This window comes from Tyto alba, unplaced genomic scaffold, assembly GCF_018691265.1.
Source record: "Tyto alba isolate M040663 unplaced genomic scaffold, T.alba_DEE_v4.0 Super-Scaffold_40, whole genome shotgun sequence".
Lineage (NCBI taxonomy): Eukaryota > Metazoa > Chordata > Aves > Strigiformes > Tytonidae > Tyto > Tyto alba.
The window spans coordinates 24644792-24788970 of record NW_024881316.1 but is presented as its reverse complement, the minus strand read 5'-3'; the positions used below and the strand labels follow the sequence as shown (position 1 = coordinate 24788970).

The 144179-nt window shown below is 38.8% G+C and overlaps 2 protein-coding genes across 4 annotated transcripts in view; both read left to right on the top strand.

The window, feature by feature from the left end:
• The window catches only part of LOC116965644 (protein scribble homolog), a 20803-nt gene extending 2979 nt beyond the window's left edge, over positions 1 to 17824 (top strand). Inside the window, exons 3-7 of the mRNA XM_033009853.2 lie at positions 1 to 182; positions 2162 to 2251; positions 2928 to 3005; positions 4797 to 4892; positions 17175 to 17824. The exon at positions 1 to 182 is cut by the window's left edge and continues 55 nt beyond it. Coding sequence (XP_032865744.1) covers positions 1 to 182; positions 2162 to 2251; positions 2928 to 3005; positions 4797 to 4892; positions 17175 to 17327 — 599 coding nt within the window. The 3' untranslated portion in view covers positions 17328 to 17824. The remainder of the gene's footprint in view (positions 183 to 2161; positions 2252 to 2927; positions 3006 to 4796; positions 4893 to 17174) is intronic.
• A 6891-nt stretch (positions 17825 to 24715) lies between these two features.
• LOC104363331 (muscular LMNA interacting protein) lies at positions 24716 to 141392 on the top strand. Of its 3 annotated transcripts, XM_042803278.1 has the most exons (14): positions 24716 to 24895; positions 71814 to 71972; positions 73988 to 74356; positions 80437 to 82050; positions 87600 to 87671; positions 96318 to 96383; positions 96466 to 96549; positions 96645 to 96704; positions 98415 to 98459; positions 102878 to 102922; positions 112163 to 112288; positions 130917 to 130970; positions 138593 to 138627; positions 141249 to 141392. In XM_042803278.1, exons 1-13 carry the CDS (start codon positions 24833 to 24835, stop codon positions 138617 to 138619), a joined length of 2784 nt encoding a protein of 927 aa, XP_042659212.1. In that variant the 5' UTR covers positions 24716 to 24832; the 3' UTR covers positions 138620 to 138627; positions 141249 to 141392. The 3 variants fall into 3 exon arrangements, with proteins under 3 accessions (XP_042659212.1, XP_042659214.1, XP_042659213.1); XM_042803280.1 differs by lacking the exon at positions 80437 to 82050 and having other exon boundaries at positions 24724 to 24895; positions 87603 to 87671; XM_042803279.1 differs by lacking the exon at positions 80437 to 82050 and having other exon boundaries at positions 24725 to 24895.
• Positions 141393 to 144179: the final 2787 nt, after the last annotated feature.

Genomic DNA, 144179 nt, shown 5'->3' with positions numbered 1-144179 from the left:
ATCAAGTAAATACCAGAACAGCTCTTCAAGAAAAGCGCAAGTCAGCGATGAAAGGGAAGACTCTTCCAGGGACTAACACTAAGGTGCAGCTACCCATCTTGGCAGCGGGCAGCTTCCCTGGGGAGAGTGGCCGAATCCCAGAGGAATCGAAGAGGGTGGATGTACTGCAGCCCCCACTGAAGGTATTGAACTGCTGCATGGGCTGGGCTTGCTGATGGTGGGGCTCCACGTGTCCGTGGGGAAGTCTGCATGTCCGTGGGGAAGCCTGCATGTCCGTGGGGAAGCCTGCATGTCCGTGGGGAAGTCTGCTTCTTGTGCAAGGCAGGTTATAAAAGATCCAAAGAAGGAGGGCCATTGCATGGTAGATGTCGTGAGACTTCTCTTTCACAAAGTGTAAGCTGAGGATTGTCCTGGCTCCCACTGACTTATATGGAAAAAGAGTTTTCCATTAAGAAAACCCAAACAAACAAACAAAAAAAAAAACCCAAACCCAAAAACTTTCTTTTTAGCCATTTGATACTGTCTCATTTTATATATCCAGCTTTGGTATTGTAAGGTCAAGCCAAAGGTGCGTGCAGGTAGGCAGTCAGCTAAGCCTTCACTTAATCCATGGTTTAGAAGCAGCGGCATGGCCTTACCCTCAGGTCATGAGAAGGCCTCTATCCCTTGAAAAGGGATGGGAATATTCAAGTGAAAATTTATCAGCAAGAACTAAAAGATTTGGGCTGAAGTTTACGGAGAAAGCTATACTTGACTCAATGGTTATATATCCAGTCTTTGTATGCTTCAGAGTACATGAGGAGGAAATATACTTTATGGGTCGGCTCCCAGGGGTGGCCACTGCAGATTACACCTCTGCTGACCTCCCGTGGGGCAGGAGATGCAGAATTGCACTACGTCGCTGGGGTCATGGGATGCAGCACTGGGAAAGGCAGCTGGCCTGGTGTGACACCTGTGCTGGGACCTGTCACTGCTGGTAATCATGAGCTTGTGAAGTCTTGAGTGTGCAGGTAATGCTAAGTCTAAGCAACATTTGGCAGGGTGGTTTTTATTTGACTGATAGGGTATTTTCGTACCTTTTTAGGAATTAGGAATTTCAGATAAGTATGTTATATGTGCAAGAGTAACTGCATACATTCGTTAAATTTTGAAATGCAACTGTGTTGAAATATTTTTTTTTAATTATATAACAAATTATTCAAATCTGAATTGTCTTAGTGATATGAAGCACATAAATGAAAATAAGAGCATTTTGCTAATGTGATAAGGTGAAATGAAATTTACATTAAAATTTCACTATACTATGGCGAGGTGTTCTGTAAATTCAATGTGATTGCTGTTTTAGCAACTAGCAAATTATTATTCACTACCAAGATTATTATATACTAAAAAAAAAAAAAAAAAAAAGGCAGCCAAAAAAGCAACAACAGGGGTAATAATTCCTAAATGTGAGGTGTCTTTGGAACTTGAATCTGATTTTATATGCTCTTTGTTGTGAATTCTGTAAATTCAAAAAATTATCTAAGATTTTGTACTAAATTTTTGCTGATACCAGCAGGAGGATAATAGACTGGATAGATTACAATTCATGCTGCTTTTTTAAAAGCTTCCTCATATTTTTAGGTCAAGGAATAGAATACTGCCAAATCTTTTGACAGAGTTAGCACATACAAACAGAAAGCCTGTTTAAAGAACATTAGTCTAGTAGTGCTCAAAATCAGTTATCTGTTCTCAAAAGAGGTGAGAGTAAGCAAATTAGAGTGTAGAAGAGGTTCCAAAGTAAAGGGTTTTCACCAACTTACTGAAAATATTTACTTTTCACTCCTCCTGTGTACTGGCATTGTTGCCATTGTGAATCCTCAGTAAATCAGTGGGTTTCATAAGACAACTGGTTTGGTCAGGAGACTTATAAATAGCCTTATATGGTTTTGGCATGACTCTAAAACCTGGAAAAATAATGCATTCTTGGTGTTATTGAAGAGTAAAGACTAGTCTTGCATGTGCCAGTGTTGAAGCACAGCATTATTTTTCTCTTAGTTGAGCTCTAGAGGGGCAAATCTGCTGGTGTTCAGAGTGGGAGGTAGATTTTTCGTTGCTCATGTAATTAATAGGCAATGTTTTTGATTAATCAGGCCACTTATCCATTATAATTCTTTTCCAGATAACCATTACTGTGTGCAGTCAAATGGGGAGTCTTGGTATTAGCATTGCTGGTGGAAAGGGCTCATCTCCATGTAAAGACAATGATGAGGTGCATTTCATTACTCAAAATTTATCTAGTTATCATTAGAAAGAAACTGATGAGCAGTTCTTTGAAGCTACTGTGTTTTGTTGTTTTCTTTCTGAGGTTGTCCTCAATGTAACATCACTGTCTTCATAATAAAGCTAACAAGGGTAAACGTGGGTAACTTATTTCCCAAAGTAGAAGCTGGCAGTAGATTTTGATGGGGAAGCTCCTGGAGGGATGATATTGGAGAGAAAACCCAATGTAAAGCAATGATTGTCAAAAGACAACCTGATGGCTGAAACACCGTTGGCTGGTTTCCACTTTCCACCTCACTTTGGGGTCACCCCCTTGGCAATCCACATGCCTCTCTCATCCCATTTGCTCATTCCCAGGATCTAACTTGATTAGAGAGAAGTATTTCTCACATCTTCTCGCTTAATTAGCATTTAAATAAATCTTTGTTTCCCAGTCTGTCCCCCATGGTGAAGTTTAAACAATTAATGACTTCTGTTCATTGTTGTATGTGTCAGCCATGGAGGCTTTTTTCTTCCTGCTAATGTACTAAGACATTTAGTTTTTATTTTAATAGAGGCAGCAGAACAACAAGTCTTGAAAATTAATTACTTCCCGTTTGCTTTTTACATTTAAGAACAATGGAAGGAACCTTGTCAGGTCTGAAACCTGTCTTTTGTGTTACCAGGGGATTGTGACTGCATGGCTGCCGAAAGGTGGTGCAGCAGACTTGGCTGGGGTACAAGCAGGAGACAGAGTGGCAGAGGTAGATGGGTTGTGTTTTCTTGTTATCTTTAAATCGAATCACTCAGAGTTGGGGAATTTGAGATCTAGATCTAGGTTTGCCTTAGCTTTTTAGATACTTCCCAAACTATGTTATAAAGAAATTATAATAACATTAAATTGTTGTATTCCTTCTTATTATATTCTGGTTTTCAGATCTTTATGTTCAAAGTGCCAAACAAAATATTATTCACTTAAATGGCTGATTCGTAAAGGAAAATAATGATCTTAGTAAGCAGTTATGTAAGCACAAATGCAGTTGTACTTGATCTAAGAAGCTTTCTTATGACATTGTATTAGATTTACTAGATGAGTTCACTGCAGTTGTTACAAAGAAATATAAACTAGATGAGCTTGTTTCTCCAAGGTAATTTTTGGTTGGGAGAGAATAACTCAAAGTAACTCCCCTGATGGAAGCTTACAGTGCCAAGGGATAAACGTGTGTCTCGGGCTGCTCCACCTCAAGCCCCATCTTTCCTAGCAGAAGCCACTCTCTCAAGCTTCAGAGGTTCCCAAGAGCAGTGGTGATCACGTACAGTTCTGTGATACATTTTTTTGACCTACTGTTTGGTTTCTACATGCTGAAAAAGGTAGAGTGGGAGGAGAGCCTCTCCAGAATTACTTTGAGGTGAAACTGGTCGATAATTTTTTTCAGCTCTTATTTTCTTAAAATGCATTTATACTTGCTTAAATTAATAGTTTTTACTCCAACATACTCCTTGTTGAATTAAGGTAGGACAGAACAAGCAATGTTGTATGTCCGTTAAATTGTCAGGAATGAGGACACAATCTATATCAGCCAAAGACAAATTAATGATAAATTATTTTACTCATTTTGCAAAACTATGCTATAGATTTACCAGGATTATATAGACTTGGAGGATTGTGCTCTGCAATCCACATATGGATGTTAGCTTAATATTTTTTAAAAAGTTACAGATAAAGTTCTGTAACATTTTACCTTTTTTCTTTTATGAAAGGATTATCCTTATCTATTTTTTGTATTTTAACAGACGTGAGAAAATTTAAATAATCTGTGTAACCTTATCTAATTTTTGTATTTTAACAGATGTGAGAGAATTTAAATAATGTATATATTTCACATTATCAGATCATTAGGGAAAAAAACCCCAGGATTTTTAGTTGCTATACCTTTAACTTCTGAGCAGAGTTTCTGGTAAAGTCAATATCTTAAAAATCAACCGCTTGGCTCAGGTTCCTCCATGAGGCTATAACTCATTCTTATTTTGCGGGCTATGTGAAATATAGTAACTACTAACTAATGTTTGTTCGTTTACTGAGTAGTGAAACAATTAAAAAAGAGAAGAAATTTGTGTTCCATACTGTTCTGTCTTGCTGTTGGTATCTTACAAATAGTTATGATTTCTCTGTCTCCCACAAGATGGCAGAATCATTCATCTATTTAAAGAATGTAGAAAAAAATATCTCTGCTTTTTGTATGTGTGGGAGATGAGAAGAAATTAATGCATTCAGCTGTGCTATGGGAGTCCTAATGTTTTGACCCCAGGACTAATCTGTGTACAAATAAGCAGCATTTTTCTCTTGATATTATGTGTTACAACTTCTTATTCTTGATCTGGCCACTTCAACAGTTCAAGGGACAGCAAGAACTGCAATTTTATTTGCTTTTGTTGTGCAACCATATATAACAATAGGGCCAGGTATTTGTATACTAACCTGAGAGGGAGGGAATTGCTCTTCTTAAGCAGCAGTCAGAATAAAAATATGCATTTCTGCTGCTTTGTTTTTAAAGGTATCCCTCATTTCAGAAGCCGATGCCCTTCATGCTGGTTCTACTGAAGCTTCTTCCAAGGGCGGCCCTTTCCCAACAGTAAACCACGTCATAACCGTAAGTAAGATGTCCCTAGTGAGTAACAAATCATTCTTAGCTAAGTACTTTGTGTTATCTGTCATTAATGCTCGTATAGATGGTGAAGACTGGCACAAAACTTGTGAGTGGCTGCATAAGAGGGCAACATGTACCAAAGATCAGTGAGCCCAGCATGAGTTTACTTGGCTGTCACTGCAGCTGGAATGTGGCTCCTGGATAAGCACCAGCAGAGCAGCCCAGAGCTTTCAAAGCACTCTGGTCTGGGGACTTCAAGCATGGTGCCCATTCCCTCCAGCTTAAGTGTTTATTCTGTTGTCTGGACTCTCTCTCTAGCTAATGGACGGAGCAGCATCTCCAGGGTGCCTCTTTTAGGAGGAAGAGGTTGAGCTGCTACCTGGAAGTGACCATTTTTACCTTTAGACTCAAGGGCAAAATTGCACAACAGGCTAAGACTGCATGCCCATATTTTAGGTGACTGATGTCAGACAACATGTGTCACAGAAGGAAATGGCCAAGCATCCAGGATGGCTTTTAGAAATCTGATCCACTTTCGTGAACTTCTGTAAAAAATTCAACTCTCTGAAGACCTATCCCAGTCATGGTCATCTGCCTGCACACCTGAAGTTATGGTTGTACTAGGAAGGTACAATAAGATCAAGGTATCTGAATGATTAAGGTCAAAAAGCATCCTACTCGTATTAAGCCTGAAATACCAGGAAACAACAACTTTTTTTTCCCTACAGTAAATGCCAGAGAAATGCTTTGTTCAATTCCTCCAGCCTTTTTTTATCCTCTTCCAGGAATACCATTCACAAGCCAGCTAACAGCAAAAAAATGAAAGTTCATCTATTATATAGAAGACTGTAATCAAAGGCCACATTCAATTTTTATTAACCATTCACATTTTTTAAAATAATGTCATTTGTTGACAGAAAAATAAAAGCAAATAGACCATGCAAATCTAGTTTTCTCTAGTTTCCTACATGGTTTAATATTTAAGAAGGGTTGAGCTGCAGCTTTTGTCTGAGATGGACTAATGAAGGTTTTCTCTTCTATTCAGTTGCTTAAAGAAACTTCTTTTGAGGCCTCTTGTCTCCAATATCATCTTGTGAAACATTTAGACCAGTTTTATATTCCAGTTGAAAACGCTTCCATCAGTATTTGTTTTTGTCCAGCCCTACTTGGTAGCTGTTTCTTATGGTCTTAACCCACATTGCAGTAAGCACGAGGCTTCCTGTTAGAGGAACCACTATTGAAAGGGTTGATTCACACGTTGGTAGTGACCTAGATCTGTTGCAGTAGTATCTGACTTTTAGTGTTTCCAGCCAAAAAGAAGAAATGGCCATTTTTTAATATTGTATGCCTCTTGAAAAATAATGCCTCTCTTTAAAATTCTTCATCTGCAAGGGGAGGAGAAGGCACATTAGACCTAGCTACTTACCTTAGTGTACAGTGCACAGAGGGAGTCAACTGGCTGAATATGTTTCAAGTGTCAAAAGTAGCTGATGTACAAGTGCTTTTGTGGAGAAACATTTGTATTTCTGGTTTTGTTTCTTTTTTTAATCAAAATCTTTGTGCTGTAGCAAATTGTGTATGTTACTGCCCTTAACCCTGAGCCAGCATTCATCTGTCTTAGGGTTTACGGGCTTTTGAGGAGTATTCTGCTGACTCATGAACTGGTCAGTATCTCATCTGCTTTCACTCTGGGTTTACTCTGGTGAAATTCCTCTTATTCCTCAGTAACTGTCTTATCTGAAAAATGTTTATAACCTGGCTTCTTATGGAGGACATGCTTTGCATGTTCAGATAAGCAGAAGGCAGTAGGACCTTAATGCAGAATCTTCTTTTTGCTAGGAATCTGGGAAGGTTTATTTCCTTCATATTTTTGACTAGGTTTCAAGAGAAGATGGGTGCATCTACATCAAGGGAGGGAAGGAGAGAAGCATGGTAGCAAAGAAGCCAAAGGCTCCTATTATCCTTTCTGCAAAATCTGAGTTATATGCTGGATGGTACCTGTCTTCCTTCTCCCTCTTTTCCATGTCATCACTGCCCTCCAGCAGAGATTCTGTCTTCATCTATTTATTTTTATTGACTTTTAATCAACTTCCTTTTTGCATATGCTCTCTGTGATAATACATGTCTCTTACTTGCTAGCTATAGCCCTCTAGCCATCTCTTGCTGTCTCCAGGCCTGGTGCTGTGACATTACAAAGTTCAATGCTGCTGCCAGATGGGGGTTTGCTCTCCATTCTTCATGGACCTGGTTGCTCTAACTTCTTCTAAAAGGCTCATTTGAATTGTTAACTCATCCAGCCAAACTCAATTTCAAACCCTTTGTGCCAGCTTTAAGATTTCATGACAGTGTGAATGACAAGTAATTAATTGAAGAAACAATAAAAAGTTTTTTTCACTCTCAGTCACTGTTTTGCAAAGGAAAAATGAAAATTGCCCTTGGTTTTAACTATGATTGAGTACTTTATTGAAATGTAGAGGCCTCAGAACTTTAATTACAATTAGATACTTTTTTACATACTGTATTTTATAGACTTGTCTCAGTTATGCTAATCACACCTCAAAATTATGGAATCTGTTTATTTAACTTTGTTTTATATGTATATATCAAAATAAAAATATTTTAATTGAACTGAAACCAAGTCTTTGGATTTTAAAATGGTAATCTTAAAATAAGAGTATCTATGTAAATATGTGCATCAAAATATAACAGATTAGAACCACAACTGATATGGTTATCGACATGCAGACTGTGTGTAAAATATTGCATGTCTAACTACAGGGGGAAAAAGAGTAAATCAGGGATACAAACATTGCCAATAGTGCCCCATTATGACTTTAACAGAAGGAACTTTAACTTGGATTCTGGAGCCTTTATTTCCAGTTCTCTATTCCTCTGTCTTCTGCTCTTTGCTCCTCACTTCCTACTCATCCTCTCAAACATAGTATCAACTTTGCACAGTCTTTCTCCACCAAAAATATTTTCATTTAAGCTCTGACTGAAATTCCCAATGGATTTTGTCTGACTGGAGAGTGTGGACAAGTTTCAGCATCTCTTATCACTTCATGATGTGCATCACCACGTTACCTTCTTTGATCCATTTTTGGGGCTATCAGCATCATAAGGATATTAGATACTTTGTAATGAATATAAAATCTCTTAAATATTTTAATCTAGTACTTCACTTTAGTTCTTACCATATTATTTTATTTAATTGTATGCCTTTGCCCTGGAAATTTCCCCAATTAATTTTTTTCATATAGTTCACCAGGTGTACAACTGTCACTTATATCGAGGATTTTCAAGGAAGTTCAAAGTAAGAGTTATCAGTTAAAAGTGATTGTGTAAAAGAAACTTGCAGCATTGGAAAAATCTGAAGAACTTCTTCAAGCTGAAAAAGCCAAATGTTTTGGTTTCTCTGTTAAAATGCAAAGATACCAAATGTTCCTAAATATGGTGAGAAAGCAGACAGCTTCAGTGTACTAGAACCTGTGGTGTATATCAAAGTAAAAAGCTCCTGTACCTGCAGAAAGTGAATAAGCAGATAACATGCTCTTACAATACGTAGGTTGCTGGTTTTGTGCCTTTTTCCCACATTGTTTAGATGCAAGTCATGAGAAACTTTACAGGGATGAGAATCACAGCAGGTCTATCTTCATTTCCAGCTGATACAGACTATTCAGGAAAAACTCTTAATGTACTTATACCAGTTAAAAATCTTCATAAATCTGAGTATCAAACCCTGTCTTTATTCATCTGGGCAGGTTAGTTCTAGCCATGTCAGAAAATTGTAATCATACAACTTAAGCATAGTAAAACTTCTTTCTTGTTTCTTTAGTCATTGTCTTGCTTTTTTCAATTTTAAAAGCAAAACCACTAGAACGCTCAGGTCAGAGAAGCACTGTGAAAGAAGACAACTGAAGTGGGATTCAGAATGTCCCTGTCATCATCTCAGACAGATTTCTTCTGACACTTCTTTCAAACAATAAAGACCTTGCTCAGAGGCAGTGCTTGATTGACCTGTTCTCATAACACCGTATGACCTAATATTTCAGTCTTCCAGTTTTTTATGAAGAACTGCTTTGTCTTCTCTAAAACATTCTCATGAATCTTAATCTTGTCAGGTAAGGGTGTTGTTATTTTTGTATTATTATTTTTTTATTCTGACAAAGTATGTTAGTTTTAGAAGTCAGGAGCCTGACTCCTCACTGCCTTGCATCTTGTACAGGTTTATACACACTTGCAAAGAAGCCCATGTGCAGCCTTGTTGGCTTAGCTAACCCTGTACTGATCGTGGGTCCTTGCACTCTGCTGAAGCTCAGATCTGCCATGTGATTTCTCCTCCATTCCATCTGCTAGTTTGATTACACTTTTATCTAAGTGAGGATTTCTGAGTCAGGATGAAAGTTGAAAGGTGTGTGGTATAGGCACTATATTTACCTCCATAGCATAGTGGTTAAGAAACTTATTTTGTGAATTTGAGATTAAGTTCCTGCTCAAACAAATGTTTCTGTTTGCACAGTGCATCTTTTTCCGTCTCTTCCTTTTAAGTAGTTTTCTCACTGGACTCGGTCAGAATTGACTCACTTCAAACTTTAAATTCCTGGGTTTTGCAGAGCTTGTAGTTAACAATGCTAAATAGGAAAAACCTTTTTTTTAAAAAAAAAAATGTCATTAACTGATCTTTTCAAGGCAAGATATTCAAATACTTCAAAGTTAAAAAAGAAAAAAACACAAAATAAACCCAATCTTATGGTAGACAATATAAGCAAAAATACATCCAAAAGACAAGTAGATTCAAGCAAGGCATCTGGTACCATGCTGTAGGACATAGCGTACTATTTGCGAATAAAAGAGGATAAATGTTTGAACAACCACACAAATGATAAGCACCATCTTCCCTTGTGAAAGGTGTCCTCACAGACTCTGTGGGAATTCAGCAGGGGAGAAGACTCTACTGAATTTCTGCGGACATTCAGGTACAACCGCTGCCTTTCACGGGGGTGATGAGCTTTCATCAAAATCAAGGGGTTGGTAACTTGGGCTGTGGGTAGCACTGCTTATGGTGGCAGTACCTTTTAAGTCCCCCAGTATGATCAAAGCAGTGCATTTTCTTTATTGTTTTTATAGAATCAGGACATAAATGATTACACAGAAAGTGCTAAGATGAAAATCTATGTATCGGGTTCCATTGTCAGGGAAGTCACTATCCAGTGGTGCATTAGCAGATGAAAGAAATGGACCAAGGACAATTTTCATAAGCGGTTGGAATCGTATAAAAGCTTTTTGTGTCTGATGGCACTGCAGATATGACACGATGAACACTGATCTTTCATTTTTGTCTGCTATGAAATGGGATGGTGAGTTTGACTGAACTCCACCTTCCTTGCCTTGTGCCTTAGGAGGCAGTGAACTGCTGGATAGGAATAACAGAAAGGAGCTTCACTCTAAATGTGACATGCCCAAATGTTATATATACTACAGACTGGGAAACAGCTAAGACATTCAAGGAGTTCTCTTGCTATTTCAATAAGAAGCGGAGAAAATACACAGTTTTAAACTTGGCCTCTAAAAGATATCAATCTCTAGAAAATTCCCATAGAGGAAATTTTAGGGAGAAGCACCTGGAGTGGCACTTGTCTGGTGCATCAAACCTTCAGGAAATCATGCTGAGTTTAATTAGATTTTGGAGCAAATTGCCAGGCACAGTATGGGAAGAACAATGAGCTCGGGGAAGAGGGATGGGCTGGTGGGGTAGCTGTGGCTCGGGGCCCTCACGGGGCTGCTGCATGCAAAACCAAGGCAGGGCATCCAAAACCACAGTGCCAAAGCTCAGGCAGGAGCCTTTGACAAGTGCTCGAGAGCAGTGTGCTTGCTCCAAATATGAGGGTGAACTGCATTATGTGGTGCCCTCGCCCAACCCTGAGCAGCTATAGGTGCTGTCATGGCTCGGCCGTTCCCTGAGCACAGCAGCGTGGGCCACCCTGCTTTGCTTGTGCAGAGGTCTTCTGGTGCCTGACCATAGATTTATCTTCCCCAAGGTGCGGAAGAGGTTTATACCTCTCTCTCCATCCAACTTCAGAATTTCAGGAGTTTGGCCGCAGGCCTCAAAAAGCAGTGAAATAACACTGTAATGCACCAGGGAAAGGGATGTAGCGAGGGATTTCCAAGACCAGGAGTGTTGAGGGTGGACCATAAAACACATGCCGGTTAAAATGTTCCTGATAATATGCTATAAAAGGGAAGGTGTGTTGAATGCCTAGATGGGGTTTGCAAATTCTTACAGTTTCATACACGTGGCTGCCCATTAGGTGGTTTTTGTCATGTCCCCCTTTCCCCCCTGCCCCAGCTGCCTTGCCTGCTGCACGCTGGCTGCCTTGCCTGCTTCTGCTTGGCAGCAAGATTGCTTGTGGGTAATAAATTCACAAGGAATTAATTAGGCTTTTTTCTCCCTCTTGTATCTCTTGCACGTTTTCTTTGGGGAGAAGGCTGCTTTTATCTGTTGTCTCTGTCTTTGGGAGCGAAACATTTCATCGCTTTAGTTAAAAAAGCCACCAGATGCCAGTTTGGTCTGAACTGTGCAGAAGTTGATCAGCCTGTTCTCGGCTGTTCTTGTTGGATCTGTTTTGGCATCCTTTTAAAACTATTATTTAAAAATCCAGCTGTGTAACATTTTTCAGTCATGACTAAATGCACTCCACTTTAAATTTGATTTAGACAGTTTCTTCTATGAATACAGTCATGATCAAATGCAACCTTTTGTATCTAGCAAAGGCATGCTTTCATTGCTTAGTGAGAAATCTGAATTTCTTGTTGTTCGAATCTAAAATTCTACTGCCATCACCAGTGATGACAAAAAAAGGTAAATTAAGTATGAAATCATAACATTCATGAGGTTTATGCAGACCCCTGTAAATGCTCTCAGTTGGGCAGATGATTTTATTTTCATCTATTTCCACCAGCTGAAGGGTACTAGCCTTAGCACTGGTGTCAGTGAAGATCAGCTGTTAAGTCAAATTTCAAAAATATGTACCATTTAGATATTTGGAGTTGAACTAGGCAGGCTTCCCTATTAGAGGTATTTTCTAGCTGGGGGATATTTTCTTTAGAAAGTGATCTGTTTGAACTAGGCTTAAAAGTATGCCTGGTTTTCTTCCAAAAGGCCAATCATAATCCTTTTCTCTTGCCCTTATTCTTTAAAAATTGGGCTTTTCATGTGTCATATCACTTTCTGATTCGTAGCCTCTCTCCCCAGCAGCTGGCCTTGCTCTCAGCTCTGCTTTGCCCTGTTGTTGATGGTTATGCCTTTCATGTGAAGCTCAGGCTTTAGCTGTGACTCTTGGCTTGAGAGCTTTCTTCTGCTAAAATTCGAGTATAGACCTGTGAGGAGGGAGGTCAGGGGACGAGGAAGGCTTATACAGGAGAAGAAAGATGTTAGGGTTTGTTCTGTTTGGTTTGGGTTTTGAAAATGTTATAAAAAGACAAAATGAACTGTCTTTTATGGACTGTTCTGCAACCTTTTGGACAAACATTTTTATTAGAAGTGGAAAAGGAAAGCATATGTGCACAACTGGAAGTTAAAAATTATTGGTTGTTAACCTGTTGGCAAGACATCTCATTTATCATGCTTTAAGAACATGCTTTCAACTGAAGCATCATAGCTAGTTGTGGGTTTGTTCCTATCCTGTTTCAATGTGAAAGAATTTTTGTAGCCAGCGCCGCAGCTGAATTGCCTCAGGTTATTTAGATGGGTTTGTTTTACTGTTTCTTGCAGTGGACTCGTAGTGGACAGACAGCCTGTGTCTGTGCTTCAGTTGAAGGAGTCCAACTTTCAACAGGGGGTGGTAATTCCATTAAATGAGAGTATCTGAAACAGTTTGATTTTTAGTTATGCCTGATTTAAACAAAAATGACATTTTTAGTGAATCTTTTTAGTGTCCAAAACCTTAGTGTTTATGTTGAAAAAGTGTAAGCAAGATGCAGACAAGGTAGTGAAAGAAATTCCCATAGTGAACACATTGGTTTTGGTATAGAACATGTCCTTTGTGAATTATACTTTTTAGGCACTGAAAATACAGTTTCAGGGGAATAAAGGAAAATAGTAACCTTTTTCAAATGATTAACCATACATTTTTCTGAAAAAGTATTCTACATATTTTGATGGTTTGGGATCGACTAGTATTTCAGGTATTATTTTAATAATGAGTGTATGATGATGGAAAGTGAGTAGGAGGACTTTGCGATTTCAATAGAAATATTTTAAACAAGTTCAGACATTATTCAGTAAAAACTAGTGGAGTAGAACAGTGGAACAACACAGGATCCTGGATAATTTGCCCTCCTACACCAGGATCCACTTCTTCTGAAGAGTTACTAGTAGAAGATGGAAATTCCACACCTTCCTACATGCCTTAGGCAAGTGACTCTTGAGCTCAGCTGCCTGTACTGGAAAGGTTTCTTTGTTGCCATCCTAAATGTCTCTGTCTTGCCCTGTCTGTCATGGGCAGTGGAAATAGTTTGCTTCCTCTTTGCTGTGACATATTTTTGCATGTGAAATCTGTTCTGTCTTCCTTCAGTCATGGTGCACCAAGAAATGTACATTCAAATATGAATATTAAAGAAAATCTGCAAGAGCAAAGCTTGCCTATTTAATAGGGTGAAGCTGCAGTCAATGAAGATAAGCATGAAAATCTGAAAGCAAGGGTAAAATCCCCTGGGATTCTGGGAAGAGAAGCACTGGGTTTGAGAAGAAGATTGAAAAAAAAATAATGCAAGTTTAGAGTTGTTGATTTTTGTTACTTTTTAAAAAAACGAAACTGGAAGAGGAAAGGAAGCTGATAAAGCTTAGATTGTGATTTTCCTAGAGGCAGGGTGACTGTGAAGGTGGTGACGGATAGAGTGCTGGGTTCCTAGGGGATAGCTTGGTGAAGATGGAAAGGCCACTGTGGTGAGAACTATAATGTGCGTTTCTTAAATCTGTTTCGTGTTGTTTGTTTTTTTTGTTTTGTTTTGTTTTTTTTGTTTTTTTTTTTTTTTTACATGAGATTAATTGATAACTGTTGATGTTAGGAGAGAAAAGCTTAGAGGCCTGAGTCTTTTTCCACTAAATTAGATCTTGTACAAATGCATACTCTATTATTTAATTGGATTTGCTCTCAATTTGCAGTTGCGTAGGTGGCACAATGCACAACCAAGAGTTGTTTTGCCATTGGTACCTGTGCTTCAGCCGTGAGGAAGTCAGCAGGGCTCCTCCACATCCCGTTGGGGAGGTGGGTGCAGAGTGGGGCAAGGAGCAGTGGTGGGTTTGGGGACAGCAGTGGTATGTATGGCTTCGTGTGGGGTTTCAGAGGCAGAGCGGTCAGGGAGATGTGCTGAAAGCAGAGGGACGGGACACGGCAGCGCCTGGACCAGAATATTTTTTTCGTTAGGGAAACTCAGCAGAAATGTCTCCTAATCAGCATGAGTGGGTGTATGAGCTTTCCTCTGCCTGGAGAGGATGCAGAGGGACTGCTGTAGGTCGGAGCTGAGCCCGCTCCCCTCTCGGGAGCGCAGGTTTCCAGCCTTTGCAGCACTCCTGGGCTGAGGCGCTGCTCAGCCTCCGCTCTAGAAAGCCGATCGGTCGTGCGGTGCCGGTTCCTCTTTACCTGCAGCAGCTCAAAGGACTGGACAAAAGACTTCCCCCAGCACTGCTTATTTCATGGAAGCGGTTGACAGTTGCTGTAGAAATGTTGGGCAAGCATGAACCGGTGGGCAGGCGGTCGACCAACGGGGAATCTTACCAGGGGCGTTGGTAGGGGAGTTGTGCTGCTGGCGGGGAGGGGGTGTCCCCCGGAAGGTCCACTGCAGCTCAGGTGTTTGGACCGTGGGTGTGGGGGGAGAGCGAGTTGTCAAGGAAAAGAGATGAGTTTTTGGGAAAGTTGTGAAAGCCTAACTACAGCTTGCAGTGTATTGAACACAGGGAGAAATGCGAAAGAGTATTCGTGCCAGGGCTGAGCATCCTGTGGGATTCATTCCTCTAGCAAGATCATTACAATCTCAGTTTTATGTTTCTTTCAGATGTAGATAAATAATTAAGAAATAATAAAAAAAGGAAGACTAATTTTTCTGTGATAATTAAAATGAATAATGGTCTCTAAAATAAGGAGTATTTCAAAGTGCCTAAAAAGAACTCTCCAAAGGACCTCTGTGCCAAATCAAAACTCTGAGTGTGTATGTTCGGGGGTGATGGTGGAGTGCAATATCCCACAACAACTTCATGTTATTAGTTTAAATTTTTAAGGTTATGCCTTACCAACAGCTAGATTTTTTTTTTCCTATTTTCCATTTCATCAATTAAACTCAGTGATTTTGAGACCTTGTCCCATCATAATATTTGAAAGATAGTATGGAAAAATCAAGCTTCGGAAGTCATGAAAGGTTTGAGGAAAAGCTTTTTTAGAGAATTGGATTTGACTCCTTGCAAGTAGGATTGCTGGGAAGTAGAAACCAAGCTGATAAAGAGTGTTTCAGTAACTTACACTCAAAATGGCTAAGGGCTATTCTTCAAAAGCAAAAAGAACTACTGGCAACTATTCCTTTATTGCTAATGCAATGCGTGCTTGGTCTTGGAGAAATGTGCACATCTGATTTTTGAGTGGCACAGTATGCAAAGAAAGGTCTTCCCTGAGCTTTGAACAGACAGCTCAACGGAATGCAAAGCCTGGTCCTGGATATTTCTGCAGGTAACTTCAGCTAGGGCATAGTCCTCTGCACTAGTTTTTAAGGTGGCAAAATTTCAATATATGACCCAGTACACCACCTGTATGCGTAGGGTGTGCGTTTGCTGTATCACAAAGCAGCTGGCTGCAGGCTGTCATTAAGAAAGAAACATCTTTCAGCAACGAACAGAGCCAAGAGAAACATCCAGTGCGTGGAAAGCGTATAAATGCTATCAGGTGTGCATGACAGAAGCAAATCTTCCCAGTAGTTGTTAGCTTGGCCAGTACTTAGGATCTATATAGGTTATTTAAAGCTTCCAGAAATGAGTTTTCAATACCCCAGGGACTATAACTAAATTTATACCTGGTTTTAAAATTAGTTTGTGTCTATCACAGGTAAGATTCAACTCCAGACTGACACGTGCATTTTGGTACCTACGTGTAGTGTGCCTGCCTGTGAGCCAGGGGGGTGCCAGAGCCCCCGACAGTCAGTGGAGTCGGAGCTGATGCAGCCAGTGGAGCCTGGGGAATAACTCATTTTCCTCCAGTGCAGAAACCTACCCCCTGGCTAGCTGAACAGCCACGAAGCACCTTTGTGCTTGTGTTGTTTCTTAAATCAGATAATGTACAGCAGGGAAATAATAGATAAATGATTTTACTGTGCGGTGTCAACTTTAAACCTTCTTATGAAGTGTGAAGAAATGTAACAAAGTATCTAATAAATAAGAAATACTACCTGTCTTGAAAATTTTCAGACTACTGGTAAGATGGACATTTTATTTATTACACATTATTATATTACCTGCTTGTTAGATATAGTGACTTACTGTTATATCTGTTTTCATTACATGTTAAACTTTTTTTTTTTAAATTAATAAAAAGTAGGATGACTAGGCGCAGCAGAGTTAAATTTGTAATAATGCATTCATTGATACAAACCATTACTGATACATTATTTGGCTATACATAATGCACCTGACATCCTTCTCTTTTTGGTTACAGCATTTAAATTAATTTTAAAACATTACAGTATAATTCTCAAAGAATACAAAGTTCTTGGCCAAAAAATTGAGATGAATCAAATCCATGTATGCATGTTTAGTAACTAACAAATTTACACATTAATATTTTGTCTTAATGTTTCCCTTAAATGTATTTTGTTTGTAAAAAAGCCAAAATATGCAAATTTTCAAGATCAATAATTTATATGCTTTATGGTTCTTAGTTAATCCTTTATTGCTTTCAGGTGCAGGAATTTAATAAATAATGGAGTTATTAAAAGTGGATGTATATTTGTTATATTCGCTTGTCTGTTTTTTAGAGATTTTTTTTTTTTAAATCTTTTTTCCTATGGAAGTTTTTTTTTCTTTAAATTAGAGACCGAGAGGAAAGGCAATTTACCTCAATTTTGATTTAATTATCAGTGCAGTTTGTGGCATAGAACAGTTCACTTGTCAGGATGCCCTGTGGCATGACATCTCTCGTGTATTTTTTCATCACCTGCTTCCCCTGTACCTTTAAAATAACCCCTTTAAACACTTCCCTGCTCTTGATCTGACTCTTCTCTGAAATCTTTCACATCTTGCTGAAGATACCTCGGATAATCCTCACGCGCCCTTCCACCTCCGATGAAGATACTGACCAGTTGCCTCCAGACCCGGATGACTTTGAGCCCGAGGAACCTGACAGCGCAGAAGGCCACGCCTATTCGGACTGTCTGAACAGTGCTTTTTACCCTCCCTAATAAAATACTTTTCTGGAAAGAGATCACCGGTGGTTTTCTTTCCCATTGTTCGATTATGTTTAATGTAGTATTTGAACCGCTATGCCTTATTTGTAGGGAAAACTATTACATGGAGGATGGATTTGAGTGGGGGAGCAGAACCTGTGTTTGTGTTTCTTTGCCTTGAACTTTCCTTCGGACAGAAATTGTGCACTTGAAACAAAATGTGGTGGGTGAGCTTATGTGAATGCCACCGCACATTTCCATAGCCACTTGTAAGGGTGTCCCACAGCACCTAAATGCAATGGTGAAAAGGGCAGGTGTTTTTTATTCGGATGGTACTTTATCCATTTGGAAACACACTGAAAACAATTGTATAGCTAGTTGGAGTTGTTTTCTAAACCTTGTGTCCATGTTTTTTCTGTATAGCTCACCCTTTTGTCTACACCAGATTCCTTTGAATTGTCCCTTTTAATGTTGTTTTCTATGAGAATAAAAATTCCTTTCTGTCTTTTAAATATTGCTGTTTTTTTTTTTTTTTTTCCCCAGCAGAGAAATGTTATTTCCATTAGAATTCTGTATCTCATTCTAGCATAAAAAAGAATAGTTTCTTCAGGTGTATCAGTAATGCAAACATATATCAGATTTGAACAGGACCTGTAAGTTACGTTTTGTTAGATCTATATGCAGGAGGCATCTTATGCAACTATGCACCTGAGAGTAAACTGAGAAGCAATTTCTTATGCTTAAGGAACTGAGACTCTTTTATTTCTTCTCCTGACTTGCATATAAGCAGAACACTAAATATGCCTTACTGCAATATGCCAGTGTTTCAAATATATATATATGTCTGTCTGTGTGTATATATATGTATACATGTATGAGGTAAGCATTTAAGAGCAAATTTTATTGTACAACAGTGTTCAATCCTTTAATTCTCTTCACTGCTAGTCATGTTTCTAATGCATTTTGAGGTGCTTAAGAAGAACCTTTTGGGATTTGATCTTTATTTGGGATTCCACAGTACTGCCTTAACTCGGAGGAGGTGGCATCTGACCTTGCCAGACTGGGATGTCATGACTTTTTTTTTCACATGCATGAAGTTTTGCACGTGGTGGTTTTTATGACGTGTACTGTTTCTTTTCCTGTAAATATAATATAGCACAACTCAGTGACCTGGTAAATCCTCATCTTTTATTCACATTCTGAAAGATTTCTCAGGTGATCATTCATATATGACTTGAATGAATGCTGGTAGCTGGCTTTTCAGGAATTAGGAAGTTCCCAGGAGAGTATGGCTGTCACAGTTAGAAGGATATCGCTTACTGATAAGAGGGGCATCTTATTTTGAAAAAATAGGTTTGCAATAACACTATGATACCGAGATTTCTCTTGACTCTCAACTGCATCCACTGTGGCTTTTTCATTATCTTGTACATCAGCATTTTAACTGAAGATAATTTATCAGCAATAGGAATATTAAACTAATTTTCATTCATTTGCAAAATGAACAATACTTTAGAATCTGCTATGGCTTTAATAATAAAGACTGTATTATATGCATAAACATTCCAATTTGAATTAGCTTAAATGATGTTGATAAATTATATTTAAGATTTGCTTCCCATCCCTTTTCTTCCTTCAAAATAAACAGGGTTCTTCCGCCATGACTTAATGTTTGATCAATGCATATTGCAAAAATATCATCAAGCTCAGAACCCATAAACGCTTTGGCAATCCAGCTGGTAATGTAGGGTTTATTATTGCTTTATTATGTCTCACTAGACTGCAGAAAAAATAAGCTAATTCTGCTGTTACAAACCAGCCCTGGGCTGCAGAATAAATTCTAGTTGAGAGTTAGTGAAATAAAGTAGGAGTTCTGTTGAGAACTCTGCATTTTCATTCTTTTTCCTCCTCATGCACAGGTGTTCGTTTTAGATTCTTCATTAGGTCTTGGAAGTCAGAACATTTGCTATCAAAATAATGTGCTCTTAACCAAATACTGTTAGCATTCAGATAACTTTTAAACACTTGGTTCTTTATCTGTCCTTTTCAACTGAATTTGTTTTCAAGGCAAATTTCATATTGCAGTGTAGAGATTTTTGCTGTGGGTTTTAACTTACAGTGTTAACACTCTCTATGGCAAAAATTAAACACACATTGGCAAATAAACCGAAATAGTTTCGTAAATGGATATGCAACTCTACAAAATATATCAACGAGAGCCACTGCTACACATTTATTCAGGCTTTCCTTAAGCAAAAAAAAAAAAAAAAAAACAAAAAACCAAAACACGCTGGGGCAGGTGGTTACGTTTCACTTTTGTCCTGCAGAAGAGGGGCAGAGGTAGAGGTCAGAAGCTGTTGTCCTTAGCAGCACTGAGTAATTTCTCTTTTGAGGTTTGGTGTTTGATAAGAGTGGGCAGAGTCAGAAGGTGGAAAAGGTGCCATGGGAGTTGGTCTGTTAATGACAACTCATATCCTGTGCTCTCCCTTCCTGCTGACCTGAGAGGTGCCTGCTGCCAGACTGTGGAGCAGCTGCTCATTTTCTGTGGGGAACTGGCTTCTCCTTCTCGTCGTTCCCAGCTGCCACATCAGTTAAAGGATAGCTAAGAAGGTATTTAATTCTTTCCTAATGTGTTTTGTTAGCCATGTCTCATCATTGTGGAGGAAGGCAATGCAAAGAGTACCACTGGATATGGGAGGGAAGATTTTTTTGGTGATGCATCTATTGAAATATATTTTATAGTCTGGAATAATTTGGCTTGCTGGGTTATAGCAATAATATTCATGGACATCATGTGTATAGCTGAAACAATGGATATCCCACAGAAAAAGAGGTCAGTCGTTCCACTGCTGTCTGTACTCCTGGAGGACAGCAGATGCAGGACCTTGCCAGCATGAGGTTCATCCACTTTGACACGATTACCTTAAAAGTCTCATGAAGAGAGGAAGGCGCTTACAGCTTCCATGGACTGCCATGTCAGAGAAGGCTCAGAGCTTTCATAATCAATTTACGGTAACGTTGAAACAACCTTCTTTGGTTTTATCCTCAAATGTATTCAGAGTTGCCCCTTTGGACCAAAGCTGTCAAGGTGTCTCGTCCCCATACATGACGTGTAGGGTTCAGCTTCCTCACACACAGAGCAGAGGCTTGCAGTCCCTCTGGTGTTTCCCTCTCTCCACACCTCCCACTCGGGGAGCGTTCGCAGAGCCGGCGGGGTGGGCCAGGGATCAGCAGCCGCGTCCTCCGGGAGCCACGGCGGGAACGCGGGCCCACCTCACCTGAGGATCAGCTTCCCGCCCTCCGCTCCCGGCTGCCTGGAAGGTAAGCCTGCTCCCTCTGCTCTCCCAGCAGCTCATCCTGCTTGTCGTTTCTGCAAGGAATGTGCCATGAAATACCAGCTAGAAACGCTGCCAAGGTCCTGATGTTTCCAGGCACGTGTGTGTGACCTTGGGCGGGTGTGCTGGGGTACCACAGCGGATGCTTCCTGGCGTGGGCGTGCTGGGGCTGAGAGGAGGGTGGGCACCAGAAATAACCTGGGAAGCTTGACTTGTGGCTTCTGCTGGACTGGTGGTTACAAGTAGTAAGGGAGCCTACTGAGTTTTGTCCTTTTTTTTTCTTTTTAACTTTTTGACTTCAGCGTGGGAAATAAACTCTCTCCACATCAGTCTTTTAAAAACCACTGCAGATATGATTTCTGTATTAGTCTTAGTTTTTTTTTAACTGGTATATATGACTTAAGTAGGTGGCTTTCAACTGAATATATGATTGAGCGCATCAGGGTCAGAATTAGTACTTCTGACTGTTGAATGCTTATGGTATGTCTGATGCTGAGAAAATAAAAGGTACTGGCTTAAGAAAGAAGCGGTGCAGATGAATGACATGTGATACAGTCATTGGCTGGCAGCCCTGGGCTATAGCCGAGTCGGACTGAAAATAAAAATGTGCAAAGTAAAAGAATTGCAGTAGCCACATCAGTGAAAACACAGCTGAGAGTGGCACACAAACATCATGATAATCACTTGCTTCCTTCTCCAAAAACAGCAGATCAAGTGAGCACAGTAAATACATCTGCTTAAATGGTTTATTTACACAATACTACTATTTTGGGTTTTCAGCACTTGCCTCTTACAAAAAAAAGAAAAATGCGACCTTCCCCCCATCAACTTAATCTCTTGGCCTCTTGTTAGGTCCTGCTCTGAGAAGAAAAACAGGTGTCGAGAGAGACCAGTGACTGTAATACAAAGAAGTAATTGAAAATAGCCCAGTAATTTAGGCAATGTCTAGAACATGCTTTTTGCTTAGCACCTGTTTACTATGTTTTCCCTTGCAAAGTAAAACAGGAAATATACAGTTACTAACTGTTCTAGAAAGTCCTCAGAGTAGAATAACCATTATTTCTATGTAGGAATAAGATATGTACTCACATAATCATATAAAACCAGATTCTCATATAGTTAGGATCATGGTCTTTTCTCATATCTAATGTTGAAATGTCATGCTGAGTAAGATGTGGTAGATAACAAGGTGATGTCAGCCTTTCTGTGCTCTCTCCGGGGTCCTTATATATTAGCATCCAAGCTACAGAAGAGCTTTGCATCCAGTGGTTCTTTTACTCCCTGATTTCAACATGATGGCATGAAGTTTGGTGTCATACTCTGTTGCATTCTTAGCTTTTTGCTCCCCTTCCCATCTCCAGTGCGGTCTGCTTCAACTCCCTAGCACTTGCGCAGTCAGCAGCATGATGCATCCAGAATAAACACTTCCATTCATGAGTAATGGAGCAATTAGATAGTTCCCTATCCTATTATTTTAATTTTCACCTTTTTTTTTTATTATTATTATTTTATGTATGGAATCTCCTGTTCAGGCTGTAGTAGCCACACAGCGGAAGAGGAAGAAGTTTTTTTCTTTATTGTAAAGGTGTCTAACAGCCCTCACAAGAATATTAATTGAAAACTGCATGCTCTCACCCGCATCTTATGCTGGAATTATTGTGAGTAAAGTGACTTCATAGTCACTTCCTTGGGTCTTTCTGTAGTGATCACCTTTGGCATTCCCATGGGTGAGCCAACAAAAGAAAACAGTGTAAGACCCTGGAGGCAGAGAATATAAACATGATTGAAGATTAAGTTTTAGGGTAGTTAGTATGAGTGCGAAGTTACACACAGCACAAACTTCAGATAAAACCTGCCAATGCTGGTGTAAGTCCATATGGACATATATATGTCCCGAGTTCTGCACTGCTGGTTCATTGCACCGCTGACAGCCTGCTCTTTTACCAGCACGGGTATCTCTTCCCCAGCACAAGGCGGGAGCGATTTCCCTGGGAGCTTCCATTTGGGAGCCTGCTGACACCCGGGGTATCCCGGCTGCCAGTGGGACAGGGCTGGGGAGTGCACCGAGCACACGCAGCTGAACGTGCCCACCTCAGATGCTCCAGTCCTTGTCTGTGATTGAAACCCACCACAAATGGGCAGGTTAAGGAGAGAGGAGGTGCCTCAGGTTTCTCACCTGCACCACAGGACTTGTTGGTAATGTAAGCAGCAGCGTAATGTAAGCTGCTGTGTGCATCCCACTGAAGACCTCCTTTGAGGATGTTAAGTGGTACAAAGGCATTATGCAAGTCCCTCACCACAGGGATAAGTTTCAGCTTCACAGAAAAGATTCTGGAGATACAAATGTCTTAATACTGTTTGCTTTCCTGCTGAAGAGCAGAGAACTACAGCTTTCCTCTAGGCATTATGTTGCTTACTCTTGTTCCTTTTATCCCAGGATTTCCAGAAGACTTGGTGGGGTGTATTTTTACTCTTGTGACATTAAGCTCATATTTATTCCCTCTACTACAGCAGCCCTTGTGGATTTGACTGGTTCTTTGTGTTTGCCTTGCCACATTTACTCTTCTGCTGGCTCCCTTACACTTCTGAAAACAAAGGTAAAAGAGAGGCTAAAGAAAAAGAATTGTCACTGGAGTAACTTTTTCTTTGTTCTGAAGAATGTTTCAGAACAGGAACACTCTAAGGTTTGCGTTTTTTTTGGTCACCTTTTTGTATGTAAACTGTATAGACTGTTGTGTGACAACTTCTTTGACTGCCTTTTCTTCCTATCCAAGGATCTGAAGATCATGTGAGTATAGTATCTATCAAGAAACAAGCTGAATAGAAAGGACTGTGCCTAGTTTTGGCTGTCATTTCCACAAAGATAATTGAAAAATGATTAGTAAAAAAGGTTTTTATATTTATTTGTCTGTCTGTCTATCTGTCTGTCTATCTATCTATCTATCTATCTATCTATCTATCTATCTATCTATCTATCTATCTATCTATCTATCTATCTATCTATCTATCTATCTATCTATCTATCTATCTATCTATCTATCCATTTATTTATTTATTTTAGAAGAGTCTTCTTTTACCAATGTGCTGAGAGGAAGAGAGGGGAAGGATGTGTGTTTTCTTTACTAGGGATTTAGTGAGGTGCTTAAACCGCTGGCTTTACAAAGGATTATGCATTTCTTAATGAATCACAGATTGATTAGAGAGCACATTCTTGTTTAACAGTAGCAAACGCTTTCTGTGTGATTCTGTGTCATTGTGCTTCCCCTTCCCTTGCTGGTACGTGCAGAAACAGCCTTGCGTGTGAATCACCCCTGAGACAACGTGAGCCCTGTTGATGTGGCAACCGGAGGGCGTGTTATAAACCTTGGCATCCACAGCAGATCCGAGAGGTTCCCCCGGTGCTGCAGTTTCTAATATTGGTCTCCTGACTTTATCACTGTGAACCAGAGCCAGGTTATTCTTCTATAGTCAATTAACAGACTCCACTACCACCATCTGTAGGGGTATTACCTCCACCTTAGATGCTCACTGGTCATTTCTTGTACTTAGGGGTGCTCATAGTGCCTGCTGAAAGTTTTGCAATTCTTTCTGCAGTTCAAAAATCCAAGAAGATGCCATGTTCTGATGTTAGAAAAGGAGAGTACACTCTGCATAAGCGTATATTAGGAAAACTCAGTCTCAAACATTCAACAGGGACAGATCAATAGTCATGCATTTAAAAATATTGTTCTGTACACTTTCTGTCTCTCCATAACAACATGGTGCCAGCTAATAACATTTGTCATTTTTCTTACTTAATAATCTCTGTGATCACAAGTTAGTGCTACTGAGACATAGCTATTAATTTTCATGGACTTTTTCAACATGAGCTTTTGGAGTAGAGTGGGCGAGGGGGGAGTGAATGGGGCTGGTAACCAAAATCCCTCCTGAACAATTTGATGCAATGCCAAAGCGTTTATTGTTATCGGAGGCAGCTGCCTGCCCTCTCTCCAAGCTTCTATTTGTGGATTTTCAACAGCTATAAATGGAAACACATGCTGACCAGAAATCACCACAGTGCAGCCTGATACTTCTCTCTCCCAACTCCAAAAGTACAGGGATATCTAACATGTAGTCAGGTTAAATCACTCCTGCTCAGGATATTAGGGTGTGCTTTATTATTTTTTTTTTTTTTTCCCCTGAGAAATGGAGTTAGGAAAACATGAAAGAAAAGTCTCAGGAAGAGAAGCTTTAGAGGAAAAGCAAATGGTAAGATAAGTTAAGAAATGTTGATTTTTTAACTTTTTTTTTTTAATTTAATGTTAAGAAGGAAAGGCAAATAATCTGTTGTACTTTGTAGGAGTATTTCCCGGCTTCCTTTAACCACTGATATTGAAGATTAAAGCTTCATTCATGTATGCTAAATTAATTATGACAGTACATTTCCATGGAAATTATGGAAATTTGTGAATGCATATTGTGGGCATGTGAAGTGCTAAAATCTAGTTCAATGTCGATTTGTTATTGTAACCCAGACTGATAGCTAACAGTCTGTGGTTTTCTTGGATTTTTCTTGAAGGACTATTTCATGTCTTTTCACATTATTTTCCATAACTTTAGACCAATAAATGGCAGAAGAAATTGTTTGCCCATGTCTGGAGCATGTCTAGAGCTTACTGAAAAGAAGTGTGACCAAAACAAATTATTAAGAGAAAGTGAAATCAGTCAAAACACAGCTTATTCCTTATTATCATAGGCTTGAAATGCAATTTATAATTTTCCTTGCATTAACAAGGTTATTTTCTTGATATTACAAAAAGGGCAATTTATTCTCGACTTTGCAAAGTTGTGAAGAAAGGTGGCCATCGCTTTTCTTGCGAAACAAATTAGAGCTGAATTTTTTAGCACTTAAACAGTACGGGTGTTGCACTGATTTGGTTTCATGGTGGACCAGCATTTACTCTTGTTTAAACACAACGTTTGCCACTACTAGCCTCAGTTAAGTGTGACTTGGAAAGCTTGTGTGTTAGTTAATAGTTTTAAATACAGCTTCACCAAGGCAAGGTGCATTGTGTAGGAAATAGGGGAAGTGCTGAAACTGGAAGTAATGACCTGGTCCTAAAGTACGTTTTCTTTTTTTTTTACAAAAAGAAGTGTTTAGATAAAGATTAATGCCTGAAAGAACATTGCTAAAGCTTCAGCACAAAGTTATAATGTGAATATTCTCTCATGTTTTATGTGTTCATTTTCTCATTAATGAATTAATACATTAGACAGTGACCTCATTTTGAATTTGTGGTTGATATATAAAATGTAAGGAAAACTCTTCAAAATTAAAAACAATTATAAAATCCACAAAAGCTTCAGGAAGGTTTTTAAAGGAAACCTTTGAAATTTTGTTCTAGCTCGTATGTGGAGAAAATATATAGCAATGTAATCAGACAGTATGATTATCTAATTGCAGACTGCATTGTGATGCACAAAGAATTGAGCAGGCAACCTTAAGTGAGGCTTTTCCAAAATGCACATCGCTTCATTTGGAACCCTAATGATCTTCTGATGACTTTCTCTGGGTGTATCATTTACTAATTTTAAGAATGGCAAGCTGGAGCAAACAAGGACCCCACTGATGGGAGGCACGGTAATGCCTGTGCCAAGTCACCTGCTGTTCGGTAGTTTCAAAACTGAATCCTCCTAACATGTCGAGCTTAGAGCATCCCTGCAAGTAGTGGCAGGTCACATCCCTGCGGGTGCTCAGCGAGGGGGACGGAGGAGGCCCTGGCTCAGTGGGTTTCACATCGCTCTGCTGACAGCAGAGGAATGCCCTGGCCCCAGGCCAGTCCTCCCACCCCTTTCCCTGGCCCTTCCACCCGAGCCCTAGCCTTCTCTCCATCCCACCTCTCTCTCTTCGCCTGTTTAGTCTTAATGCCTTTCTTTCTAATTGCTAGATGGATTTCACTTTGCCCCCACATTTTTTTCCCTGGTTTTGTACCTCCAGGGTTTTAATTGATTCTGCCCTTTTCTTCTTTGTTACCTGCAGACCAGGGCAGTATTCAAACACTGCATGGGAACAGTGTCAATCTGTGGTACAGATGCTATTTGTACATGTTATTGTTGATGCCTGTTCACATGTTTAACTTCGGTATAGCAAATACATAAATTATTTCATATTAAAGGCACAATGAAGTGCCCATTTTCAACATTACATCCTATAAACTGGATGATACTTTATATATGTATAACTGGATGAACCTTTTTTTTTTTTTTTAATGTCTATTTCATAGGAGTATAGGATAACTCAGGTGCAAAGGGAGCTCAGGAGGTCTCCAGCCCAACCTCCTGCTTAAAGTGACTATGGGGTCAGACCAGGCTTCTCAGGGCTTTATCCAGTTGACTATTGAAAACCTTCAAGAATGGAGACTGCACAACCTCTGGGCAACCTCTTCCACTGCTGGGCTGTCCTCATGGGGAAAAAGGTTCCTCCTCTTATCAAGTCAAAATCTCTCTTGTTTCAATTTTTGTCCATTTATCTTTCCTTCTGCCATGCATTGCTGTAAAAAGCCCTGGCTCCAACTCCTCAATAATCCCCCACAGGGACTGGGGCTACTGTTAGGTCCCCCTGGAGCTATCTCTTCTCTAGGCTGAACAAGCCCAGCTCCTTCAGCCTCTCCTCACAGAGCAAGTGCTCCAACCCTGACCATCTTGGTGGTCTCCACTGAACTTGCTCCAAACTTTAAGTCTTCTATTGGAAGGCCCAAAACTGGATGCCCTATTCTAGATGTAATCTAGTGAGTGCTGAACAGAGGAGGATAATTCCTTCCCTTACTCTACTGGTTGTGATCCTGTTAGCACAGCCCAGGATGCTGTTGGCCATCCTTGCTGCCAGGGCCCACTGCTGGTGCAGGCTCAACTCTCTGCACACCAGAACCTCCAGGGTCTCCTCAGCAGAGCTGTTCCCCAGGCAGTCAGGCCTCAGCCTGCATCACTGACTAGGGGCTTTCCCTTTCCAGGTCCATAATGCTCCTGTCAGCACATTTCTTCAGCCAGCCATGGCCTATCAGAATGGCAGCCCTGCCCTCAGGCAGGACTCTCCTCCCCAGCTTGTTATCTGCAAACCTGGTGTGTTCCCTGCATCACCTCCTCTGGGTCATTGATGAAGATGTTAAACAGAACGGGTCTCAGGACAGAGCCCTGCAGCACTGCAATTGTTACTGTCCACCAAGAAGAGTACAAAACATTAACCATGACCGTCTGAACCCAATCATCTAACCAGCTTTTTAGTCATCCACTTGTTCACCACCTAGGCTGTCATGTTCTAGCATGGATATGAAAATATTGTGGGAGAGAGTGTTGGAGGGAAGTCAGGGTAAATGACATCCACTATTCTTCCCTTGTTCATGAATCCAGTCACTTTATCATAGAAGACAATCAGGTTGGCCAGGTATAAGCACGAAGGTCTGGGAGGCCTTGTTGGTGAAGGCTGAGGCAAAGACATCACTGAGCCACCGCAGCCTTATCTGTACCTGCTTCTACCTCCTGTGCTGCTCTTTTGCACTGCAGCTCAGTTCTAAACTCCGTGTTTAGCCACAATGGTGTCCTGATAAGTCTGCTTGTCTTCCTGAATATCAGTATGGACAGTCTTGCACGCATAAGAGGTTGTGTTCAGAGACATGATGACTTCCCCAAGCTCCTTTTGTTTCCAAGCTGTCTCCCATGAGATCCCACTTACTACTTCCTGGATAAGCCAAAGTCACCTCTCCTAAATCCCAGGTCTGTGCTCTGGTACTTGTCTTCCTCAGTCCCCCAAAAGGTCTTCAGCTTCACTATTTCACAATCACTACAGCCAAGCCTGCCACTGAGTATCACATCCCCAGCCACGTCCTCCTTGTTTCTGAAGAACAAATCCAGCTGTGCATGACACTTGTTGGCTCATCCAGTGCCTGTATCAAGTAGCTATCCTTAACACCCTCCAGAAATCCTCTGGATTGCTTGTGTTCTGCTGTTTTGTTCTCCAGAAGGTGTCAGAGAAGCTAAATCTCCTGTAAAATATAGGGTCTGCAATCCAGATAGTTTAAAGAAATTGTTGTGAGGGGTGTTGCCTGCTTCCTCACCCCAATCATGCTGTCTGTAGCCCAGTCCCACCGTGATGTCACCCTCACTGACCTCTCCTCTGATCCTGACCCACAAGTGCTCGCACAGCCCTGTTGTCCAACCTGTACAGGAGCTCCTCACAATCAAACTACTGCTTCACACAGAGATATCCTCTCTTCCCCATCTTCCCTGTCTCTTTCTGAAGAGCATATGTCCATCCATTGCAGCACTATAGCCATGTGAGCTATCCCACCTTATCTCAGTTTCTACAGTGTCATAGTTCTATCACCTATATATATTTATGTGTGTAAAACAAATGTTGGTTTTGTATACTTTGCTACAAATTTTTCAACCTATTTTCAAAACAACAAAGCCTGTATCATCCTGAAAATATTCTGATTGCAGTGTGTCAATTAAATAGACACCAGTTCGTGCTCTAAATATAACCTCCATAGAGAACAACCTCACAGACAGTTTTATTAAGTCGTATTGTACCTTTACATTCACTGCTTACTTTGGATGAGATAAATAATATAAAGTTCTCTACCACTTCAGGCTATTTCACTTAATATTTGTGAAATTTATTGTTAAAGAATTCTTGGCCTTCCTTCCTGGAGGAAGATCCCTCAGCAGCCAGAATCCTGAAGAGATTCTTTGTGTGGACGTGGCTGTGGAAATGGAAGATAATGGAGGGCCCATTTTGTGACGGGAAAATAGAATGACTCACTATAAAATAGATCGGACTAAGCAGATGAACTGAATTTTCCTTTTCATAGGCTTGATTTTAGCATAGCTCAGGACAGGGTAATTCTAGAGTTTCCCTATTGAAACAATGTCTCAGCTCAGAATAGTCTACATTCTGAAGTCCTTCTCTGTTAATGCATATTGCCTCTGTTATTTGAAGTTAATTTAATTGTATTTCACACTTGTCTGTTTCCTGTTTGATATCTTCTCTCCCTATGAAAATACAGCACATGAAGTATTGTATTTAAAATAATGTTTACATTGGTATGTTTAACAGGAAACATTTGATCTTCATACTTCAGTTTGCATTATAAGTTTTTTTTTTTTTTGTTTACTTTCTTGTTACATGAATTAGTGATAAAGAAAAGGACAGTCATATAGTGAATATAAATTAAACCATATGAATATATGGATCAGAATGAATGCCATGCACTGCTTGAAATGGCATCAAGGTTAGTTTTTGGATGAGAGGATGTATTCTATAGAAGGGGCTGAAGGACTTCATTCAGAGAATTAGTGTTTGCTTTTCATAAACAATACGTGGAAACGGCTCATATAGAAGGAGGCAGTTCAAATCAAGCCCACTCAAGTGAAACAAGGATTAATCTTTGTACATTGGTAGCAACAGAAAGAGTCCTGTCAAGGTCAGGTCCTCTCTGTGGGAAGTGAGGGAAGTAAAGACTCCTCAGAGAAGACAGCCCATTTCCTAAAGTTTGCCACCTAGGGGAGCCCAAACAGAATGGAGGATGGTGACTAATATGGCGATGACTGGCCCTGCTTGCAGGTTTAGTTGTTGATTTAACTATGTGTAAAGCAGGCAAGAAGTGAGTATGGGATGGGAAGGGTTATTTAAAGAGCAGGAGAGAAGAGGAGGAGAGCTGGATGGAGGCTGGTGGGAGTGGGCATGGCAGGAGGCACAGGATGCCACCACTCCCCACCATGGGGACCTCTTCTACCAGGTCACCCTTGCTCTTGTGCTGGTGAGGGCTGGAGGTGGAGTGGCAGGGATGGCAGCACAGCCTCTGGGCTCAGGCTGGTTGATTAACAACAGAGTAGCTGCTTCTGCCCGTGGCATTGGAGAGGAACCATAAATATGCCTGTGTGACACACCAGACTGTGAGCCTCTCCTCCTGGTGTCCACAAGCAAATGCCCTTCCAGATTCACTGTAGTGGGTGGCGGAAGCAAGCCTGGAAAGGTCGAGATGGGAGGCATGTGCTTGATGCTCAAGGGAAGCAACTTGCATTGGAGTCTGTGAGAGGGGCACGTCCGCAGGTTCCTCGTGCATCAGGTATTTTGCATCCGTGCACAGCTCACGGTCTGCATGCTTGTACGCGTCTAGCCAGGACAGTGGTGTAAGGTCACAGGGCAGCACCATGGAGGTCAGCCTGGCAACTTCTTTTTCTGTGGAGAAAGGAGGTGATAATTGCTGTTGGTGAGGATGGCAGGGATTCAGAGGAGGTGAAATACAGCCCAGAGCACAGAGCGTATAGGTGCTTCAGTAGGTTAGGCTCTGTGAGAAAACCAGTGGCACATATATGGAGGACTGCCAGAAACCCCTCATCCTCTTTGCTTGTTCTTTCCCCTAACTGAGGACAGGCTGGGAACTGCTAGCCTGCCAGTTTAAGTGATTCAGATGAGAGGGTAAAGGTGATAGGTTAAATGCGATTTTTTTTTTTTGTTTAAATACTCTTTATTAACTGGTTCACTTTACACCTTGTCTTCTTTACTCCTGTAAGAACACACCTACCCAGAAAAGAAACTCCTAAAAATACATTGACTAAATCCATTCCTCGGTTTGATAATTGATCATCATGCTTATCTCCAGCATAACATATGAAATGAAAATAAGCACACATACTTACTATAGAGTCAGAGAAGGTTTTATGTATGTATACATTTAAATAATTCCTGTTTAGCTAGGAGGAAAGCTTTATTTCTTTCTCTGGAAGTTGTCTGTGACCTCCTGTGGGAGCTTCTGTCATGCAGCTGAGTTCAGCGGCCTGAGTTGTCACACTTAAGGCATTTTGTACTACTTATCCCAAATTACAGAAGCCTCGGCTAGAAAGGTTGGTCATGGGAGACACTTTCAAATATCCTTGAGATTTGAAGAGCAGGACTGGGGCTTCATAGTGGCTACAGCTAGAAACTGATAAGAGCCTAGCATGGAGGCAATCACATATTGCTGTGTGTGTATAAGAAGATAGCTGAGACAGCACCCCAGCTAGAGGATCAGTATGTCATCTTGCATACCTAGAGTTGAGGCATTCCTCAACTGTAGCTGTGTGGAGGCATGGATTACTCCAGCAAGTGATCACTAAGGAGGAAGGAATGAACTCGGAGGCTGCAAGTAGCAGGGTATTTTTAGCACTGTTGATGTGATATTAAACAGGACCAAAGCAAGCGGGAAGCACTGAATCCCGGTTTGCCCCCCTTTCTAATCCTGTCACTTAGCTCTCTCTTTATTGAGTTTATGCTACTTTTTCTTTAACCTAATGCCAGTAATACAGAGGCATTGCTGGAACACTTGAGGTAGGCTTTGGTTGCATCAGGGGGAAAAAAGCTATCTTGGGGAAGTGCCATCAGCGCATTTTTGTCTGGAGTTTACGTGAAACATTGCCATGCAAATTCACACAGGGATTCATCAGATTCCTGCAGGGACTTGAATGTGATGGTAAAAGAGACTTTTAATGAACAAGTAGCAATTGTACATTTTAACTTTTTGGGGTGAGGAAAGATAAGAGCACCTGTAACAGCTGGATCAACTGCTGCAACAAAGTCATGCAGAGCAAATCAAATGATTGTATTTTGGGGGAGGCAGCAAAGAAAGCAGTATTAGCATGGAGAGGCAGACCCTGCTGATGCATTAAAACAGTTCTGGGAAATGTTTCTAGGCACTGGAACTCTCTTGAATTCAGTTAAATCAAATGATTGGTCTGTAGTATATTATTGGTTTGGTAATTGCCTGAATGATACCCACATGTAGTTTGAGAGTTAGAATGGGCGAGAGACCATTTTGAGGAATAAATTTGGGTATAGAGACCATTATTGAGAAAAAAACGTGTGTTTTTAAAAGATAGTCCTCAGCAACGTGAGAGTGAGTTATGGGTAATACTTGGAAAGATGTTCACTGTCCATTGTTACTGCTAACACTGAAATTTGGGACAGAAACCAGGAAAAGCTACTTCGTTAGAAGTGTAGGGCAGCACTGAAACAACCAGGGAGTTGTGGGCTATCCACACTGGGAAATTTTCAGGACTCAACTATATCAAGCCATGGCTGACTTGGCCTTGGTTTGTCAGTAGTCCTTTGAGCTGAGCGCTGGAGGTCCCTGATAAACAGCATTTCTTTCATTTGTTGATTGAAGCTGCACTACTGAATGCTAACACTTTTTCCATCTGCAAGACACCTTTAACACATTTAGCACTTTTAACATGGATACACAATGAGACTGTGCTTATTACTAAGACCTCCTCATACTTGCATTATAAATCTACTGCTTTCAATTCACTGTCCTTTGAATTCTGAAAGCACTCAATAATACAGCAGTAGCATTAAATCTGTTACTCTGATATGAATTCCTGGAAATAGAGTTACCTGACAATGAACAGAATAAAAGAAAAGAAGTGATTAATGAAAGGGAGAAAGAAGGTAGATATTAAATGAACTAGACTTTGAGAGCAACAGGCAGACAAGCAATAATATGCTTCCATGTTTGCTTTGTATCAACTACGAAATGCATAACATTCCAGTACGTTTTGCCCATATTGCCCTCCCCGGATACACCATAAGATTATATTTAAAAGCTGGTAATTAATGATTGCTTCTCAAAATAAGTTTCCTAAATGCATTTTAGACATTGAATCTAAACACCTTAGGCTCTAACTTGTCCAGAAAAAACAGTCTTTCAAAGGAAAATGATTGAAATATCAGGGCATCTGTTCTGCTTATCTCTGAAAGACTGGTGTTGTGGCAGCAATGATGCAATAACTTCATTGATATTTCTCCAAAAAGTGAATGTATTAACTTTATCAGGGCATTTTATCAAAAATTTCTCCCAAGGAAGGCAGTGATTACTTTTTCTCTCTCTTTTTATAAAAAATATGGTCATATAATGTAGTGTTGACTTTTACAGGGAGTCTAAATAATGCACTAAGTCTTTGTCAAGTGATGTGTGATGTCTGGCTTTTTTCATCTCTCTTTGACGAGAAGATTCCACTGGATAAGGAAAAGTGGGAGTAAGGTGGCTTATATTTCATGTTTTAAATATATAGTTTGCTGCACTGATGTTAGCAAAGGCAGGTTGAAGATGCACAGCCTGTGTGTGGAATGAGTTTGCGCTGCAGGCAAATGACGAGGCACTGGTGAGCACCTACCGCTTCCTAACAGGATGGAAAATGGAGCAATGCCTGGTGGTCCTTAGTTTCTAGGACCATCCAAAACCTTTGATTCCCATTGTTTCTTCATTAGGGGTGAGCACTACCCTAATTGCCTAAGTTCTGCTGTATCAAGGAAGCAGAGCTGCAACTCTTTTTTTTTCCTGCCATAGACAGAAGACAGCCTATGGCAGGAAAAAAGAAGTGTGCTATCTTATTGACCCACCACATTGCCTGTGAAGTGCTGTACTAGGCACTCTGCAGCCTCTCCTGCCTTTCTAAGAGCCAAATGCTGTGCCAGTACAAGTGGAGAGAGACCAGGGAGCACAGTCTGGTGCGCTGAGGCAGGGAAATTGCTGTAATGCAGCCCTGCGAATGCCATCTCAGCATATGCAATACTGCACAGCCAAACCTGAAGGCCAACGTCTGTTCAGAAGTGGAAGGCTTTCCACCATGGCTCTGTGTTTTCACAATAAATTTTTGTTCACACTTAATTTTTTAATATTTATCATGAAACAACAGAACTATTGGATATCTTGTCCAGTAGCAAAAACTGCATCTTATGATTTGGCAGTGAACATACTGTCATCAGAGCTATTTGATGATGTTGTTTTAAGACAAGATTGATCTTGATTGAATGTGATGGTCATACAGGAAACCTTTCTGCATTAAACAGTTCATTGTTGAGAAGTATTTTTCCAAAGGATTGATGGTGACATGTAGTATATACTGCAGAATACTTTCTGATGGCATTTTTACTATATTCAACCCCTACCTGGTCAGCTTAAAAGGATTAATTAAATATAGATTGAACTAATGAAGATCCATTCTTGAGAAAAAAGGGGCAAAAGCATATTTTCTGAATTTAGGTAAAAATTTAATTTTGCTCCACAGCTTTTAGTTTGTTCATGATTCTGAAAAGTGAAAAGCAGCAAGCTGAAGCTTTTCATATCTTGAATTGTACACAAATGAATGTATTCATACTGCAGAACGGGCATAGTTACAGAAATCTAAAGGTGAATTTCAGATTTGTCTCTATGAGACAGAAATTGAATTGTTACCATTCTGGTTTTGCTGTTTCATGTTTCTTATCTTGATCATGAAGAAAATTTGGAAATCCAACATGAGAAAATGATAGGGATTTTTAAATGTCTTTAAATGAAGTGAAATAAATCAGTTGGATTCACTTGAACCACTTAAAATTGAAGATTGTGGAAACAACCATCATTTCTTTTCCCCCTTGAATAGATTTAAAAATGTTTTCATAGTAGTTACAAACATCTGAAAAAAAAAAAGTTACTGACAGCACATTTAACACCATTTTACTGCTTCTTACAAATATAGGTGTTGGTGATGATTTTATATAACAAACTTGCTAGAAAAAAACATTAGATTTTTCAGCCTCAAGCAAGTACTAAGTAATTTAATATCTTTCTTTAGTAACTGCACCTTGAAATGCATTCAGATCAAAAGCCAGACATTAGCTGAACTAAGTGATAATCAAACAAAGAGATGGTAATTCGTAGCAAAACTCCCAAGCCAAAACTGTGGTCTCTCTTTCAGTCTGAGACAACAGTAACAAAATGCGAAGTATTTGTATTTGAAATGCCAGCAGTGAAAAGGACATGGTCTCTCTCTTTTTTTCTTTAGTGGATAATGTTTTCACAATGTCATGAAACTGATCTCAGTTGGAAATACAGTAGTTTTCATTATAGTTATGTTATATACAATCAGTTTACTTAATAAGGTGACACTGATATTTGCATATAAAAAAAGAATCCCCAAGAAACTGTCAGTGGTTTATTTATCAGGAGAGTAACTAAAGCTAACAAAAAAAATTTTTTTTTTTTTTTAATAGCAAGATATCCTAGTTTATAGAGTCTTTTTCTGTGAAAATGTATGTGATGAAGGATAACAATGATAAATTATTCCTTTAATGAGGTCAACCTTCAGTTCCTCTCCAGTTTCTAAGGAGCAGAAGTCAGGGATGAGGGGCTCTAAGGTTGCCAACCTTGCCAATGACTTGTGGTGATGCAATGCTGCATCATGTGATGGGTTGCCTGATGTTTTCAGGGTCTCCAGTGTTTATGGCTTTTAAGAATTTACATCTCAAAAAAATGCACTTTAGAGTTTGGAAAGTAAGATCATCTGAGCAAATTTAATGTTCCCTTTGTTTTATTTGTGTTATGACATAAAGGTCAATAACATGATTATGGGATATTTATTTCTTCTCAAATAGAATCACCACCACCAGCTACATCAGGATATGATGTGATCAGAACAAAAGAACAGTTACCCTTGGTGTTTTTATAAGTAAAATACGGTAAAATAAATCCTAATATTTCATCCTTCTGTTGCCAATTGAATATTTTTGCATTTTTCAGAACATGTTCTTCCTGACACATGCAGAAAATGTAAGTCAAATGGTTGAGATGTCCAAAGAAAAGGAAATTAATTTTTAACCTGCCCACACAATGGCAGTCAAAGTGATGAGTTCAGAAAAGAGTTTTGCACTCTGCAAAGTGCTCTCAGAAATCATCCACTGGCAAGAAGGGGGGTGGGTGTCACTCTCAAACTTACTAGAGACAGGTTAAAGGTGTTTCTCAAAAACAGTAAAATCTGTGGATATTAGTAATTTTTTAGAAGTAGAAATGACCAGACTACTTGACTTCCTAGGAACACTGTATCACTGTCTCTGTGAAGTGCTCAAGTACTGCAGATGTGAGTGTCATGAAAAAGTCTGGAAATAAATTTCCTGATGCTCTCCACAGTGTAAGTCTAGGGTGGGGTGTGAGACCAGGTGTTGCAGTAACAGGATGTGCTTTAGCACATGCTGATGTTGATTTTCAGAATATACTATGGTGTAACTACCAATATTGCATACTCCTTAAAATTCAGAACTTAATCTCATTTGAAATGTTGACCCTAGTATTCTGAAAGCATCTCTTTTCTGGTTTTATGCATGACTTTTTTTGATAGGAAATGCTCTTAAGAACAGAATTACTTATATAGTTCTATTTTTGTTGTGTATTGTAGATGTCTTATAAAACATTATTTGTCTATGAAATTGTATATTATAATGTTGAAATTAATGTTCTTGAGTTCTGTTTTTATTACTATTTCTCATACAAAAACTTACAGGTTTAGTTGTTCCTTCGTTAATGATGCAGAAGAAGGTTTAAATATTTCACTTGTCTTCTTTCAGACTTCTTAAACAAGAAAAATTTGTTCCAATAGTAGAATTATCTTCAAAATAATGGATTTTGCACTAAATGTAAATAGTTGCCAACAATTATCTCACTGAGCTATCTCAGGGGAGCAGTAATTCAGTTTCACAGTTGTTTGTCTTCCTTTGTAAGTGCAGAGATATATCATAGTCTTACATTGTAGCTACCTTATTTTTAATGTCTGTGAGACAGTACAATTTCTAAATAGATATACAGCAGCTTACATGTGTAGTCTGAGAATTTATCAAATAGTCATTGCATGTAAATTATTTAGAGGGTTAGTCAATGATCCTCAAAATATTTAAGTCCCTTCAAAAGCAGATAACACATTTCAAACAGTGTCGGAGTGAGCAGACCATAATATTCCATTATATTTGTTGTTACTTATCTGTGTATGTCTTCTCACATACAGACTATATTAGGTAAAGTGATGATCTGTGTGGCATGTCTGAACTACTGCCCTGCAGCAGAATAGATGCCAAACCATGAAGAACAGTGTTTTTGTATTTGACTATGCAGGTACGGGACAGCATTTGCTGCAGAAAACGTGAAGGGAGCTGATAAGCACTTTTGTAAACCAGATTTCACTTTTGAAGCAGAGCCCAAAGGTACTTTAAAGTATTATTAGGTGTTTCTGAGTTCAGTGTATCAGCTTTTGCTCTCAAAAGAAGAGACCAAGACTTGTTCGGAGTGTGTCTGTGCCTTCTTCTGAAAGAATCTGGCCATTCTGGGACATGCCCTAGCCACATTTTCTTTTTTTATCTGCGGGGTGGTGGAAATTGGGAAAGAGATTTTTGTGTTCCAGCTTATTGAATGAATGCAGAGTAAAATGAGTGAGATAACATTCAGGAATCAAATTCCCCAAACAACATTCAGGTTGTTTTGGAAACCAATGGAGATTCTAAATCACCGCATAAGTATTAATAATCTTTGCATCATCATTAGCTTTACTAATATTGTAATTTTATATGATGTATGTTGCAATTTCACCCATGAATCATCTACATCAGGGCCTCTTAGCTCAATGTTGGGAGCAAATACATAACCAATCACTACTCTTCAGAACACACTGCACATGTTATTGTACACTGAATTCTTCATATGAATTCCTCATAAATGTCTTTCAAGACAAGTTCAGATGTTTATTTTAAGCTGCTGTTGAATATACAGAAAAAGCACTATTTCACGTGATCTTGAAACAATTTTTAAAAGACTGTAAACAGCTCATTTTTTCCCCTCTAAGTCACGACAAAACATTCTGGCATTTGTTATATTCTTGAATTCAATAAATAATACTCTAATTAAATGTGTGCAATTTTAAATATGTAGATTTCATAAATAGGAAGTTATTGCCATAAATTACAATTTATGTGTGTTTTTGTGCTGAAGAATTAGATATGTTTTAAGTCAGTTTTAAAGAAGTTTTAAAACTGTAATTGTATCATAAGTTTAAAATGTTTTGCTTTCATTTCAGATGAATGAACCTATCTGACTTACAGACAAATGATCATAAAGTACGTTTATGTTTGTTAGCTGTGTGTTGAAATCAGTTATTTAGAAACTGACTGAAATGACTCGCTAGGTGTTGTGTGGCATGATGAGTACTTAAGGTATCTGGATCTGTTAAGTTTACATTTTTGGTCCACTGTCGTGATATTTCATCCCTCTCTGCCCTCCTCCAGCTGAAAGGTGGGGCTGCACCTCGGAAACGCCTGGGTGTGCTCCGCGGTGCCTGGGGTCGTAATGTGGCATCTCTGCTTTTCCCGAGCGTTGTGTGTTGCGGATCAGGAGGCGTGGATGGGTTTGTGATGATATCTGAATAATAAATCATGGGCTAGCTTTGCACATGAGATGAGCACCTCGATGCTGAGCTGACCCAAGGTAGTAGCGCCTTTGGACAAGCAATAAAGGTAGCATAGGTACCTAAGGATGTTCTAGTCCCTAAATTTAGGCACATGTGGGTTTGCAGATGCTGAAAAGGGACTGTACTTTGAAAGGAGGAGGAGCAGGGTTCACAGGTTGAACCTAGGAGCACTTTTGAGGCATAAATTCTGTTTTGAATTGCTAAATTGGTTTTGGTGGGAGCTTCAGCACTTAGTTGTTTCCTGATGCACTGGGATTTAGCTAAATCATTTTACTCCTTCCCTGTGTAGGCCATTGAAATCAGTGCTGTAGGGAAAAGTACTGGTGAAGTAAAAAGTGGGGTGAGTCTGGGGGTTGTCTTTGCACTCAGCAGTGCTGCAGGAAAATGTGAAAATTGCAGCGTTAGTAGCTGAGTTAATCTGGTTGAAGTCCCGAGGACTGTGACATATACCACAAATTTTTTAGTGCTGTACTGCAGATTACAGACAGAGTTGTAATGCACGCATTAGACAGGGCTTGGGAAGAAAGTTTATAGTAAGACAGGAGAGGTAGGGAGTCCTAAAAATCATTATGATTAGGTGGAGAAAAAGTAATAGGAGTCAGAAATGGGAGAAATGAAAGAAAAGGAAAAAAAGAAAATTACTATTGAAAATTGAAGTAAAACCACTAAAAGATGGTGGGAGTGAGAATTAAATAGATAAAGGTGAATAAAAAAGGTTCAGGAAAGATAGGATTAGAGAAAGAGAACAAAAAATCAGAGTTATGATGAGCTGAACATACTGCAGCCTTATCCTTTTAATAATTGACATGTGCGAAGTGAATAGCTGCATTATATTGATTGATCTAATACTTTGTCATTTGCACCTAATATTAAGTTTCCTCACACTTGTGGTAAATAATTGTGTGGAATTCACAGATCGCTTGCCAGAACACCTGTAAGCATCTTGTAAGCATGGCTTAACAGGAGAAACTCTTTCTGTTAATGTGTTTATAACAACCTTCCACGCTGATGAAGTGATTCTCCCAACAGCTGTTAATTCCCCACTAGACACTTATAAGCCTCCTCCAAGGAAAAGTTTAGTTGTTCTTTTTCACATATTGCAGAATAAGAGATTTCAGTAAGGAGACCAAAACCTTCCCGCAGTTGTATTTGTTTGCTGGCTTCATTAGCACAGCTTTCCACGTGGGTTGATACTGATACTAGGGACAACTCTTTTCTTTCCGTACAAACAAGTTTTGTCATTGACTCCCATACCTGAGCCTAGTTGAACTGTAAACAAGATTTCCCTCCTTTCCCTCTGGCACTTTTATATAAAGTACTTGACTGCACTCGTTACTCAGTCTCACCCAAATGATTCTATGTTCATCCATACAAATAGATATAGATAGGTATAAAGAAGACTTTTATATCCCAGGATGGCTGTATAACTAGAAGATATATTTCTACTCAGGAAGCCAGGAGTGATACTTTCCATCATATCTTCAAGTGAGAATGCTTCAGCTCTTTGCTTGATTTATTTTGCTATTATTATTTCTCTGGTTAATATCTCTCCAGCATCTGCAGGCAATCCTCCTTTGCTGCTGTTCTTTCAGCGCTGAGGTTGCCTTCTCACTCATCAGCACTAGGCAATATGTCACATTTTTGGTTGGCTTCTTGTTCTCCTGTGTCTTCTGAAGTGTTTACAGGATTTGTGTCACTCCGGCTTGCTGCACGCCAGGCATGTGAGGCAGCCGCTGTGCTTCAGCCTGATGGGAGCTTTGGGCATAATAATAATTGTCCTTTCACAGCTTTTCAGTGCTCTTCAGTCCCATGGCTGGTTCTTTGTTTGAGTGTAGCAATAACCTTGCTTTTTTTCAGCATTAAGAAGCCTGGAGTAATATCAGATAACATAAATTAGAATGTGCAGTTGTCCTGGTTGTTTGTGGGATCTCACAAGGTTATGTTTTAGTTTCTTTATTTCCTTTTCAGTTGTCTTCTGTCACTTACAGCAATAACAGATTGACTGATATTAGTCTTTCATTTCTGACATATCATTTATTTTTTTGGCAGCTGGTTGCCAGCGCAATTCCTGTCTGATAAATACTTGGGGCTATGACTTTGTGCGGATCTATGCACACACTTCATTAGAAGCACTCCGCTGATTTTGTTTGGATTGTTTTTGTGATTTAATCTCTGTAGGGATCAGAGTTTGCGGTTGAAAAATTTGATAACTCCATGGCAATGATTGTTGTAAGCACTGTGTGATTGGCTGCTAATACAGAGATGAATGTAAGCGCTGACTGTATTTGCCATTAGAAAAAGCATTCACACTGTTATTTGCTAGTGCTCAGCTTCATGTGGCTCCTTTTCTACAAATGCAGACAGTTTTGATTATACACTGTCCTGTTTTGATGAAAAAAAACAACAACAAAACCCAAAGCACGGAAGCTTCAAATATTTTTCTAAAGCTTACCACTACTGAACACAGGTTTACCTTAGCCAGACAGTTTGCATACTGAAATAGTTTCTGCTCCTAGTGCTGTCTGTTCTTATGGGCTCTCTATACAGGCTTGGCTGCAGTAAACACAAGCAAAATTTGAAAAAAAACAAACAAACAAACAAACCAAACAGGGATTTTTTTTTTTTTTTTTTAAGGATTTTCTTGTAAACCGCTATAACTATTTACTGGTTTTAACAGCATTTGAATATTCTTGTATGGGAGGGTCTATTTCTACCCAGTTTTGAAAGAATTAATTTACACTGCTTGTATTGGAATGTAACAGTAATTCATTGCTCTCTGGATTAGTATGGGATGAATGGAATGGTGGTTACTTAGTGCAGAATATTTTTAGGATTCTTGTGTTTATTTTGATTTTTCACCTTTTTCTTTTTCTTTTTTTTTTTTTTTTTTCTATAGAGCCATTTAAAAAAGGCTCAAAAGAGATTGTCTTAGCTTAATATGGCAAATTTTCTTCTCTAACATGCTTCTCTCCCCCATTTAGGAGAAGTATTTAATGTGAACAGTATATGTCTATTTCAGTTTGTCATTAGAGTTCAGATGTGGCTATGCATAGCAACAGTCACTGCTGAAATACAGTAGTTAACCTGATGGCTAATTTAAAAGAAAAAGAGGAATGTGGGGTTTGGAGGGGGGAGGAAAAATAAAGAATATGCAGTACATGAAATATTTTTTATCACAAGCAGATCAGAGTTTATGTGCTATTTTGTGTAGCAATGGTAGCTCATCATTGAGCTCCAGATTATTATTGGGAAATCCCCACGTGTCTGATTCTTCAGAAAAATAGTTACAGGGGTTTTAGGAGATGGTTTTGTGTAATGATTTGGTGTTCTACTGCCTCAAAATGAAGAGAGGGTTAATGCAGTAGAAAGAAGCATTATAAAAAGCAGCCTTATCTCGTACTGTTTGTGTTCTCCCCTAACAAGATGGAGGTAAAAATTCAATTAGCAGCATTAGTCACAGTCTAAGATTTGCGTTCCCCAGAAAAGCACTCTGCAGTCAAGTTCTGCTGCTATTCTTGGCAATTTCTCAACCTTGCCCAAAAGGATGGAAGATGAGACTACTGCTGATGAGTCATAATGATGACAAACAGAATGGATAATGTCAAGTAGGTGTTTGGCTCCTACACTAACTGTCCTCACCAGTAAATATTTGTGGTGAAATAATGTATTAGGAATAGAGAATTGGATCAAGCACAAATGTTTTGAAGTAGGATTGTAAAAGCAGGTGGGGTGATGGCTTTCATTTTGTGTTTATGCTTTGAGTGTGTTTCCTGGTGTAAAACTGAGCCTTAACTTGCATTTGGTAATCCTAGAAAAAGTAGTATGTGTGAGGCAGGGTTATAATATTCCTTCCTTTGCTTACTGCCATAAGAAAAGTATTGGAGGTATTAGGTCAGAAAATAAGAATGGACATACTGACTTAATTGGAGGTCCATCTAGCCCAGTATCCTATCACTGACTGTTGCCTGCAGTTCATGCTTAAGGGAAAAAAGGCACAGGGAAAAGGATAGATAATCCTGTGCCTTCCTATTCCTCCCGGCCTTAGTGTAAATGAGTGGATCTCTTCACCATGGATGTATTTTCTTGGGTTTTGAACTGTTTTTCTTTTTGACATGTGGAATTTCCTGGGACAGTGAGTTTCATAATGTAAGTACATGTTATATGAAACCCTACCAGTTGTGATTGTGTGATAAATTCATGTGTGCCTCATGGCAATTTTGGTTTTATACCAATAATCCATGACATTGTAGTGAAAACTGACATTTATACATATCTGCTTTTCTACACAGTATTGTAATAGACATAGTCTTGCCCTAGGTACCACTGGCTCATGTTTACAGGGAATCTTGTGCATGAACGGTCTAATTAATATTACTTAGACAGGATTTTATCCCCTCTTTCAGATGTCTATAGTGTAATTCTGAGTGAGAAACTCATCTAGGTTTCTTTTACAGTCTAAGAAAAAACAACCACAGGAATTGTAGAGCATTATTAGCCTGATCCATATTAGACATTTACCTTTGAGTAGGATGAACTGTATCTCACAAGTGCCGATTTCTCTCTATTGCATATAAAGAGAACACGACTCAGATTTAGATTTCTATTCTGGACACCTCTGCATTTGTCAGATAAGTATCACTCTTAGTGAGGTCATTTGCTAAGGAAGAAGGAATATACATAATCCTGGGAAACAACTGTGCTTTAGGAAATGGTTCACCAGATAAAAGGCTGGTAAAGTGTATTTTACTTGCTGTTCTTCCTCAGACACCCTTTGGACAAGTGGTAGCTAGACCCTTTGGGCAGTAGCTAAGATGCTTCTTCAGTAGAAAAAGAAATGGCAAGGAAATTTCATCCAATTAAATACTGTTAAAACATTTTTTTTTTCTTTTTCTTAATGCCTGATGTCATGGTACGCCCACACATTTTTGTTTGTGAAATTCTCTAAAATCTCAAGAGAACCCATTTCTGGGATGATGCAAGTGCTTCCTTTGGACTGTAAAGAGGGTTCCCAGCACAATGTCTCTTAAAAGGTCACCCAGAACATTATAATACTATCTTATTTATGTTTGTCAGCTAGAAATAGAGAGGAAAATATAACACAAGAAAGCACAAGGCGAGGTGAAAAAAACATTTTGCTCCTTTAAGTAAATGAAGGTGGCAGGTAAAGGTTATCCTCACAAGCACATGGTGTGCAGTGGTTTGGAGAACAGGAGACGATCCCAGGACTGGGGGAAGAGGAGAGTTCGTCCCTGCACCCAGGAGATAGTGAGCCTCAGCTTGCCAATACCTTGGTGGTGTGCCTTTAGCTGAGAGCTTGCAATCTCAAATCCATTCCAAAAATGTGATCTCCCTGATGGCTGAGGAATCTGTCACTGCCATACCACATGTTGGCACAAACATACTGCCTTGCGATTGATGTTGCCCTTTTGATGTCAAGTCTTTCCTGACCCTGATGCCAAATCCATAGTGTTTGATTCTGCTAGGTAATTGGACATGATATTTTGATTTTAACTATTTTCCAGTGAAAAGATAGGAAAGGAAAATTGATTCAAGGACATAAACCATCCTAGACTGAGCCAATAGGTAAGCATTCAAGAACCTCTAGCACTTGACTTACCCTAGTTTTGTGGTTTCTGTAATTAACAGCAGATGACACTTAGTTTCTAGTAGTGCTCTCTGGCATTCTTGTGCTATGCTTTCTTCAAAACAAACAAAAAAGACATTCTTGCCCATTTCTTGGATGCTCTGGCATTTCAGCATTCCTTCCCACAGAAGTTTCAGGTGTCAGCATAAGATTTCAATACAGAAATTGTAAAGAAACTATCAGAATATAATTTTAAGTTTATTTAACACCTGTACGATGAACTTTGGATGTGGGAGTCAAGATCTAGGCGTTTGAGACCAGCAGGAGATTTCAATATTCTACTTGTAGTCTTCAGGAATAATCAAAGAGATGGGAGTGGGTAGACCCTGAGTTACAATCCTATTTCTCATGCTAATTTAGAGTCTAATCTTGCTTTAATTACCCGATCTTCATTCTCTGAAATCAGGAATTTAGAAATTCTTATTTTAGTTAACATGGTTAGCCAATAGGTTGTGATTCATATCTCCTCAGTTTAGACAGCTGCATTTACATTTGAACAGGTTGTCTAGACTGCTGTTGTAGTAAGTGGATGGAAATAGGGACTTATCAGGTATTACTCTCTGATGTAGTTTAGATGCCTCTCTGAAGGTGTAATGAATCGTTTTCTAAGAAGTGTCTATTCTCTCTCCTTTGGCCATAATGGAGCCTTGAACAAGCTCAAATGTAGATGTGGTAAGTGCTTACATTTACTTAGCTACCTGTACAGGAAACTGCAATTTAAGTCTGCAGAAACTTTTGTTTTTCAGATTATTGTGATGTTATTTTTTTGCCTTTTAAATTATTTCATTCATCACTCAGAGTTATCTTTGGTGTGGAACAGAGGTATCAACTGACACACCAAAATTTTAAATGGGAAGTTCAAGATATACACAAGTGAAAATGTAGTGAAAATGTACACTGAAATCTGGGCAAAGTCACAAGAAATAGCCAGTGACATTCCTACTCCTGTGAAAAGACTATTTTAAGAGCCGCTCTTTTTGATTGATAGCACAGGGGGTTTCAGTCTGAAAGAGGCTTTCAGCATGTTAAGTATGTCAGTGGCATTTATTATCTTGCACACTGTTGTCTTTTTTTTGTGTTTTCTGAAGTCATTCTTTCACACAACCTGGTTAAATATTCTATTACGTCCTGAATATTCTTTCTGGTACACTTGGCAAGCTAACAAGACTCTGCTCGTGTTTCTCACTTGAACAATAAAGGATATAATGATTAGGAAAGCATTCAATGTGTACTGTTAATTATGCAAATTTAAGTACTTCAGTTTCTGAGTTGCAACAACCACAACCCCTTCCTTTTAGGGAACACTGCCATTTAGACATCACTGCTGCCATGGAATTGACCCACACAGTTTGTATATTCCTTTATTGTCTTATCAAAGAGAATAGTCCTGGAAGGTTACTCTCTTTGTTATATTTGTGAACGCAGAATGGTCTCTATGATTTGGAAGTTACTAGAGTGGAAAGAAAAAAACCATAAAAGGACATGACATTATCCTGAGAAAGGGCAATCACACATTCAGAAAATAATTGCATATGTGATAAAAGGAACTATCTGTTTTCTCCTTGGAAGCTCTATTTTGTTTTGGGAACATAGAATTAAGAAATATGAAATCTTCATATTAATGGGCTGAATTACATATATTTAATAAATGCTTGTCTCCTCATAGTAATTTGTCAGAAGCAGGTTCGAAGAACTTAACTAGAATGTATTCACAGATCAGACAAATCAATCTATTTTCCTTCAAAGAATCAATGAAAGTTTCACTTGGGCTGCAGAGAACTCTTCTGCTCCTTTTTCATGAAAGTGAGGGACAGAAATATGTGAAAATGTCCCTCTCTGCTTGAATTTTGCTTAACTCCACAGTGTATATACTCCTTTGAGTATGAATTGAAGCAGTAAAATTATACAGGAACTATGAATAATTTCTTGCAAGAATTTACTGGAATTACAGCAAGGGGAACCAGTTTTCCATTTCTGTTAGAAAACCACAATGCAGAACAATTCAGTTCTAGAAAAAAAATGCCATGCAACATAATATCTTTACAGAAAAAGTAGCTTTTCTCATTTAAACAAGAATAACTTCACAGAGTACATTGTCTAAAAACAAAGAAGTAAGGACATTCCTTTGTAGGAAGAGACAGGCACTGAGTTACATCTCACCTGATAGGCCTTATTAATACACATAGCCACACTGTGCTGCATCACCAAGAGTGATGTAGTCTACAAACCTGAAGCCTCTCCAGCAAGAAAAAAATCAAACATGTTATATGCAAGGGTAAGCTGAAGTGTGCCTTGCCTAAGGCCACATGGTGACAGAAACAGGAATGAAATACATGAGATTTGTCAAAGATATCAACCATGGTACCCATAGCAGGTGAAACCATTTAGTAGCTGCATAACTTAACCAGATACTCTGTTTCATTGCACCTGGCCTAGGACTCATCTGATTTCCTTCATGGTTAATATTTATTGGATGAAATTGGGAGTCATTGCAGTACTTTTATTTGGTAGACTTTTTTTCACAGAGGAAACTTAACACTGATGCAGGGGAAAATTTACGTTACATAAGGAAAGGCAAAAAGCTGGACAGTTGCACCAAGGAGAGAAAGCACATCGCTTGCAGACAAGGATTCAGGCCAGAGGAGAGCCGTGCCTGCAGGCACAGTGAGAAGTGCAGGGCAGGTTTGGAAAGGGAGCTGATGCTTCTCTCATTCATGTTGCTCACTGGATTACAGGCTCTGCAGATCAAGGTGGCTCAACTGAGCAATAGCCTGAAGTTAAGTAGTATGAAGTGGAAATAGGTGTATATAAAACTATTAGACTCAGTTTGCTTTGGTCAGAACTTATTAAAAAAAAATCCACCATTTTTACTGAAAGCAGATGTGGAGTTATTCCAGGCTCTTTAGAAAATTCTGTACCTCCACTTGACCCCAAATGTGCATGAGACCATGAAGCTGGCTTCCTTCTCTTCCCTGCACACCACCACCCTGCCTTTGTAAAAAGATACCCTAATTTATTTAATTCATGTACCCAAAAGGAAGTCTTGGAAGGACATCTTCAATTTTGTCTGCCTTCCCAACCTGATCCTTATGAACACAATGGCTTAGCATGATGCATGATAATGGCAAAGAGTAGGGATAGGTGGGACAAAAGTCTCAAACCTTTAGTAATGTCAGTTGAAAGCAGCCATGTGCCCCAAAGGGCTGATGGTGGCATGATGGGATACGTGACTTCCCAGTGTGCTGAAGGGCTTCCCAGCATGGTTTTTCCAAGTAGAGCCCGTGCATTCAAATCCTTGCCTTTGGTGATTAAATTCAATTCAACATTGCAGGAGTGGAGGCAATGGCCCTGTAAGAAAAAAAAAAAAAATATTTAAGGAAGGAGAGAGCACAAACCACAGCAATAAATCTGCAGCCATATCAGTTTTGACAGTTAAAGCCAATCTGTAAGTGAATAAGCGTTCACACAGCAGCTGCCCATTCAATCTTTGGTGGTTGTGTTTGAGAATTACTTCTTCAGACAGACACACAGACTAATGAACTTGGCCATTGTCTTTTGAGAGGAGATTTGTAGGCACGCAAAATCTGGCAATGCTTTCAGAGACTGATGGGATGAAAATGACACCAAGTGCTATTGAATAGCCTAGCCTGGCTGAACAGACTTTCTGCTACTTGGTACCAGAGTACGTAGAGAATAGCTGGGTTAGGGTAGGGATGTACAAGCATTTATCTCAAGTTTTCTATCTGACAAGAGGTATTGAGCATCTCTGGGACCCATTGTACACCAGCAGGCAGAGGTGCTTGGTACTGTCTTATCAGTGTTCATTGACTGGCTTGCTGTCAGGGTCGGGTTGCTCTTCTAACCCACCCTGAAAACATTGTTCTGAAGAATCTATAAACTTTAGGATAATGTAACACCATTGCATCAAAGCAGTCCTTGTAATATTATGGCCTGTAGATTATTTTTAGTCTGTTTAGTCTAAAACAAATCTGGTGTTTTCCTATTTATTTTCCCAATTTATACCACAATTCTCTAACTAGAGATGGCAAAAGACAAAAAAAGTAAACGACCTTTACTGACCATAGTTGCAAGCTAGTTTACTGCAGTGAAAGGAAAGAAACTGTCTCCTACTCTGGGACCTGAGCTGAAAAGCCTTTCACATCCAGAATAAGATTCAGATAGAATTTAAATGTCTCAATCAAAATTCTGGAAAACCTCATTTTTAGTTTCCTTCAGGTCATGGGCAACTATCAACATAAGGGCATTCAAGGCTTTTTCATATTCAAATTTCCCAAGCACATAAATTTCAGCTTCAATGACTTTATTTTACTGTATGCTCTGAGTATTTTAGTGACTGTCTGAAACCATAGCCCCATCATGAATGCAGAAAGCAGGAGCTATTTTGAGAAGTCCTCTGATCCTATGGGTTTGATCTAAGCCCACCTCACAGAATGGAGATGCATGGGATGGCCATTTCTCATTAATACAAAGGGAAAGAAGAAGTCTTTGGCCCTTTTTATAAGACATCCTACTGAGTTGGGGATGGGGGTGGGATGGGGGGTAGCTCTAGTATCCTGGAGGCCCAGTCATTGAACGATTTGTTTAAACCAACCTTAAGATGCATCCCAAACCCCAAATCTCATCCTGTATTAAGAATGTGCCCAAACTGTCAGCAGACAAAAAACAATCATAAATGCTTAATATTTTCTGAATATAAAGCAGCTGTAATAGAAAAGGGAATGAGCATCACCTCTTGCAAGAACGGCCTCTTGCCTGGTGGTTGGGGAATACATGGGTTTAAGTTTCTTCAGGCAGACTTTATGCAGAAAGCCTGTTTTAAAAGGAAACCCAGCTGCCTTTATTGCACACCTGCCTTAATTGTTAGTACTGTAACCATCTCTCTGTTGCTAACCTCATAATATAAAGAATACTTGAGTGTTGGAAATACTTGTTGAATTAAACAAGCTATAAATAGCATATGGAGGATGTTAATTGAATGCTTAGGAGGGTATTTAGAAATGGGGTATATGCTTAAGGAAAACATTGCCTTCCTGAAGCCTTAAGAATCATTCTGTCCAGCTGCACAATTTTAGCTCTTTAAAAACTTTGTCCCATCATTATTTTAATGATTTCTTCTAGGAAAAGTGGTGTCAGATTTATGTGTGTTTTTTTTTTGTTTTTTTTTTTTTTTTTTTTTTTTTTTTGCTTACTACTGCCAATATATCTAGATAACTTTGAAGAAAAAAGAAAGGGTTTGCATTGTTTTATAGGATCCTAAATTGCTGCTTCACAGCAGAGTATTCTACAGGAATGGTGCAATATGGCATATAGCATTTTATATGGTACTATATATCAACACATAGCACAGATGATAAAAAGGCTGAAGTTGACCACCAGGTGACCACCAGCTTAAAGATGATCACTAGCCTAACCCAGACCTCATCAGATATTCTCAGTGATTTGTGCTAATGAACAAAGTTTTGTTCTTCTTTTGTGATTATCTGTACGAAAGCATTTAATATTATGGTGGTTTTGTGGTTGGAAAGTCATTTGTTACTTTATTTCTGTATCACATTTGATGTATAGTTTAGGATTTGCCTACCAATCACGGGGTCTGAATCAAAGAGTACAGTATCATTAGCATTTTCTTTTCTCATTGTTACGTCATTTGTCAGGTCTGAGGCTATTTGGTTTAATTTAAAATTTTGTTTCGTTACGGTACTTATTGCGTGGGTCAAGTATGTTTTCTGGAAATACTTGTAGAGAAATAAGGTTCAATAAGGTGCAGTAATATTTATATATATTTGCGTATATTTAAACATGAAATTGATTCTGTTTGGAGATAATGGGTAGACAGATCCCTGAGGCTACTGTATTTACATCATTGGTATTACGTATCGCTAAGAACGAACTTAGCTGGCTGTCATCAAAAACCTTAATTTCCATAACAGGCAGAGAAATGTAATTGCTTTTGCAGTATTGCATATGGTAAGCTCAAGGGCCCTCAGTGTGTTTTATTACAGTTGCAGTTGATTGATGAAGATTAAACTTATGCTAATCACTGTAAATGTAAAACCTGGTCTTAGATGGTACTTAGTACAAAGACTACTGATACAATTTATTCATACAAAATTAGTAAGTTATTTTTTAGTCATTAAGCAGCCATTTTAGAATCTGTCAAGTTAATATGTTAATTCTTAACGTCTATAATACTTATGGTGTACTTCCAGTCATCACAAGACATGTTGCTCTTGATTTTGGGCAGCACAGAGAAAATATCTTGCAAGTTGACGGCATTTAAACTGTCTAAAGCATCAACTTCTTCAAGTAATAATATTGTAAACAACTTCATTAGTGATTCTTCAAATCTTTTAGTACCAGTCATGTGTCTTATTTAAGGAGATGGATATTCATGCCAAAAATAATAATAATACTAAAAAAGTTGTTGTGGAGGCTTGTGTAAAGGGTAAGCTATAATGTATATTTTACATCTAGTTCTCAGTGTTGCACAGTAATAACACGTAGTCTTGTTTGCAGTGTAGCCTTCTGTTTATTGATTTGGGAGGACCTTGCACAGGATTTGACTAGATTTCCATTAAAAGAAATACACTGCAATAATTTCATAATTAAAGCAAAATTAGTATGTAAGTAGAGAGAAATCATATGACAAAACACAGCCCACCCTGTGCTTTCTTTTCTCATTAGAGAAAGCAAGAACAACAGATCTCCATTTGACCTTGCATAAACATTTTCATTAAAGTACTTTGGACAAAGTTTGAGCATACGTTGTTTCTTCACTGAAATTAATAGTGAAAATCTCAGAGGCAACTCTGGTCCCAGCATTTCCACCCCACCTCTCCCCACCTCATAACTCATTCACTGATTTGAGCAGATAGATTGCTACATCAACACCCTTCCATATGAGTGACACACATACACGCTGGTTAGATGTGACATGAGCATCTGCTACCACTGCTGTAGGCAATGTTCACTGGAGCTTATTGAAGTAGGGATGAGATACAAAGGACTACTTCCAAGTTGTTAGAGTTTTAGGGACTAGACTTTCCTGAAGATGATACTTGGGCACAGAAAGCTGCTGTCATTCATATGAGTTTTCTCAAGCGGTATTTTTATTTTATGAGGGCTGTCACAAATGGAAAACAATAGTTAGGCTAGAATGATGGTACAAAGGATTTTTTTGTCTCCTTTACTGACAGTGAAAAATGCAAAGTGTCTCTTGAATACTTCTGCTGGGGTTCTTTAACTCTTGTAAAATCTTCACTGAGAGTAAATCTGAGAAATTATTTCAAGGTCTTGTGTAGATAATCATAGAATCATAGAATACCAAGCTGGAAGGGACCTCAAGGATCATCTGGTCCAACTTTTCTTGGCAAAAGCAAGACAAGATGGCCCAGCACCCTGTCCAGCTGAATCTTAGAAGTGTCCAATGTTGGGGAATCCACAACTTTCCTGGGGGAGATTATTCCAATGGCTGATTGTTCTCATTGTGAAAAAATTTTCTCTTGTGTCCAGTTGGAATCTTCCCCGGAGTAACTTGTACACATAATCGAATATTTCTATTATACTTCCATTATCATATTAATAGGTGCTGTGTGTGGTGCTACAAAGCTGGGGTATTTTCATAATATAAAAATTATCTGAATGTCCAGCTGTAATCATTGTCTTTTATAATCATAGATTCATCAAATCATAGAATAGTTTGAGTTTGAAGGGACCTTAAAGATCATCTAGTTCCCAACCCCTTGCCATGGGCAGGGACACCTTCAACAAGACCAGGTTGCTCAAAGCCCCATCCAGTCTGGCCTTGAACCCTTCCAGGGAGGGGGCAGCCACAGCTTCTCTGGGCAATCTGTGCCAGTGCCTCACGACCCACACAGTGAAGAATTTTTTCCTTATAGCTAATCTAAATCTACCTTCTTTCAGTTTAAAACTGTTACACTTCATCTTATCACTACACTCCCTGATAAAAAGTCCCTCCCCATTTTTCTTGTAGGCTCCCTTCAAGTATGGGAAAGCAGCTATAAGGTTTCCCCAGAGTCTTCTCTTCTCCAGCATTAACAACCATAACTCTTGAAGCCCATCCTCACAGAGAAGGTGCTCCAGCCCTCCAATTATCTTCATGATCCTCCTGGACCCTCTCAAGCAGGTCCATGTCCTTATCATGTTGGGGGCCCCAGACCTGAACTCAGTAGTCCAGGTGGGTTGTCACAAGAGTGGAGTGGAGGGGGAGAATCTCCTCCCTCAACCTGCTGGCCACACTTCTCTTTATGGAGCCCAGGACATGGTTGGCTTTCTGGGCTGTGAGTACACACTGTTGGCCCACAGTCAGTTTTCCATCTACTAGTACCCCCAAGTCTTTCTCCACAAGGCTGTTCTCAATCCACTTGTTGCCTAGCCTTTATTTGTGCTTGGGATTGCCTCAGCCCATGTGCAGGACCTTGTACTTGACCTTGTTGAATTTCATGAGGTTTGCACAGGCCCACCTCTCAAACCTGTCCAGGTCCCTCTAAATGCCATCCTACATTTGGAGGAATCTTAGTTTGCTTGTAATGCTTGAAGGTTTATTATTTATTCATCATCTTTTTAAGTTAGATAGCCTCAGTATCTCAGCTTTCTGTAGTAAAGCATGTTGATTAGTGTTTTCTAGAAAGATCTGATGTACGTTAGGTTGATATTGGCAGACACAGGAGGCTAGCATATGTAGTGCATTATCACTATATGCTTTAGCTGTTGACAGTGACAGAAGCAAGCTGACATTAATGCATCTTAATAAGTGATATTGCAATTATCAGTGTCACTTTTATCATCAACTACACAAAACATTGACCTAGGTCTCTGATTTGATGTTGTAATAAATTTGACATGTATTAGCATACATATCACATCAACTTCTTCATGACATATTCCTTGACAGGAGTACGATTATTGTGTGTTGCTTCAGTTCACTTGTTAGTATTGCCCTTAACATCTCCTTCAGAAAGCAATAAGGTGATATTTATTTTTTGTGCTTTTTTTTTTTTTTTTTTTTTGATAGAGATAGCATTTATTGGTTTCAATATGAAATGCTTACATGCAATATTTTCTTATGAGAGACTGTCATACAATTAATTTCATTGCCAGCAATTCAAGATGTTGTAAACAGATTCAATGTCATTCGAGACTTTTTACTCTTTCAAAGAGTACAAATTCATTTTGGATGTTTCCATCAAGATTAAATGTCTGGGGAAACATAGATTTTCTGTTGAAAATGGATTTGTGTCACTATTTATGTAATGACTGATATATCTTTAAAATATGCTAATTGTTTGATTGCAATTTAAAATTAATTAGAGGATGCTAGCTTCTGAATGTGAAAGACTGGTATCAGAAATGTAGGCTGATTTAACAGGGATGTTTTGGAAAAAAAATGCACTGCAAATTGCATGACCCTCCAAAGTTCAGCAGTTGGAGGGGAATATAACTGACGTGAACTCTGAATGGACAGTGAGAATCTGGGCTGTAAGGGTTTAACTTGCATAAGTCCATGATGATTTACCACTCTAGATATCACTGGAATTCATTTGGTCATATATTTTGATCTTATTTTCACCATATGGGTACTATAGAAGGATAAATTAAGCAAATGATTTTCTCTAGAGCATAAACAGTCTAAGACTGCAAGAAATTTGAACAGAAGAGATCTTTGGTGAGAACTGAGAGTTGCTGACTGGGACCTGTGAGTCTTTTGGGGTGGAACCACAATGACTCAGTCCAGCGTTGCTTTTGCAGCATAAATCTTCAGGTGCTTTGGGGGTCTCTTGCAATCCCTGGGTAGTGCTGCATGCATGCTCCCTCTACTGCTTGTGGGGCCGTGTTTAAAGGAAAGGATGCAAGCATCTCCCACCTTGCTTTCCAGCATCTGGGTGGGAGCCACTTCGGTGTGGAAGATGTCATTTGTTTAGCACAGATCTGTGCTGTACTTGTTAAATTGAGCGATGCGTTACACAATTAGCTTGAGCTTTGCATGGCTGCTGACCTAGACTGGCTCGAGTCTCCTGAGTTTAGGAGCTTAAGAAGGGGTCACTCAGATCTATCTGTAGCAATCATCCAATAAAGTTATCATCCCAAAGTCATGATATTGAGCTGCCGCAGGGAACCATCAGGAAAAGTCAGCTGTAGAAAAAAGCTTAAACCCTAGTCCTTAAAATCAGTAAGCATCTGATGTTGGGCCAGAGGGAAGCAGGTCGCCTTGTTCAGCATTCTCAGCTGTGTCTCTTTCCAAATTTAGGCCTCTAAACTAGATATCAGTTTCTTACGAGAATGAGACTATAAAAACTGCCATGCTGGATCAACCAGAGTCCCCTCTTGTCCAGTGTCCTGTCTCAGAGTGTGACTGATAGCTGACACCCAAAGAAAAGTGTGAGAAAGGGGCAAGCATTATGAATTGAACTCAGATCTCCTCATTTGCAGGAGAATTACAAAATTTTATGTTAGACACAGAGTATGTGAGTGAATTTCTCCTAATTAAAGTCTCTCATGTTGTTTAACTACTTAAATGTTCTCTGGACCAGAGTGGGGGGACCGAAGTTGTCCTTTTCTATGCCCTGATGCCCAGATAGTCCTTCACTGCTTCTTCATAGCCCTAAATATTAATTATTTACATGGAAGTTTTTGTAGAATTTCTATGTATTTTTAAATGAATCCATCTGTGCTACTTCATACTAAATTAGTTTTTGTTGGTATTTTAGCATTTTTTGTTTCTAAATGTTCTTATGGGCTTTTTTTTTTCTTTTTAATGATTCGATTTTTCTCAGAAAATTTTAAGAACCTTTTAATGGTTCTTAAAATATGTTTCATTCTGAACACAATTTAGATGAGTGTTTGAAAATCTTTTATATTTGATGGCAAGAACTAACAGAAAACTCACATTTGGTGTCTTTTTTGTGCACCCTTTTTGCTGCTACATGAGTAAACAACAATCTTTGCATATTCCTCAAAAATATTCTGCCTTTTTTTTTTTTTTATTTTAGATTTAATGCTTCAATAATCATATTGTTATTTTATAATGAAAAAAATACATCTGTGTATTGAACCAGCATTCATTAAGCTCCAAGAAGGTTTGTGATTGTTAACTTAGTGGATGTTGTGTGAGTGATGCAAAAGTGTGAACTCAGTCTGAATAGAGAAGAAACATGAAGCCTTACCAGAGGGTTTATCTTGCCAATCAGTTGTTATGAGGGATAAAGTGTATACAAATTCTTACCCAGAAGATACTTTCTAAGTGTGTATTTATATACTGGTTGTTTTAAAGTTGTGACAAACAGCAAAAAAACCAGCTAAATATATTAGAAGTGATGCAGAATTCAATGCTGTTGACTAAGAAATCTTGCAGAAGACTTTTGTGTGAAGTTTCAGGTTTGTTTTACCAGCTATGAGAGGCCATGTGATTGCAAGTGCTCAATTAACACATTCAAACAAGTTATCCCTTGTTAATGGAGACACATTCTCACACTGCCCAGGGAAAAAATATTGGTAGGATATTTAAATAAACCCATTTTCTTCACGATCATTTTTTTATTTTGCAATTGCAGATGTCCAACAGCCCATAGGTGGCTGGTTCATTATGTGTACCTTCACTGACAGATAATAACCTTTTAAAATAGACTCACAATCATGTGCACATGCTCCAAGAGAGAGGAGTTGAGTTTGGATGAGTAAAGCAACTTCTGAAGTGTGCCACTTAGGTAATTAAGACAGCGGAAATAAGCTGATCATTTAAAATTTGATATTTTGATGTGCTATGGCATAATTCTTGTGAGACTGTGCCTTTAATTAGCCTTCATGGAATGAAGTATATTTTTAAGTAGGCAGGTGCAAACTTATCACAGCACATTTTATTTTTGTTTTTATGTGATCTCAAAAACTTCATAAAAACTGGTGCAAAAACTAATTTTTTCCCAGGTAATCACTAAAAACTCGAGAGTTTCATGTGAGTAAGTCCTAATTTATTTTAATAGGACTAGTGTATAGTCTGCTGACATAGCTATTTGTAAAAGCAAATCACAAATTCTTGACACTTCACCTCCACCCACATAGCATTCTCCTGTCTTTCATTTTACAAACACGCACACAGACACACTTTCTACAGAAAGCATGCCAAAAGCCTCTTAATCCTGAATGCTCTAATGAATGTCTGAAGTTCTAGTAAACCAGAGGGAAAACGTAATCAATAAGAAATAGTTTGTGCCCTATGTAGCAGACAAGGAGCCCTGAAGCAGACCTCATTTTGTTTTTGTAGCAGAAATCCTCTGTATAAGCCTTTTTTTGCTGTCAAATTCTGCTAAGAGGAGCTATGGGTCAGTGCAGCCTTAAATTTTCTGTTTACTTACCATTAGTAAGAAGTCAAACAAAAACGTCTGCCAGTTACTTCAAATCTACCTGTGACCATGTGCATTCCTCAAATGCATTGTTTTGGAAGAAGAATAAAGGCTGATGACAACCCTTCAGTCTAGACCGCCATCGGCAGCCTTCTGTCTTGTTTGCGAAATTCAGGTACTGCAAGTGGGTCTCAGGTGCTCGCTGGAGAAAGGCAGGTGCCAGCGAGCACTGCAGAACAAAAGGTGTCCTCCCAATGTTGCCTAAAGCTCCTCTCTCGCTCCTCAAATCCTTCATCAAAGGCCTTAGCTTCAGGGTTTTTGTGCTGATTCCTTCCCCAGCCCTGGAAGGTCCTATCACCATTATAACTTTCAATGACTGGATTTGACATTTCTGGCTAGGAAAAAACTTTATCTGAAGGAAAGTTTCAACCTTTGGCAATTTGTTTTCTGATGCTAATGGAGGAAGCCATCTTTCAAAGCTTATGCTGAAAAACACATCTGAGAAAGAGACATCTGAAAATAGCCTGGTAGCTGGGGCATTCATCAGTGCTGTAGGAAACCTGGGGTAAGTTTCCAACTTGTCCTTCAAAGAGAAGCATATTCAAAAGCAGTTCTGTCTCTCCATCCTGGTGTTTCCACTGGTCAGTCCATCCTGGATTCAACGAACGTTCCAGATGAAAAGTGAGTGAAAGCAAATATGTTCTGTTAAAAGATTTTGCTCAAGCAAATGGACTTTTTTATGTGGAAGAAAATACTGAAATGAAAAATTCCTGGTCCACTTCAGAATGGCAAAGGAGATGAGATTTCCTATGTATAATGGCAATATAGAGTCAGCTGAGGCAATACTACATGCAACATACACAGCGTTTGACTTGTTCTACTAAAATTACAGACAACCTTTTAAATGAATGAAATTTTACCAGCTACTAGTATATCTGGTAATTTCCTACAAGGATCTTTTCTCAGAAGCAGAGGAAAAACAAGCACTTGGTACAAGATGGCTTTTGAGTCACTTCCAAAAATAACTTGTTTCATTTCCTTAACTTTCAAACTTTTTTCTCTGTGCCAATTTCTGTCTAGTTAACAAACAAGACCTAATAGACAGGGTAGATGCAAAATCAGAGACTGGAGCTGTAAGACATGTACTGCATGAGGTAACTGCTTTTTTGGTAAAATGCATGTCATTTATTATACTTTCTTTAAAAGTCAGAGAACGAGCATTTCAGAGAAGAGGACTGGTCCTGCCGACACATCTGCCTTGTGCTTTTCTTGAGTGCCTGAGCTCTCCCGTTGACCTGTAGTCTCTGCTGTAATCAAAACCTCAGCTGGATAATGTTGGCAGGACTGAGCTCCTAATCATGTTATTTCCCAAGGAAACAGTCACAGTCAGTAGGAACATAAGATCTAACACCATGAAAAAGATAAAATTTGACAGAAATAATACAGCAATGTCCTTTTCTTAAAAACTAAGTTAAGACAATTTTAAAATAATCTGAAGCTTTAGTACAAAGTGTGCATAAATACAATTATACTGGGTTGCCAATACATAGCTGTTAAGATGTTCTTAATGCATGACTTACAGTTTTAGTTTGTTTGTTTGTTTGTTTGTTTGTTTGTTTTTAGTTTGAGACTAGATATACTTCTGTATTATGTAAACCCATGAAGCTGTTCAGAAGACATTGGTTAGGAAGCTTTCAGATTGCATGATGCCTTTGTGCCTACAGATGTGAGAGCTTTATTAAAACTGATTGTGATTTCTTAATATTGTTCACAGGACTTATATAATCTCTGGGATAAAGAATCCTGGCAAGAGTTATTTGCTGAAATGTAAGAAGGAGTTTTATTAAGTCCAAATCTGTTTATTATCTGTAAATCTTCTAACTTGTCAAAACACTGGGTGGAAAAGTAATACATGAGTTATAGTGTCTTTCCTGTTGAATTTAAATGAAGTACATATATTTGATGTCTGGTTTAATGATCTACGCTAGTGGAAATTAAGACTTTGACTAATATTTCAGAACAACAAACTGATAACTGAAACCCTTTAAGATTTAAAAATTTATATTAACCTCCTGACCTATATAATCCTCATTTCAACCTGAAATCTTAATTTCCACCTGAAACATGTTTTTCAGGAGATGGATGAAATACAAAAAGCAATCTATGTTGTTAGCAAATTATGCATATATAATATTATTTTCCAGAGTTTTGGAGTTGACTCTAACTAAAAGTAGAGCTTCTTTTTGAAATAATGTACATTGTTATTATTGGGAGCATGCTGATAAAAGGTACTGTTCTATTAGTAGTAGTAATGACAGAAATAGCTTGACAACCAATATATACTTCTTCCCTTTTCAAAGCTAAGACCAAGTTAAGAAATCACATCCATTTTCACTCACTTTTCAAAATTTGACTTATTGCAAGTAACTCTCAGCAAAGAATGGTCTAAAGTGATAAAAAAAAAAAATCTTCTCTTCTGAAGTCTTGCAGGATTCTCCTCAATACAGACATTTTAGAATAATGCAGTAAGCAAGCAACATTCTCCCTGAATCTGGCAGCTCTGCTCTTAGGGGACTGCCGAGTCATCTGCCACTAAGGCAAAAGAAGAAAAGGTCCCTTTCAGAGGTTATAGAATTTTGGAGTATAAAAATTATAAGTTGAAGCAGAAGGTATGTGTCTTCAGCTAATACAAAAACATAGCACAGGTTAACCTCAACATAAGAACGCTGTTAACATAATCAAAATGCTAAACTGCTGGACAGGAGGAGAGAAAGAATACATCCCATGTGGCATATATTAGTTATGTAACTTCATGCACAACTTGAGGGTAACCAGTTCTCCCTGGTGATGAAGGTAGTTTAAGGATCTATACGGAATATACTGGAATTACTTTCAGGGTCAGCCTTGACTGTACTGAGTTTATTTTGGGGTATTATAGGGAATACGGTCTTTGAAATATTTGAAGGTGATAAAAATGTTTATAAAATCTCTGAAATTGTAGTTCTGGCAATAAACTAACTCAATTGCTTCTTTAATCTAAAGCTATGATTATTACATATATGCCTTCATTCAGTTGCTTAGAATAAAGATGCAACATGAAAGTACAAATACATAGGAATCAAGTACTCAATCTACATTCTTTGTCACTACATGCAAAAATATTTTTCATTGCATTGTCACCTGTATTCTTTACTGGGAACTTCTGAAGAAAATCTTGGTAAGAACTAAATGACAACATGCAGATTTTTGTTTGTTAAAATTAAGTCATCTGCCCTTTTTATAATACTGTGATCCTTTTGGTTAGTTTGTAGTAACTATAGACATAGTGTTATTTACACATTTTCAGCAGAAAGTCTAAAGTATTCTTTATAGCATTGACATAGTTTTGCTTAAATTGGGAAGAGTCCTCTTTAGAAGCCTAACATTAGTAGCATACTTGGTCATGAAGCTGAAACTAAATATACCGTGTTCTCTCACTTTTCTAAAAGTCTCCTTCAGATGTTGTAAACTCTGTTTGTCATAACTTAAAGGTAGACTGGAAACTAGAAATGGAGAGGAGAGTGATGGAGAGAAGCCTAGGTTGGTAAGAGATTAGTACGGACAACATAAACAGAGAAAGGAAAGAATCACTGGTCAGTAGATGTGTTAATTTACGCTGAAATATAAGACTACAAGCATAAAACTAGAAAGAAAAACCTGATTTGGGAAGTAAACACCACCATTTGTATCTCTGTTCTGGAAGGAATATGACTTGCAGGGCAAAACTAGAACTTGAATTAGGTAAAGATACCCATCTGAATAAGATAGTTCTAGTTATGAAGAGCTGCTTGGCTGGACTGAAATGGGAGATTTGATAGATGCCATATGTCATCCTTAGGTACATAAACCAGAAAGATGAGAGTTGTCAAGGCTGGCACATGCTAACTACACATTACCTTCACCAAAACTAGTCAAATAATGTCATGTGGATGTAGAATATCTGGGAATATATGGTGAAGAAGTTGCAGTTACCCAGGGACTGTCAGAATATTTTAGTATAACAAGGTTATAGGAACTTACTCAGGGCTGCACAGGAAGCCTGAGGCAAAGTATAGATTTCAGTTTGCAGGCTGCCCAGATTTGTTGGCTAAAGAAATTATGCTTGTTCTTGGTACAAAATGTACCAAGTCTGCTGTGGAAAATCTACTCCTATTCTTTCTCCTACACTCTAAAATATCTGAGGAATGGTACATGACTGTACTTAGCTGAATGATAATGCCAGAGTGCAAAACTCAAAATGTTTTTTTTTTTTGATGAGACAAAGTCAAGTTTGTGAAATGACAATTCTTCACACAAATGCTTTTGTTGGAAAAAAATAGAAATAAAATTACTTAATTGTAACAAGTGTAGCTATTCTTCCAAATAGATAAAATCGTATGCAAATGACCCTGGCACTGTTAAAGATGCAGTATTCTTGGCATCTGGGAAAGCTCAAGTTAAATGTTTAAAGACAGCTACTTTTTAATGATTAGCACAGAGAAGGAAATGAGATTTTAAGTTTATCATCCTGCCCTCCTGTGAATGTGCAGAAGAAGCCAACAGCCATTCAGCTTTACCTTTTTGTTGGCTAGTAGCTGAGTGCCAGAATAATTACTCTTTGTAGCCAGCATTCTTCTGGGCCTACACAGACCTACTCAGAAAATAGCTCATTAAAAGGACTTCTGAAAATCCTTGCTGAGAAGGGGAAAATATGACCTCTTCTTCAGTTTTATCACACACATTTCTTCAGTGCTTTTTTATGTTCATTCTTTATTTATCTCCCCACTGTGCTCTACATACTACAGAAAACAGCCTGGGGAAAGGGACATCTGAATTATCATCCTACTGAGTTTTATTAGCAGAGGAGAGGTAAGAATGCTTGTAGATGGGTTTGTACTGATTTTTCATTGAATCCCTTGTGCAGATGACTGTAAAGATTAGTGTGGCTTCTGATGGGAAGCCTATTGATGATTATACAGTATGAAATAATCAATTTCTTAATGATTAAAATATTAACTGACTCCTCCTATAGTTGATTAAAAAGCTGAAAAATTAGCATCTAATATTTCCAAAATACTCTGTGTATCCCTAATGTATCATCACTGAGAGCTCTGTTCTCTTCATTATGGAAAGGAGCTGAGGGATCTGGGCTAGCTGGAAGACTTTCACTGCTGTCTGCTGGAATGGCAGCAGAAAAAAATAACAGCAGGTAAACTAGAAGTCCTCAGTCTGGTCATATAAGAGTGGTTAAAGACTAAGGTTTTAATTTGCACTTCATGAAATATATGGAAGCACCTCTTTTCTCTTTTTTTTTTCAAATAACTTTTTCTGATTGATCAAAAAACTGATAAATCCAGATTCCAGATGGGTTCTTGGCTCTTGAAAATCATATTTGAGAATATGTCATGAACAATTAGTGAGATAAATGTAAAATATGAAAGATGTGTTATTATCTGTCATTGATATGAGTGTGCCAGGTGCATAGCCTTTGAAAATTTAAGCTGTAGAACATTATGAGTTTCTTCATATCCTTTGGATCCCTGCTCCGAAAATGTTGCTCCTTAGCAAGACAAATGCCCAGACAGAAGATGTAGCAGTTTGGGAAAGGAGGTATCTATTGAAAGTGTCATGCTTCAGAGATTTAAAAGAAATAAACCTGAAAGTTTTATAATAATAATAATGGAAAAGTCCAAACACAGGAGACAACTTGATAGAATCTGTGCTGCCAAGAGGAAATCACATCAACCTTTTCTTTCCACCTGTCAGATCAATTACTCTAAAATGAAAAGTTACTTTCCAATTAAACTACTCTTGGCCAAAATGTTTTAACATTCAAACCCCCTTACTTTTTAGTTTTCAAAAATGAAAATATTTAAAAAAACCCTAACCTGAAAAAGCTATCAAAAATTTAAATGTACTTTTAACATTGTTTAGCTGAGAACTGACAGAAGTAATAAAAGAGGGAAATGAGAGGAACAGGGAAATTTTAAGGAACCAGAAACAGTCAAAATGAATGAGGAGACAGATGTCAGTGGTGACCATATGCCTACGGTACCTACAGGATGTGTGTGAGTAACAGCATCTCTCTGGTTTTTGGTGTTTTGGTGAGAGCAGGTGAAGTTGGTTGGTTGTATCTGGGGGCAGCAGGTAATGTTAGGAGGTACTAATCTGGGACAGAGAGAATGGGCACGATCTTAAGTCACCCAGAGGTAGATGAAGCCTCTGGGTGGGGAGAGACCTCTCAGTGTTTGAAACTGTCTTGTATCCTCTCCTGGAAAAAGGCAGTTTTCTTTGCTGAAGGTGCTGGAAGTGAGAATGAATTTGAGCCTGAACCTGTGGTCCTTCAGGTTTGAGAAGAATTTTTTTTAGAGTGCTTGCTACAATATGAGGTGACTGTGGTATAAGGGGCCATGGCTGTTCATTTCTTGCTGTTAGACTTGGATGATAGGGGTGTTCATGCTCTGTGTTGAAGTGTTTTGGATAGAGTTATACCTGGAGAAACACAGACTGCCAGTGCTGTTGCATACTCTGAAATATTGCTAAAGTGCTCTTGCTAACAGCAGGTTTGTGCAGTGAAGTACTGAGAGCCCTGACATCCAGAACACCCTCATCAGAGTTCACAAGGGATTTCACACACAGCTGTTAACCTGGAGCTGTTTAAAGCATACCTCAGCTGCTAAAGTGAGACTGTACCAGTCCTCCTTCAGTTTTGTGTAAACAAAGCAGGAAGACAGTCCTTCAAAAATGAGCAGAAAAGTTGCACGAGTGGGAAGTGCTGAATCCCATCTGCTGCGTCCAAATCACCACCAAGCCCCAAGGGTGAGATACAAGACCAGATACCTTATGCAGCTTATGTGAGTTAGAGAAACACACATAGAGATGCAAAAATCTGTAGTTAGAATAATCGAAGTATTATCAGTCTAATCACAGAGTTATAATGCTGTTAATTCCCTTTTCCCTGACAGGGAGTCAAGTTGGAAGAGGCACCCCTCACAAAAGATATTTATCAGAATGCTTTTTATTAGTCAAGATATTATCATTAAGAGAATGAGGCTGTTCTTATTAACAGCAAATAACTATTAACATCGTGCATTTAGTTACTCATTCAGGTCTTGGGTACATTCATGCACTAACTCATAGCTACCCAGCTGGAGGCACAGCTGAGAGGGCAACCCTTTGTGCAGAAGCAGAAGGTTGGACTCCTATGCCTTTGGCTTCTAGGTGAGCGGGCAAAAATGATGCTGGGGCGTCTTGTTTTTTGTTTCCTGCAATCTTTCTCCATGTATAGCACCTATTGACTTCTTGGATGGAGTCCAACTCGTTTGCTGCTGATACCATTGTGTCCTGGTGATCTTGGTCAGATCGGGCTGACTCTTGGTATTCTGAATTTATCACATCTTGTGTATTCAGCAGGACCACTAATATTCTGAGCTTATCAGTCTGGGAGGGAATTCCATGCACTACCTTTCATACTTACCCTCTCTTCAGTCTACTGTTTTCTCTTAGCACCTACATCCTCATTGTACTGTTCACAAACATGCACACACATTCACATGCAAATAGAGCTTATATGATGCTTACTAGTCCAGTTGCAGCAATACTCACACTTAAAGACCAAATGGTCTAATTATTACATCTCATTCCCAATAATTATACAGTTAAAACTCATCTAGACAAACTTTCTCATTTCTACCTCTTCTTTTTTTTTTTTTTTTTTTTTTTTCTATGCATTTTATGGATGTTACCACCACCTGCAGTTGTTTGCAGGGGGGTATATGATGTTGATGGTGGGATTACCTGTAGTGCATTTTTAGCCCAGTTAGAGTTATTTTTATGTGTTTGCTAACAGTTCTTATTCTTACTTAATTGTACAGCAAATTCTATGTTATATCCAAATTCTACCACGTTTGATATGTTTTACATATGCTGGATACCAGTTCTTCACTTCCTCTGTTATCCTTAATACCAGCACACAAGGTTGCATTCCTGTAGTGAGTAATAACTGATCATTAATGATTTGTTCTTGTAGCCCTCGGGCTTCTACCCTATCCACTTTGAAGTCTTCTACTATTATTCTGTGCCTGCATTTTTGGAGGCATCTGTTAAAATCCCCTGTTTTTCTTCAGCAGTCTTCAAGCTATGGTTTCCTGATAACATGACATGTTTTATTAGCACATGTATATAATTTTTCTGTAGTCACTCAATAGTTAGTTCACTGTGCAAAAATAATGGTCTGTTAGAAGACACGTGCAGGGATACATACAGACACAGATGCGGTGATACTGGGCACCACCTGCTCCCAGAATTTATTGCTTGCAACCATATCACTGGCGTGTTGCCAAACTTGCTTTGCAATGCATGTTTGATAGGAGAGCTGCTGAGGTGCTCACTGGTGGTGGCACCACCACATGGGCTTGATCCTCCTGCGGTGCTGAGGGCAGGACTGGCAGTCCTCAGTGGTGTGGTGGTGAAATCTCATCCCATGGGAGCCCCAGGTCTGTGGGTAGGGAGCTGGTTTGGCTGAAATCCCTCTGGCCCTCAACCACTCAGACATCTTGAGAAACCAAAGGGCAAATGGCTGATGTGTGCTACTGTAAAACTGAAGTTCCTGGCTAGCATGACAAAAGATTGATCTCTCAGCTCTGACAGATGTAAACAGGGATTTATTTCTATTCCCAGTGCTTGTTTTTGAAATTAAACCTACTTACTGATAGGTATAGTTTTTGGGAAAAGAAAATAAAGGGAATTATGTCATCCACATTAATGAGGCGGTGCTGCAAGACTGCTGTGAGGATGACAGCAGCATTCTGGGACTCTTTTGCAGGCCTGAAATAGTAAGAATAAATTCAGGTTAACTTCCGATTTTTCACTGAATAACTGAGATGGAGTTGTTCAAAAAAGGACTGGAAAACTGATATCTGTTGTGCCTCACTGCTGTTATACTAATGTGACTAAGCAGTCTGCAGCATTTTTGTTGGGTAGAAGTATCATGACACTATATAAATATACATTATGTATATCAGTGTTTGTGAATATGCCTGTGTATACATTAGTATGGATACTCTACAAGCAAACTCATAAGTCCTATGACCTTGTAAGGACCTAAGTTCAGATGCAGATATTTTTTTTGTATCTACGTGCACTGGACTTAGTCTGAAGTTTCTCATTTCCTAAGGAACCTTCTGACTGCCAAAATATTTGGTAAGTGGCCCATGTGTATGCTAGACAGCACCATTTTTTTTTTTCCTTAAATTTTCATTTACAGTCAGCCTTAAAACTTTTTCAGTCTACTTTTGCCAGTCTTTGACTGACTTCTACACAAGACCAGATGGCAAGCCTGGCCATACTACAAGAAAACCTGTACAAAATCAGCAGCAATATTTCTGGGTCATTTCTGACTGATCCACACAGTATAATGAATGCAGGACAGACAGAAGTAAATGGTGATTACCTGCTGAGGGAGTAGCTGGAAGCAGTCTGGGTACAGAACTGCCTGGCTGGAGGTTTGTGAATGGGTGGTGGAGTAGAGCAACTTGGTATATTACAATAGAGGTGTTTTTAGCTTGGAAGATGTTACTTCCTAGTAGGACACTGGAGCAAATAAGGGATTCAAGGGTGTCAGTGATCCTAAAATATGATTCAGAGACCCAGGTCACCTTAAGGTCTAAAGTTTTATGACCCTTTAGTCAAACTTCATTTAATTAAATCAATTAAGCATAACAGGCAAGGTATTTTACTCCCCATTTGCAAAGGAGGAAATTAAAGGTTATCTTTACTTACTTTTCACCATGCTTAGCTGCATGTGTGTAGACCAGTATGAAAGAGCAATTACAGTTGTATAAAGTCTGCTAGGCTAAAGAGCTAATTAAAATTATTGTTGGAAAGAAACACTTCAGCTGAGTGAGCTCTTGTGTTTTGAAAAATAGATTACAATTTTATACTATTACTCATTTGCTCCTTCTAGTGCTTTACACACATTAATTTTCAAAAGATATTTGTCTGTATGTGCATTTTAGTGTGTGCTGCTGTACTGAAAGAAGCAAAAGTGATCTGCTGAAGGTGATACAATGGGCACATCACGGGGCTTGGGGAAGCTCCTGGATCACAGCTGTCGGTGGGAATTTTGGCACACACTTCAGCTGGGCTGTAATTTCATCCTGGACTTCTGGAGTGAATTTAGCTTTTTCCCCTGAAGTTTCACAGATATAACATTGGTGTTCAGATGATCATCTGCTGCTGTTTATAAAAGGTTTTAGATAAGCCAAAGCTCATATTACACAATAATCAGCTAATCCTTATTAGGTTACTGTGATAGCTATAATAAGTCAGGATATGAAGATATGCTGAAGATTTTTACATCTCTTTAACTGATAATTTCATCTGTAGTAGACTAGCCTTTTTCTCTGTCTCGCGGAGGAGACAATGTCTCTTTGTGGTTTGGCTGTAGTCTGAACACAGAAAAGGAGTTTAAGGAGAGGTTACACAACCTGGGCCATGTTTTCGGATGGCGGCTCTCCCTGGCTGGGTGAGCAGCGTTAGCTGTGCTCTCGCTGTGTGTTAGAGCTATATTTATCACACAGGAATTGCAGGCATGCGATTTTGTGCTCTGACCAAAACAGCGCTTCAGCCAACGTGTTTCTATGTCATGATGCACATGCTTGTTATTTTGCTATTATTTATGCATACAATAAATTTTCTGTCCTTTAAACAAGTAAATAAACAGTCTCAAAAGGAAGTGCTTGATATTTCAGGAGCAAGGTTTTCTCAGGGTGTCATTTTATTAGTGAAATGACTTGCATTAGTAAATCAGTGGAAGAAGTGGTAATGTGAACCAATGTATTCAATTTCACTTTAGCAATCTGTATTCCAGAAGGAAATCCTGGGAAGCAATCACTGACAATGGGACCTCAATTTAAATTACAAAATAGGCAGCATGCTGAATGCATATAGAGCATGTGAGAGATTAAATGGAAGTGTTCATTTGTCTTTATAAGGCAACCAAGACAATAAAAATGTGCTCTACAAGTAAGAACCATAGAAATTGTGGTAATGAAATCAATAATTAATATAATTTAAGTTAGTATCCCCAGGGCAGTTGTAAATTCATGGTATTAATTATGCAACAAACCTGTTTGTAAATTGATGACATAGGAAGCCATGGAAGTTATCTAAAATAAGTTTCTCCTTTAGAAGCTATTCAGCAATGTATTATGCAGCAGCCTATAACCCCCAATGGATATTCAAAAGTTATTTATATTAAACTCTATAATTGATATCCTTCAAAGAACTAAGTAACATGAAAGGATACAATTAAAAACAATTATTTAATTGTGCAAAAAGTTTATGTAATATGAACCAGAATTATTAATATTAACTTGAATAGACATTGTATATGGTATCTTTCTGCCACTGTAACTGTATTTATTCAAGTGAAATACAGCATCAAGGAATATAAGGCATTGAATTCCTTCTGTTGTTACTACTGGTTATGGAGAAAAGATAATAATCTGCAAGGAAGTTTCATGTATATATTTGAATTTTAAGGTTATTTCTCTATTATTTATCTCTACATGTCAGGGTGGTTATTAATAGATGTACTTAAATGCTGAAAGTCCAACCTGTTTGTTTCTTTCAATTCTTCAAGGATAGAAACATCAGCCAGAGAGATATAGCAGATGAATATATGAAAAAAGGTGCAAAAATCCTTTCTCAACCCTTTAAAAAAAAAAAAAAAAGGAGTACATTATGGTTCCTTCTGCTTCACATTGTCCAGTTTAAATTTTAAAATATTAAACTATCTTTACTTATTTTTTGAAATCTGTAAAATGAAAACCACCACTTCAAACATATTTTTAAACGAGAATTTTTTCTCTTTTGTTTTCCCCAGTGGAAACTTTTGGGTTTTCTGACCACTCTTGTAATATTTGCTCATTGTCTAGGTTTCTGTGATGCAGCCTAGATTGCATGGCCAGTTTAACCTGCTAGAAGTTCCTGTTTCCCACTCACTATGAATGAACCCAAGTGGAACATATTCCTCCACACGTAAAGCTTTCTGAAATGCAGTAATTCTGTTTTCTGGTTTATAATTTCTAAACTCCAGGAGAAATAAAATATACTAGAGGAATATAAATAATACCCTGCTTTAATGGCATCCTCCACCTGAAAAAGTATTCTAGCTTGCACATCTCTACATGTGTTCTCCAATCTTGTTTTAGCTTGCAAACAATTTTGATGGTTATTTCTGCAATGTGTTTAGGCCAAATACTGCAAGGGGTTTTTTTCATTCATGCTTTAATTTTTTCACCAAAGCAATAAAATTAGAAGTGCGGGGTAAGACACAGTACAGAAGTAGCTTCTGGCAAGATCTCCCCATTACTATGCAGTGGTCTGGAGCCTCATAACTTGGCTTTTTGTTTGTGTTTCCTCATTACAAATATGCAAATAAAGTACTGGGACTTTAGCAAATCTATCACATTTGATTGAAAATTTCTATTAATGTGTTTGTGTGAGAGCTTGGTATTTGCACATTTTATTCTTTCTTCCTTTCTCTTTTAAAAGGAATATTTTGTGCTCTGACACACAAATACTCACTGGTACAAAACAATTGATGTCAAGCAACAAACAAGAGCACAACAAGAGGGTGGGGTAGAGGGAGAAACTGTTAGTAAAGATGATCGAGGCATCCAGAGTCACTAACTGCATTTCCTAGTTAGGGAGGAAAGATGAAAGCAAAGGCCATCTCTAGCTGATTTCAGTGGAGACCCAGGTGTTGTGTAAGAAGACACTAATGTTAATATGATGGGTGCTCCTGCCCATGTGCAGGTAATCCTGCTTCTTGAAGAGCACCTTTGGGTATTGCAGGTGCTCGGGTGGAGGCTGCATCCTTGGCTACATTGTAGGGACTGATGGTTGCTTGCTAATGGGTATGTCCTTGAGAACTGATATTTTTCTGCTGACTTGTATCAGGAGCAAGGATTAAGTGTTTAATGTGCCAGTTATTAATGTTTTAAAATTGTGTTGCTGCTTTATGAAGAGCAATGATCAGACTCATGTACCTTGGCTGCTGAGGGAAGGATAGAGCTATGTTGCTTTCTCTCTCACATAAAATAACATCCACAGCTCCTGGTGTGGTGGAGCAGTCAGTAGCCACCTTTTTACTGATTCAGACCATGCATTGTGTGCTCCAGTGCTTGGCCACTTTTGTGAAGTGGAGGCAGGGAAAATAAGAGACTACCTTGTCCCTGTACCCTGACAGTGCAGACCTCTAACTGGGTGACAAGCCTTCAGTGGAACGTAACCTACTCACGTGAGTTTGTGAATATAAAGGTCCGATGTCAGAACTGAGATGTCTGCTATTTATTCAAATTTTTCACTTTCAAACATCAAAACACCTTATTCTTTCAGAATTAGATGTGGACATGTGGAAATTTATTCTGGGTGTGTCTGAGAGAGCAAAGTTTTTCTCCTAAATTATAAAGAAAATGGCAGTTGGCAGTGTTTGTATAAATAACATGCTTCTGTTTTGCTTAAGACCTCCAGGAAACAGCTGTCAGTAGAAGTAACTAATATTTGCTTATATTTTTTAAAAACTGGAAATCTGTGTTTATTGTTTTTAATGTTCCAGCCATGAGAAGACTGAGTCATGTGAATGTATTCCATAATCCCACTCTGTTCTGTAATTGCTATTTACTTATGGATGCAAATTACAAAGAAGCATAATGAGAGCCATAGCACTCCAATTTGTTTCACTTTAAACAAGCCAAAGAAAAAGAGTCAAAGTGATGTCCTGTTTTTCTCTATGATTCAACACAGTTCAAGGTTCTGCATATTAGTTCATTGAAAACATGATTAACTGCCATAAGCTTTAAATCAGATGATAAAACAAGGGAATATCTATGTATTTCATAGTTTTGAATCTGCAAGAATGATTTTCTATACCAACAAGTAGTGGGAAAGTCAGCATATCAGGTTCAGTGGTTTGGGATGTGGTTCCCTCTACTTACCTTGCCAAGGCCTTTTGAGTTCCTCTCCCTGATAGCTGGAAAAGCAGCTGAGAGTTTTACCATGGTGTGTGCTTCTTTTTCCTGTCTAGTATCTCTTGTGAAGGAAATGGAAGTGATGGGAGAGCACTGTCATAAAATTGAATGTTTACGTGAAATTGCTTTCTCTTAGTTTCTCTTCTCTTCAGTGCATTCAGCCCCTGCATGCATGGCCCTAGTGAGAACGCAGGTTGGAGAGGGAGAAATGAGAAGACAGACACAGAATTAGTTGGTGCATGTGGCTGCATGGTTCAAGGAAAATGGGAGAAAATACTTTCCTTGAATCAGAAATCATCCCAGATGTTGTTCAGAATTAGCTGCATTTGCATTAGAAAATGTAAACATGTTCTGCTTGCTTTCTCCAGAGCAAAGGTTCTTCCAATTTGTTATAAGCTGTTAAGAAAATACTCCAGAGGCTATATTATGACCAGATACAGTGCTATAATTACATAGTTATTCTACTAAAGAGGAGTTAAACAAAGATAAAAGCAGCCTTGAAATTAATTGAATATAGTTTTCTGTTTCTGGTATGGAAAATGGAAAGAATAACAAATTACTAAACAGAGTTTCTCTTGTCTGCTGTGCCACACCATTAGAATATATAGGATGATGATGATGGGTACAATCAAGGCAGTATTCTGTCTGTTAAAGAACACCTTAATATACAATGACCTGTTAAAAAACCCAATGACCAGTATAGTTAACAGTAGACTTGTAAGTTATGTAGATGAAGTAATTAATGTTATTCCAACTCTGACAAAAACAACTTTTACTTGGACAAAATGTTGAACTGATTGTGTGTTTTGTAGGTCACTTCTCAAGAATCTGGAACGAAACCACTGACCTTCACATTCATACCATCCATTGGAAGACTTCCAACTCATTTTGAGGTTGTAGATGTTTCTAAGTTCCTTGTGACAATTCCAGATGAGCCAAAGGATCTGAGCAATCAAGAAATAATAAATAAGGTAGGCTTTTTTTTTTTTTTTGTGTGCTAATTTTTCCACTCTTTCAAAAGCTACAGAAAGTTTTGTCCTGAGCATCGCTGAACTGAAGCGCTTTCCCTTGAACAATTTCTTGGCTTGTGTTTTATTTTAATTACCAAGCCTACCAAAATCATTGTGCAAGAGAAGACTGATATCTGCTCAACAGCCTGTGGCAGAGTTTATATTTGAAGGCAACCCTTGCACATCTCCATACTCTCCTCCGTCAGTCATGCAAGGGCTGTATTCTTGGCAGATGAGGGGAAATTCCTTCTTGATCTTCATGAGAGTGAGCGAGGGTGGTGTGTGAGGAGTGTTATCACATGGGAATCGACCAAGACTTGGCTACTGGATCCTGGTATCAGCAAATACCGGTGCTGTGGCTTCCAGCAAAGATGCCAATCCCTTTCATAACCGTGTAGTAACACAGCAAAGTGAAAGCTTGCTTTTTGGTTTTGGAAGTTTGTCCACAGGATTTCCTGTGACTGTGAAGTCAACAGCACAATATTCCTGGTTCTCCTGCCTTTAGTCAGCCCATAGTGTTTGTTATTCCTTTCCTACCTCACAATGCTTAATAGTATATTATTTTATTCCATGCTGCTTGAGAGGAAACTGGAACCCTCAGATTAATATTAATGCTTATGGTGATTCTGCTCTTGTGTAACAGCTCCTTCCCTGGGACATTGCTGGAGCTGCAGTTCTTGGTGCTAATAGACTTTTCACGTGAGTTCATAGTCCTCTGACCAGAATATGCTCCAGCATTTTCAGTGTCCTATCTGACTAAAAGAAGGGATGTTCTGGGCAGAGAACGGACATGTTTGAAGAGATATGCATTAGAATATTATCCTCAGGATGTTTAACTCATGAGTTACATTTCCAGCCACTCCGTATTGGTTTTGCTGCAAGTAGTGCCCTGGGTAAGGCAGAATCCGGTATTCCTGACCTCTGTCCCCTTGTGTTTCTCTGTAGGCAGAGAAAACTTTCCAAGCAGGTGATGCAGTAGTGAGGCCTTTCTCGCACTGATTACTCCCTTTTCTAAAATGTCTAGAACCTGAAAAAACATTTTAAAAAAACAAACAACATCAGATAATGAAGATAAACCTCTAAAGACATACTGGTGGTATCCCTCTTTATGGTCCAATATTTTTTTTTAAAGAACTGAGCTCCAGGGACTTGTGGAGCTGCCACTGAAAATTTTTCATTACTAGATTCCTCAGGCAGGATTCAAATCTGTGCCCCATCTACAGACTTTCTCTTGCAGTGCACAATATTTCTATTCTTTTACCTGATTCCTTCTTCAAGAGAAATATGATTACCATAACAGTTTCAATATTGAATGATTTGGTGATGTGTGTGTCCTATGTCCAGCCTGCGCTACTTCTGCTCTCACCCAGAGTACGCTTGAGAAGTTACATACTGGAAGTGGAAAATGCAGAAAATATGAAGAACAATTGTGGTCTGTGCTGAGAAGCTTGAACATACAGTAAAGCTCTCTGACCTCAGATTCTTTGTCTGCTCTCTTCAGAGAATGCCCTGGCTTAATGGCCTTTGTTTCTTCATTAATATGTATAGATTTTGTCCCAGATTTATCTGTCAGACTCCTCTGAGGAGCATTGTCTGCTCCCGTGGATCCCACAGTTGGGATGCCTTCCCATCGTATCTGGCGTAGTCTGGTCTGACAGCTCATTCGGCTTGACTGCACCCTCTTTTTTGGTTCCCGTGCCAGTCCCAGGCTCGGGCCATCGTTGTGCCCAGAGTCCCCTGTTGCTCTGCGAGTCACCAGGAAGGCATCTTCCACAGCATCGGCTGGGGGGCTGGAAGCTGGGGCGGTACCTGGGGAGCTGGTTTCTGCTGGGTGCTCATGCCCAAATTCTTCATTTGCCCTCCTCACTTTTGGTAGCGCAGTGCCAGCCACTGCTGCAAGCCAAAATTATTTTGCATTTTGGGGAATACAAATTAAACGCAGCTAATTGGGATCTTTTTCCTCCTATCTTTTGTAGTCTAACACAGTCTTTGATGATCTGGCCTTAAAGAGAGGGGACAGAGAAGACTGTGTGTCCGCTGTCCATACAGACGGCACCCGAACAGCTTTTCAGTCCCCGGGGTGCAACTTGAGCAAAGGAGAAATGCAGGAGAATGACCTTTTCAAGGCTGAGTTTATCCTGATTACGGACTCGGGTGATGAAGATGAAGTAGCCGCTGCTTCCAACAACATTCATCGGCCTTCCAATGGCTATGGTCCCATCAGCGCTCAGCTGCTGGCTACATCCCACGTTTCCCCTGGCACCGGGACAGGGAAACCTCCTGGTGATGGGCATGTTCCAGGTGCTGTGCTTTCCCACAACACTACTGATCCACAAAAACATCAGGTAAGCTGCTCTTTAAACTCTAGAGCTAACTTTCCAAAGCTTTCAGGACATGGACACTGAGTCAGTTTGTAAAGCAGCTTGGCCAATTTATTCTTTAATTAGCATTTATGTTGTCCATTCCTGAAATGTTTGGACTCTAAGGAGTTGTTCCAACCTTTTGGACTTGCTGCCTCTCCATATGACTCTGTTGTATATATGGAACATATAATGCAGATCTATTGTTCTTTCCTTTAAGAGCAGCTCGTCCTGACAGCAATTTAATCAGGTGTTAGATTCCTAGCTAGCCTGAATTGTCTAAGGTCATTGAAATCCATGGAGTCTATACACCGTTTGAATTATTAGCATCAGACATCCCAGGCCTAGTCTTTTTTTCTCAGCACCTGCCTCAGTCCTTTATGCTAGAGAAAGAAGCTGTAAAAAATCCCATTATTCTAATTGGTAATAGCACTGCCTTTGCACAGGTGTAAAGAACTAATGAAGATGAAAGGTCCATTTTATGTTAGTCTTTATAAAACACATTTATTGATTTATTAAAATTTTAAATTGTCACCGGGACAATTTGAAAAACTGTCTTTGAAATATTTCATTTTAAAAATGCATCAATCTGATTTGCTTCATGAAATGTTAATGTCTCCCATCTTGGAAAGAACACTGATAGTTTTCAAGGATGTATATGGAGTGGAAAATTCTACCTTTATCAAAATAGCAATATCCTTCTCACACTGAATAAATTCAGAAATTTCCTTTGACCTCAACAGGGTTTCCATGAGTTGAAAATGCAATTCTTCTTCGATAATTTAAAAAAAAAAAAAAAAAAAAGTTAAGCATGACTTTGATTCTGAAAATGAATAGGACTTTCTATCTTCTGTTGAAATAGTTGTGCTACTTTATTTTTCATCAAATTCAGTGTCAATTTATTATTGAGGAAATTGTGAATAAGAAATCCACTCTGGTTTAGGATTCACAGCATTATGAAATATTCATTTCTTCTGAGAAACTCCCAGTGAAATCAGTGAGAATTTTACCCAAGGAAGGAGTAAAGACATAGTTAAATCTACGTAGAGGAAGCAGCCTGTAACAGAATAATTGTTCTAGGCAAATACAAATTAACTTCAGCAATGTTCAGAATGCAGATTCTGTCAGACTTACTTGGGTGGTTTCTTAAAAAGCTATTACAAAAATTGGGTGGATTTTTTGTAAGACTGCAACAGGAAAATTCATATGCTATAGCTTTGTTAAGCTTTTGATTACTTGACAAGTAAACAGGGATTTGCTTGGTAAAGTAACAGAAAATACAGACTGCACAGAACAAGGAATTAAAGTCTAGCTTTACTAACTATTCACTTAAATGTGAAGAGAGGTAGTAATATGGGTAATGCATATCTCATCATTGTTCTTAATTCAGGTTTTCAAGGCTGTAAGTACTTCCTCAGTCTTCATTATCTATCTATCTATCTATCTATCTATCTATCTATCTATCTATCTATCTATCTATCTATCTATCTATCTATCTATCTATCTATCTATCTATCTATCTATCTATCTATCTATCTATCTATCTATCTATCTATCTCTATCGCTTCATAAGAAGGGGATGTTTTTCCTAAGCTACTTTTCACTGATGTTCTGATTCTTCTTTGGTGTTTCCTGAGGCATCACTCTTTCTGGCTTACTATCTAATGAAGTATCACCAGTTCAGAAATGAAGAAAATACACAAAAAGATTAAACGGATGCATTTTTATCTGTTGGCTGATTTCCTTTGTACAAGGTATTCCATATAGGGGTTATTTTGTCTGTTCTTGGATTATAAAGGCAGTATCATGTCACACTTAAGAGTTATTACATATAACATTATGTTCATTTAAAAGCATAATTAGACTATGGCTTTCCTGTCAGAGGTGAGAAAAACAAGGACCGACACTGGGGACCACTGTGTCGTACAGGGGATCACTCTAACTAAACCAGAGAGCTCCTACAGCTTAATTCATTTCTGACCTTGTTTAAATGAAAGAAAAAAAAAAAAAAAAAAAGAAAAGCATTGAAAAAATGGAAGCTTCTATTGTTCTTTGAGATGTAAACATCCTGAATGATGTTGGAAAATGCCATGCTATATTCAAAGTCTGAAAAAAAAAAAAAAAATCAGTTATCCTGGTCATATTTGGAAATTTTTAGTGATAGTTTACTGTTTATATATTGTGTGTGTGTGTATATATATATATTTATCTATCATGTTAAAGAGAGTCTAGCCATGCAAGAGAGAAGTAGACTGACTAGACTGACTCCTGACCTTGGCATCTTGCCCATTAGAATAAGGGGGATGTCTGTTCCCCTGAGTGCCAGGACATGAACTCAGCTTGGAGAAACTTCTTGACTCATGGTGGGAGTTCAGTAGCCAGAAGGCTTTTTTATCTAGTTAAAATGACTTGACATTCCTATGTCCAGTACATGTTATCTGGTTTGGCTCTTCCAGACAAATCAGTCAAGAGTCCCTACAAACTCCTGCCATCGCCAGGAAGAATGCACCTTCCTTGATGGGAGAAAGAGAACTGTTCTGAATGGCATCTATATTAATTGGGTCTCAGCTTGCAGTCTGGTTTACTGTGCTGTCTCCAGAGATTTTGTTAAGTTTTCTACACTCTCCAGTGCTTATTTCTGACTTTCTGGTTCTCAAATTGCAGGCTTGATAGGGAATTTACTTTACTTTTTTATATCTATAATCAAATTCTACTGAGATAAATCATGGTTAACTGGCCCAAGGACCAGTTCTACATCAATCCATATCTTCTCTCAGATGTGATTTTTGCTTTTTGGGCTCTCAGTTTGTCACACACTTCCTCTTTTCATGTTTGACCATCACATCACTCAGGACCTTGCTAGTATAAATAACTGAATTTTTTGTGCTCTTCCAAAACTATTTGATCTCACCAGAAAGACCACTTACCTTGTGTCCAGCTCAGCTCTGTCATTTCAAATGTGCTGAAGGTCTCCAGGGCAAGGCTCAGTACTAACACTATGACCTCTTTGATATTTCTGGGATTATCATCTACAAGGCACCTAGGTCTTTTCCAAGTTCCTTGATCCCTTTGTGCTAAGGTAACCTTGCCACCTATTTTAACTTTCTTTATATGTTTTTGGGAAATGTGTATCTGAGGTGCTCCTGAGAAGAGAAAAAGTCTTGCAGTTGAATCGCAGACCAATGGAACACAAATCTACTTTGGTGACTCACTTCCTCTGCACTAATCCAGTACAACTACAGAAGTGTTTCAAACCAGAAAAGAAACTGAGCAGAAAAAAAAGGCAAACAAGTTCCAAACAAATCAAGGGAAGTTATATCTCACCTCCTGGCACTGGTGAGGCTGCACTTGTAAAACCATGTTCGGTTTGGTGGCCACTCACTGTCAAATTCAAGAGATGTGAAGAATGGGGATCCAGCACAAAGCAATAAAGGTGGCTGGGAAACATGTGAGCTGACGATGAAGGAACTGGATTTGCTGAATCTCACCAAGAGGCAGCCAAGAAGGTATCTAGGAACAGCCCACAACTACTTGAAGGGCAGTTACAGAGATGACAGAGCTAAACTCTTCTCTGCAGTGGCAGGTGAGACAGCAATGGCTGTAAATCAAAGTGTGGGAGGTCCCAGGTGGAAATCAGCTTCCTCACTGGGAAGTGGTGCAGCACTGACACAGGCTGCCCAGGGGCTGCTGGAGCCACCTCTGCTAGGGGCTTTAGAGACTTGGTGAGACATGGCCACCACTGACCTGACCCACTGGGGTTGGGGAGAGCCCTGCTTTGAGTAGGAGGCTGGACTAGATGACCTCAAGAAGTCACTTCCAACCAACTTTGATTATGTAAATAAGAGGGTGATCAACTATAGATGTAGTTAACACCGTACTACAATAGCAAAATCTTTCCAGAAGACTTAAATAATAGCTCGCTTAGCTCAACATGTAAATATTCAGTGATGTTCAAACTGGAAGAAGACTACTGTAAAATATCTTTATAATATTTGCAGGAGCATATTTATCATCTGTTACCATGAACATTTTCCTAGCTGCTCATAAATCTTTCTGATCAGCTTCTGATTAATTAGAAGTCATTGCACATCCTGCTCTTTCAGTATGGAGTTTCATATTTGTTTCTCATTTTCTTTTATTCCGTTGTCTTTGTAAGGGAAATTTATCTATTCTATTTTGAAATATAAAGATTTCATTCCCCAGTTTTGCTTTGGTAGTTGATCAGCTTCCAGAACTCATTATTAAATTCAAGAAGCTTTTCCAAATTGTCAGGTGTATTACCATGCTGCTTTTTAACTTGCTAAATATTTTTATGTTTTGTGACATATTTAATAATTATTTTTCATAATGCTTACATATTGGCAAATTATTCTCAGTTTCCAGTATTTTTTCTTCTTCTTAATTAGAAGCTTTTTCAATATGAATCATAATTTCTTAGTCCAATACAATATATGGTACGATGATATCATGGATATTAATTTCTATATTCTAGTGTTTTCCCTGTATACATCCATTGGCTTTCCACTTTGAAATGGGACACCTTAGCACATTCATAGAATAAGGGGAAGTTAGTGCGGTTTAAAGGCATTCTGATAGTTGGTGTTTATTGCTATAAATTGAGTAATTGCCTTGGCATTTCTGAAGGTATTTTATACAGATATTGTCTTCAGTTTACAAGGCTTGCTATTTATACGATGTCATTCAGTAGGAAGAACTCACTTATTTTAAGTTATAAGGATTAATAAGGTTCTGATGTGCATGTTTAGCCCATATTTAGCCTTTTAGGTATAGTTTAGCCCTTAAAAACCTCTAAGTCTTGCTTTTCTGTCACAACTTCTTCCAGCATGTGCTTTCACTCCAAAACTGTTTGATTTGTTCTTATCTTTGTTTTGTGATGTATCAATACTGTATGACATAATCATCATCATCATCACAATTCTTCTCTTCTATGGGGAAGATATTTATATTAAAAAACATAATTCATAAGCTAAGCCACAGCCATGGGCAAGTTATATATGTAGGAACTGAATGGTATGACTGTCTTTTGTAGAATTGCATATTTTTTTTTCAGGATATCAAACAGTAGATAAATAGGTGTTCTTATATTTATGTGAATTTTGTAGGGATTGGAGTCAATTTTCCTGCTTTCAAATTGCTCAGTCAAAAGTTAGGTGATAATTTGTAGCCTTTTGATTTTACAGTTGACTTAGCTCAGTATTTCATACTGATATATTTTATTCATATTGTGTATACCCCAGTTTTTAATTTCAGCATTATAGTAACTTGGAAGATTTTGAGGGAATTTCTTTCTTTAAAGCATAAAACTGTATAAAATGTTGATAATATACTTGTATGTTCTAATTAGTTTTGACAAGTCCTAATTAGAATAGACCTAAGAAAAAAAGGCACTCATGAAAGAGCTTGTTACTGTTTTATTTGTGTATTGTAAGACTGTGGAGAAGGGGATAAAGACTCTTATATGCCTGCAAACTGTCAGATTCACTGCACTGCGAATGACAAGAAAAGTGAAAAACAAATTGGATGTCTGATTTAAGTCGTTACAAGCAAATTTCTTGTTCTGATATATCAAAGTGCTGCAGAAGGTGTTGTTTACTAAATGAGAAAATGAGTACTTGCTTTAAATCTTGTTTACAGAAAGGCTACTTTCCACTGAACTGGTAAAATAAGATGAGACAATATTGCAATTTTCTCACTTTCCGTTGTGTTTATACAGTGCGAATGGCATCACATGATCCTGGACACTAATGGCACAACTATCTCGTGACAAAATGAAAAATACAGTAGCTTTGAATATTGTTTATGTCAACAAAACAGACATCTCATAAAAATAAAGTAGTACATAACCTGCCTACACTCAGTCACCTCCCATGAGAGCCTTATCCATTAGGCTGTATCCCTGAGTTTAAGACAGACCTGTGCTTTTAACCCACAGAGCAGTACTAATGGCAACACTGTATGCATGACCACAGGACTGAAATGTGGGGTGCTTAAGAGTTCCACAGGTTCCACCTATACTAACATTTATGTTTTTCTTTTTTCTCCAGTTAATTTCTACTCTTTCCATCTCTGATCATCTTTCCTCTAAAACACCTGCTGTCCACTTAATTTCTCCGACTAATCAGAAAGTAGCGTGTGGTGCCATGGTTAACCTGAATCAAGCTTCTTCACTGGAAGACTCTCGTAGAAACTGGCAGTCAGCAACTGGGTTTTCTAAGCAAGATTCATCTATCTTCTTTCAGTCTGCTTGCCATAGTTCACCTCCCTCCATGTCTAAATTATCCTCTTCTGCATCAAACAATTGTTACTCCACTCCTCGATTGTATGATAACCTACAAACACCAAGTCTCTATACTCTTGGCTGTGATTGCAAAATGGGAGACCTCACCACATCCTTTGTTCCAGCAAAGAGCCCAAGTCTTTCCCCCAATCCTCTACATTCAGCTGAAATTCAAGGATCTTCAGCTCTGTCTTTATCCCCCAGTTCTTCCAAAAGATTGAATGCTTTATCTCTTGTCCCTGTACATATAATAACACATTCACTATCTCCCAGCCCTAAACCTTTGTCTCCACCCTCTCTTTATGGGTCCTCTTTGACCATATGTAGTATAAATGAGCCATGCACACAAATGTCACCTAGAGGAAATTTAGCAAAGTCAGGAGCCAGATCCCCTCTGCCAACCAGACTGACCCTCTTAACTGCTATTTTGAGATCAGGATCTTCTCAGCAGAGACCACTTTCACCTGCTTCTTGTCCCACATTTTCTTCTAGCTCCCTTAGTTCCTCAACACTTGCAATAGATCAAAAATCCAAAACAACTCCCCCAACCCCCAGGAAATCTGTTTCAAGCCCTCCTATAAGGCCAGATTCTCCCAGCAGAGGGGAATATTGGCTTTCAGGATGGGCTCAACATCTGCCTTTACACTCCAAGCCTCATCCCACACCTCGGGCGAGGTCCCTTTCTCCTAAAAAGCACCTGCCAGTCAGAACGTTTTCTCCAGACTTCCAAAGTCCTCTGTCATCCCCCATTTCCTCCCATAGAAAATCAATTGCCTCTCCAGGCTTGCAGTCTGCTCCTCTTCCTCCTTGTGCCCTTGCACACCCTACCTCTCCTTCTCCAGAAGGGTTGAGGTATGCTGCCTCCAGGTCCCGGGCACCTCAGAAGTCTCAGAGAGTACACACTTACTCACCCATCTTTACCTGTCGGTCATATCCTTTGCTTTCTTCTACCAGTCTTAGTGGCATACTCTCCTCCACCCTAGAAAAACACTCACCTCCTTCCCCAAGTCTTTTGCATTCAGCTTCTAGATCTATATCGGATTCATCCCAAACGTCTGTTCAGGAGATGAGTGCCTCCTCTCCTACCCCTTCAAGTGTCTCAAAGCAGCAGTCTCTCTCATGGATTCATTCTACTCCACTGGTTCCACAAACTGATAGTATTAATTCCCATTCACTGAAGCTTAATTCTTCATTGGTGCACACAAATTATAGATCTAATACCTCCTCTCCAAGACCTGAGCAATCTGCCACCTCATCAGTTTTAACATGCAGATCTCCTGTCTCAGACAAGTCACCAGGCACACTGCCATCAAGACCCAGAAAGCTGACTTCACCACAGTCTTTTTCCCTGTCTTCTGACCATGAAAACATCAAACCCAAGGTACTCTTGGTGCATGCTTATTTTCTAATAGTTCTTTGTCCTTGTAGAAAAAAAATGCGTTCTTGTTGCACAATGTGAGTAAAATAAATGAGCTGTGGAAAAAATGTTTAAAAAGGAACAGTTTTTGTATTGATAGTGAAGATAGCAAAGACTAAATTCTACCATATTAAATTTCTAGCAGTGTGTTCTGTATTATGGAGAAGATGCTGTAGGAATCTTTAGCATAAAAACAAAAGTCTTTATTTATGTGTAGGAGGAGATACTACTGAAGGTGGATTTGTGTCCAGTGGCTCTGATATACATTTGGTGCACTTTTTTTTGATGTTCACCTTTATCACTAGTGTGTCAAAAATAAACCATAAATCATGTTCTATCTACCCCATGCTGATGTAAACCCACGCGTATTCCCACTGAAAGTAACAGAAGTATGATGACCATAGGTGTGAGGCTGAGCTAGGAGCAACTTAATCTGATTGATGTGAACTGGCTGTTCCAGTGACAACTGATTCCCAAGCAGCTCTTCCTACCTGTGCTGCCCACACCCCAGGAGGTTGTATTCACCTTATCCACTCTGGCACCAGCCCAGAGGCATGACTGAGCTCAGCCTGAGCAAGGTATTTGGGGCCAAAAGCCAGAGAGAGAAGACAAGGACAGTATCCTGCTTCTCCCCTTTCTTTGCCACTTCTCTGATCTTGTTGTGATAGACAGAGAATGAGGGGGGAAAAAAGCCAAGCTTCCTCCAATATGAGCTACTGCAAATATGGCAGTCTCGCACATGATAGATCAGTCACACTCCTGCTGTTTGTCATCCACCCAAAGGCGGGGGAGCCCCAGGCAGAGTGAGAATAAGCAATGATGTCGATTGCTGCAGGAGGGCTTGGGAACCAGTCACACTTTAAACTTAAAGATAAATCTCAAGAATGGAAGGAGAATGAAAGGAAAGCTGATCAAAAAATATGAAGCAGGTAGGTGAAAATAAAAGGAACTGCTATGCAAAAAGGAAGAGCTGGTGGCAAGAGACATCAGAGCTGCAGAAGGCTTTCCAACCTCTTTTATCATATCTCTGCACTCAGTGCTTCCTTTGTGCCTCCTCTTGCTGGTATCTGAGCTCTGCCAATCACCGAAAGGCTATCATAGTTTATTGATTTATTTGTTCACAGCACAAAGTTACAGCCTGGTCTGCCAGATCAAGTTGTGTCAGATGTGTTCGTAACAGCTTGGCCATGGCAGGGGTGGCTTGAACTGCTTGGAAAATGTTAATTGAAAATGAGAGGTTTAAATCAGCACAAAATAGCAGTTGTCATGAATGGTTCTTCTAAAAATCAAACAACCCAAGAGGAACCATTGTGCTAAGAACAGCTGTACTGTGTTGCTACACCCTGTCAGTATTACTTAATGAAACAAAAAGAGAAATGAAATTGTAGAAATTCCAAGAAAAAAGCCCCTGAGACAAAGCTAGAAGGCGTGACTGAGCCTGCAGGTTGCAAAGCAGTTGCAGTTTCTGCTAGTCAGTACAATGAGCAGTGTGAGAGTCTGGTGGTAAGGAGTTCTCTGCTTGTGACGCAGAGCTATTGTCTGGGTTTATATTTACAGAGGTTATTATGCTCTTTCTATTTTCGTAACTGCCCCTTTTCCTGCTAATTCTGCTTTGTCATATGACATGATGACACTTTTGAAACTGCACCACAACCTCATGGAGACTGGGAGAGTGTCCACCAATTTAAGTGACTTGGCCCATTAGTCTGGTGCAATTTTCAATCACGGAGACAAAGGTGGCTCCCCTGGGGATGTGGAGGATCTGAAATCTCTAGATCAAATGTATCTGGGTGTTCAGTGCAGTAAAGGTCTTTTGTGGTTTTAAAATGTGAGGCTGAGACTTCATTTGCAGTTAATAATAGTGTGCATTCAACAACCTCCTTTTCTTCTGCTCTCATTCTTTCCATAACTAATTTACAGCAGAGCTCAATGAACTTTGCCGATGTGTTAACGGTATCAGCCTCTCTGCTAACACTCCAGCCTCGAATCTCAGTGTATTTCCAGAGAAAAAAGGAAAATATTGAGGAGAGACATTAACATCCTAAGCAGAATTTAGGTCTCTTTAGTACCCATCAGCTCAACTTTAGAACTAGAGAAAAAGCAGGTTGCTCCATCTGATGACTGTTGATGCATGACAAAATTTTTGCATGTATGGATGTGCAAAGTGAATACCAAGGGAAAAGCACATCACCTAGAAGTGCTTGACTTTGGCACGTGTAATTTTGCAACCTTCATGTTGCTTCAACAGTGGTTGAAGCAATGTTAAGATATGTATTAAACCACACTCATTAAACCAGAATTTTGACATTAGATGTAGTTTTTAGTATTCACATCAAATTGTTTCATTAGCATGATATCAAAGCAGTTATGCAAAAAAGATTCTTTAATGGAAATCATTTATATGTCTATGCCTATGCATGCACCAATTAATGCAAATCAAAGAATAACCTATGAACTTATTTAACTGTTTGCATTTGTATATATAAATACCTGTGCTTTCCCATGCTTTATATATTTATGTTTGTCAATGATTTAAAAATATGACTGTGTTGCAAAGTGAATATAAACATAAATCCACAGATCAGTGTGAAGTGTGAACTGTGGGTGACCACAGGAAATAAAAATCCTCTCCCTGGACTTTGCAGACACTTTAATAGTGTCCTCATGGATCTAATATAGCAAATGAACAGGAGGATGAAGTGAAGGCAGATAAAATTGCTGATTCTTCAGGAACAGATTAGAGCAAAAACTTCTGGCTGTTGTTTGAAAACTCTCTGCAGTGGTTTCATGTGGTATCATTCCTACATATTCTTTGATTTTTTCCTATCTGAATGTAGCACAGGAATGCATGTAGATCTACCCAGAACAGCTGGGGAACAAACTAGCTGTAGCAACATGGAGTTCAGCACAGCTGCAAAACCTACCACAAAGCAGGAAAGATTACTCATGATGAGTTCTACATTACCATGGTTAGTCACTGTTTTAAAGCCTTTATAGGTATGCGTCTAGCACGCTTTGCAATGCTCTGTGGTTTCCCTAGGTGATCATCTGAGCAAAAAAAAGTAGGACATTTTCCCCAAAACTCTCCAGGCTGATATTTGCCTGAGTTTTGATATTGGAGTTGGTTTGCTTCTGACTGGACCATGGTGCAAGCCAGCAGATGTAACTGGCCATGGCTGTTTAAAAATGCTGCTAGATTCCTATGAACCAGATTATTAAATGTATTTAAGCACTGAAGAATAATTTTGAGTGCATTACACTAATGTGTCAAGAAGCATATGCATATAGATGAGAAACTGAATTAAAGACTTTCCACTCAGACGCTGTGACAATAACACATTGCTCAGAGGTTCTGCAGTATCTGTAAGTGATAAAGCACATTAAAGCAGTATAAAAACTTTTACATTTTAAGAGTCTGGTATGTCTTTGTGTAGTTCATATAACAGTGCAGCTAGCTTCAAAGAGGTCACAGTATTCTCATATATGATGCCCATATCACATGTAAAAACATATGGACTAGTGAAGATGTTGCATTTTATTTACGTGTTTAGTTATATAATTTTATTGATTGAATATCAGTTATAAGCAAACAAGGATACATTCTGTGGATATGTCAATTATAATAGTTGGAATTTTAGTCTTTCACCTTACTTCAGTGAGCAGTATTTTATGTCTTATCCGCATAGAGATTTTATATATACATAAATATAAAATACACACATGTATAACAGAGTGTTGCTGTCTAAATGTTCAAAGGACAGCATTCAACTCATGTGACTTTTGATGTTTGAAAGTTAGATATCCAAGCACAACTTGTGCAATTCTATTATAGTTAATGGAGAAAATATGGTCTATTTACAGAATTATTTTATTTTACTTTTCTAGGTGCCTATTTGGGTGGAGATGAATTATCCTTTGGAAATGCCTATGACTATAAAAGACATTAGTTTTGACTGAAGCACCTAAATGGCAGACATCCAAGTTAGAATCACTAAATATCATATAAATTACTAGCCCCCCCCCCCCGCCGCCAAAAGAAAATAAGTGGGTTCCAGAATTTGCAGTCATCTGCTTTGTCAGACTGTTCATTTAATATGATTATTGTGATTATTGACTTCCTGAATGTCTGTCAGTCTCCAACTTCTGACTAATATGAGCAAAGTTGAAAGCAAATATAATGTTATGTATAGGAAGAATTAAAAGGTTGTGTCCTACAGTATTTCAAGATAGGTGTGAGGATGATATAAATTTCTCTTATCTGAATTAAAATTTCAGCCCTCTGCTGTCATTGAGAATTTTATTAGATATAAAGAAAAGAAAAAAGTGACAAAAAATGACCCAAAGTACAGCATGCTGCTCATCCCGTTATCTCATAAACACCAGTAGTCACTGCTGCAAACAGTACATTAAAAAATGTGAACTGATCAAGAAGTAACTTTATTTCTGGGTGACGATCAAAGAAATAATCGATCAATAACTTAAAACTCTATTATTATGTGAATTTATGATATTCTATTAGAATGTTGTTGAAAGGTAACAAAGTAGCGAATCCCTATTTAATTGTTAAAAAAGGAAAAAAAATCCAGCAGTCATGTGAATAAGAGTCCTAGCTCTTGAACTCATGTAAGTATAGAAGAATCACATCAATCACTTAAAAATTACTGAATTCAACTTCCATAATTACAAAGAAAATGTAGAAAGTATGGTTTCTAAAGAGTTAGAAATAACTGGGCAAGTTAATATATTCTAAAATATAAATTGTTTAAAAAGAATACTTTTTGAGGCTGATTTTAGAATATTTGTACTCAAACCCATGTGCTTTGTATGGTTTAGATTGTCAGTTCTGTATGCTTTGTTAGAATGTGAAAATTCCTACACTTGTTTTGAAATACTTTTTTGAGTGGTAGAGATTTTTATTTGGGAGATGAAAAGCAGTGGTATGACTTAAATGATTTACGCACTCACACAAGTAATTCACCATTTAAGGTTCCTAACCAGTCTCAATAAAGGCAGTCACAGAAATCCCTCTGACTTAGTGGTCCAGGACCTCACCACATAGCAGCATTTGTTGAGGTGCATGTACTGGCAGAAGTAGCTGTGCATTAACATATCAAATCACAAGCAAACTTGGAAAAAACTCACAGCCTCTCCTGATATATATTTAAGGATAATAGTCACCAGAAAGTGGTTAAAATCACTTTGGAATTTATAAGCTGTTATAGGGAATTCATAAAATCACTTTGGAATTTATAAGCTGTTACAGGTAATTCACTTTGTCTTACTTCATTCCTAAAAGCAAAATATGTACGTTACAACCCTTTAAAGTCTTAACAGAAACATTAGTTTTTATTTAAGTAATAGCTTTCTTAGGTAATACGTAAGCATTGTATTGTTGCAATGTGTCTGCAAGGCAATTGGAATAGTCTTTCATTCTGTTCTACCTTTCCCCTCTTCTCCCTCTCCCTCTTCTACTTGTTTTACTTCTCTTCCTGCTTTCTGGTTTACCCTTTTAGCAGTACAAGATCAAGACAAGCTACAAGGCATTTGCAGCAATCCCTACAAACACAGTACTTATGGAACAGAAGGTTAGTGCTTCATCAAAGACATGGGAATTGTGTTGTATATTTGAGACCATTCAACTTTATGTACATATTCTGACATTTCTGTGGGGGATATCACAGAATGTAAGCTCTGGTAATTAACTGCTCAGGATAATAATTCCAACCATTTTTCAGGGTCAACCACTTTCCACTGAAGATCAAAGCCTGCACTAATCTGCATTTCTGCAAATAAATTTACTAAAAAAAAAAAAAAAAAAAAAAGCATGTCCTAAAGGAATTGCCATTTATGGCAAGATCTCAGAGCCTGTTTTGTTATTGGAAAGTGTCTGGAGCACTGCTATTCTGGGACCTACCAATCAGTAGGTCTTGATCAGTTAATGATTATTCAATGGCTATGCTTATACTAGTCAATTTAACATCCCAAGATATGCAAATTTGACCAGCTGCATTGTTAAACTGTGAGAATGGTCCTGGCCATTGCACTGGCCTCTATTAACTACAGTTCTCCCAAACAACTTCCCTGAGTTCCTCAACAGTTAACATGGTCCAGGGGTCTGTTTCCAGTACATAGTTTGGAGTAACAATCATTTGCTGTAGAGTAGAATGATACATCCAAATAACAGTCTTTAGTTCAGTTATTTGCTACCAAAGACACAGACAACAAAGGTTGGGTTGTATTTAGATAATGCACCTTTGGAAGTCAATTGAAAATTTAAATTTTGCATGAAGGGTTCAAAGTACCTACTAATGTCTACTTATTAAATTTTTTTCCCAAATTAGTTTTGCACAAAAGAAAAACCCACTAAGTTTGACAAAAATTTCCTATGATGAGCAATGAGCTAAGCGTCTTATATGTTTAAAGGCATGCTTAATCACTTTGACATCCAGTTTATAGCTTTATCAGAAAAATCTTTCTGTGGACCTAGTTCAGGAACTTAGCCTCTGATTAATTTCTGTAAGATTAAGCATTCCTAACTACACACTTAAATATATATTCACATACATAGCTCAGTTGATTTCAGTAGGAATTTGCAGAGCTTGAAGACCTTTGAGGGGGTGAACTTAACTATGAAAAATTTTTAAGATGATAATTTTGCCCTTGAAATATTACTGATTGTGACCTAGTAGTTGTCAGTTAACTGCTATAAATAAGATTGATTTGTTTTTTCAAAAAAAAGGGACATTCTATTCTTTTCCAATGCTCTTTAATTATTTGCATAAAACCTGATATGTCTCTTCCTTAAATCTTGAATGCACTAATGAAGGCTATGTCTGCATTAGCATGCAATGTGGTCTAATAGAAATGTCTCTGTAGAGGAAAATAGCTGATGCAGGGAATCCTACACCCCTATGGAATGTATTTTGGGAGGGTTTTTTTTGGTCAGAGTGCCTGTTAGTGGCTTGAAGCATTTGGTGGATTCCTGAAATGCTACTATAGGGCTGACAGTGTAAAAAGCATCCAGTTTATACACTCTAAGACTGAACTACTCTGCAAACCAAGACAGGTAGGTGACTTTGAGCAGGGTATTCACTTTGAGAGCATACTCCTGATGTGAACTAGCTATCTGACTGCACAGAAGGAAGGAAATTCCTTTTGATATTTTTTTCTGATGCTCTCTGGGGCATTGACTCACAAGATGCGTGCTACTTATCCCCAACACATAAAATTGAATTGTACAATCTAATGCCAGTATCTGTAGAAAAAGTAATGACTTGAAAGATATCTGTGTTTAGGTACTTTTGTTTATTCACTGCTTTATTGAAAAAGCTAGCTTTGGTGTATACTTCAGTAGTGAAATCGCAGTCATGTAAAACTAATAAGAAATCAATTTTCTGCCACAGGGTTTGCTTTCAGAACAGGCTTTTGACTCCATTACTTTGTAAACTGTATGTTTCATCACAGCCTGACTATATGCTTTCTCTCATCTTGGGAATTTTGAACAACAATCTCTTAATGATTCATGCCAGCATCTAATTATAGCTCTCCTAAGGTAGTCCTGTTGTGTTAGCTGACATGCATTTGGAGTATGGATCTTAAAAAAGCATGGAGGAGTCACATGTCACACACAGACCCCACTGTACTGATCCTTAATATCAAAGTATTCTCCTCAAAAATATTGAGGAGGAAACCGGGAAGTAACTCATGCCACACCATTGAATGTAATCATGTTGCTCCCAGTTCATGGAATGCATTTTTGCACTGGATTAAAAAGAGAGAGATTCAAGACAAGAGGATTTTAACTACATAAGTGATGTTTTATTAAGATAATGGTTTCGTGGAGAAGTTTTCAAGTGGCTCTTTTTAGCAAGGAAGGCAGGCACGTAACATCTGCAGGGCACAGATATTACTGAGCTGAATGCATGATTAGGAATACATCATCTGCCTGAAGTGCTAAAGAAGTGTTTTGCTATGTGATTGAACTGGAAATGCATATTCTCAGAAGTCAACTTTTTCCATGGTGTGAGTAATTATATTACCTAATTTGAGTGGTCATGAGAAATAAGATTAGTCAGAACTGTGATGTGGGTGATCTTAATGGCAATTCATGTGCAGTATTAATTAGATCCCATGATAGAAAGCTGCCATCAATATGCCATGTAAGGTACAATGTTTTGTCTGCCTCTAAATTGTCTCCTTGTGTCTAACTTTGTCTCACATCATTTTTTTTCTTTAATGTGTGTGTAGATGTTTTAATTTCAGCCATAATTTTTCAGCTTCTTCTTATGAAGCCATTAGGCTATCATCATCTTAATGGTTTTTCTTAAACATGTTCTTATCCTCCAGTACTCTTACTGAAAGTGAGTTACTCAAATCTGTGCTCGTTAGCAGAGATGAAAAGGTTTATTGACTATATATATGTATACTTTGTCAACCCCAGAAGTGGCTTAATCTCATCAAATCCCAAACTGGCATGCTTTCCAGCTGTTTGAGCTTGTGTGAACCTCATGTTCCTCACACTACTTGTGTTCTGCTCAGAAAAAGCTCAATCAAGGATATATCTTGGAAGATTGGGCTGTAACTTCCTTCACGGCCAGAAGAACAAGAGCTTGTTTTTAACGGACTTATCCTCAGCATGGTCAGGCTCTGTCAGGAAGCAGCAGGAGTGGGCTGCTCCACAGGGAAAGTGAACCGGGAGCCTGGGTGACAGCAAGGCTGGCAGGACAGAGTCCTCAGCAGCAAGCACACAGCTCCACAGTGCCTGAGCAAGGAGAGCAGAGATGGTGGTAATGAGGTGGTGGTAACCGTGGTCAGTCAGTAGTGCAGTTGTAACCACACAGATTCATAGCAGTGAGGCAGGTCCACAGACCGTGATAATGAATTCTTCAGCCCAGCAGATGGTAGGATCCACTGGCTGGAAGAGGAAACTGGACAAGCTTAATGTAGACATAAGTCAAAAGTTTAACAGAAAGCATTAATTGACCATTAGAAAAAAGTTCCAGAGACTGAAATGGGCTCTCTATCACAGAAATTGCAAAATCAAGACAGGACACTTTTCTGACACATCATACAGTAATTCCAGGCAGTTCTGTGGTTTAAAGAAAAGGTCAGACTAGGTGATCACTGTGGTTCCTTCTGGCCTTATTAACATTGAGTTAGTGAGTCAACCCTCTACTGACACTCACTCTTGTATAGCTTCTACAGTTATATAGATGTGATTACAGTCTAATTCAAAATTCCATTCCTAATCAGATAGTATTAAAAAAGTAATGTATCTATTATTTAGAGATTGTATTTATCAAATATCTATAAAAATATCTTTCAGTCAGATAGTGATGAATAGTTTCATTCAGTTCAGTACAGAAAAATTCTTAAGTAGACAGTCTTTTAAACCAGATCTTACTTCACCTTCAAAATTATGTCATATTTAAGATGTAACTGTAAAACTGTTGGACACCTTGGAATTGAAAACCAAAAAAGTCTTCTCTTAACAATTCAGTGGTCTTTAGTCTACTGCAAGGTCTATGCAGTGACATTTGGATTTGCTGTGTTTGTCCAGATACACACCTCTTCTGCATGCTGATTGGGGTGAACATCCCTGGGCACCATTTTGATGGAAGGGAAACCAGGGCATGCAGACTTGGCGGGGGAGAGGCACTACAGATGTTCTCAGACTTCTTCCAGTCTGAACTGTGATGAAACCAGGATGATGGGGTGTGACATGAATCACACCTGCTCCACAGTCGAGGCTTATCCCACACTTACCAAGCCTTCTGAAAAGAATTAGGTATAGCTGGCTATGGATGGAAAAGGTGAAAATGAAAGCAATGTTGACTTATCTGGCTTGTATTTATCAACTAATTACAAGTAGAGAACTATAATTTCAATTTAAATAAATGTAGAAAAAAATCCATCTTGAAAAAATATTTTAGTTTTTTTTTTTTTTATTTTGTTTGTTTATGGTTGTTCTTCATGTTTTCTCTTGTCACAGTGCAATTTGGATAACTTCATGAGAGTCTAAAACAGTCTTTCCATATGATGTTACATTTCTAGGAAAACTCCAAAGACCTAGTAATTGCAACCTGTCATCTACACTGAAGACTGCCAACAATGCAGTATATTGTCCTTGTGGAGAAAAAAGAATTAAAAAGGGAAAAAAAAAATAGTTTCCTCCTCATGCAGAAGGAAAAAGAGGGTGGTTTTTGTTTTGTTTTGTTTTGTTTTTCATGAAAAGAAAGAAATGCAACTGAGGAAGTATGGCAATGATCTGCTACATTGAATTCCCAGCTTTAAGTTCTTACCTTGAGGGAACTGTTATCTATTGTATTATCAAACAACCATTGGTACAGGGACTGATCATGGCAAATGCAGCTTCAAGTTTCTCCTTACAATGATACAGAAGAAACTTGGAAGCCATTTTTTCCCCACTCTCAGATAGTAGACCTAACTGCTGGACAGTTGGCTATTATCAGGCATGCCATGATCTTTTTGGACCTGGAAAGCATTTGTGACAACATTTTGTTGAGAATATTTTGGTAAAAAAAGATTTTAATTTTTCCCAGGTACTTCTGGTGTGCACTTACTTGCATCCAGATTATGTGTTCATGTCAAAATGTTTCTCAAGGAGAGAGATAAATACTTAGTGGTAAGAAAGAATGGAAATAATTTGTGCAGTTGTAGAGTGATAAAAGACCTAGTTCATCTGTAGTAATAACTAAATGTACCAATGTAGGAACAGGCTATGATCTCCCTATTTCTTTCAAAGTCCTTGGACAATTTAGTATTAATTATTTTATAAGAGTAAAAGTAGTCAGGTCTTTTCAATATCATCTTCCAAGATCTTCAAGGAATAAGTTAAAGGAACTAATAGTATGTGCAGTTTCATTATAGGGAAGGATATTTTGTATGTAATGAGGGCTTAGGAACAGAAAATGATGAGAAAAATATGCGAAAGAAATAAGAGGGGTCTTCTTGGTTTTTGCTCAGCCAAGGGTTTTTGCAATACAGTAAGAAGGAAGGTGTGTCGGATCCAGGTTACAATATTCATTTTTCACCTACTATTTATGTGGTTTATTGGTGGATGGAATTATGTTCTGTATTTCCTATATGTTGCCAAGAGCTTTCATTCTTCTAACAAAATATTGGAGATCCTGTTGAGACCATTTACTAGTATCCTTTCAGATCTGATACAGCTCTAGCAATCAAGTAGCTTGCAGCAAAGAGAAGGGAAGGGTTGTAGTCCTCACTGACATCAATGGCATATATGCATCACATCCCCAAGGTTGCCCTTTGCAAGGAAAAAATAAGTGATTCAACAACTGGTTATTTAATCTGAACATTTACATTCTGTCACAAATACATTTTCATTCTCTAAATTGCCCTCTTTTTAAAATTGTGGTCCCAATATATTTTTCATAGATAATAAAAGAATTCAAATGCCTAAATAGGAATGCTCCACTTTTGATACTGTTAGACCATCAGCATGTGGAAGGAAGTGAAGTTTGAATACCATTGATAGTACTAGTCAACAGTACTGTAGATAGCACTAATGCTTTAAATAAATCATAACATTATTGCCTGATAACTCCAATAATGAGTTCAGAAATACTAGTTATGTTTTTTTTTTTTTAATTTCATATTTTATGTGGAAATAAAATAATAAAAAAAAAAGACATTCCTGGGGGTGTGTGTGGGGAATTTGTATTTTGAAAAGCTAACAACAGATTAAATAGAACATTTTTTCTTTATAGAGGTGATAGGGATATCTAGAATCTAGTTCTCTTTGTTTCTCCTCTTTCTTTGGAGGAATTGGACTGTTCAAATAGAAAATAAAGAAAAAAAAAGTCATAAAACAACAGTAAGAGAATTTAGATGGATCACTTTGAAGATTAAAATTTTCTTTTCCCAAAGGTTCAAAAAGTGAGAAGAATACTGCAGGTTTCTCTAACATGGCTCCTGCACAATGGCCGTATCTTAGGGGGACTGTGGAGAGCATAGGTCTTGGTGCTGTGGTCACCTGAGTTCTTTAGTCAATGAAGGCTTCAAAATACAAAGATATTTGGGTAGCCAATTTCTACCGAAACTGATGGATGTTTGGTACTTAAATTATGAAGAGTCTTGGTTCTGAGCAGAGACTTGTGGATGTGGCTGTAGTTCCTCTAGAAATATTCCTCAGTATCTTCTGGGTAGTTATTTCTTACCCTTGATTTTGATGACCGTTTCCCACTGCTCTGGTGAAGTAAATATGAAACAGAAACATGGGTTTTTTTCTTAACAAGTACTTTACTATGTTCATTACCCTACTGATTTCTCAGGGGTTTTGAGAAGCTTAACAATTTATCCATTCTAAACCCATGATTGACTAAAATTTGTTGTTTTTCCTAACTCACATTCAGACTCATCACCTCTTTAAAACAGTCTGCTTCATCAGTCCTGGCCCCAGTGGGTACTGGAATAACTCTTTTACTTCATTTTATCACTTGATTTTATGTTTACCATGAGGATGCAATCTCAGCTGAAACTGAACCAGGGACACAGTACTCGAGTGTAGTACTGAGCCCTCTTTAGCTGAGTCCTCTTCTACTGGACTGTTTGTTAATCTGAGAATTTAGCTGGATAACAGTGATCAAATAGCAGAGATGAGAAAGACTATTTATCTTGTCATCTTCTTGTTTGGGATAAGATTACACTAATGTGTGTCAAAAATAATCATCCTTTTGCTTTTTTCCTTTGAACTACAACTACTGTAAGGTCAACAGGTTTGTCTAGAGCTGGAGGAGAGGTAAAAATATGTTTGGAAAGAAATTGCTCTTCATTTTTTGTTATTGTACTCTCTGTTAGAAGACATGGTGTTCCATAGATGTGCTTCTGTGCAGGATCATTTGTGGATGGTATTAAAATAATATTAAAAGTAAATTGCTATTAACTTTTTAGTTCTGCATACGTAGATGCATGCTTTCAGTAGCTGGGCAAGGAGAGAAAAATGACTGTACTCAGCAAAATTAAACTAAAAAATAAATTACTTAAGTATTTATTTCTTTATTTATTTAAAGATTCTGCCATTTTCCCCCCAGCTCCACGTCTTCTGTGATGGGCAGCCATGATACCCACCTTACTGGGATCAGTCACTTCCCACAGAATCTCACATGCACGAAAAAGTGTTTTACAGGAATGTTTTTTTTCCTCTTATTTTATTTATATATATATATATATATATATATATATATATATAATTTTTAGTTTTTTTTTTTTGCAAATAACTCACAGAATGAAGCCTCAGAAAAATGTAATGTGTTAAAAAAAATCCAGAAACCCTGCAGGTTCCTCACCTGTAGCTCAGCTTCACGCACCAACAGGCTTCCAGAATAATTTTTGGTCTTGGCATGGAGTCTATTTGAAAATCACTTCAAAGCAGAAACGGGTGATGGTGGTGAGAGTGTGCCTTGCAGACTCTGGATGAAGATGAAAAGGGAACTGAGCACAGGAGTTTGGCTTTTGAGGGAATTTTGTTAGTTTCCTAATAAAATGGAGGGATCAGCAAGCTGATTCCCATTGTTCTCAAACCTGCTCCAAGTACCAGTGTAGGAAAGCAGGACATATATCCAAGCAGAAGCAGCTTGTGTTTTGTTTTGGAAAGATTGCACACCTGCTTTGAACAGACATGTTTTAGTGTGGTATCACACATGTATAGCACATACTTCACTCTATACAATTCTAATTTCAGGCTAAAATCCCCAAATGTCCAGCACTGGTTTTGTCATGATGTTGAATCACCATCTTCTTTAAACAGGAGGCACTTTTAAAAGAAAATGACTAAAGGAGAAAAAGAAAGGGCCTCCTGTGCACTTAGACCCCTGCCTTGTCTGCCTACTTATAGCAGTTGGCTTTCCTCCGAACGTGTGCAGCAGTCAGACCCCCGACGCCTCGGTGGCATACGGAGGGACAGGGGAGTTGTTGAAGGAGAGAACAATTTAAACTGGTAGATTCCGATCTCTAAAATTAGAGACAATTCACCTAGCTCTCTCCTGCTCTGCAAATTGTTCCCCTCTAATTCAGAATCAGAAGTTGGTAACCAGAAGAACCTTACTAGGCCTGTAATTTCTTCTTTTTCCATCTTTTCACGGTGAACTGAAAAGTGCCACATCTGGGAACACAGTATTGCAAAAAGTGTATGCTTGCTTGATTTTTAAAATTTTGAACTCAGTATCACACCAAAATCTTTTGAATTGTAGGCATTAGAAGAGCCAACCAAGACTGATAGTGTGACTGAAGGCACTGTTTTGGACACCCACTCAGAGGTAGTGCTGTTATATCAATTTCAAATCTTTATTTGAAAATGAAATGCAAATGTTAACTGAGTGATGTGTCCTCCTTTTTCAGATGTGCTCCCCTGCCCAGCTCAGACAACAAACAGAAGAGCTGTGTGCTGTCATTGATCAAGTTCTGCAGGACCCATTGACTATGGTAACCCATCAGTATGTGGGATTGACTTTTTATCTTCCTTTTCTTTTGTCTCTTGTCGCTAATAAGTCTGTTCTCTGTTGAAAATAATTTTACAGCGCCGATGTGAATCTTCTCCAAGTTTTCTGCAGATGAGCACTGAGTCAGATGTTGGCAAGGTAGGTGAATAAGTCCAAATGCTCTTTACAGGCTCTTTACAAGCAAACAAAATCACAACAGTAAACCCTATAACAACAGAAAACTCCAGTTAAGAGGTGCAACATCAGTAGACTTGTTTAGTGATTTGAAAGACATGGAAGGACAGAACTGTAGCCCTGGAGTCGTACAGTCTTTGTTGCAGGATGCTTTCCTGAAGTCAGAAGGAGTTATATTATGAAAGAGAAGCTATCTGTTAAGGTTTCAGAGGTTAGGATCCACAAGAAAGAAGTCCTTCATATCTTGTCTTCCATATTGCAGGATCTCTGGTTCTTTCCTAGATTTCATTCCATCTATGGGTCCTTACTGCAGAGGAGCCAGTGTTTCTAGCTTCAGTGATTGGAAACAACCTTCAGAACAGATTTATTTTCATATTCATTACTGGTTTTCAAACAATGGGATAATTAAATTATTATGTTGACTTGCTCTTAAGTGCTGATTTCCTTTTAACTCTGGCCCCTCACAACAGGGGGATATCTACTACATCCATTTACCCTGGCTAACTCAGAAACAGGTAGTGAGAGGCAGGAATAACTTTCTATACTGGTGTTAATCTTCTGGTTTCATTACCTTATATTGGTGTGCCTTATGGGTTCAGAAGGATGAATAACCAAGGGAGGAGGGTCCTGTATTCAGTTTGCTTGAGGTAAATTTAAGTTGGTATTACTAGTTATAGGAGAGTGAAAATGGCAGAAATCCAACTGGAAAGAGGAGGAAAGGGATTTCTGAGAGAGGAATTTATCAAAAAGTTAATATATTCAAAAAATCCTGCACAATGTCCAGTCTACCATGAAAAAATAGGGCACAGAAACAGCATTCCTGAGAGATTATATTCAATATACACTTCAAATTTCATTTTCATTTTTAAAATTACTTCTGTCAACCATCATTCAGTGGTGAATCAGGCCTCAGGCAGCTGTAAGATGGAAACAAATTAAAAGATGGTAGCTGAAAAAGTAGGCAGAGACTGTTATTGAGAAAATGTTTTCCAGTGCCTGCACTGAATCCAAAGTGGTTAGAAATCTAGTACTAAGTTGAACTTTTTTGCTGTAGCATCTAAAAAATACTTCCTTGGGCCAAATGGAAGGCATTTGTTAGCAGTAATGAAACCGAATAAAGGGGGCAAAAGGTGAGTTTAACAGGATGCAGCATAGGGACCAAGATAAAGATTGTGAGAACCTCAGAATGAGAGCACAAAGTGCTTAAACAGAGGATAATAGGGAGTCACAGACAGGAGGGGAAAAAGAGTAGGTGTTATAAGTAAATGCCTTAGCAATATAATGGATTAGTCTGATGACAGCAAGTTCTTGCAAAGGACATGGAAAGATGGTGTTTCAGGTTATTTTGTGAGCAAATGTCATGGGACAACCACACCTGTGGCTGTCTACTAATAGGCATTTTGTTATGGGAGTTCTCACAGATAATTCAAAAGCCAGCTTGAATAGAACAGGATCAATATTTTTTGAGCAATAAAAATTAAATATATGTTCTACAACAAGTACCTCAAGCAAAACTTTAATATACCTTATTCTCATTTAACTCATGAACCTTTATGGAAAACTGGTGTTTTCTTGAATTTGAGCAACTAGTAACTTGTCACAATGATGAAAATCTCTGAGTTACTCCACAAATTAACACATTGCTCTTAATATAACTATTTTTTTTTGTATAAGGTGTCAACAACACTGCAGAGAGCAGCTGGTCGTGAAACAAGATATGTAAGTACTTTTATAATTACTCTATATTTTTCATGCAGAATTGTCTCATTTGTCTAATCTTTCTACTGTACTATGTGATTCTGCATGTAGCAGACATGGGCTTCTACTCATGACATGAGGCGTTGCATCTAGTACAGAGAAACAAGTATGTTAAAGCAGTGGCAGTTGAGACTTGAGATATCCCACTGCTGTAGATCCATCATGGCTGAAATCTCCTCAGTGCAGTGTGTACTGAAAATTTTACCGCTGAATATGCTGTTAAAATTCATTTATTCACACACTCTATTGTTGTTTGCTTTGAGTGTTGGGCAAGAGCTCAGCTACTTGACAAACAGACTATTACAGGTGCGGAAGGGTTTATTATCGGACTCAGCCTGCATAGTAGGGGACTTGCTTTGGTAGGAGTCCTTTGGTTCTTGCCTATCCATCAGAATTTGAGGCTGACCCAAACTTTTCCTTCCAAACTGGCTGAAAACCCACAGTTTAGTCTTAGATGAATAGTAGCTGTTTTGTCACATATACACACATTCCAACATACAAAGCAAATCTCTGTATTGAGTCATCAGTTCAATTATTGAAACATTAAACCCAATTAACATTTTAATTCTCACTAGCACACACAGTTACTTCAGGCTCCATATTGTACTTAGAACTCATCTAGTCATGTGGTGAGAAATCTCTGCTTACTATTCATCATTCAGCATTTCTATTGAACCTCAAATCAAAGCAGTGCTGGCAAAGCAATAGAGGCCTCCCAGTTTTATGCCAGCACAATGCTTGACTGATCAATTCCATTTTGATTCTTGAATGTGGTGGCATGCATATTTTATTGCATATTGTGATTTTTACTTGACAGATTGTGCTGGCTCATACTAATTAGAAAGCATATTGGAAGAGAGATTTTTAATGAAATAAAAGAGTGTGTTTCAGAGGTAGTCTGTGAGAACAGAGTATATTTAATATCACTCCAGTGCAGATCTCCAGGTCCCAAAACTGTGGCTGACATATAACATAAATTCAGGCATTCATTTTATATGCCTAGGGATACAGTTAAGTTTTCTTTGCTGGCATAGAAAATCATCCTTATAAGCTCTTACTTCCTAGTCTCTCTGGAACTTTCTAGATAAATGAAACAAATCATTATTTAAAAATACATTTGGGAAAAACATAGGGGATTGTTGATAGTCTAACCTTTCCTATAAATTGTACAGGCATGTTGAATTTTTTGTGTGTCAGAATACAGACTGTGGTCTTCAGGATGTGCTGTGGTGGCTGAACTTGGTGGGTCCAGGCTCTTCTGGACTCTGGCATCAATGCACTCTAAGCATAGTCTCCTGAAGGATGACCCAGGTGTCCCTAACAGCCCTCATACATCACAGCTCTATCCGCCTCTCTTGCTCTGTTTCCTTGGTAGGACATACAAAGGCTATTTCTGTCCCAGCTAATAAACCTACTGGTGGCTTGTCCTTTGGTGCTTAAGGTGAGGTCACAGTGAGGTGCTTTTCCATAGATCTGTCTTCATCTCTTCCTTCCACTTCCCTCCCCTCAAAGTGAGCCCCCCCTAGCACAAGACCCAGGATGGCCTCATCCCTTAAGCTACCATGCAGACCATGATGGAAAACTGTCTGGAAGAGTGGTAGTTGGTGTACAGCAAAGCATTGAAGGTAGGGTGCTAACCATTAACTGGAAAGGACCCGTTCCTAAGCCTCTGTGTATGCTGACTTTTGTTCACCAGAGGAGCTATAGTCCAGGGGCCAACATTTCTTCACAGTAGGTACAAGACGTCTGTTTTGAAACAAGGTGCCTACTTTGAGCCAATTTAACAGTGTCTTTGATAGAAATCAGGAACTGAGTATTGTACAGACACTTGTTATCATAATATCAAACTGTGAGTTCCCCCAGGAGGTCTGTGGTGTCTCATGTGAGATGTCATGGAGTAATGATTTTCAGCCATCCTTTTCTTGCAAAACTTTTTTCTTTCTTTTAGAAGTAGGATTTTAGTTTATACAACTGAATTAATTTTACTAAAAAGAATTAAAATGGTAATTTAGCAATATAGTTTTCTTAATCTTTTTGAATTCATGATGTCTGCTATTGAGATACTTGTCAAAATCTTTCTTTGAAGGTGTTTTTGGTTAAAATAAAAGATCTATTTTGTTTATGAGTCAGGGATAGGAAAATCTGTCCTCATCCTAAAGTTTTATTTATAATCGTGCACACATATAAATGTATGTGTATGCACACATGATAGTGCTACTAAATACTTCAGCAGGTTCTGTGGAACAGTAGAGTATACAAATATGTTGAAATATCCTGTTATTTAACTATTAAAATGTCATAGATTTGCCTTCGCCTCAATTACTTTTTGTCTTCTCATGCGCTTCAGAACCTTTTGAGGACGTACATGATTGTACAAACAGCAAGGAAGTGTATAAAAAGTATAGAAAAATGTCTGACTTCAGTGAAATTACAGCAGTTTGTACCAGCTGACAACTTAGTATTACAGTTGTCGTTTAACAACTTTTTAAACAGTATAGTCTTTGATATAATCCTATTCATCATTTTATAATAGTGTATGTCTGTTAGCTTTAGGGATGGTACTGCTGATTTGTAATAATAATGTAATAATATAACCATTCTCTAAATGAATTACTTTTATGGTTATTGAGTGCCCTAATATATATAATTATTCATTACATTTCCATATAATTAGTCACCAATTAAAGCTTTCTTAATTTTAATTTCAAATTCTAGCAAATTTAGTTTTGTCATTTAGCCCACTTAATTTATTTTAGAAATAATTTCTCATGATTAATTGGAATAATTACTTCACATATTATTGGCATTTTGCTCTTTTTGACAGTTCTATTCTAAAATTTTTTTTTAAGTGTTACAGACATGACACACAGGTGAAAAAATGAAAGAACATGAAGCAGCTAAAAATGCACACAGACATGTAGAAATAAGTAGCGCTTTTCTTTATTTGTGGTCTGCTGTGTTTATATGCATTTCAGATAACTCCTCTGAAGTGAGATTTACTCTTAATTTGCACCACTGAAGTGAGACAATTTAATCCCAGCCTGCTTGTATCTGTAGATCACTCTCAAGTGCTTTGATGTCTTTAAGCTCACATGAGATCAGTCATCACACTTAGTTAATGGTATGAAGGACAGTGGTATGTAAGTAACCATTAGTAAAAACTCTAGTTTACTCTGTCAGGGGAAAAAGATGTACTTCTGGTAGATTTAGTGCTAAATCACAGCTGCCCCGTTGTGAGTGGGAGGGTTTCCTCCACCAGTGGCTCTGTTTAGAGATGTGAACACTCAGTGATGAGTACAGTCCTCCACCATGACTTGTGGTGACGTTGTTCTCACCACCAACGCAGGAGTAGAGCCAACAGGTCCAGGGAGTGATTAAACGTCTCTGTTTAACACCTGAGAGACCATGTCTGGAGTTTTGTGGTCAAATCTCTGCAAAGCCTTTGTCACAGGGAAACATAGGAAGAGCATGTTCTTCCATCTCCAAATGTGATGGAGTTGTTTTTCTTCTTGAAACAGTGAGAGGAACATATAATTGAGTTGATAAAAACACAATAGTAGTGGTCCTTCTGCAGTGGGTGCAGGCAGTAATGGCACTGTCTCGTCTTCTACTGCAGCTATAACTTCTAACGATTGTATATAGTACATTTCTACCACCATACTGAAGAATATTTACATTTTAGAGTCTTAAGGCCTCCAAATCACACCTGCATCAAGGAAGGATGTTATCTGTACATAAACACTGTGATATCCAGTAAAACTCATACAGAGCTTGAAGGAGGTGATTGGATGGATTAATGCACCAGAACTTCTGAATCTCACCGTTGTGTGGGCAAATAAGCATGTGGCACACGCGTATTTCACATACATACACACATACTTTGCATTCACCACATTTACCCTTGATCTGGAAAACAGGGCTTCTGCTGTTCATTGTATACTCAGAAAAAAAAAAGTAATGCTTGAGTAGGATTGTTCTGGTTTTCATAATGTAACGTCAGAAAGATGAGAAGGTTGGACTGAACTCCCAAAACAATTGATAATGTTAAAAACATTGATGCTGCAAATTAACAGACAATGGCAGTCTCAAAAATGTCAGGACTTACATCTCAAGTTTACATTGAGATGAAAAAGTGAAATTTTCTTGAACTTGGAAAAAAGTATCCCTAAAATTTTAACAACAGGCATTCATACTTGATTATACCTAGAAATAAACTGGAAATTATAGTAATTTAAATTCTCTTACCAATTGGATATCACTGCATCAGTGGTAAAAGCTTCTGTACCTAAGATTACTGATGTCCATGGATTTTTCTTCTGTCATTGCTATGACCACTATGATATTGTATGTAATACTGTAAATATTTACCTTTTTTGCAGGCCAGCCTTTACAAATCAGCACCTATGGTAACAGAGAGTCATGTGGTATGTATTGCATAGCTGTGATATGCTGTTTTTCAAAATTTGCACAAGCACAAAATCTAAAGTAATTATTTACTTTCTTGGCCCTTTGAAAGAAGCTGCAGTCAGTACCCTCATACAAAGCTGCATTGCTTATACAGAGCTGCATTGCTTTCTTCTGTATTGAATACACACCTGTTTTAAAGAAACTGTAAATTCTGACCCTACTTGTAAATCCATGGACCAAATTACAAACTAGAGAGTCTTTTTGAATCTTGAGGTGTATGACAACTATGGAGTCTACTACTGGTCCTTGGACTCTTTTAATATTCCATTCCTACAATTTTGTTTATATGCAACAATGTTCTGGCATATATTTTCTTATTATATGCTTGTTTAAATCAAATCTGGCTCAACTAGGGAAAAGCAAGGGTAAAATCAAATAAAGAAAGGGAGACTATTCATCAGATGTTCATTTTAGCTCTGATCACAGTTTAGTCCTGTTGCAGCTAAACTTCCTGAATAAAAGTCAGAAGAGAGGTCATGGAGCCTGTCCAAGTGACAATGACCACAAATGAATGCCTAGGGAAAAAATGAGATGTGGTTGAGAAATTTTCCCAATTGTATTTCAGCTAAAGGAATTTTAGGGACTTCCTGAATCATTTTCTTCTGTTTTGTAATCTTTGACCACTTCTTCTTTCATTATTTTTTCCAGTTACTTTTTGAATCTTGTTATACTTTGGTGTCTACAACATTCTGTAGCAATAGGGTTTACTTTTTAACAATGCCTTGTGTGAAGTACTTTATTTCTTTGTTTTAAAGATACTGCTTGACCTCAGTACTTGTATTGAAACAGTAAACAGTTGTTCTTTCTTCACATTTTAGATAATATTAATGATTTTCTAGGTATTAACCATAATACCTTATCAGTCACCTCGTTTTTGTACAGAAGAGTCATAGTCAGTTAGTTGCTCTTTGAGAAGTATGGATACTGTCCCATATCTTTGATGATCCTTGTTCTCCTTTTTTATATCATTTTCAGGTTTTTGTTTTTGAGATTGGGAGACTGAAACCATAAACTGCTCTTGTCTAGCTCTGGACACAGTGCTTCATTTTTACATGATGACGTGATAGAGTTCTTTCTTATTTCTATTCCTTTCTTAATTCCTTGTGATTTATTTAGTTCTTCTTACTTGTATTGATCAGTAAGCTAAAGTTTGCACAGCAGAGTATACAATAGATCCAAGATATATTTCCTGAGTAGTGAGAGCTAGTTTCTGTTCTAACTAGTTCATCACTGCATGTGTAAATTTAGGATGTAATTTAGTTTTTTTCCTGTGAAATGTACCAATGTTGAATTTAGTCAGATTTCACCTGCCTTTTTATCATTCATTGACTCGGTATTATAAGATCTCTCTGCAACTCTCTGCACTGATATTTTGGTTTCACTTCTCTGAATGATTGAGTATTACCTGCAAACTTTGATATTACTAGCCACTCTTTTCTAGCTAGTACATCCATAATTTAGAACCCAGATTCCAGAGCATGTCTCTGAGGAACTCTATTTGTGACTTTTCTCCACTGTGAAATTTAAACATTGATTCCAGCCTTTTGCTTCCTATCTTTTAACTGATCCATAGGAAATACTCTTTTACTCCGCAGCAGTTTCGTTTTCTTAGTAGACCCTGTTGAAAGACGTTCACTAAAGCCTTTGGAAATCCACATGCAGCATGGCTGAACCTCCACTGGACTTCATGCTCTGTGATGCAGCCTCATTTTGTTATCGCTGGTTATACATTTAGGGACCCAGTGAGGAAAAAAACCCCAAATACTAAGCCTCGCATAAGATGACCTGTTGATTCTCACTTGGTTTCATCCAATGTGTGTTCCTAGATGCTGAAAGATTCTCATATTGCTAGGTTAAACATAACCTACATCTGCCATATAAGCCAGCTTTCTTGCATCACTGACTCTTTAAAATAACTGTAAAAGATTTATCAGGCATGAGTGCCCTTTCAAAAGCCATTCCCTATTATTTGTCCAAATGTATACTAATTCTGTTCTTTAGTGTAATTTGTTCCCACTACTTTGCACAGCTTGAAATGTCACATGTAGTGATTTGTGATTCCCGGTACCCTTTAGCATCCTGTAGTAAAACCTGACCCATTGTTGCCACTTCTCATTCTTCTGGTGCTGGTTATGTCTGAAAGATTAAGTTAAATATCACAATTCATAGTGTGGTGATTTCACACTGGAATTGCTTCACAACTTTATTTATTCCTTGCATTTTATTTGCTTATTTTATTGATTTGTTCTCAAATCTGTTTTATTGACACTGCACTTGAGACAGTTCCTCCAAATTGTTTGTCAGTGTGAGAACCTCCCTAAGTCTTCCTGTGAGGAAAACTGAAGTAAGGAACTAATTTTCAGCTTGGGTCTCCTCTTCATTCATTTTTTTATGTCTTGATTATAACTACTGGCCCCAGTAGTTGTAAGGAAATTTAGCAGGTTCTTTTCTCAAAGCCTTTCTTGGCCTAATATATGATGTTTTTATATCATGGACTAGATTTCCCCTGGATTTCCCTGCCCCCCCTTCCCCTCCTTCCCCCTCCCCCCCCCACCCCCTTCCTTTATTTTTCCTTTAGACTTTATTTGAATACAACTTTCTGTCTTCAGAGCCTTTTCCTCTTGATTCCTTTTTTTACTTTGCACTGTTCTTCGAACACCCTAATATTTACTGATATCTTAAAGTCTTATAAGCTGATGCACAGCTTCTTTGAAATGTTACTGTCTTAAACATTATTCTGGTCACTTATAACCATTTCATCTTTTTGGCAGCTCCTTTGAATTTTTCTTTTTTTTTTTTAATAACTATTTTAATTATTTAACTATTTTTTTTTCACTTGTTTTAAATTGCAATCACTACAGTGGAATTCTTGTGCATGCTTTTTGTTCAGACATCAGTGCTCCCTCTGAGCACGTTGTGATCTCCATGAATGATTTTTCAGCAGTAAAATTTTGACCTAGAAATTTTGCAGGATTTATGATTCAGCTAAATACTTCTCCTCTTGTAGAATCTCTGACTAGCTATACCAGGGACCGCTTATTTGTGGTGACCAGAAATCATGTATCTATACCTCTCAACTATGTGACTTTTATCTGATGGACAGGTAAAACATTGGGCATGCCTCTGTGACTCTCATCAATAGATCTTCTACTGTTTTAAAAGATGACTGTTAATGACTCGTGGTAACAAAGTACAACGCCATACCCAGCACACCAACACTACACACAGTATTGTGGTTATCATTATAATTTTTTTGTTCTTTATGTATAAAACAAGTAAGACAAAATTCAGATGGGACCGGTTTTCCATACCTTGGTACTATTTTTCTAGGGTTTTTTTTGTTCAGACATTTTAATGTTGCAACAGTCATTCAGGGTGTTTGAGTGTGCACTTGAAGGACAGCCCTGGGGAGCGCGGTGACCAGGGCGGGCAGGCCGGGCGCGGCGCGGCGGTTTGCACAGCAGTCCGTGCTCCTCTTCCAAGGAGAGACATTCCACGGGCCAAGAGGAGAGGCTTGAAGTCCCCCCAGCCCAGCAGCGGGGCACCTTTCTGTGACCACCCGCCCGGGCCACGGGCACTCCTCCTCCCTGCCCCTGAGGGCAGGACGGCGGGCACTCCTCTGAGAGCAGAGGCGGCAGCTCCGGCGGGGGGGTCTGCGCCATCTGCCCCGGCGGTGGCCGGTGCCTCCCCCCAGCCGGGGCTGCGGGAGGGGGAGGCCGCAGTGCAGGCCTCAGGCCGCAGGGAGCGCCCAGACCTTTCTCCCGGGGCAGGGACGGGCGGCAGAGCTGCCGGCAAAGGGGGAGCCCGGGCGGAGGAGCTGCCGGAGCCGCTGCCGGGCTGCGGGAGGCGGTGGGAAGGCTGCGTAGGGTCAGGGGGGCTGAGAAGGAGTTAGAGAGCTGGTTCCAAGAGCAGTCTGCAGTGGAACCGCAGCCCACGGCCAAACAGCCAAAAACTCCCCCGCTGGCACACACGGAAGGGAGGGGGGGGGCAATAATGCAGAAGAATGGAAGCTTGCAATGGCAGGGACCTGCAGGAGGAAGAGACTTCCACCAAAGCCTGAGGTGCCCTCACAGAAGCGCTTCACCGCTCTGCAGAGGGAAGAGGAAAGACCCGTCACAGCAGGAGAGAGGCTGGAGCTGAGTAAGGCAGCCTGACCTGCTCCCTGTAGAGCAACGTGCACATCTGAGGAAAGACAGTGGGTGACAGGAGTAGGGGACTCTCTTCTGAGAGGCATGATCTGCTGACCTGATACACTCTCTGTAGAGGTGTGCGGCTTACTGAGAGCTCGTATCAGGGATGTCACCAAGAGACTGCCAAGCCGTGTACAGTCCATCTACAGGGATCTGCTTGGTAGACTAGCATGGGATAAAGTCCTGGAGGGAAGAGGGGCCCAAAAAAGCTCATTAATATTCAAGGATCACCTCCTACAAGCTCAGGAGAGGTGCGTCCCAACAAAGAAAAAGTCAGGTAAGAACGCCAAGAGGCCTGCATGGATGAACAAGTAGCTCCTGGACAAGCTCAAACACAAAAAAGCAGCCTACAGAGGGTGGAAGTGAGGACAGATAGACTGGAAGGAATACAGAAAAATTGTCCAGGTATCAGGTTAGGAAGGCCAAAGCCATGACAGAATTAAAAGTGGCCAGGTACATCAAGGGCAACAAAAAAACCTTCTGTAGGTAGATTGGTGATAAAAGGAAGACTAGGTAAAATGTGGGCCTGCTCCAGAAGGAAATGGGAGACCTCGTTACCTAAGATATGGAGAAGACCAAGGTACTCAATGACTTTTTTCCTCAGTCTTCACTGTCAAGTGCTCCAGCCACACTGCCCAAGAGGCAGAAGGCAAAGGCAGGGACTGGGAAAGTGAAGAACTTCCCACTGCAGGAGAAGGTCAGGTTCGAGACAATTTAAGGAGCCTGAAGGCGCACAAGTCCGTGGGATCTGATGAGATGCATCTATGGGTCCTGATGGAATTTGGAAGGTTGCTAAGCCACTAGCCATCATAGTTGAGAAGTCATCACAATCCGGTGGAGTTCCCACTGACTGGAAAAGGGGAAATTTAACCCACATTTTTTAAATGTGAAAAAAAGAAGACGACGGGAGCTACAGGCCAGCCAGTTTCACCTCTGTGCCTGGCAAGATCATGGAGTGGATCCTCCTGGAAACTATGCTAGGGCACATGGAAAATAAGAGGTGATTAGTGACAGCCAACATGGTTTCACTAAGGGCAAAACATTCCTGACAAATTTGATGGCCTACGATGGGGTTACGGTGTTGGTGAATAATGGAAGATCAACTGATGTCATCTACCTGGATTTGTGTAAAGCGTTAGACACTGTCTTGCATTACATCCTTGTCTCTAAAATGGAGAGACATGGATTTTATGGATGGAGCACTCAGTGGATAAGGAATTGGCTTGATGGTTGCACTCAAAGATGGCTACAGTCAACAGCTCGATGTCAGAGAGGAGAGCATTGACAAGTTGAGTCCCTCAGGGATCAGTATTGGGACCAGTTCTGTTTAACATCTTTGTTGGTGACATGGACAGTGGGATTGAGTGAACCCTCAGCAAGTTTGTTGATGACACTGAGCTATGCGGTGTGGTCAACGTGCTGGAGGGAAGGGATGTTATCCAGAGGGACTTGGTCAGGCTTGACAGGGGGTCCTGTGCAAGGCCTTGCACATGGGTTGGGGAAATCCCAAGCACAAATACAGTCCAGGCAATGAGTGGATTGAGAGCAGTCCTGTGAAGAAGTAATTGGGGGTGTTAGTTGATGAGAGGATAGACATTGCCTGGCAATGTGCCAACTGTATCTTGGGCTGCATCAAGAGAAGTATGGCCATCAGGTTGAGGGACGGGATTCTCCCCCTCTGCTCCACTCTTGTGAGACCTCACGTGGAGTGTTGTGTCCAGCTCTGGGGCCTGCAACATAAGAAGGACATGGACCTGCTTGAGAGGGTCCAGAGGAGGCCACAAAGTTGATCAGGTGGCTGGAGAACCTCCCCTGTGAAGACAGGCTGAGAGAGTTGGGATTGTCCAGGCTGGAGAAGAGAAGACTCTGGGGAGACCTTATAGCGGCCATCCATTACTTAATTGGGACCTACAGGAAAGGTGGGGAGGGATTCTTTATCAGGGAGTTTAGTGACAGGATGAGGGGTATCATCTTTAAACTGAAATAGGGTAGATTTAGATTAGCTATAAGGAAGAAATTCTTTACTGTGAAGGTTTGTGGCTGCCCCCTGCCTGGAAGTGTTCAAGGCCAGGTTGGACGGGGCTTTGAGCAACCTGAACCCAGTAGAAGGTGTCCCTGCCCATGGCAGGGGGGTTGAAACTAGATGATCTTTAAGGTCTTTTCCAAACCAAACCATTCCATGATTCTATAATGTATCAAAATGTATTTATACACAAAAATAGTAGAAGAGGAGTCATATATTTAGAGCAAATACAGAATGATATTTCTGTATTTTGTGAGCAGGTTTAAATGACAGTAACAGAAACAACACAGCACAGATTCTTGCATATAAATGATTGTGGATAGGAGTTGTAGGGACTCACGGCTAGACAGAAGATGATTTCAAACATAGCAAGGAATAATAGCATTAGAAAAATATCGATAAGGCTCATTTTCATGCAGCCAAAATACCTTCTGTCTCTGAAGAAGGGTGGCCATGTCCATACTGCCTATCGTGAGGCACCCTGACCCAGACTATTTTTCTGTTTCTGACTGTGCACTCGCTGACCTGGCCCAAAACTATGCCAGGGAGCACCCCGACACCTAATCAGTACAACTGATTATGAGTCAGCTCTGGAGTTTATGTCTTGTCCCTATGTAATTTGCTAATACGGCTGTAGCCAAATGACAGCATCCCACTGCTACCATAACAGCCCTTGCCATTTTTCAGTGCTGTTGTAAGAAGATGAACACTTTCTTTGGCAAAACTAAGCCTTAGCTTGTTTCTCAGCGGTGTCAGTTGTGCCACCTGCTATCAAAGAAAGAGTTCAAGTTTTTAGTTTTGGATCAAAGATTTTACACAGCTTGTCAGAGAGGTAATAAAGTATTTTAAATTCTGGTTTCTGCTTGATATCTGCCACTCTGGTGTCAGAGTCAGACATAAACATATGACTCAGTCATCACTTGAGTGTGCAATGTTGTTCTACAGCATGCTTTTGCAAGAGTCTTTCTATGCAAGGAGAGTAGCTTATCCTTGGTGATTTCAGGTACCTCAATGGGCTTTTAATTGCATGATTACATGGTGTGGAGGAGTGCTAGAAGGCCACAGGTCCTTTGTTTGTGTAATGATGACTTGATAACAACTGTAACGTTCTTTTTTTTTATATATATATTTACCTTTGTGTTGAAAGCCAGGAGTCTTTCACTTTTACAGACTGTTCTCAGAAATTTTGGAGAGGTAAATAATTATTTTATGGTGAATCTTACAAAGAAAGAGTCATGAGCTATGGACTAAGTTCATTAAATAAGCACTGTATCTTTCACTAAGCTGACCTTCTTAATGAAAAAGTTTAAGTTTTCAATGCAACTTGGGAGTCATTACTCTTTTTAAAAAGTTAATATCAGCTCACAGCTTATTTTTTGCTTTCAGTTGAATATGTTTCTTATTTGACGAGGCAGATGAAAGGGCCCTGACCTGTGGGAAGGAGGGAGGGGATAAAACATAAAGCTAAGGGAAGGTATTTTGCTGCCTGGGACTTGGTCTTCCCAGGCATGTTGTGCTCCTCCCATCTCTGCCACCTTCCACTCAGCCCCTGGGCACTGCTCTGTCCTTTCCCAGGGCAGAGGCAGAAGAACAGTACATGAGGACATCTTCCCCCTGCACTCTCCCCTCCAATGGGACCTCCTCTTGCCCTGTCTTTGCTGGATGCCTGCAGATCTTATTTTAAGGTGATCCATAGCTCAGTTTACATGATACATCCAGCAATAGCAGCTGCATCATTTTAAGCTTACTTTCACAGGAAGCTTCTCTTTTTTTCCAGACAGACTTAAGTGTGCTGCTCTTGTAAATAGGCAGTATGGTGTTATTAAATGTATACAGTCTAAATCTTACAGATAAATCTAATAGTGGATCAGGTTTCTTCTCTGCATTTTTGTGCCCAACTCGGTAATGAGGATGGGAGCTGTGACAGTGCCTATTTCTCAGTCCCAGGTGGGCAAGCTGCCCCTCTAGACTGCAACCGTAAAAGGAGCTCAGCAGTATTCCTGTTGTTATCTATATCAGTTGTGACAAAGACTGCCTGTTTTCTATAGGGTAACTGTAACAGAGAAGAATATAATTGACTTTTTAAAAAGTTTAAATTCAATCACAGACCCCTCCAGGACTTCAGTATTTATGAAATTCCAGTGGAAATATACACTTTTTCCTTCCTTTTCTTTGCTTACCAAACAAGTTGTCTCCTTTAAAATTATCCCCTAGCTTCCATTTAGAGTTTATGTCACAATCCATCATGTCAGACTTTACAGTAAGAATTCTGAAAATCACAGATGTACTAAATTCACAAGTTAATAGTCGTTTGGTTGGCCCAATGAAGAAACTTTTTCTTGATGAAATAATCCAATTTATCTGAGATGAGGAATATCACACATCCATGTTGATTACATTCTCTAAAATTGTGCTTCTCCAAGTGAACTCTTAAAGATACTGTCAAAATCCAGCATGCAATTACTGGTGTTATTCCCCAGAAAGACTTCCCCCTAATATGTTGTTGCCTGGGTGTAAGTTAACAGCATCACATGTTGCCCTTCCTTGTTTCACAGTTGCTGTTTTGAGGAGCCCAGAAAGGAATTTAGTGTGAAAGCAGATGTGTGGCTATGCATGAAGTGTGACTTGATGAACTTATCAAGATGCAGCTGAACAGCTAGAAAAAACAGCCAGCAAAGCCCACAAACCGTAGTCTGACAGCTCAGCATCTATTTTTGTGTGGGCAATAAACAGATGTCAGTGATGAGGATCTGTGCACAAAACCAGCTCTTGCCATATTTGTCCATAGTGTGTATTAAAAGTAGGCCAGGCAGCATGACACCTGAATAATTTTGGTGGTGAAATATGTTATTAATAAAATTTTGAAAATCTAGTCAGTGCAGATACACCGGAATTGACTTGTCTAACAAATATTCTGTAAATTGTGAAGTATTTTATTTTATTTTTCTTCCATCTCTTTTCTCCTGGGTGTACTATGGGTCAAGACAAAACCTGGTGTCATTCGTCCCGTGCTGGTGAAAGGAAAGAGTGCACAGCAAAAGGAGGAGTCCTATCAACCCAATCCTTTTAAAAAGTACCTTGAAGAAATCAGTGATCAAGATAATGAGCAGGTGAGTAACTCTTACTCTGAAGCATTTTGTAGCCTCAACTAGTTTCCTTAAAGATGATGGAATAATCTTAGATGCTTATTTTGTTCCGGTCTCTTCGTTTTTTTGCAAAGTTAGATGATTCCATGAGGGGCACCTGGATCCTGGAGGAGAGTCTCCAGGCTGGAGGTGGGCAGCTGGGCTTTCTACAGGGACATTTTTTTGGTTATCTAAAAACCTGTATGTTGAGGAGAGGACCTTTTTATGATGTCTGTAGGAAATGCTGCACAAAACAAAATGGAAATCCTATGCTCCCCTGTCAAGCAGGTGTCTGGATCAGATCTACTAGAAAGTAATTCCTCCATTTGGGGTCCAGAGAGAAATAAGGACAGCAAGGACTGGGCAAAGTTCATTCTTTCCTCTTCAAGGGGGGACTGCAGAGGAGCCCCAGTGAGTTTCTGTGTCACTCCCAAGTACATAGCTCCCCCAGGTCTGTATTCATGTCTCTCCACAGCTTGAGCAGACAGCTCTTCTACAACATGCAAAGGGCATTAAAGGGCAGCCCATGGGGCAGCAAAAGTGCTGTCTTCTCCCACAGACCTCTTCATAAAGCCATGTTCAAAATCAAAATCATGTTGCAAAAACACATCTTGAACTTTGCTGACCTGTATGTATCTCAGAGAAACCCCAGATAAATGGTTCTGTCAGACTTTGTGCATTTTGTTTCTGTGCATTACTGTGAATTAAACCTGAACTGTAATATATAATCTGAATGTCCCTGTAAGACCTTATTATTAACCTATCCAGTATGTTTGGAATCTTCCATCTGTAGGGTACTAAAATGAAGCCAGTAGTCCTTTTGTCAGACACGATGTGAATAAAATACTTTACTAACTGATTTTCTCTTACTTCTATGCCTCTTTAGTCACATTAGAGAGAGGCTTTAGCAATGGCAGTCCTCTCTCCTTCCTTTTAGAAATTATTTTTTTCAAAGATTTTAATTTTGGTTCTTTCCATTCCTGCCCATATCTCTGACTTGTAGGACAATCCCAACATTTCTCAAGAGCACTGCAGCATTACAAGCAGAGGAACATTTATTGGTAGTATTAGTGGATTCCAGCAACATGTATGGGTGGCATCAGAAGGTTTATCATTCTGTAGGTTTCTATAGAATGTTTCTGTAAATTCTATAGGTTTCTATAAAATGTAGAGTTTCTGTAAAATATAGGAAAAACTGAATAAAAATGATGATTTACAATTTGCCTCTGAACCTTTGAGGTTGGCAGTGAATATTTGACTTCAGAGACTACAGGTGAGTTCATAATGAGTTTTTCATACTTTAACTTTCTGAAACTCTTTTGATGCCAAGGCACTGTGCTGCCATTCACGTGGGATGAAAGAGTAAGAGAGCTGACCTAGAGCTGCTGCTAGAGAACTTCTGGTCTAGGCCACCTCAGCAGGGCCTCTCTGCAAAGGCAAAGGCAGCTCATACCTCCTTTTCATCAGGGCTGGGGACTGATTCTGCTGATTTGCTGATGAAGGAATGATACAATCACCAAAATTTGTATTTTCAGGCAAATACAAACTTGGGGTTATTGCCATAGTTTGGAGCTTTCTGATATTTGAGACTAATCGTGAAAACACCTTATAAGTTACTTATGGTACCTATTACTGAAGTACTGAGAATGTAATAAGTCCATGAACAAATGTGGTTGTTATAACAAAAGTCAAAATTATTTTATATAAAATCTATGCATTAAAATGAACTAAGCACATAGTGCATTGACTTTGATAGATGAAAATGTTAGTTTCACAATGAATATGTTCAGTTTTTCTTCCTTTATTTAAAAGAACAATGTCATATGCTTTAAAGTACTGATAAATTGGTATTTTTTTCCCTAACCTAAGAAATACCATAGGTTGCTGTAAAATACTTTTTATTTTGAGAGATCTCTATTAAGATATCTTTGTTCTGAAAAAGAAAGTACTTAGACCTATATTCAGATGGATTCACTGACTTAACAGAAACTGGTTTTGTTTGGCTATGTGATTGTAGTGGTGGTCTAATACAACAATTGATAATACGATAGTAGCCAGAACTGGGGGAAATACTGAAGTGCTGAACATGACAACATATGCTTCTGACTTCAGCTCTTGCCTCCCAGAGTAGGTTTATGGTGGTAATATAAATCTCTCGTGAGTGGAGGAGACTTGGGTGCCCACATGAGGGTGTTCACAGTCTTATAGCATCCTTGAAACTCTTCTGAGCAGTTTATTGCTTGTAAGAGGGCTGCAGCACTGCCTGTGCAACTGGGATTGATGCCCAGGCAACAGCTTGAAAATTGTGGCGGTTGTCTCTAACCACAGGGTTGTTAGCCTGTAAGGACACTCATTCTCCCTCTTTACCTGCTTTCAGTAGTTAGCATTTTTGGCTGCACAATGGCTGGCTTCCAAAGAGTGGGAGGTGTTCACACCAATACTACCCCCAAATCAGGTAAATTGACTGCTTTCATGGGATATGAGAGCTGTGGGTTAAAACTAGCAGACCAGCAGCTAGGCTTTCTGCTTTCTGCAGAAGAGCTGGTGCTAGTCCACTCGTCCTCAAATAAGGACTTAACAGGCCTCTACTGTGGCTTAGGGTAAAACTGCTCATACTGTTACTCATTTTCCCTGGTTTTCTCTGGAGACTTTCCCAGTCCTGCTGGGAGATTCAGCTCTTACATTTCTGTTCTCTCCCTTTCTCTGCATTTTCTTTTCATTTCTTTCTAATACCACTGCCAACAACACCCTCCCTAGGTGACATTGCTGCCCCTCCTTCACCCAGCCCACCTTGAAAGGACAGACCTTTTCAGGCTGCATCTTTGAGGATGATACAGACTAGATGAGGTTCCAGATGGCATCAGCTTTATTAACTTCAATCTTTTGATTTTTCTTAGACCTCTACAGTACCTCCCCTCCCTGCCAAACCTCCTAGTGTGACACTGAGCACTGGTGACTACGTGGGTGACATTCAGTTTTAGACATAATGATGCAGCCAGCCGTAACTGCTGACCTTCCGCTCCATGTCCCTGTGTTGAACACGTTTATTTTTCACAACAGAGAGTAGCTTGTTTGCCTTTCACTTCATTAAAAAACATCCCCATGTGGAAAAGGCCATTTCCCTTGTAAAAATATAGTAATTTTTGCTTTAACAGGGAGCTGTTCTCATGCAGATAATCCAAAGTAATAGATGAAGACAAAAAGAGATTTCTAAATTAGTGAAGATCATCTGGAAAGGATGTGGCTCACCTCACAGATGGCTCTTTTTATATGTGTTCTGGGTACACTGTATACAGATTGACACTGATGTGCCAATAGAATTTATAAACCAGGGAAAAATCCCATTTTCCTTTTTTTTTTTTTTTTTTTTTTCTTATTAGCTGCCCTTTTTTTTTATTTAGATGCCCTTACTGGAGATGGTAATTTCCCCATCATGAGAAAGAATGATTTTCCTCTTGCTTAATACTTTTCAGTAATGTTTCAGGAACTTTGCAATTATGCTCTAATTTGTTCAGAAAAGCACCATAAAATATGATGGAAGTATATGCAACTTGTGAGCAGCGCTGACGTGACAGCTTCATGAAAATTTTAATTTGAAACTGGGAAAACAGAATCTTCTTTTTTTTTTTTTTTTTGAAAAAACAGGGCATTTTGTTATGTAGTAATATGAAAACAACTCGAATGTTGGAGCATTTGTGTTCTTGCAAGTATTTATTAACAAGAATGTACATAGGTTCATTTGTCATTAAAAAAATAAACCACTTTGGGCAATGGAAGAGCAAGATAAGGATGAACTGAAGAGATATTAGTTAGTTATTAGATGAAGCTGTGAGGCCAGTTTGCCAAGTTTTGTCATTAGTAGAAGTAGGGTTGGTGCCTCTGAGGAGGAGTGGTGGGAGGCAAGGCTGGTGTGGAGCGACTGCTGCCTGGTCCCCTTCCAGCCACTCTTTCTGCTGTCAGGCTCTGATCCACTCCTTTGCTCATGCTCACTCTTTCAGTGGGCGATATATTAGCTTCTGCAGGAACTAATTGTGGCTCTTGTCACAAGTTTTCTGGGTCTTGAGCTCAAAGTCAGGGACACAGGGGACTTTCTGGTCTAGACTCAGGCAGCTGAGCCGGTGAGAATTTGGGATGTATTGTGTCAAAGTCCTTGACAAACCTAAGCACGAGATTTGTGCCAAAACCTGGGTACACTTCCTTCATTCTATCCCAGATCTTTTAAAAATAATTTTTTAAAAAGGATTGTATCCTATAGGTTCAAAAAGCACATAAATACTGTTTTTTTTTAACCAGAAACACTATTAACTGCTGACAACTTGCAGTAGTGAAATATATTGTGTGTGAACCTTCACTGGTTTAACTCTTAAATAGCTGAAAAGGCTTGTTAGTCTTGTTAAAAAGCCAGAAGTGCTTCTGCTAGTACTTAGGTAAGGCAGACTTTTTTTTCTACCTCTCAGACACAGTTTTCAGACTGGTTTTTCTTCCAATCTGTCCTCTCAGAAGATGTCCCAAAATGTGGCCATTTTATCCTAGCACAAGACCCTTCCGGGCTTTCCTTTTCTGCCACTTGAGCATCAGTTTTGCTGCAGGAGGGAGATGCACTGGAACGCAGTTGAAGCATAACTGTTTTAATGGGACATTTACAGCAGATTTTCTCTGAATATACTTTCATGCCAATTAAAGTACTTAGTGTAGAGTATTGTCATGAAGGTAGAGTTGCTTTCCTAGTTAATCATCAAGCCCTATGAAATATAAAAAAGGTGCAAGACAAACACTTTGCTTTCTGTCCAAAGCTTCTTTTTTACATCCATTGATCTGTTTCTGTTTACTTTTCTTTTTTTCATAGGAGACTGCTCTCCTACATCCTCTGTATCCAACTAAACTGATCCCTTCAACTAGGTCCCCTGTGCATCCTCCATCCATCTCCCTCGCTCACTGTCTAAACCTTTCAGCCACTTGTCTTCCATCACGTGTGATGTTCACGAGTATCCTTATAGCCCTTACAGTCACAACTCTTTGTACAATAAGGTGAGCATCAAGTGTGATGTGATTCAAGAGCTTTGTCAGGCTTTTATCCTTTTAATTCTAGGTAGAGTTCAGCTGAGTCATTAGGATTCAGTGTTGGTAGGTGCTCTGAGAGGTGCATCTCAGATGAGCCTGTATCCCCAGCATCCCTGGAGATACTGCTGCTTTTCCTTTCCTCAGCACAGCTTGTGTCATGGCTTGCTTCCTCCAGACCAGCTAGGACAGGGCTCCCACCACTCTTCATTCAAGCTATTTGTTCTCTAAAGGAGTAATTATCTGTTTCATCCCTCATGCTCAGAGTTCATTTAACATTTACCTGTACTAAATTAATGGGCTATTTATTTCTTCTTGGGGACTGAGGGAAGGGAAGAGAGAAATACAGGCTTTTCCAGTGGCTTTATCTGTCATCCTAACAAACAGTTGTCTCTTGTCAATGCAAAGGGAATCACACTCTTGTCTTCTTTGAAACAGCAGTGAACGAGTTAGACAAAATCTCTGAAGTCCAAGGTGTGTGGGTGACAGGGCTGGATAATGAGCTTTGTAAAGTGAAAATTGGGCCCTGTGTCTTAACTGACATCTTTTTGAAGAGCAGCTGGCATAAGCTATTCACAATACCTCAAGAGAGCCCCTGTCTGGTGTTAGAAAACCATCAGTTGTGGAAGTCCAATGAAGATGCTGTTTGAACCCCTCAGATGCATCCCTCCCATGTCCTCTTCTTCTAACACAGAATCTGGCTGCAAATGCTAAAATGATGCCAGGAGAGATAATCCCACTCCAAGATGTACAGTGTGTTTTATTTGGGATGCAAGAGGTTAAACCACAGGCATTAGGTGTTGTTTCTTTAGGCTATGTCATGGTTTCCTCATCAGAGGAAGCACCAGGGTGAAATACAAATAACTAGTTTCAGGCACATTGGGAGCTGAGACTGCTCTGGAGAGAAGTATCACCTCTGCAAAGAATGTATGTTGGTCAGCCATCAGACTCTGAAGAAATGCCTGAAAATGCCTTTCTCTCACCATTGACTAGAAACATAATTTAGGTTAATAAGTAATGTCAGTAGTGTCTGAAGTTGGTCCTTCTCTCCTGTGGGGTTTATAGAATTTACCATTTTAGCCACTTGTTAGGATGGACTAAAACTAAAACAAAATTCAACCTTCCATTCTGTCTGAGGCATCCTGAACAAAAACACCTTTTCACATCTGCTAGACTGGGTTTTGTTCTGTTTCAATTTTTATTATGAGCTGACATGTTTATTTAGGCAGCAATGAATTTATGATCAAGTATTTTTCAACAAGTTTCCTGGTTCGTTGCAGTACATTCTCATGAACAAACAAACAGTTCATATGACTGCTGAAGCCAGTTTCTATAGTGAAAATGGGAGTTTGCTGTTGCTAATGAAAACACTGATAGAAAGTCAAAAATTTGTATAGGAAGGCAAATAAGACAGGGAAAGTTGCCTGAAGATAATTAAGGTGATTTTTTAGTATACCATGTTAGCTATTTTCTCAAACAGGGATATTCTTGCTGAATAATTTCTGAAATAATGAAATTTTGCTTCTGCTCTGATTTCCCATAGCACAGTGCACCCAAAACTTGTCTCTTGAATGCAGAGGTCATAGGACAGCCCAGACTGTATATTTGCACTCCACCCATTTGGTGATGATTACGAGGCTGCTACATCCACAATTTTTTAATTTCAAGGATCTTTTGTCATTCCAAGTAACCTTTGTGAGTTTTGGAAACTGATAAATGCACACCTTTCTGATGTTAGCAGGTTCTTACTGTACAATGTAAATATGAGAGCTACATCATCTCTTCGATTTCTTCTATTTCCCTGTATAACATTTGCTCTCTTACTTGATTATTTTTTTTCTATTCACTGTTAGCAAAGGTGTTTTACATGGTTTTCCTGTAAACTTCACACATCTGTAAACAGCTTTTATTTTATTTTATTTTTTTAATATATTATATATATTTTTATATTCTTATTTCCATATTGAACTTGGACACTCTAAGTCTGCAGCTTTCCAGGGTTGAGCATTATCACCCATAGCCCAGAAGTCACCGAAGAGTGCTGTATTCAATCAAAGAAAATCTCAGGGGATCATTTAATTTTATTTCAAATACTACTGCGGCAGCATTTTGAATGGTTATGTCATCAGGGAGCTAATTGGGAGGGCTGTGTTTTAGATGAGGCCTTAATACTGACCTGCTGTGACAATTTAAGCAAAAAAGTTCACACATTTGGGCTTCTGATTGACTTCCCACTGCCATCCCTCTTGTCATGTGAGTGAAATAAGCTCTTGACTTTGTCAAGACCACATGCAATGATAATGCTTGTGTTTCTCCAAATGCATCCCTTAATTTAATGTAGCAAATTCTCTCTTCTATCCCATAAGATTTAGTGAAAAGCTGTAGGAATCTATGATGTTAATCATGATTAGTACCAAAAAGATCAATAATTAGATCTTCTGAAGTGGTATTGGTGAGAATGACAAAGATTTTTGAGACAAATATTGTTTTTGAGACTTCTCTGGAGAATTTTCAGTGTAAGTCAATTTACCATTGATTGTTTCCTAATGTTTAAAATAATTTAGATTATTTAATTATTTGCAATAATTTTGAAGTCTCAGCCAATGAAGGTAAGGTTAACTGATACAAAATGAGACAAGTCAATTGTCTGAGGTAGGTAAGCATTACTGGTAGTGCTAGTAAATACCTTTAATAAAATTTATTGTATATCTGAACTGAGGTCTCTCTCTAGGTATGTGTGGCCCAATACTTTGGAAAACAGAATAATCAGATGTCAATACTGAGCTAATTTAATACAAACAGAAGTTTATTTACACAATATTCACCACTTAATATTTTTTGTAATGTTTCTGTCTATAGTATTAACACTCTATGATAACCAAAGGAAAATTAATTTCAATCGTATTCACATGATCAGTATTTAACATTTGAGTCAATATATGTTGGTAAAACCCCTGACAATATTTGTCTTTAATTTCTTTCAATAACCCTGTCTTCCATGCCACCCAACTAGAGTCTAAGATATTCATGTTCTTAAAACAAAATTATTTAATTTATTGTCATAAATAATTGAAGTAACAGAAAACACAATACAGTAGACACAGTATTAGTCCTGTTCTGTAAACAACATCCCGACATCATGGGAATTGCTTTCTGTTCTCTATTAAACCTGGACTGTCATCCTTGTAAATTCTCTGGAGTTTACCCTCTCCACTCCTCATCCCTTGAGATAAGGGATAATATGCCCTGTGACTCACTTGTCTCTCCAGCCACACCGTAAACACATGGTCAGTGTCCACATGGTCAGCCTACAAACGTTACATTTTTAACTATATGTTGTATTTTACGCCATCTGCCGCTAGAGGGCAAAACCCGTCGCCTTAAATTTTTACAATCATTTGAGATATGTTGTAAATACACTATTGAGAATGGACAGGATGTGCCAGTGAATGGAGTTGCTATTCTTCACCCACACTTTAATTAAAAAATTACCTTAAACAAGTGTTCCCTCAGAAATGGGAAATGGAATATGGGAAAACCAGAATGATCACCTGTATCTTATATTAGGGAGGCTAGATATGGTGAGCTCCTAAAATGAGTATCATTTAATTTGTTGGCTCAGAGCATAAGAAAATAACAGCTGTCTCTATCTGAAATGCTTTATTGAAAGGACACTGTGGTGGTGTTTAGGCAGACTGGACTCACTGCCAGGTTGCTTTTGTCTGAAGCTCTACCAAGTGCCTGTATCTTCGTGGCTGATGGAATTACACAGATGTAGCTGAAAGATAGACCTGGCAGGTTTTGTAGATTATAACTGCTAAGAGTGATGAAATCCATAAGATGTGCCCCAAATAATTTCACAATGTGATTTTAGCTTTGATGTGAGGAGACAGCAGGAACCAAGGTATTGTGTCTATCCTGCTTGGAGAAGAGCAGAGAAGGCTCTATCCACTCATCTGTGCACAGGTTGCTTCTGGAATAAAAAAGTTGCCCATTCAAGTTATTTGATTCTGTTTTCATTGGCCTTGTCATCTCCCTTGTGATCTCCTTCCCCACTCTTATTTATACTCCTTGGTCTTGAATAATTATGAGTTGAATATTTATTATTAAAAAAGTTAATTTTCCTTTTGATTGGAATAAACCAGCTCAGGAATGTGAACTTCAGCACAACTATTGCAGTGAAGCCTGAGGTAACATTTAGCTCTGTGATTAACTCCAAAGCATGCTCCTGCTGGGAATCCATCCAGCCTTTAGCAAAGGACTGTGTAGGGTGGAAGAGTACATCTGTGCACCTGGAGTACTGTGTCCAGTTCTGGTCCATGCAGTTCAAAAAAAAGATGAGGACAGACTGGAGAGAGTCCAAAGGAGGGCCATAAAGATGATCAAAGAGCTGGAGAACCTGCCCTATGAGGAAAGACTGAAGGAGTTAAGTCTGTTCTCCCTGGAGAAGAGAAGGATCTCAGGGAGCCACATGGAGAAGAGAAGAGACAACGGGTACAACTTGCACTGGGAAAGGTTTCATCTTGTTATATGAAAGAATATTTTTACAGTGAGAACAATCACTGAAACAACCTCCCCAGGGACATGGTGGAGTCCCCATCACTGTGGGGACATGTTTAAGATGCATTTGGACAGGGTGCTAGATAATGTCATCCAGGCTGCCTTTCCCACAAAAGGTTGGACCCTTTCAACCTCAGCTGTTCTATGATTCTGTGATTCATATGGAGGCACAACTGATGTAAATATCTGTCAGGGCAGAGAGCATTAGATTTTGGGAAACCAGCTGTCACTTTGAAGGAGAAAGGAATGACCTGCCCAAGAGAAGAGGCAGGGGATGAGCAGGTGTAACTCCTTCAGCTGGGGACTGCCTCTCAGTCCCTATTGACTTTCAAACTGCCTTTTCTTTCTGTCAACAAGGGTTGAGCACATGATTCATGTACATCCCTGTGAAAATCTCCCTGTCAGGTAAATATTTAGCAGCACAGCCTTGAAAATGGATTGGTGGGAACTGGCGTTTTGCAAGAAGTATGAGAAATGTTAAAAAATTACCATTTTTGTACCTACTCAGATGTTACTTATAAAAGGAAAGGTCCAAGCTTGCAGAAGACAAGTTTTATTCAATGTACAACTTTGGGTTCAAGTTAATTTAATTTTTTTCCTGGACCTAAATAGAGTTTTCTTGAAATCACTAAATGTTGTTGTGTTGGAAGTGTCAGTCTTCCATAATCACTTGCAGGTCTGCAGGATCATAGGTAAGCAGAATATTTAAAGGGAATCTTTATTATTTTTTAAATTAAATCAGTGGTGTTTACCTCACCATCCAATCTCCTACTCATTGGACTTTGTATTTGATTAATAGTAGCATAGTGGGAATTGACATTCTGTGAATGCAGCAGCCTTTCGAGGTTGCCATGGAAAAGCACTTTTCTTCCAGACATCATCCCAGCTGCTTTTATTTCTAGAAGAGAGTTTCTTTCTCTCTTTTGAACTTTGATATTTAAATGCTGTACTTGTGTAGGTGTATTGTGGTTGATCAACCTTCTACTATCTGTGACCCAGAAAAATTGCTTTAGAGTAGAAAAAGAAATCAGAGGCAAACAAGCTGGATCATTAGTGCTGTGCTACAAATTGGACCTCCTCATTGGGAAAATATTAATGCTTGATATTGTTGTGTCTCCTTTGTATATTTTTTTATGGCATTGCTTGGGCTTAGTGAACTATTTTAATCATTCTTAGACGATATTTCTATCACTTTGGACTTGGGTTTGATAATGCCTACAGAAAATGCCTCTAGAGTTCTTGCTCAGCTCATCTTTAAAGAAAGACATTTCTCCTAAAGCACTTTAGAAGCATTATAACTTGGTAATCAGTTGTCTTCAAAGCCATTAAATTGGCAGCAAAACATGAAGGTAGCTTAGGCTCAACAGGAAACACAGCAGCATGCACTTAATGTGGAGATGTCTTAAGTCTGGCACTGCCTGGACAGAACTCTGCTACCCACTCCTGCAGACAACTCTTCCAAAGGAAAAAACAGGATTGATTACTGTGTCACTCCTTTTGGCTTGGGTAGTTAGGCAAATTTGAGAGCCTTTCAGTCTTATTTCCACCAGGAGAAGCTGTTGATGGTAGGACCCTGGTATTTCTTTGGTGTACTTCTGTTCATTTGGAAAACATGCACACAAAAAGATGTTTTATTGAATACAGTAGGATCTAACCCCAGCAGGAACTTTTCATACTTAGAAATTGAAATCTTCTCAGTGAATGCTGTGTCCAGAAGTGTTCAGGTTTCCTCTTGGAACACACTTATAGCCACTTCTGTTGCTTTCCACCTTCTCATTTACACAGTCTCTGCTGGGATATCTTAAATCAGACTCAAGCACCAAAAAGTACTTTAAAATACTTTGTCTTCATTCTTAGAAGTCACTACATAATATAAAACTTGAGTTCAGTCTTATGCCTGCCTTTCACTATGCATCTAGTCTTCTGCATAGTGGATATCAGGCAGAAATTTTTAATACATAAACCAATACCAAATATAATAGAAATTCTGTCCCTAGCTAACAACTCGTTTCTGAGATGTCTTTATCTTAACCTTCTGTATCATTAGATTAATATGTGAACACACATTTTAGCAGAACAACCAAAGGAAACACAACAGCCCAAATACAACAACATTCCTAGTATCTGCTTCTAATGTCTCTTTTGGTTTGTGAAGGCGATTCTATGACATGCCTCATGGTAATGGTAATGGCGGCAAGCTTGCTATAGCTTGAAGGCTGCATCCCGATCCATGACTGGATTGGGACTGAATACAACTCCATTTCTAGGGGAATTTGTAGCCATGGAAAATGGCAATGTTATAAAATAGTGTCTATTAATTATTAGGCAAATAGGAACTGCAACCTGGGGACATATCTTTGCTTGTAAAATAGTAATAAAAACAAAAGACAAAATTACAAAGAACAGAAGCTACTCAGAGGTAAAAGCTGTTATTAATGTCAAAAGCAAAAATATACCGTTGAGTGAAAAAATATCAAACAAAATTTAGTGGACATGCAACCTGTATGAGAAACAAAAAGTTTACTTGTATACTTTTTATTTAAGACTGTGAGAAAACAAATTCTGAAGGAGAAAAATTCACAATTATTGGAAAATATCCCAAAACATCCAGTGTTATAGAAAAATTTGTATCTTGGACATCACCAAACACAAATGTTTCTAGACAATTTCCTGCTGTTTTTTAGATTGTTAAAAACTCTTCTGGAGTATCAAAGAAAAGTAAACAGTGAGCTGATGAGCCTCTAGAAACTCTATATTTTAAAGGACAAATTGGCACAATTAGAATTCACTTAACTTTTATTGCGGGTATTGATATAATGTGTACTCTGAAATATAGCCTTAATTAACTCCACTTCCATTTATACTAGAAAAATGTATAAAATATAATTAGTTCTGGTGAAATTCCAAGTATGTACTTGGAGCTTGGATTAAATAAGCCAGTATTTACCTATGTTACAGAGATGTTATGAACTTCCAGGCATTAGTGTTTTTTTTTCTTTTTGGCAAAGTGTTCTGAACTTTGATTAAGAGGTCATATATGATAAACTGTAAATTACAGTACTAGCTTTCTCTTTTTATTAATTAAACAGTGGTTATCATTTTAGTAGTTATATGATAGGCAGAATATGATCTTAATACAAATTTTAATATAGTAGGTGACAGTTACACATGTACGATCTTGAAAATTCAGTCCAAGTTTGTGGTTTGGATTTAAAGTAGCTAAGGTCAAAGATCTCTGTTGCAAGAGAAGTTTACGCAGAAAACAGGGCTTATTCAGTTTTGCAGTTAATCTGGGAAGAAAATATGTGGGGCAAGGTCAGATTTGAAAAAGAAATCCATTTCATTTCACACTCTCACCTGGAAAGCAGATAAAGTTCTGCAGCTGTTATCAGTCAATGAGTGATGAACCCCTTCCTGGGGCAGGGAAGCATCGTCTCTTCTAAGCAATTACTTGATTTCTGTGAGTTCATAAATAGTTCACAGTCAATATGGTGAGGGAAATTTCAAAAGCTTGTGTTGCTGGAAATTCTGAAATTTCCTTTCCAATATAGATGAAAACTTGAAAACATTTTAATACTCCAAAAATCAATACGTATCATTTAGGTTATATGAACTAACTTGAAGAAGATAGTTCTAATCCACGTGATTAGAAGGTGTTTGTCTCTTCTGCTGCATTACTCTATGGGTGTTTATGTTGTGGATCTCATGCCACATAGCTTCATTACAGGCCTGTTACTCTCACTGGCCACCAGCTCCTGTAATGACCTATAGTGAAATTAGCCCTGTGAAGAACTGCAGAGTCTGATTAGCCCACAGCAGAAAATAGAGGCTCTTATCATCATTGTCACAAAGTGCACTGATAGTGAAATACATTTTAATCTTTTATGGAAGTGATCCAAAATGAAACAACTGGGTCAGAAAAAACAATTTTCCAGTTATAGACAGGTCTTCTTATGATTAAACACTTCATTTTAATTTTCTAAATGACTAGTGAGAGTTTGCAAGAGACATTACAACGTTTTACAGAAAGCTTCATTTTTCTGTTATTATTATTTTTCACTGAAAAATCATTTTGGCAGAAAATCCTCAGCCAATTCCATCATAGACTAGCCCCACATAAGAAGTTGAACTTGGCCTGGGCAAAGGCAGCCCAAGGAAAATTGATACAGGGCTGGGCTTGTGTGTATCTCCCTCCCTCCAGCCCCACTTACAGATAAGGCACCCCTACTGCAAAGCCCTGAAACTCCTCCAGCCTCTGGTATTCAGGTACAAATCTTCCAGTCTCACCCCACTCTGGTGCCCTCCAGGCCTGTGTCCTGTGAGAACCTTTCAGGAGACCATGTCTGCTTTGTCCCTCTTGTGCAGATAGTTATCTGCATCTGGAGAGAGTTTTGAAATCTTCAAGTCAGTCAGGATGTTCTATTGCACATGTGGCTGAAGGCACATTATAAATCTTTCTTGTGATCATCATTTCTACTTTACATTTCCCTTTGTAGAGAGGTGAAAGATGCAAAAGAATTGGGTACAGAACTGACTGAATCTTTGAAATGGATTTTAAACAGTGTCATTTCAGAGAGACCATAGACATCATAATTATAATTTGTCTCTTTACGTTATCTATTTTCTCTGCCCTTAGTTGAAGTTAGCCCTTGCTCTGCTGCTGTGGGTGTTTGAGCCTTTATCAGTATCCTAGATTTCATGGTCTTGTACTCAGAAAAAGTGGTTATCTATAAAATTGTTTTATAAAAACAGTTTGTTATGAATGTATAAATAAATATTCTTTAGTCTTTGAGAAATTATTAATTTTAGCTATTGTGAAGGAATGACTCTCTGTTTCATAAGAGTCTAGAGTACCTAATTTCTTTTCAAAATGGATTTTAAAGACTTAAGAGAGTAGGTTGAAAGCATAGTATATACATGAATGTTTGCTGGTTACTATAGTTCAAACATTCTTATTTCTTATGTACATTATCTCACTGGTTCCGAAGAGTTTTAAACCTGTGTCTCAATTAACAAAGATTTCAGACCCTCTAGAGAGTGACTTAGATTTATGAAAAACGTCTTACATTGAGAACATCTCAGAAAGCTGTATATTAGTTCAGAGACAGCTATGATTCATAGCACAATAAAGATAAACTGACCTTTTAACAGCAAATATGCCTTGCTGATTACTCTACAGAGCTAAATGAACAAAGGTCTAACTAAGTTGTTATATAACCACCTCTTTTCTAAGCCTTGACTGAGACTGTAAGAGGTTATTTTGGCCAGGCATATGATTTCCCTTTGAACTGACATGCTGAAAAAACTTACATATTGTCAGGATATTCTGCTCTCTCCAGTACACTTTTTACAGCCACAAATGCAGATTTGTCTAGCTTGCTTTTTCACTGTTCCTAGAAATAATAAAGAAAATGCCACATTACCAGAAAACTGAGTGATGTTTGGAAAAGTTAAGAATTATTAGTTAACTTTGTAAGAGTAATGCAGAATTTTATAAATAGCAAAAGAAACAAGAATAGAAATTATAAAAGCAGTATTGTCATCTTCCACCATCAACAGACGCAATCCTTTTACATTTGTAGAAGAAAATAGGGCTTCTTGCCAGCTGCTTTGGCCTGGAGATGAAAGACTGCCAGTGACAGAGCTTGCTAAGGTCTCACTGAGATAACACACATGTAAAAAAAAACATAGTTCATGTTGCATTCACACTTCAGATCTTGTGGACATGGCCACAGTCCTATATGTCTCTGAGGGATGATAGCCATACAACGTATAGTAAGGAAGTGATAATCCCACCTCATTCTGCCTACTTTGCATTCTGGTACTTTTAAATAAGTTGACTGTCTGGTACTCCGATCTTGGTAGCTCATCTTTGCAGAGAGATGACCATACTCTGTGAGGCTCTTTCCCCCTGTGCTTAGCACTGTAAATTGTACTATGAATCAAGTACAAGGCTGAGTTTAATCAGGTAGGCCATCTGTCCTGTGAAATGTCCTCCAAACACCATGGGCTGACCACCATAGAGAGAAGACAACATGGAGATGTCAAATGTCCTCCTTTAGTACTTGCCCAGATAGTGAGAGTCCTGATTACAGTGCTCATCTCACTCTGCAGAGATTCAAACTTCTCTCTCCTCCAAAAGAGTATGGCCGTTACCCACAGAGCTTCAGAAAGCAAGTGCACCAGGACAGCATGTTCCATCCTTCTTGTGGAACTGTTGTGATGTGCAGTTAAGAACACAAAAATCATATTTGTATGGAAAAGTCAGAGAGCAAAGAATAAGACTCTAGCCACCTGGTTAAACTCGGGGAGGACAGGCATGGGAGCTTTCCCACAACAAGGCTGACACATTTCAGATTACATTGACATTTGATGGAAATAACACAGAGAGCAAGCCTCTGACTTGTTAGGATGAAGCCTCTGAGGCCAAGGCACTCAGCTCCTTTGCAGCTGGCAGAAAGAAGCAGAGGTGTACTATTCTGGGGAAAAAGCCAACGCCCTTCTTTCAGAGACTTGCAAGACTAAACATTGTTTCAGCAGAAAAGATGTAGCACTTGGCTCATGTGCTCCATATTCACTAAAGTAGTGCTTAAAGTTCCTTATATATGTATCCATATGTGACTTCCTTAAGACTAGACCCCATGTCATGGCAAAATCAGGTCTCCAGACAACTCACTAGTAGACTGTATAGACTCTTCTACAGTAACTTTGGGGGTTTTATGTCAGAGAAGTCTTGTGAAAAGAGAGAGAACTGTACATTGCTCATTTTTTCTCCAAGTCTTAAGCCTGTATTAACTTTTTGCCTCCATTATTAATCAGTGAAGTCCTTGTTTGCCTCTCACTTCTTTCAATTAAGCCTCTCCAACATAATCAATGTTAACAGTGGCTTTTCAGAAAATACAGATAATTTTCCCTGTCTATGGAGACTGTTATACATGTTGGCTCTTTAGTTTGAAAAGAGGATGTTATCAAAATAAAGGAGGCAAATATATTTCTTGGACAAAAAAGAACATTACTTTTGTCAGGTCTAAGGAGTGACTTGAGACCTCATATTCAAGGACCAAGATAAAGCAGAATCATGACTCAGAGAGGTATTTTGGGTTAACGTGGTAGGCAATGAATACCATCAAGAAAGGCCAGGACTAGATAACACAATAAAAGTGCATTTTTCATTGATTGGCTCTCTGTGCAATTTGAGAAAAAGAGCTGTTGCATTCTCTGATAACTACCTCACTACCTGAGTAGGGAGCTTTTCTGTCTTGCAAGCAGTGGACAATCCTCAGATAGCCTAGCTGCACAGCAGAAAGTAAACAGAAAATGGTCAATACATTCCCTCTTCTCTTTGTGATTGACCCTTCTTTGCCTGGAATACAGGGATGCCTTAGTCTGATGAGGCAATAGGTAACTCAACTCTAGGGTTTATTTCAGTGAAATAAGCTTGCCAAGATACCGCAGGTGTTACTAGATCTTTGTACTTGTGTATCACCAAGCATTGCCTGCCCTCAGTAGCTGCAGGATGCTGGGTTTGGCAACAGGATTTCTGTCTCACACATCGGCCATTAAACACCTCCTGTGTCTGTTGTGAAGAGCTGTGTTGCAGCAGTGGGGTGGTGTAAGGTCTGGGAGCTGCCTCAGTGTCTGTGCTGGCTGAAACGGGGAGCCAGGGGTGTGGCAGAGAGAGGGATGTTGCCGCTGAGAGGGTCTAGGCTTCTTACCCCTTCCTTACCTTTTCTTTGCCTAAAATTGTTCCCTTGTCTAAACCTACTGAATAAATAAATAAACTGCGTAAAGTTATTCACATGCATTTTTATTTCGAGGGAAAGAAAAAAAAAAAAAGTAAATGGTTCAAAGCCTCTGTAACTGCTGCTGTTGCTACTAAAGTTGATTCCTGCTTCCCTGAAAATGAATCAGGGCAAATTTGCAAAGGGGAAAGGAAATACATAGCAGATCCATAATGTAATTGTAGAAAATATGAGTATATTCCACTTCAGTATCCTTCTTTGTATATAGGGCCAGTTTAGCAGATAGGTTTTGCTTCTCAAAAAGCACAGCTTCAAAATTAATTTTCTTAGGTCAAGAGAAATAATTTTTTTAAGCAACACATAATTTCTTAATTTACTACTTGATCTAAATACCAAAACAAAGTAATGCCTTTGATACACTGAAAATATCAAGCTTCTTTCAACCTTGGTTTCATACAGTTCCAAAATACCCAAACTCCGACACTTTCAGCAATCTTTGCTCTAAAGAGGATGTCTCTGTGTCACCGTATAGGAAAACCTCACAAGCTTATGATCTTAACACTGCCTTTGTAAGCTCCAGTTTATCTTTTTACCTGTATTCTAATTAAAATATTATGGAAATTGGTATGGTTTTTCCCTTGAGCCACATCCATCAAACTTCCTTATTCAGATGTAAGTCATAATACTCAAAACACTGGAAAATCACTGAGATCTAAAACTCCTTTATGCACATACTAATTACTGCTATACAGCATTTTTAGGTAAATGTTTGTTTGATTTATTTATATGTATGAAATTTAAGATTAAGAAGAGCTCTTTTGGAGATTTAAGAAGACAGATATTCAAAGTGAAAGAATATAGTTGCAGTTTTAAATAACTTTACATTCATTATCTCATAATAAATGTATCATGAGACAGGTGTCCTTGCTGTGATTTTTACTTGAGATGCCTCTTTCGTATTGGAAAGTGATTTATCCCTTCCCCACCCTTTTAATTATGGGAATATGATATTACAGAAAACAGGCCATAGATTTTCATACAGACAAGGAGTAGTAAGAGAGAGCCTGTTCAGGAGGCAGCCTGTTGAACATAAATAGGATCTCATTACCTTGCTATCCTTTGCATGACTGAGGGTATTGGCTTTCATTATTAAACTTTAGTGATATTTTATATAGAAATTGAATGGATAATGGATTTCTTTTCCCTTTTTTAACCTCACGCTCTCTCCGACCTGTGACATCTTGGCTCGGCAGCCCAATCATCCCATAGTGCCTATTCCAGAAAATGAGACACTTGGCTCTAAGGAGGTAATCAGTTGACATTTAACGGGTTTAAACATTTGCATGCTAGGTTTATCTTTTATTTATGTAGCCTGTGTAGAGTTAATGAGCAAAAATGTGCTGATCTCCCAAATCTGCTTTTGTCCAGTGCACAGACTAGATAAGCATTAATTATTCTTAATGATTAATGAAGAAAAAAAACAGAGTTGTTTTGCAGACTGTGTTGCCTATGTGAGTTTGGAGTAACACTAGCATTTACACTTCAAGTTTCTGATATGTGCTGTTGGGATGTTAGCAAGGGGGATTTATTAAATTATGAAATTAGCCCCACTTAAATCACACATCCCACAATTTGCAGTTGCTGGTATAGCTTCTGTTTTAAATACCAGACATCAACCACCAGGATTGCTTCGGATAATTAGTTATTGAGGATATCATAAAGGACTGAAAACATAAAACAACATATAGTACAAGTTTGCCCAGTATCAAAATCCAGTGCCAATTTTATTTGATTTTGAAGGATACAAATCTTCTTGAAGTCTAAATTCAGTGGCCAGTTCACCACTACTTTTACATATGTGAGCTCTCGGACCATAGTTGATACCACCCTTGATAATTCATTGAGTGAGAGCTAAGGCAATCTGCTACACACCATCAATTTTCTCTTGAGACAGAGCATTTAAAAATTAAAAAGGTTCAGCTGGCACAGAAAAGTCTTTTTTTTCCAACAAGGTCATGAACATGAAGCTGAATTATAGCCTCAGTGTTGAAATAAACATATGTAATTTAATTAACTATATATTCTTTACTGTAGGCTTTGGAATGTAATAGAACATATTTAATTAAAGGATATTTTCAATATTATTTTCAAAATTCACATAAGGAGGTATAACTTACTGCTAATAGTAGCAGTATGAGTACATTTATGACACAAGAGTGAATTTTTTACTACTGACACCTCTTTTTGTTACCAGATGCATGCTCATAATTATTTAATGAGCTTTTTGATGAGTTTAACAATATAGATAGGAATGACAATTACATTTTTGTAACAAAGTTTATTTTTAATTCATTATTTTCAAATTAGATTCTAGTATTGTTAAAATCAGCAAGATGAGCATTTTAATAGATTAAATGTATGTTTGCCAATAATTGCTACCAAATGAGTAACTTGTTTTGAAAAATATTGGGGAAGTTTTGAGGTCAAGCTCTTCAGGTGTTGGAAGCAGAGAGTTTGCCTGAATTCTGAGTTTGTTGACAGCCTGTCAATATATCCTCACAGTTTATCTCAGTTTCCACTGAGAAAAAAGGTTAAAAAAAAGGTAAAAGTAAGAAATAAAACCCAAGGTAGACATCTCACTTCTCGGGTGGATCAATGGACTGCTGTTCTGCACTGGGAGTATATGAGACATGAACGTAGCCTCTTATTCTCATGTGCACCCCTGGCCTCTCTGTGCAGGGACTTAGAGCTTCTTCATATCTCCTTTTGTTTCACTCTTCATCACAGCCTTCCAGCCTCCTCCATTTTCCTTGCCTTTGACTTTTCTGCTTGTTTCTACACCATCAATCCCCTTTCCTCTGCCTCCCAGGAGCCACTTCTTGGTTCTTTCGAAAGCAGTTGTTATGGTTTCTGCTGTGGAGCTATCCAAAGGAAGCCCCAAGATGCCTTCACAAAATGGAATTAGACAACAAATACCTTGCCGAGTTTCTCAGATAGGTTGTTTTCTTCCATCTCATCTGTAAAGTTTTGGAAATATTACTGAAGTAAAGGTATTCCATTAGAGATTGGTGAGAGGGACTGAATAGTTCTGAGGATAAATGTGTTGAGATGAAACAGATTTGTATCACATCAGGCACTCTGATACACATATGTATATATGTGTATTTGTATAAGAGTGTGTGTGTGTGTATATACATATGCGACCTCCGATGATGCAGCTGATTTTCCTGTATTTGAAAATAAAATAGAGGAAAGCAAACAGCTAGATCCCCATCTCTCACCCTTCTTTACAACTTACACATTGAGGGAGAGTTTTGCAGATCTAATGGAAAGAGAAATCTTTTCAAAGAGAATTCTTTTAAGAAATAAGACACATAATTTAACCGATGTGTTATTAAGAGTAGTTCAGAAAGTGAAGCATCTGGTACTGACATTGTAAAGTCAGTCTACTGTGACTGAGATATTCTTGAAAGCATGAGGTTGTATCATGTTTCGAATTGACAATGACAACAGAAGTGAAAAATCCCTTTGGTTAGAGGCCAACTTGGTCTGTTCCAAGGCACATAAAATTTATAACACTGTCTTCTAAAAGTTCCTTTGTATTTTAAACAAATACTTTGAACAGAATTTCTATCAACAGATTTATTTAAAAGCTTAAATGTACTCCATCAGTTGGAACATTTGTGCCATGACCTGTGGAATAAAGATCTCTGCTGAAATTGTGGTTGCATTTATAAAGACGAAAGACAGTCAACTGCAAAGAAGAGGATTTATCTGGGCTGTTATCAGTACTCTTTGTATTTCCCTTGATTATCATCTTATTGGGTGATGGTCATTCACCACTTAAAATAATGTTAGCTGGAGTCAAATAGTAAGCTTTAAAGTTCAAAAAAAGTGTCAGATACCATTTGGTACAGCTGAGCAAGCTGAGTGTGCTGGTTCCCTGGGGCCTGTCACTAATGTGTGTTTTGTAACTGACTATGACTATACAGATGGATTCCTGTCCGCGTGTAGATACAGCAGAAATAATAGTGTCAGGCTCACCACGAGCTGGTCAGGAAATAACATCAAGAGATGACACATTTTCTGTTTTCTCTGTTACAAATCAAAGAAGGTCTTCTCCAATGAACTTTTCAAAGTAATTGTACAGGGCATGTTATCTAATTTTTTCCCCAAATTTTTAATCTAATTTTTAGCAGGAGGAGGTGACCAGGGGATACCATGCTGGCCATGTTGAGACTGAGTAATGTCTTTCCATGTTTAGGGGGTGGCAGAGAAGACACAAATACATCTAGAGATGACCCCCTTTGCTCATTCTCAGTCAAGAGGGACTAAAGAAAGGCATCCATTTCCCTTGAGATCTACTGCTAGGGACGGAAGTATACAGCACTGATACCCAGAAGGAGATCAACATTTCTGCTGTCTTGAAGAGAGACAGGAGAGCAACACAGAGCCAGGAGCAACTCAAAACATGTGGGGCACGCTTACTAGCTGCCCTGAGGGTGGTGGCTTCTGAAGAACCATCAGATTTTCACCATTTTCTCTTTTATGTGGTTAGTTCTTCAAAATTATGTGCTTTCCCTTTTCAGTGTAGTGAAAAAACACAGAGTAGGCCTTGGCTGATGATTTTTAAAATCACATCTTTCAGGCACCTGTATTGCTCCTTATTTAGGAACCTATCTTGAGTCTAGGGACTGTTTATACTGAATTTACCCTTTATGGGTTTACATTACTGACAAGTCTCCACCTAATTTAAAATATCCTTTTTATCAGTGAAGTTCTGTTTGGATGCTGAAATGATTAGGAAAAATTCTGTCAAGTTATAAGCCCAACATTACTCTTACTGTTGTAATAAGAATCTTAGATGTCTGTCCTGTAGTCTCTGCCCTCACCAAAATGCTCTTCTTTATCTAAAATTACATATAAGCTCATACTTAACTTCTCCTGCAATGTTTCTCCCTTAGAGGGAGCTCCTCAGAGCTAAAAGCACAATGAGAGAAAGTCAGTGTCATTAATGCAATTCCAAAAAAGAATGGGTGGGCAGATGCACTGTGAAATCCAAGCACCTCCTTGATCTTTAGGAAGGAATGAGAGAAGGAAAGAAGGGAAGGTGCTGCTAGTTACTATGTAGTAATTTGTATTGTTTTCATCAAAGAAAAGCACTGGGAATAATAAAAAGAAGGCATTACCTTTGTATTTAGAAGAACCGCATTCTCTTCTTCATGCAACCTTATCTTCATTCTGTAACAGCATGAAGCAAATCAGATCTGTCACTTCCCTGTGAAAGCAGGAAAATAAATGAGACATTCTCCTCCTTGCAAAATCCTTCTCTACAACCAGTGCTTTTTAGTTGGAAATCTGAAGGTTACTCATTTAAAACCTAACCAAGAGATATACCAGTAATTTCCAATACCTGCTGTCTTCCTTTCAAGTAAACCTAGTGTTTTCCTGAGTTATGATGCATGAATGATGTTATAATCATTCTCAGAATTGTATTGAGTCAGAATCTTTAGAGAGAACATGGGACATATGTACCTGCGTAGTCACAAAAAGACATTGCATGCAGGTGCTAAAAGTATGTACTCACTACCCTTAATAACATATGACTTGCAAAATCCCAAGTCTATTATACAATTATTTTAGGTTCATATAATCTTTCACTGCAGCTGTTGTTCTGTCTTATCTGTTATTCTGCAATAATTATTTGAGATAATAATAGCATCTGTAAGGTCAATGTTCATTAAAAAAAAAAAAAAAAAGCCATGAGAAAAAGCTGATTCCATTGACTCCAGTGGCGGCCTTTGTGCAAATCTGTGGGAGTTTTAGCACAACACACTCTATTTTTTTTTTTTACAAGGAGAAATAATTAATCTGCCCTGCTCCACTTTAAACAACTTTAATAGCAAAAGTTCTTGAAATTTGAAATTCTATGAATATGTCAATAAGGTCCAAAGTTCTGTTATACATTGCTCTTAATCTTTATTTACTTAAGGATTGCTCCTGGTCAGAGGTCAACATTAGTATTAATCATTGATAGATTCTACCTATAAGAATAAAATGCACCCATTTTATGAAAGAGTCCTTGTGCTAAAGAATTTATGTAAAGGGTTTTATGTTAGAGCAAAGCTCCAACACAGGTGGCATTGTCAGAGCAGAGTGATGTTCTTCCAACTAAAAAAACTGTCATTGTACCCTAGATTTATAGAGAAAGTTCCAGAGCTTATAAAATCCTCCCACAAAGTTGATTGACATCATGATCACTATGAAGCAGAGATGGATGAGCGTGGGCTGTGCCCATGGTGGCGGCCTGCCCTTCCCTGTCTCTGGTGGGAAGGTACAAGGGCAGAGGACAGTCTACATTCTCCTCCAGGTTATCCCGACAGCCTCGGGGAAGCTGCAGCTAGTGGTTAGGTGTTCTGTAACAATCCAGCTCTCACCTATCATTCAATACCTTTTCAACTTGTAAAGAAGATCCCTGTCAAAGCAAGAACAAGGGTATGGTTGATAATTAGTGAAGCTAGAGGGAGCTGTATCAGAAGCTGCCCCTACTCAAATGTGAACTCCTTTGTTCAAGCACCTTCTTCAGTTCTGGGAAGGGTCCTTCCCTGCATGCAGACATACTGGAGCAAAAGACTGTGTTGCTCCTTGTGCTTTCCTTGGTGACACAAACATGGGCTCTCCACCTGCCACATTGTGGACATGCTATTCACTTTTTACTTTCAGTCTTGCATAAGATTACATCCCCGTCCTCCAGACAGTGGAGGGCTGGTATACACGAGTGGCGGAGCATTGCTGCTGGCCCCATGGCTAGCCAGGCTTCAGAGCACGCGTGAGTTACACTGTGACACAGTCTGCATCTCTTCTGTTCCCACACCTGGGATGCAGGGTCAGCGTGGTCTTTGCAGCACTGCTGATTTGCAGAGTTCATGAATTATGATCTAGGGGGCATTAGGCAATTCATAAAAAATGCTGCACAGAGAGTAAGCATAGAGATTAGGGCAGCAAATAACAAGGCATAGAGGATCAGCAATATATAGAAAAAGGTCTTGGATGATGTAAATTAGAAAATCTTTTGGTGTTACTTACTTCCAAAATGAGAACTGTTATGACTTGAACCGTGATTTTTGGAATAAAATATTTTGGAACAAAATGAACGGTACCCATCTGAAGCAATAGACTCACCACCCCTGTTTTATTTTGACCAAGCCAAGGACTGCATCCCTAGGCTCTCTCCATATTATCATAACTGTTCATTTAACTGAAAATGTAATAACCTTGCAAGTAAGCATTAAAAGTAAAAATAACTACTGCTTTTACTAATGGAATAAGAATTTCAGGTGTTAGCTGTGACAAAATCTTTAACCTCCTAAATGATTGGACCATTAAAAAGGAACAGTAAACTGCAGTCTTCTAATATTTATAAATAGAAAGGTATGCCCAAACAAGACACATTTGTAAATTCTCAAATAAGACCTTTAAATATCAGCAGATATTAAAAGCATACTTTCTATATACTTTATGCTTTAACAATGTTTTTAACTTTGTAATTTTTAATACTTCATATGTACAACAGGAAATTTATACTTGCAATAGATATTTGGGAAATACTTTTGACCAGCTTCAATGACATCTCCTTGTTTTAGGAAAAAAGTTTCAGTTATGTTCTACTGGCATGAAAAGGCATATCAGAGCACCATGCACTAACAAGGAAAAAGCATTTTATGTATTTATAGGATTTTATATCTAATATTATTATGAAAAGAATTACTATAAATGTATTACTGATATGATAAATTTACATTAAAAATTCTGCAAGGGTAGTAATATATATATGATACAGAGAAAGCATGAAATGTCAGTATGTCATTTATCCTGCCATTTTAATCTAATTCTATTTGGCTTTAAGAAAGAGCTGTTGTATTTGATCCCATTTAAATAATGATAGGAGCACTGTGTAATAGTTCTAGAGGAAAAGAGCTTGCCCTGAATAGATAGTCACAACACAGATGTAATTTGAAGAAGGATTTTTGATTATTCAGTACTTAAGTAATGCATGAGTAATTAAAATCACAGAATCACACAGAAATTAGCTTTCACGTTTGACCACTCTAATGATAAAAAGTATTTTTCCTTATGGCTAGTTAATATTTCCTCATCTGTTGCCTCCTTTCCTTTCACCATGTGAATACGAGCTGTCTATAAACACCACTTAAACAGCTGAAGGGAGAAAATAGGTACCCCTTAGCCTACTCTTCATTTTAAATAAGCCCTGTAACCTCCCTTCCTTTGTCATATGCCTTTCCCAGAGGTCAAGGAATGCTCACAACCATTCTGATGGTCCTCCATTGGGTTTCTCCTGTTTGCTTGACAACTCTTTTCCATTGGGAGGGCTCAAAAATGGGAACTGTGTTCCAGATGCAGCCTCACTAGTGGCCAGCAGAGGGGAATAATAACTGCCCTCAACCTGTTAGCTGTGCTCTAATAAATGCAACGGCCTATGAGGTTATCCTTCATTGCAACAAAGGTGGACAGACCCATGTTCAGCCTTGCTAAGGTGGAGGAAAAGAATATCCATGCCATGTGAATGCAAGGTTGGCCACATGCTCTATCCTCCTAGGATGTGTTCCAAAAAAGAAGTGGAAACGGAACATGAGTTTGGAATGTCCTCTAACATACATTTAGCCAAGGTGATACTTGTCTGTTGAAATTTCCTATGTGCACTAATACTTCCTCAAACATGTCAATGCATGAAAAATCACGCCCGGTTCAGTAAGCATAGTTATAAATTAACAGTGCAGGAAATAAATTTTTTTAAAAGACTAATGCTGTATGAAGTAGCCCACCAGGTTGTAGAACTGTGCCTGCTTAACATACTGCATTTTTTATCTCTCCACTTTGTTTTCACTGTTTATTTCCCTTATTTCTACAGGCTGCCAATGAAAGAGGTTCTGTTTAGCTATGATGGTGAGTATTACTATTTTTCTGACTTCATCACAGCCACACTTTGAATATGTAACTTCTTCTTTAGTGTCATTTTAACAAATTTTTATGGTTTTGTTTAAAAAGATGATAGGATGCTTTAGCTACACGATTTAGTGTTTGGATAATTAGCTGGCTATGTTTGGTAAATGTTTTTCTATTAATAATTACCATCTTAGCATCAAAGAATAAAGTCACAACTGAATTAATTTGGAGGATGAAATCAGTTGGAAGAAATTGCAGTATGGTCAGGAGTTAGATTGTGAAGTAATATCACTGAAATAGATGAATATTATTTTATATTTGAGTGCTTAACCACAAAGTGCCATTAAAATGAACGGTTTGCTAGAGTTAAACAATATTATACTGCAAATAATGTGTTAAGCCTGAGAGCAGATTTATTGTAGTACTTAACAAGGGAGGTCAGCAAATAGGTGATATAGAAAAGGCTGAAACGTTCTTTTTTTTTTTTTCTTTTGTTTCAATCTTCACAAAATGTTAATTAGGACTAAAAGTTTATGTCAGTTGTTATTAAGAATTTGGGAGTAGGATAATGGAGAGAAAAAGAAAAAAATACCTAAAGGAACACTGAGGTAAATTGGAGTATTCAGGATGACTCAACCTAATGAAACTTACCCTTAAAATACTTAACCAAAACAATCTCTCAGACACTAGTGATTAACAGGATGAGTAAGTTCCCAGGAAACTGGAGAAAGACAAACACAATACCATATCTAACACAGGCGGAAAGGAAAATCTAAAGAATTACAGAGCAGTCAGCCCCGATAGCATTTCCAAGACACTAGAACAAAGTATTAAACAACCTATTTGTTGGCATCTAGAGAACAGTAAGGAGATAAGAAGACTTGCACAGGGACACGGCAGAAACAAATCCTATCAAGTTGATCTCATTTCCTTCTTTGACAGCAAAACAGATATAGGGGATGTGTTTGATACAGAATATTTTCGACACAGTCCCACATGCCATTCATAATCAAGCAAAGCAGATACAGACTAAATGAAATTCACATAAGGTAGATGTGAAACTGATTGGAAACCTGGAGTCTGAGCACAATCATTTGTTGCCAAAGTAGGAGAACATCTCATGCAAGCTTTCACAATGCTGTCTTCTAGCTCTAGCACGTGGATGGTAAGCATACCAAATTTACAGGTAATGCCTATTTGGGAAGACTTGCAAATAGCTTGGAAGGCAGGATTAGTATTCAAAAAATGTCACTTAAATTAGAGAAATGGACTGAAATCAACATGATAAAATTCAATGAAGACAAATACAAAGAAATATGAAAAGCACAGACAGAAAAGGAATGACAGCAATACTGCAGGAGAGAGAACCTAAGGATTACAGGGGACAACAAACTGAATCTGAGTTGAAGAGGTGATGCACTTATGAAAAGTGCCATTCCAGGGAGATGTTGAAGGGAGTTCTGAGTGCTTATAATATGATGGAGGTAATTAATTCTCTCTGTTCAGTATGAATAAGGAATCAGTTCCATGGGATGTACACACACAAATACAGGCTGGGCTGTAAGTGAATTGAGAGCAGCCCTGTAGAGAAGGACTTGGGGATATTGGTGGATGGAAAATTGACTATGAGGCAGCAATGTGCACTCGCATCTCAGAAAGCCAACCATGTCCTAGGCTACATCAAGAGAAGTGTGGCCAGCAGATTGAGGGAGGGGATTCTTCCCCTCTACTCCACTCTTGTGAGAGCCCACCCACAGTACTGTGTTCAGCTCTGGGCTCCCCAGTGTGAGAAGGACATGGCCCTGCTCAAGCAGGTCCAAAGGCGGCCACAAAGATGATCAGGAGGCTGGAGCACCTCACCACGGAGACCTTATAGTGGCCTTCCAGTACTCAAAGGGGACCTGCAGGAAAGATGGGGAGGGACTTTACTGTGAAGGTTTGTGGCTGCCCCCTCCCTGGAAGGGTTCAAGGCCAGGTTGGACGGGGCTTTGAGCAACCTGGTCTGGTGGAAGGTGTCCCTGCCCATGGCAGGGGGGTTGGAACTGAATGATCTTTAAGGTCTGTTCCAAACCAAATCATTCTATGATTCTGTGTGGGAAACAAATGGGGAATTTAAGAAAAGATGTAAAGGTTTCAGTGTTTCACAGAGGAGAAAAGAAATAAGAATAAAGTAGAGGCACAGTGGTTTATATCTCTTCACAATGGATTGTTATAAAGTGATATTAGTCACTTCTCCAACCTTCCTGAGAGTAGGAGAAAAAGTAATGGGCCTAAATTTCAGGGAGAGTGATTTAGTTTAGAATTTGGACAGTTGCAGCTATGTGGAAATTTAAGTGCTAAAACAGTTTACTTTAGGGTGCTGGAAAGACAGGCAAGTATCTCACAAGGTAAGTTTTGTCTGCCAGCTGTCATCTTCTCCTACAGCTATAGCACAAATGAGGTGGCTGAATATATCTTTAGCACTTTTTTTTTTTTTTTCTGTAACACTATGAGTTAATTTGTTAGCTAGACCATCAGGTTATATAAATTAGGAAAACTAAGTAACCTCAGTGCATGTTATACAGTTTACTAATCTGTATTTTTTAACAACTTGTGTTCATGCAAAAATTCTTCTTTTGCAGCCCCAAATTAGGATCAACACCTAAAACCATAGAGTATTTTGAGGCCTGTTTCTATACTGAGAAGGAATCCAAGTCACAAATGTTATTTAAAGCACCATTAAAAAAAAAAAGAAAATAATTGCTTCCAGTATGCTAATTGCAAAGCAGTAATAACAATCTAATATTCTTTCAAAGGATAATCTTATGTATTAGCATAATTAACCCCAGAGATACACACATGAAAGTGCCACTTTGAAATATCATTTCTTTAAGCGCTTGCTAGTTTAAGAGACTCCCAGTATAACACAGCATATTTTCTTTAGAAATAATATAAATGTTGAAATTAAATAAAGCTGTATTTTTGTTGCAAAATGTTTGTTGTGATTCTCATTTTTACTCCTTAATATCTAGCTCAAAAAATTGGTTGCTTTTTCAGTAGTACTATAAAATTAATGATTGCTGTTTATTCAATTGTGTAATATATTAGTTGAAGTTCTGATGCCTTTACCCTGATTTAGTCATTATTTTTCTGGTAAAATACACATTCCCATCAGGATCACAATAACTGCCTATTTTCAGTGAGGGCTTATGGTCCCCTTTTCCTCTCATCTTCTCTCACAGTCTGATATACAGTGTTCACCCCATCCTGTGCCTGGTTGTGGTGTTTCTGTTGTTACTATGTGCTACAATTCAAGCTAGAAAAAAAAAAAAATCTTATTAAAGTTGACCCAAGTGGTCAGAAGGGAGATTTGCCTCCACAAGGGATGTATCTGGGCTGTGACATAGAATGGGTCATGGGAAGGAGGGTCAGAATTCATTACTTGAGAAAATTTGGTTGCTACATCAGATTAAGGACAGCCCTTGGCCCAAGGATTCAGTTGTCTGGGATCCAACGCTATGTTTGGTGTGTCACAATTCTGTGGTCTTGACTCAGTTTTAATGAGAAAATGGCTTAAATATCAGGAAGTTCATAAGCTAAAGCTATGCAAAATGAGAAAAGTAAAAGTGCAGAGAGAAACATTTTGTTGAAAGGGTAACAGTAGCAGCTCAAGGATACAAAAGGAAAAAAACTATACCTTAAGGTACAAAGAATCCTTAAAAGCAGAGAATAGGAAAGTGGCAACTTGGCAACACTGAGGATCAGTCTGGTATGAGGATTAAGAAGCCCAGTCCTTCCTGATCTGACCAATGCTTGCCTACCCTGCACAGGCTCACTGGGATTGGTGAACGTGTTATAGTGGCTATCTAGTAGTGCATTAGCAAAGGCATAATTGTTTGTCATATAAATAAATTGTATATATCATTCTTGCAGCATCCTCTTTGTACATTAAAAAATATGTCTAAACAAAAATGAGCTGATGATTTCTATGTAAGACTGCTCTCGCATATGCGAGGAATGGTATCTAGACATACACAGGGCAATCCTAGGTCATTTCTGCGCTAGTCGAGTCATACACCCCAAAGCAAATGGCACAGGGTAGTCTACAAGTTAAGTCTACAAGCTGCAAGCTGGCTTCTCTAGAAGTGGACTGGTGACACACACATTACAATAATGTCAAACTTAATATGTATTCAAAGCAACTGTGAGCCTGCATGGTGGTAAGACTACTGTAGGTACGTGGACAACCTGTTCAGGATTCTAATATTGATTTGGGAGGTTACTTCTGCCTCTGCCCTTGTCAGTTTACACATGGTCAAGAGAAGACTTTAGGCTTGGGGTGCCAACATTCACTGGTAGCGTCAGATAAGGCCACACATCTGAGATGAACACCATTAGGTACACATCTGCCATGCAACACCAGCACAACACCTTCTGAGAGCTCATACTGACAGTGAAATACAACGTGTTCCCCTTCTCCTTCACCTCTAACTGGTTGGTGAGGTTTGGTATTGGCAAACTCACTGTAAGCATCACTTCTCTGAAGCTACGTGCAGCCGTGGACAGGCTAATCTGTCCACAATAGCCTGCACTGACAGCGTAACAACGGTGGCATATGGTCCATGTTCCGTTGGGGCCACTGCCAAGATTTCGATGCCTGGTTGTGTCTCCTGAGGGGTTCTGATCCAGATATAAGCCACGATGACTGCTGCTACTCCTTCTGCAAGCCCTAGGGAAACACTGTTTAGGAGAGCATTTGCAGCTACGTGACTGATTGCATACTGTGCTGGTCCATGCACAGGTTCCCCCATTCTTCACATGCATTTACTTGACTGAGCCCAGAGTGGGTTGACCTCAGGGCAATGCTGGAGCACAGCTGACAATAAGAAAAATGAAATGGCACCTGCTGCCATGAAGTTGACCAAGTGATGCAGCTGGGATGGGAAGCATGAGTGGTGAAGTACTGTGGTGGGAAGAGTGAAAAAGGCTATGAGCTGTAGCAGCCACTTAGTACAATGTAATACCTGTAAAGTAATCTTTTACCTGTGGTTGATGACTCTGTGTGCTTGACCACTTGTGTGTGTGAATCTGTGTATGTGAGGAATGGGACTTCTTTGGCATGGGATCAGTTTCTCTTCCTCTACCTCTGACTTTGACCCCAAATGTGTTGATTTAAATATCTGAGGAACTGGGCATGTTTGTCCCAGAGGCTGTGTATAGCAAGTCGTGCTGTAGCAGGAATCTACTTAGACATCTGATGAAATTTGTCACCTAAACCATCATTATTCCAAGCTACATGTAGCTTGGATTAGCACCATAAGAATTGAGATAGGCGGCCCTGAAATATTTGTATTAAAAGTGACACTGTTCCGTATCATGCCAACAACCCACACCAGTGAGCTGCCAGGGTGAAAGCACCCCTATTCCTGCGCCTGCTCTAAACATGTGGAGACCAAAGTGACAGTGAGAAAAATAACTTTAACACACAGCTTTTCTTTGTATAAACACATCTAGGACCTAGACACTTACAGTTTGGGAGGATGAATCCTATTCTGCCATTAGTACATGAGAAA

Bases quoted from the DNA above. Each gene is read 5' to 3' on its own strand.
- LOC104363331 (XM_042803278.1), top strand. From the start codon at position 24,833: ATGGAGTTAGGAAAACATGAAAGAAAAGTCTCAGGAAGAGAAGCTTTA. The intron at 112,289-130,916 runs GTGAGTAACTCT...TTGGCTCGGCAG, and splicing joins GTGATCAAGATAATGAGCAG to CCCAATCATCCCATAGTGCC. The intron at 130,971-138,592 runs GTAATCAGTTGA...TTATTTCTACAG, and splicing joins AGACACTTGGCTCTAAGGAG to GCTGCCAATGAAAGAGGTTC.